We start from the raw sequence: 144179 nt of genomic DNA on the forward strand, positions 1-144179 counted from the left end.
AGCTCTACAGTCTCTTGTAGCATAGCATTTTTTGCGTTCGCAGAGGATAGTATCAGTTCTACCATGAATGGGTCGTTGGACATTGGGAATTTGACACTCTCTATATCTTCAGATTTAAAACAGTGAAGATTTTTTACTTTTTTCATTATGCTCAATATTACTGCACGACTCAAAGATTTGTGGTGCCCTAGATTAGAACGCAATCTCAGCCAGACTCTTTGAATAATATAATTTTTTGGATTGCTTTGTTTCTGATTTTCGCTAGTTTTAGATGGTATCTGCATTACAGAAAGGGCATCAATCTTGGATTCCTAAACTGTTTAATTTTACTGCTTTCCCTTCACCGTTTTGAGTTTTGCCTTCCTTTGCTACGAATGGTTTTCTTTCCATCATGGTCGTAGTGGAGGTTGGGCTTGAAAGCGATGTGCTGGGATCCGTACCAATCTTCTGTTTCTTAGTTTCGGAGATAGGAGCAATTTTTATATTATCGCGCTGAGCTGTAATGGTGTTATTTGCGCAGTTTTTCCTCTTTTCCGATTGAGGACCTCTTTTCAGAAAGATTGGTGCCCATTTTAATGCTTTTGTTGTAAGATCTTTTTGAGGGGCACCATCCAATTCATTCCTGGTTTGTGGTTTCACCAATTTTAATTGGTCTTTCAGAACATTCTCTACCGTTTTTGTCTTTGAATCATCGCTCACCTCTATCTCCTTCTCGGTTTGTAAGCCAATACTTGCTTTTGTAATCGCGACAATTTCTTCCATTTTATTGTTGTTTCCTGATTTGATCTTTTCAGGATTTTTCTTAGTTAGTTTCTGGTTTCTCTTTTCTTGGCTGGTCTTATTTTTTTCTGTGAGGTTTTGTGGATCTTTGATGTTACATGTTATGCTGTCCTGTTTATCGCTACTTCCAGAGGTTTTAAGATTTATCTGAGAGTTTGTTTTTTCTTTTGTACTGCCATTTTTATTATCCTTTAGCACTTTATTTCGGTTTTTCTTTATTTTAGGGTGTACTGATTTTGACCTCTGTCTTCGTGCAAGATGTTTCCTCATTTTCTTCCTTCCTCTTGCGGTCTTGTCACAGGGCTGCTGCCAGTCTGGATTTATCTCCATTTGATTCCCTTTTGCTTTTTCTGGTTGCGATTTTTGAGTACTCTCTTCGGGTTCCATTTCTCCTTCTACTACATTGGCAAGCCTTCGGAATTCTTCCAGCACCGAGTCTGAGAGTGGTGTGTCATCTAATGAGTAATCTTGGATTTTTTCTGCAGTTCTCTCTACTTGGTTTGCATTCAGATTTCCTTTCAGTAAGGAGAGAACCTCTTCCAGTAGTTTATTGGGTTTTTTTTTCGCTCTCATTTTTTTCCTTCAGAGTTTGCTGAATGGAGGATATGTCAAGTCCTTGTTTTACCATTTCCAGGTTTAGATCCTGGAGCGGGAGGGTCAGGTGTGTGTTAGTTGCGGTCACCAGACCTACTAAAGATGAATCACAGAGTGCAATTTCTTTGGTCATTTCTAAAAATGGTCCATTTTGTGCTTGTACCTCCATTTTTAACATTTCAAAGACTGAGACCAATGAGTTAAGAACAAAGTTTAAAGCTTTCAGCGTTTCTGTGTTGGAATCTGATTTTGTTTTATCATCTTCATGATGAGCTAGATCTCTTTGTTCATTTGGGGTTTGTTCTGTACTTTTAGGTGACTGTGTATTTTGCAGCATTGGTGCTACCACCTTTTCCCCCTCATTTGGTATGGTAATTTCAGTCCCCGAGATTGCTAGTGATATAAAAATGTCCGTGCTATACGATGGGGTTTGAGGTTGCCTCTGATTTTCCCAGAGGATAAGTGATTCTCCTTCAGCATCGCTGTGACTTTTATGTCGTTTTCTCCCAAAGTGGTTTTCTATTTTTTGTTGAATTCTTTTCGTTGTTGTAGTGTATTCTAGGCCCCGCTTCCAATTGTTTGTTATTGCAGCGCTTGAGTTCTTCTTCTTCAGGCTGTCCACCAGATTATCAGGTAGTTCTTCTGCATGTATTAGTGCTTGAATTTGCTGGGGAGTATTTAGGTTTGGGTTCCCCCCCCCCCCCCCCCCCCCGAGTATGTGGTTCCATGGGAGTATCTACTTCATGGCTTCCATTTAGGTATGACCTTTCCCCTTCTTCCCCCATGTCTTTTGTGCTGAGAAGTTTCATTGCAGCTTTCTAAATGTAAGCACTGTTTGAACAATTTTGGGTCAATCACTTCTTGAAGTTTTTCCTTTGAGGTTTTTGTCAGGCTGCCTCTATACCCTGTGTTGAGCCACAGTCAGGCAATTAGGCAATAGAAGACCTTCTCCGCCGCTAACATGCCGAATCACTCTACTAAAGGCGAACGGAATAAAAGGAGTTTTAATCCCGCAGTCTCCCGCTCGCTCAGAGTGTTTATTTCAGTGTTAACAAAAAACGGCTTGCGGTGTGCTCAAAGATTAAATCTTGCACTTCTTTTACTTGACGGGCCACATATGTTCTAGAATATTTAGAGTGTTTCCCTTTGAGTCATTTAAAGACGGTACCCCGATCACAACAAAATAAACAGGTTCCTGCTGTGCGATGACCCTTTCCGCGCACCAACAGGATTTTGTTTATGTGGGCTTACCGTCTCTTCCTTGTGTGTATTTGTTTCTTCACGTTGAATCCGGTGTCACTTTATCCCCACTTTTCCAAAAAGCAGCAAGAGGTTTTCAACAGCCTCTCGATCTTCCCGTGTTTTGTTTCTTTGGATATTTTAGCCTGCAAGAGATCCACGTTGCACTCTGCCGCGGTTTGCTTGGGCCGTTTCTCTCCTAGTTCCAGGACCAGAGCCCAGCAAAGCAGCAAACAGTGAAACAGCCCTTGCAGTCCAAAGCTCACCCTTGACTGGCTCGGGCTTAACCAGGCAGTATATAGAGTATACACAATAGGGCTAAAAACACAGTGGAACAAGCAAACACTGACTAGAGCTTTGTATCAAAAGTATATAATTATTTATTTAACACAGACTTTAGAAAATACACTAGCACTATAAGTCAAAGCAAGTTCAAAACACAATCAGAAAAGTATTTACACCTCCCCTAGCAATTACTAGACAAGTCTAAGTTAAAACACCACTTTTTGTCAAAACAGAGGTGAGCGCGTAACTTAGATGGCACCCCAATAATTATGTTAAAGGGGGAGAAAAAGGCAGAGCATAAAAATAAACCAATTACCAACACTTTTCTAAGTCCAAAGCAAGTTAGTGAAGGCAGTATACACTGTAGAGCCAAAGTTCATAGGCCAGGCCCACTTTAAATGGAGCAAAGCGAAATGTGCCCAGGATCATACAGTTTAAAATGCACCAAAAGTTTTGCAGAGTGTTCAAAAGAGGATGGGGTGATTCGAGAAGTAAAGTTAGAAGGTCTAGAGCCAACCCAGCTGGAAAGCCAAGGATTTAAGGGTCACCTTTAGCAATCCGAAGAAAGGGAGGCCAGGTGGAACACAGTACCTTAAAGAGAGAGGAAGCTCCAGCGGCGGCAGTTGTTACTAGCAGTGGATGCAAGTCGTGGATTCGACCAGGGGAAGAGAAGATCTCGTTGAGGAGGAACCTTGTAGTCGTTGCACTGCCCAGGGAAGAGACAAGCCGCGGAGTTCGTCGGTACAAGGTGCGTTCCTTTTATTCGCGGTCAAAGTGGTGAAGCTTGGTTATGCGCTCGCCGGGGTGCTTGGCACGGGCGAGTCGACCAAGAGACGTTTTTAAGGTGAAGTGGCAAACTGGTTGATCCCACCAGCTCAGAGGGAGAAGACTCTTCCAGCAGATCTCCTCTTGTCGTCGGGAAAGTGGTGAGGTTGTTGCAGCAGGGCTCCACCGGTGGTGTTGTTGCAGATAGCTCAGCTTCTTCCCTCTTCGGATTTCTTAGGTCCTGTGGCGACTTCTGAAGTTCCAGTCCCAAAAGCCCTGCTTTTATGCAGAAAAACCCCCATTCAACAGCCTAGCTGTCACTCACACATGCTAAGTGGTGAGCGGCTCACCACTGGGCCAATCAGAATAGAGTGCGACTTGAGTTGCTAAGGCAACGCAGTCCAGGGTGCCAATTCCCCTCCCCACACATCCTGTGAAACCCAGACAGAGTGGCACCATTTCGAGGGCTTCTGTGGAGAAGCCCGCCAAAAAGTGGAACAAAGGGTGGAACAAAGGGCTCGACCTTGGTCAGAGTTACAGAGACGGACACGAATGCCATTTCAGAAAAGAGTTCTGGCAAAAAGACCCAACTGTGGATTTAATATTAAATAAATTGGCGGTATCTTTAACATTGCACCAAAAAAAGGTGCGTTTAAAATCATTGGGTAAATCCCATAGGAAATATTCCGGTGGAATATTTTGCGTGGTAACCACTGCCACCAGCCAGAAACTCGACAAGGGGGGACTGGACAGTGCCCCCTTGAAAACAGACTCAGGGGTAATATAATTAACCCCTCCCAGTACTTCCACAATATGATGGTTTGTACTGGTTCTGTTCACAATTTAGGACTAGTAAAGTCAATGGTGACTTTACATGCCCTGGGAGACAGTAGTCAGTCCCAGGGTATGGAGTCTATGTTTGGAGGTCACTATGACACCCCTGTGTTACTGCACTGAGGGTGCTGTGTAACACATACACAAAAAATAGATGATACCCTATGGAGTAAAAAGAAAACCACATAGCCCATAAGCACATAACAGGTCAGAGACATACCTCAAATCATGCCTAAGAGTGGGAGTAAAAGAGTCTCAGTCTTAGCAGGAGAAAAAAACAAACCCCAAAAATCCAGCAAAGCTGCTGGAGGACTCGCTAGGTTTGGGAAATTAGCCTTATAAGAGAATTCCCCCTAACATTAATGTATTCATATAACAATTTCTTTTATTTTCCAGATTGGTTTATTATATATTTTAACAACCAAAGCTGAGAAAATATGTGATCAGTTTATGCCTAAATTTCAGATTGGGTTCAAATGCCAGCTTCTCCACTTAAAGTGTGTGATCTTCGTCACATACATGGCTCTTATTGTATCTTATGAGCCTAAATTGAGCAAAAGAAATCAAAATAAGTGTCATGGAGTAATGTTCACAAGTTATTGGTAGGGCGCAGTTAAAAATAAAAGGCAATTTTTGAATATAGTAAAATAAGTGCAATGATTAGAGAGATGTGGATTCGATAAAGTAAAGCTGTGCGCTCTTGACCACTCCTTAATTATGTGAACAGTATGACAAGATTCTGTAATAACTGGCAGCGGTATCACCACACCCTCTAGCTCATCCACTAGGAGCTGGTAAAATTGAGTAAACGAAATTAGAGTGGGTAGGGACCACGCGCTCTAGTTAACACAATACGTTGTATAATAGTCCAGAAAATGTCTTCATTGAAAGACTTCTTAAAAAACTCATATGTTTGTTATGAAATATGAATGTATTCAAGGTTTGGACAGCCGATACGTGTTTCGACCTACGGGTCGTCCTCAAGGCGCAACTGACAAGTTCCAGTTCAAATACAGGTGCCTTCCCCTCGTTCAGGCAAAAGAATAGAATCAATGCAAATATGCAAATGCCAGCAATTATTAGCATGCCTCCAGTGGGTTCACAGCATCAGTACTTCAATCAGAAATAAATAACCTGTCAATCGGTATCGGACACGAAGTCAAATGGGCCAAATCCCTGCCTTCAATTTTGAAATAAGTGTACACTGGGGAACAAACAACTTATACAATTGTTAACAATTTAGTTAATTGTAGGTCCAGACAATTGTACTTGCCCCATACCTACATATTTTAATGGTGTTTCAGTATATCAAGAAACTCGCTGATCGTGAACACAAGAGCTCAGAACAGTTTTGCCCAAGGTCACAAGGCACTCCTATTGGCATTGCAACATTGATTAAAGGGTCATTCAAATGTACAATGCAGTACACACTTAGGCTGACTAATGCAAATAAGGTGAAATACTCTCCAGCAAAGTAATGGCAAGCAAGTCAGCTAAGGACCTGTCACCTCTTTTGGAGAAAATACACTTATCTATGCTATTAAAAACTGTTACAAAATGTAAATAAATCCAAGCGCACTGTGCTTGTTCCCGATTTTAATTCAATATGCCCTCAATGTGGTGGGCACATAGCGCATTGTATCGTTCCTAGGGTGGTGGGTGTGGTTATGCAAATATGCACATTTTTGGAGAGCAGGGCATGGGAGTGTGAACAACATAATCGTGACCCTCAAGACCACTCTAAAAAGTGGGCATCTATGAAAACTCATCATATGCCCCAAGACTGATCAAGGCAAATAGGGAGTGACCAAAAGGGAGAACATCATTTTAGTGCAGGATTCTTGCATGGGGCAAAAGAAGGGAGGAAAAAAGGAAGATTTCTATGCATTGTTCCAAAACAGTATGTGTTGCAGCGCAGCGAGCAAATGCCCTTTTGCAGAAATTAAAATAGTGACACACGTGAATACCAGGAAGCTCTGCTTGCGACCTCTGACATACGCGTGTGACTCGCCTTTATTTTATGACACAATAGCGCCACTACCTTATTTTAGTTCTTACCTTTAATCATGAAAGTGAAAAGTGTAGCTTAAACCCGTACTACCTCTGCGACCCCAAACGCCCTTTAGAAAATGAGGACAACTGGGCACCCTACTTGCGATGGGCAACTCAAGTCTTTCCTACTGGATCTAAACTATAACATCTTTTGTTTTCTTTGAATCCCATAACAGTGATATGATATAATAAAGGTATTTATAACGCGCTTGTACACAAGTGAATATTTGTGTATTTCTTTTAAACGCATTTTGCCGGAATGTAAAGCCCACATACATTCTCCCCATTGTAATGAACCCACTTACCCAACCCCCATCTACATCTTGGCGAAAAACGTTTAAAAAAACTCGTTATGGGATTCGAAGAAATTGCCTTCGATGTTGTTGTACGATACCTTTTCTAGTTACTGCAATATGCAACTGCATTATAAGAGCGCCCTGACTTGAAACAATCCATTTCCAACTGACACACAGCCCTTCAAGTTGGCATTGGGGATAGCTGGCAGGGGCAGTTGGTTGGATGTTCTGGGGGTGATCGATGACAACAGGCGGGGGGAGATTGCGAGTGTCGCTCTTCCTTCTTCCGGCCCTGAAGAGGTGAGTCACTGTTTGTGAAAAGAGGCCAAGCTGCACTTCCTCTTCGCTGGGGTTGTGAGAACAGCAGGGGATGAGGAGGAAGGGCTCAAAGAAAGGGTGGGAGAGACAGATACACCACTCTCAGAGTCTGGGCACAGAGGGTGGCTGACACACCTCCCTCTAAACTTGAACTCCTTTGTGACAGGCTGGAGACGCAGGGGCTGAGGCTGAGATTCCAATCGGAGAAGCTGGCTGTGTCCATGGAATGGGATCGAGGGGGGCTGGCACGCCTAGACTTTGTTTGGGTGTGACTCTGTAGGAAGGGGGAGGGGCTGACACTTCCTCCTGAGCATGCCTTGTGTGGGACGGAGGGGAGGGGACTGGCACTCCTCCCACTAAACTCGGGCTACGCGTCCTGTGTGGGAGGGGAGGAGGAGAGAGACACTCCTCCCTAAGAACCTGGCATGCAGTGCCTGTGCCCGGAGTGCACAGAGGCTGAGCACCTGGCACCTTCGCCCAGGCAGCAGTATCCCGGGCTTGGGATCCATCTCTCAGTGGTGCCAGGGAGGCAGCAGCCTGGGCACCAACGCGGATCCTTCGTCTGTGCCCTTTCCATACCTCTTTGCCAATAGCGCCCTCTAGCCCTACGCCCTTGCGGCCCCTACTCAAATACCTGGAGTTGCTGAACCCCTCCCCACCCCCAAAAAAAAGTCTCCAGTCAAAGCAGGCGCAACAGAAATGAGGTCGCTAAGAGGAAGTACGAAAAGTAAGTACCATGCTCGGGGGAAGACGGGTTTGCTGAGAGTGGCTTGAATAACTTGTAAAGAACCTCCAGTCATTTCCGTTCATGTACACAGGGGCTATTGCCCGCTCCCCGCCGAGTGGTGTAACTTTGAAATCCACCTCCTTCTCTCAAGTTTACAGTTTGTGGGGTGGGGGACACATTACTCTTGCACTCGGTGTGACAAAAAAATGCGCACCCTTCTATTTCCGAACCGGAAGCGGACGTGCACGGGGAGCAGCTCCCATGAAGGACAGCAGGGGTCACGTGACCGGCCGAGGACGTGGCGCGTCACTGATGACCTCCCTGGACGTGCCTTAACCACTCTCGCTCATTGGCGGCCGGGGCGGGTGTTAACGTTACTACAGGGCCCTCTGCTTTCCTCGGTGCGACCCTCGGTGTTAGGGCAGTAACAGAAAGTAGCATATCGATGTTGGCTTATTTTCAGTACTTATTACCCGCCACTCCAACACACACCCAGAAAACAGAAGCACACCCGCACACCATTCTGACACCATCAATGGGGCTTCCCAAAACGGACTTTTCCTTACTGACAAAATAAGGTCCCCATTCTCAAAACCTCTCCAGCGTGTTCATTTTGGTCGTCCGCATATCTGCTCTCTTGTACTCACATGCAGATGGTCTTAACCCATGCATTATATACAGAACAATATACCCCTCAAGACCCCAAACTATGAATTATATGACTATTGTAATTCATTGATGGTGTTCTATTATACAAGGCTCGAACGACAAAGCAAATGATGATATCCTTCGGACGTACTTGAGAGGGCTGGGGTACATTACAAATGGCACACTTCAAGTATCTTGTGGGGATTGGCCACAACTTTCCATGAACTCTGAAGATACCTGCCACACTGGGTCATTTGAAGTATGAAGATACATTCCGCACATGTACATTCCTTTGTGTTAATGCCTGAAATTGAGCAGGTGACAATTGGGGGAGGCCTCCTTAGGAACGCACACGTTTGCGAACAATACACCGTATTTGACTAGGCATAGGGCAAGACTCTGCCATGTTTAAGGTATGTTTTAAATTCAATTAACTTTCTCGAAAAGGACGGCATGCTATCCCGTTTTTGAGTCCTTAAAATGTAACATCCACATGGAAATTGCTTGTGGATGTTTTTGGACGGTGCATTCTGGGGATTTTGGCCCTATTTGTGCCCATCCCTTGAAACAGGGCATTGATAGCCCTCAGAAAGCAGATGCATGCCTTTTAATAAATGCCTCTTGGAGGTTGAATTGGTACACATTTACGATTTGTGGTCTGCAACGTCAACCTGTGAGTGGCAACTCCGTCTGTAGGACTTGTTGAAGACTTGACATTGATGTTGTAGACCGAATAATTTTTGTGCCATTTCAACCTCTATATCTTGTCTAATGCCCAGCAAATGCATGGGAAGCTCAAACTGAAGACATACAGCATGTATGCCGATATTCCATAGAACATAACTACAAACGGTGTGAAGGGGATTATGGCCTATCATGCTGAGACAAGGCGTTGCAAATCCTAGGGACAAGATGAGTGAGTATATATGAGCCCAACTGTACCTAACAATAGCCCTCTTTCACAATCCCCCCTTTTGATACTCTGGGAATGGGATGTATACAGTAAAAGAAAAAAAATGACATTCAGTAAGTACATTTCCCCAAATAAATCATTCCCAGTGGAAACACGTGCGCATCCAGAAACGTTTTTTTTAAAAACTAGGTGTGTATTTTCAGTAGCCCATTTTTAACCTTTGGTTATTTACAAAGGGTTGGTATGATTTGCCACAATACATCTTTTCTTCTTGTTGACGTGTACAATTTTTTGCAGCATACGTTTTCTTAGAATGGGAGTGGGCCCTTTTGTGTTGGGCGTGCGGAGGAAGTTAAGGCCCGGCCAGGACTCCTGTGCTGCTGCACTTAGCAATTGTCACAGGAGTGGATTTTCCAGTTTCTGCCTCTATAGGCTAGAAAGGTTTGCACTGACAGCTTATACACTCGCATTAACTATTTACACGAGTACTTACACTTCCTGCATCCCACCCCTTCCGTCGTTCACCCATGACACCAGTGTAATCCCCTGTAACCTCAGTGGCCGAAATGTCTCTTTCGATACTTGTGTCCATGAGGCATCTTTTTTCTTTGACTATTGATCAAGGCAAGGTGATCAAATCCCCAAATTACAGAGGAACTCTTAGAAGCAGTAGTTGCATCCAGGGACAGTGGTTAAAAGAATGTCGAAAATCATGTGCTCCGTGCTGTGAACATGATTTTTGAATTGGTATAATTTTAAGCACCAGTCCCCCGTAAGTAACATCAACACCTTGAGAAAGGTTTCAAAAACGTTTTTACTTCCTCCCCAATTCAAATTTAATTTAACACCCCCCTCTCTACTCTAACCCCACCCGCCACTGCATGCGTTGTACCTTTTAGTGTATAGCGCCCCATCACTACTCCTCTGCCGACTGTACTCTAGCCCAATCCTCACTGGAATAAACTGTACTCTAAAATGCGCAGTGCTCTGTCACTACTCAAACCCAATCGTCGGAGGAACGTTTTGTATTCTCAACTGTACAGCGCTGTTTCGCTTGCAAGCTATGTTCAAGCTATTAAATGCCTTCATGCATATGGCCCTCTTTCTCTGATTAATGCCCTTGTTAAAATGTACACCCGGTGCTCTGTCCAATCGTTGATATGGTTTGTCATCGAAATGAAGCACATCGTACATATGCAAGTCTCTGCACCCTACTAACCTTCATATCACCCAATCGAGCCACAAAGTCCCCTCTGCTGTTAAATTGGTCATATTTTCATAAAGGGGCAGGGCTACGGAACCGCCTCCAGCCCCATGTGTTCCGCCTACCTTGGTTTTGCATATGTCTATTTCCTCGACAGATGTTTATGGCATTCCTTGTCTGATCCTTTCCCCTTGGCAGCTCTTCCCGAATGGCCCCTCCCACTAACTTATTACTATATACAACTGCTTCGTTGTGGCCTGCATATTAGAGGCATTGCACCTCTCTGTGCATGAGGTTTGCATTGGAAGAGGTTTTTTTTTTCTTAAATGAGAGCTTTAACTTGACTGTGGTGCTCACCCGTCATTACAGTCATTACAGCAAATGTATATTGATTTTGAAGTTGGGCTGCCTTTTTTTGCAATTTCAAGAACTGTTAATATCATTTGAATTTTTCATTTTGATGGAAGTTTGACAACAATTCAAAATTCGAGTCTAGGCTTTCAGAAATGTTTTGAATGGAAGAAGAGTTTTAATGTATGATATTAATGTTGATGACGTCCCAGGGGCCTTTCTGAGTTAACCAATACTTGTTTATTTCCAGGGGCACTGTACAACTGACTGCGACAGAAGGAGCCTTAAGCCATCATGAATTTTGATAATTTGACTTTGGAAGCGAAAAACATGTTGGATTTGCCCATCTGGGGTGAGAAGCCGTTTCATGATAAGTTTAAGACTGAAGACATTTTCCTAGCCGAGTTTGATATGCCCTCTCTGAATACGTTGGACAGTGATTATTTGAGCGGGGACTCCATTCCAAGCAAAAGCCTAACTGGGTCCCACCCCGCCCATCCGGGTGGACCAGGTACACTGCCCGAGAAGCCGAAAAGGACTGACGCAGAACCTGTGGATCACAATGAAATGCCAATCAAAGTGGACTTCTTCCGGAAGCTTGGGTATTCCTCAGAAGAGATCTCGGTGGTGCTGCAAAAACTTGGTGTGAACGCAGACACAAACATGGTGCTTGGAGAACTCGTCAAGCACGCCCCTGCCTCTGCTGATAAGGACACTCTGCCCGAAGTCTCGGCAGACTATTGCCTGGTTCCGCGAGGCGGTGGCTCGTCCCCAAGCCCGGCACCGGTGCCAGCTCTCGAAGAGATCGAAGGGAAACAGTTCAAGCCAGTAGTAATTGATGGGAGTAATGTGGCCATGAGGTAAGTTTGAAACATTCAAAGTAGGTGCATCAAATTCGCTGTGTACACTTTTTGTGGGTCTTTGTTAAACTTGAGTTGGGTATGGTCATTTATCTAGCGTTCAATACTGCTTTTTGTTTAGGGCTGCCCCTTGTGATGACACATCGTGCAGTTTCTGCCCACTCACTGCTCCAGTCGTAAATCGACTGGATCAAATGAGCCCAGCCAAGACTACAACTCCCAGGAAGCATTAGGCCATCAACTGAAATGTAAGGACTGAAGCTCTGTGTCACCTGGAAACATGAAAGAACTTTCAGCTCTACAGGGTGCATTGCACATTTTACTAGCTCTTTCTACAGAGATCTAACATGCCATTAACATTAATTGATCACAATGAAAATTGTACCTGCTTGGTAACAGATTTACTTGGGCAGTGTTCCAAGCCATCAGTCTTAGAAACATCAAACATTTGCTTGAGCTTTCTATGCTATTCCTTCAATGTGGACCTTTTTTGGTTTGGCATTTCGTCTGTAGGGCTACTCTGGGGTTCTTCAACATTTAGCACTCCAGAACCTATGTATTACAACTCTCATCAGCCCAGGACAACATTGAGGATCATGTTGGCGGAGTCGTCCAAAACATCTGGAAAGCTGCAGATTGCCGGCTCGAAATATACATACAGGCCTGGTGAAGATTCTGCAAAACAATCTTGCTGCTCCATAAATGCAACAAATGTTTACTTTAAAACATATCTTTTTAAAAAACGTCTTTCATTTGACTCGGCATCCGAGCATTGCTAAGTTGACTTTCCCTACGTTGGATCCAACCAGATCTATTACATCTATACTATGGCTTAGAAATGAGATAAAACACTCAGTTTCCATATTTGTTATCAACTTTTCATCACTGCTAAATTATATGTGGCTCTGCGGAATGGAGACTCTGAACAGTGTGAATTGTCAGGTGCAAATAGGTAACCCAGTCCTTTTGATTTTCTTTTCATCCTGATACTTGTGAACCCTCTATTTTGGAATGGGGTGGAGGCAAATCTAAAAGTACCAGAAAGCAATGCAAATACATTCACTGGATGGCCTAATTACCTCAACAAGGCCATTAGATGCCTCCTTGTTGTAGGTCCTAGGGTTTCCTTTTGCATATCATTGGTGCATTGTGCTTATTGCAATTTAAGTTGAAGCAAGCCAAGGCGACAACGCCCAGAATGCAGTAGTCTTTTTTAATGAAATTTGGATGCACTTTGTCAGTGTGACATGCATTGCCGGATTTATCATGCAGCAAAGAAAACGTGCCCCTGCATCCTCCCCCGATACAGATCAGTTTCACAACTTTATTTTTTTTAATGTTTTGCTTGCAGAAACACATCGATTTTCTAGACTCGGCCTGGGCTCTGTGTTTTGTGGATGTGCTGCCTGAGGGTTTTAGTTTTTTTTTAATGTGATACTTAAGGTGCAAGCGAAGAGGCTGCTAAAGCAATGTGAACCGCACTACACAAGACCAGATTGCTCAATATCACACATCTGAATGAGCAAATGGAAGTATTTGCACTTTGCATGTAAACTGGCCTGTTGAACTAAATGGTCTGCTTTGCAGGATGCATCATACTCTGCCTTTATTTTTTTATTTAACTTATAAAACCTGCTTAACCCAGAGACATCAAGGCATTTGTTACAGTCCAGTAACGCACACAAAAAGTTGGACATTTAAAAATTCAGAGCATAGTTTAAACAAAGTGCCATGTGCGTTTATGCAAACAGCCACGTTTTTAGAGATCTCCTAAAAGCCCAGTACGATGGCTCGGCTCTCAAGACGGGAGGGAGTTAGCTCCACTGTTTTGCTGCAAAGGTGGGAAAGCAAGTGCTGCCAGCTTTAGACCGTTTGAATTTCAGTTGCATCAGTTTGTTGGTATAGGCTGATCTGCGGGGCCTGTTGGATTGATCTCTGATGATTTCCTAAGCCAAGTAGGGTGGAGCTGAGTTGGCGAGACATCTGTTTGCAATGGATAATATCTTAAATATAATTAGTTCCTGGATCGGCAGCCAGTGAGCATTTTTGCTTGCGACCAAGATGTGCTCCCGTCTCGGGATATTGAGAGCAGCTCGGATGGCGTTATTCTGGATCACCTGTAACTTCTGAATGTTATAAGAGGAGGTGCCAGCAAACAAGGCGTTGCAATAATCAAGTCTTGATCGTATGATGGCTTGTGCAATGGTAAGGAAATAAATGGGCACTTGCTTTCTTTGTTGTTAACGGGGGTCCTGGTTCTAGAAAGCAAAAGCACGTACACGGGTCCTTTCCTCTGTTTTTCTTCTCGCTTGCTACGTCACACGCTCACCCCTGGTCCTTGAACTTCGGTGCTCAGTGTTCCAGACGACTTCAGAAGCGTCCATTGCCTTTGGGGAATAAGACCCCTGGATTACTTCGCCATCTGGTGTCCAATTAGACCTGCTGACCGGTGCACCTACACCACCTACGTGATCACCTAATCTTTTGAAAGCATTTTTTTGCACAAAAGACCCTTTCACCTGTATGCAAGACTATGCAAGACAGCTGAAACCTTTCACCTGTTACCCCAAGACGCCTTGAATAACTGAAAGATCCAATACTGCTATACCCTTCAATTCGTCCTGAAGAAAGCTCGGAGTTCCTGAAAGCCATTTTTTCACCAAATAGACTTTCTATGGTTAAACTTTAATCCGAGCCAGAAACACAAATGTGTCAACCGTAGAATGTGTTTAGAATCGTTCATTACACATAGATCTATTTTTTGATTTTAACATACTTAAACCCTTGTCTGAATGGTTGACAACAGCGACCTGTTGTTTTGTAAATTTTTAACACTGCTTTTTGAATTAAACTTTGTTTTATTTGTATGATTACACGTGTGATCCTCATTAGCTAGTTTGAATAATCTCTAGCTGCCAATAGGTTCTCCCCCTTGAGCGTTTAAAGGGTGGGGCAGTCTGGTTCCTCTCCTTTTTCCTATATTGTGGAATGGTAAGGCAACTGTCCTGAGAGAGGAAGGATCTAGAGGCATAGATCAATTTTGTCGTGTGTGCCGAGGATGAGGCAATATCCTTCACTTGTCGCATGAGTGAGAGAGTAACGTCAATATATACTCCCATTGTCTTCACTGATGCGGAACCGGTATTTGAATTCCATCTATATTGAAGGAGGCGTTTTGTGCATTATGATTCTTGATCACCACCGGCGGCCCTACCAGGTGGAGCTCTGTCTTTACGTCATTCAGAGAAAGGTGCTGGGAGGCCATCCAGGCCTGGATTGTCGCATACACTTTTAGTGAGCGGGTGTCATTTAGACAGTTGCCAGACAGGGGGAGGAATATTTGTGTATCATCGGCATAATTGGTGTCGGATATGCCAATGGAGTCTAGTAAATCGAAGAGGGGTCTGGTAAATATGTTGTAAAGGGTAGGGTATATACAAGATCCTTGGAGCACTCTGTACAGGATAAGAGCAGGGGGGGGGGGCACTGTCATTCTCAGCAAACACTCTCATGTATCTGCTCTCTAAGAAGGATGTAACCCATGTAGTGGCTTCGGGGGAGAAGTTTGCTGCAGAGGTGAGATGTTGGCAAAGGATTTGATGGTCGACCAGGTCGAAGGCAGCTGAGAGGTCATGGAGGAGGACAGGTTTCCCTTCATCTCCGATCTCGTTGAGCTGGTTCTTCAGGTCAAGCAAGGCAGATTTTGTGCTATAGCCAGGGTGGAAGCCTAACAGTTTTGTACCCAAGATGTGGTGGGCTTCAAGGAATTGCTGAATTGGGATATAAGCTGTTAAATCCAGGATTTTCAGTAGGAATGGGACGGTGGTGGTGGACCTATAGTTGTTGGCAGGGTCAAGCGTGGGTTTTGCTCAGAGGGAGTACTCCACCTTCTTTAAGGCTGGGTGGTATTTGGCCAGAGGAGAAGGAAGCATTCATGAATTTCGTGATGAAGTGGACCAGTTCTTCTGAGCAGTCCTTGATGATGGAGGCGGGGTGCTGCCACCTTTGCACCTAGTGGGTTTCAGGCTCTTTAGTATGGTGGCAACCTCTGTCTCAGAGACAATGCTGAGTGAAACATAGGTAGCTGTTTGGGAGTGTATCGCATTCACTGATAGGTCAGTAGTCAATGGCACTGGGGGGGATTTGAGCAACAATTGCTTGGGATGGATTTTGTTATGACGGGTGTCCATTCTTTTCCAACATGGCATTTTGGATGTTCATGCACCAGGCCTCATCTTTTTTTGATGATGGGGGGGAGGGGGCAGCGGTGGTTTCTAATTGCCTCAGAATAGTAAAGATCTCTCTAGTGTTGAATTTGGCACTGGCGAGTCTCGTATTGTATGATGTAGATTTCACCAGGATGATGGCTTGCCTATAGAGTTTCGCAGCCTCAGTGAATTATAATTTCTGGCTGTCTGTGAGTGTTTTCTTCTGGCAGGCGTTTTTAGCTCGAAGCTCAGTAAGGGGTGAACCAGGAATTGGCGTGTTTCGCTATTTTGCATTTTCTGAACGCTAAAGTTGCTGCAGTGCCCGCCGCTAATGTAAGAGTTCTAGAATATATGTCGGCGAGTGGGCTGTGGTCATTGGTGTGCAGGTACTGTGGTTTGAGTGCCTGTAACAATGGTGCAATTCTGTCTTTCTAAGTTTATGGGAGCTGCGAGCCAAGGCCAGTGGCAGGGCATGGTGGGCGTTGGTGTGTTTGGTGGGCGAGATAGTAAAGGACACTATGTGATGGTCATAACAAGGACAAGAGGAGGTGGCATAGAAAGCTACCTGGCAGTTGAGATCTGCTATCCAGGCTAGTATGTGGCCTTTGATGTGGGTATGGTTGCAGAGTCAGTGTAAGAAGCCCATGGCACGGAGTGAAATGGCAAAAGTAGTAGCATTAGGGTCTGACTGCTCATTGAGGCCAAGGTTCAGGTCCCCTAGAAAAATCGTTCTGGAAATTGGCTTGATTTTGATGCCCAGTGTGGGCAGGAGATCTTCTTCAAATGTCAGTATCGAGCCAAGAGGGCGATAGACAATGTAGATGGTGTCAGAGGGACAGTTTGGCAGAGAGTAGGTCACAATTCCCGCCATAGGTACTGTGGTGTGTCTAATGGGAGGGTTTCTTTGGCAGTCTGTGCTACTGCACCCCCTCTTGCAATAGGTCCATCGGTTCTGTAAATGGAATAGCCAGGGATAGGGCTGGGCCAGAAGCTGCATGAAGCCAGGTTTCTGTAATAGCGAGGATGTCTGGGTTGTGGGTAGTGATGAGGTCATTTATGTTGATGGCATTTGCAGGGATAGATCTAGAATTGATCAGAGCCCCTTTTAAAGGTGTTGTAGGTAAATCCATTTTATTGGGGAGGTGTGGTGCTTTTATCACTCTAGGGTCCCGGGAAGCCAGTGTGGTAGCATCCTGGGGTGTGGGCTGGGGGGCTAGTTTTGGTATCTCGGATATTAGGCCATTTAGAGGCCTGGTTCTGGAGGGGAAGTTGGCGCGTGGTAATCCCTGCATCGGGACTTGCCAGTGCAGTGGGGTACTGTGTATAGTGGGAGTTTTGGTTTTGAAACTGTAGGTGCTTTGGTTGGGTCTTTAATTCATGGCGGGGTAAGAGCGTTCTCCTAGACGCCTATTCCTGTCCAGTCTGGGTTGGGGCAGGTATTACGCGGGTTCTTGTGCAGAGCCTGCTATTCCTCCGACATAGCTCAATAGGCGAGTCAGGATGGCGAGTGTTGCAGGACTCCCGGACCACTGAATTAGTGGTAACTAGTGAGGTACTCTGTTGCTTTCTGGTCTGGGCTGCAGGGTAGGGGCAGTGCATGCCAGCGGGCTGCGGGCTGCATTACAGCGGTCATGGCACTGCTGGGCAGTGCACGTCAGCGGGATGCGGGCTGCACTATTGGCGGCGGTCATGGCACTAACTTGCACAGTGAAACTCATCTCGTTGCTGAGCCCACCTTTGCGATCACATCCTCAAACGTACTACTGACAAGAAAGCCTGTCTTTGCCAGGAATATTTTCTCTCTGAAAAGGTAATTTAAAATGTTCAATGACAAACATGAAATCCATTTAGCTTTTGCGGTATTTTAGGAAAAATTGTTTTGAAGTGATTGTCACGTTTTTTCAAGTACTGCTTGTAAGTGTTACAGCTTTTTTTAAACTGGCTATATATTAAGCTGTGGTTCACAATAGTGCCAAAACATGGTGAAAGAAGAGCTTGTGCAGAGGTCACACCATTCATTACTAACACACAAGCTCTAGAAGCAGTCTCATTAGTCCACAATGACTTTACTCTGTTAGCTGCACCACCATATGCAGAAGTGTGCAGTTTTTTTTTTTTGGTTGACGTCATTATTACAGTATGTGTGAAGGTTACATTACGATCTCACAAATCCCATTCCCTAAGGCAGGGGTCTCCAAATGTTTTGGACTACAACTCCCATCAGAGCTGGTAGCCAGCATAGTCAATGGTGCAGAATCATGCGAGTTGTAGTCCAAAACCTTCACAGGTTGAAGAACCCTGCCCGAAGGTTAACGTGCCAGCCTTTCATCCTTTTTTTTTGGGAGGCGGGGGGGCGCAATGACGATAATCGCACCTGTTATGAACGGACTCCAGGGAGTTTATTTCAGATGTACTTCATAAATTATATTTTATCTGACTGCTGCATAGAGGGCTAGTAAAAAGTAACCCTCCGCTCTTAGCAGAAAAGGCCATCTGTGCCACATCATCTAGGGTAAGCTTGTGTGAGCGCTCCACAGTCACAGATTCCAATTCCTGTGTGAGAGCCACTGTGTGGCCTCCTGGTTACAGGTTGTATTCCTTGTAATATAGCTCAGCTGGCTAGTGAATTTGCTGTACAGATGCTCTCAATGGGCTAACCCGAATGCGGCAAATAAAAATTTGATGGCTGGAAGTTTTAGAATAAATAGGAATCACTGGCATTTCTCTAGCAACCCTCCAGGCCATCGTTATTCGCCTGCCAAGCCATTACAGAAAGGGGAAATACCATATGCAAACCAGGCTTGATCCCAACCCCAAAGGGGAAGTCCCGCCCGACCCTCTAGGTCACATTCCTTCTGCACGAGACCACAAGCATCCCAAAACATGTTTCGGCCTCATCACCGAGGAGTAGCTTGGGTCTCTATGCCCAGAAGTCACAGCCCCAAGCAGTTTAATACAGCCCTAGTGACATGCAGTCAACTCATCGGGGTGCAAAATGTGCACTCAACAATAGCCATTGCTTAGTGATATTTGATTCTTGGCGAGTAAGAAATGTGCTGTGTGTATGTATAAAATTGAGGCGGTGAGTGTCTTTTTTTTTTTTAAGGCTGGATAGTAACTTACAAGTTGAATTTTTGTCCCCTGGTCTCGTCATCCTATTAGCTAATTGAAATCCTGAAGAATCAAAAATCTCTGGTTTTATAATTTTTGCCGCCAGCCTGTAAGTTCAGTGCCTCCATTTTACTCATGGCTCAAAGCAAGAAGCAGCTTAGTAAGATGTAAAGCAACGTGGTCCTTGTTTAGGGCAACTTATGCCAATTGGCAGCCACGTGGTAGATCTCAATTCTTGGCAATACGTTATTTGCCTATAACTAATACTATACTCTTGTTTAAAAACACCTCTAACACAGCTGTACCATGTGCAGTTTAGTCTTGTTCCAAAGGCATGCCTCCTCCCTTAACTCCTAACCCTTCCTATCCATTCTGTTGCCACACCAAACGCAGGTCATCATCATTACACGGGCATCAAGGCGCTACATCTGCTCCTATTCCCAATGCTCTTGCTACAGCAAATGCTTTCTGTAAAATGCTCTCTCCTGCTACTGTTAACCATGTCGGCACTATACTAAATACTTTTTTAAAACAATCCATGGTCTTGCATCAAGGCTTAAATGTATCTTTTTATTTTTACTGTATTTACCATATGGTTCCATGATACAGATTAAGCTACACCTCCTTGCATTTCAGAAGCATAAAGCTCCTCTGGTTTCTTCCATGATTTCTACGCTTTTGCGCATTAGGTTTTTTTCTGATGAGCCTATCCTAACAGGTTCCTCCATAAGCCCCTCCTGATGTGGAGGATCTCCTTCTATACAATCAGCGCGACAGGCATAGGTGTGTGGGCATTCCTAAGGAGGAAGAGGAGGAGGAAGGGTATGTGATACTGGTGGGTAGGTTATTCCAGAGTCTTGGAGCAAAGACGATTGTAGGCCCATGTGTTGGAAGATGAGATGTTAGTTGGCAAGGGGACGTAAGCCACAGTGTTCCTGCAACAAGTTTGATCGCGTGTCCTGTTGGCCTGGTCTCGATGGACTTGCTGAATCCTCTTTAGTGTATTTGCAGCATGACGACACTTAAATGGCTCTGTTGTATCACCCCCTCTTCTATTTACACGATACTGTTTCTGCCTTCTGGATATCTCCTACCATTATTTCGAGTGCATAGTTAGTTCAGGTGGGGGATGCTACAGGGGTACAGTCTCTTTTCGAGATGCATCATTTGTAGGCGTGGTTTGACTGGTATGTGATGGTGTGCAGGCTAAAAGGTGGCACGGAGTTTGAGCTGTAAAAGGGAATGGTACTACCAGTGGACTGGAACACCATCCCATTCAAAGGGGGCGGCTGCTCCAACACCTCTGCCATTTAGGAAGGAACTCAAGACCTTGCTCTTCAGTGAATACATAGCGCGCGGGGGATAGGAGGGGGCCCCCTTGGGACCAGCTACTCCTAGGTATATACCACACCTGCAGCAAGGGATACCCAAACAACCATCACTTTTATTCACTCCCTCCACTGACCTCCTATTTAACACACATTATTGGTCCAACAGTCAGTCCCTTGCTTCCTGGCTAGCTTTGCATTATATGAACCCAAATGCAAGTGCTTATGACATTGTTGGAAGGAGATGGGCATACGGATGCTTTTTGGCCTAGCAGCACGTCTGTCCATATTATTGATTTATGGCATCGATTATATTAAAGAAATTGTGGTAGTTTCTTAGCCCAGCTTTATGTCCATTTTAAAACTTTGAGACGAGCAATTAAAACATGTGCAGGATAGTGGGGTGATGCCAGGAAATGCCTCCTCATCAGGCTGGCTGCAGGGCAGGGAATCATACAGGTCCATGCTGAGCTCTTCAGATAAGGAAGTAGGCTTCGGTCACTAAGCTCCTCTGGTGATTAGCCTCTGACTCTCTCACTGTTCATTTCCTCTTCTTGTGACTTTGAGCACCCACAGAGATGAGGAGGTGACTAACTTTAATTGTTTGTTTTTCCCTTTAATGTGCATTTCTTATCTTATATATATATGTTTAATGACAGCTAGACTTATCATAAAATAGGTGAATTATACAACTGTTTTTATTTAAACCATACAGACACAGTGGGGAAATACCTACTGTTTAATGACTCTTAAAACCTAAATGCTGTCAATTTAAGGTCTTGTTGAGTAGACCTTTAGCTCTCACTTGGTGATAATTTATCCCAAAAAATGAAACCTGCATTGGCAAAGCGAATAGTTTTGGCTTTTGCTGGGCGCTGCCATAATGGTACTATCTGGCCATATTTATTTATTGGTTATTTGTAATGCGCCTACACACAAGTGTTTCAAGGCGCATTAAGGCAAGAGGAGGGGAACAGCACGTGGTCAATGCAACAAAACATTCTTACTAGGCCTTGAGACATTCGGAGTCCTCATGTGCTATAAAAGTAAAGGGGAGAGGGGAAGAAGATGAACATGGCAGGGACACAAAACAACAAAAAGCGATCTTACTAGGCCTTCCGGCGATTCAGAAAGTGCAAGTGCGATGACACGAGATAGCTGCAGATTGCTGTCACTACTTGGGCATATGCCCACAGGGTCTGGCAAATGCCTACCACAAGCCTAAGCTTAGCTTTGCCAATTATTGTTTTTCCTAGGACTTGAGTGAAACGGCATGCAACCTTATAAATCACTGGTTGAATGCACACTTGCTTAAGACTTTTCGATTGCACCTGTAGCACATTTATATCTGCCATTAACTCTCAGAAGGCTGCTTTGAAATTACTCTTGCTTACTCTTACGGCACAACCTTTGATGTTGCTGCTTTATAACGCTTTGCTCAAAGAGATCCCAGGAGGATGTGTTTCTGGCTGAGAGACGTAGGTAGTGAGTGGGAGTGGCCACAGGGATGAAAATGTACATGGCCAGTCGATGGGTAAATAACCAAACACCCATAAGCTATTTTACTCTCCAGTGTGGACAGGAAACGGCGTCAAATCTATGCAGCAGGTAGTTCAAAGCACACCACTGGAATTGGGTGAGCCTAAGTATGGCACAGGTGTATTTTTTCAAGGAGTCTGAGATGGCATCATCCATCTGGTTTATCTTGCACTAAAACACAGAATCTGTATTTTCTTTTGTTTTCTCGGAAGTAACTTTCCAAAATAAATCAACCATATGTTTTTTTTAGTTTTGGCAATTAGGTGCCGCTAAACTGTGTTTCTATTAAGCCATAACTATTGCAATGGGAAGCTAAGATAGGAGTGAGATGAGGCGTGAGGAGGGGCAAAGCCGATGGGGGTGTTTGGGTATATACCCACCCACTGACCATATGCCATTATTACCCACTACTGGACTCACCCCGCCTAAAACACACCCTAGCTTCTGTGAAGGGACTACCAGTGTTAATTCAAAGCAGTATACTGAGAGATAATGCCTGAACTGCATTTGAAAATGTGCTACTGATAGAATAAGAATGTCTTCACCAAGTGTGCCATCAGTCACTTGATTTAGAAGCAGCATGCCAGTACTCACATCTGAAGTCCTGTTATTAAGAAGCATCAGCAAAGCCAACATTTCTAGGTTGTGTATAGGTATTAGATGGACATTTGCCAGGCATTGCGGTCATATGCCAAGATAATTGCATCATTTTCCCAACTGGTGCCATGTTATGGCCAGTTAGTAGCAGGATGGCAGTGCTTGGCAATGCGTATCCCATGCCTACACAAAAGCCCAAATTGTTGACTTCGCCAATTTTGTGTTGACAAAGACAGTGAATATGTCTTGGTCTTTGAAATGATCATGGTGAGAGGAGTCCAAGTGTCATTAGGAACATGTTTGGTGATGAGGGGACTTCACCCGCCCATGTTTACCCAGGTCTCTGATTTATGCGTAGGGACCCGGGCTGTCAGGGCTTGGCTTTCCTACCTTGCAATCCATGGAAGGTTCATTCTGTGGCTGGGATTTGAAGCCCTATTTTCACAAAAGGCGGTAATTAATGGGAAACTTCTCATAGTGCAGGTTCATCTCCAGGGACGTTTTCATGTGCGAAATTCCAACTCCCCTCGAAAAGGGCTAATTTGGGGGTCATTGACCTGTCCTGGCACCCAAGCCAACATCACCCTGCATATCCAATGGCATAAACTTAAATTGGACCGGCACAACATCTTACATCAGTTCTCAAACAATACAGTAGCTCTGTTTCTACATATTTTTCAGACCTTGGCTTGAAAGTGAAGTTGGAGGGCAAAAGAGGCCAGTAGCTTGCCAATCTTACTTTCAATTAAAATGCTCTACAGAATTTACTTTGCATGTAGACTGCTGTTTTGCACCTGAACATTCATTATGTCACCTCTTCACCTCGTTGCTTGCAGGAACATCTCATTACAATTACATTCCTAATGTTTCTTGGTACGTATGCCCCAAACGACAGTCTTACTCCGTGGTCTGTATGCACAATTTGCACTCGCCACTAGCCTATTTGACTATTGACGAGTAAAAAATTGTGTGCTGTGTCTATGTGTAGAACTGAGGTGGCAAGTGAATATTTATTTATTTGTTTGCATTTGTTAGGCGCGATAAACCCAGAAAGCTTCACGGGCTGGCTACTAGCTTGCACCTTGATTTTTGCTCCCTGATGTAGTCTACGGCCTGAATTACAAATTGTAGAACCAGGAAACCTGGGCTGAAATCCCAGCCTCCCAAACTGACCAAAGCACGCAATCCTGGGCAAATCACTTCACAGTCCCTTACCGTAACTGACAAAATCCCCCCCCCCCCCCGCCGCCACCCCCATAGGGGTTATTTGTTTAGGTGTACACCACACGAAGGGAGTCGCTCATGCTGGTTAACAGACTGCAGTGTTGCAGTGTTTTATAATAATATTGAACATTTATATAGTGCATGCTATAGGCTGAAGTGACTCTTATGTCACTCTTGGCCACATTACTTAAGAGCCATAGCAAGTGAAATAAATGACACTACTATGCTTTTTATTTGGGTGTATGGTAGTCAAGAGGGGTGTTATTGGAAAGCCCAATACAGAATTTTGGGAAGGATGTATGACAGTGTGAGATTATGACTGATCTACCCTGCACCTACAGGTTTTGAAATGGAGGGGGATCTATTCAGCGCCTGAAGTGTCTAGTTGGCTTGACACCAACAGCTGCCAGGAGCTACTATTGGCTCCCCATACCAATTGATTCTGTACAAACATACCTACGTGACATTAATTCTGTATGTTTCGGACAAACTATAAATAGGCATTGGGACACGGCTATATGCCATATTTGTATTTATTTAGATTTATATAGCGCTTTAAGCCAAAGCGCTTAGTGTAAGGGGTTATATAATTCATCTTATGTGGAAGTTAGATTTGCGGACGGCTAAGGGCTGGCTCCTATTTCCCCACTGGTAGGTCCTGCTGACTGTTTAATGCTGGATACCCAGGTCCTGCATTCGGCTTCTGCTCATCCAATCGTAATTTCAATCCCTGACCTATACGGCCATTGTAAAACCTAGCTATTTAAGTGCTGCAGGGGAAAATAACTGACCGCCCCGCCCCCCACCCAAAATAAGGTTATGTTACTTACGCCTGGCCATCCTTAGAGAAATCACCACCAAAGCTTCCTAAAAAATGACCCGTTTAAACCTAACATATAGTTTCTCGAGATTGGGTTCTTTTTTTCTAGCGCCAAATATGTTCTGTAGCAAACACCCGGTCCGCCTCTGCCATTCACTCCTACTTGGTCATCAAGAGCCCCCTCCCCCCCTTGTCCGCTTATTGGCATTGGAAATCAACCCTATTGGATAAGTCCTGTACAATAACTCCTTATTTTGGTTCCTTTAATTTTTGTAGCCCATCATTGAACCCCTCTCACGTAACTTTCTTCAAAACCGAAAGTGGAACCTTGCAAGAAGGCATTCCACGTGCCTGTAGTCTCGCCAAGTCTTTAAGCTTTAGTGAAATGCCAACAGTGCTGAGCCAGAAACTGCCGTGAAGTGTTTACCATTCCAGGCAAAGTATTACAGCTTTGGGATTAGTAGAATATCACCCAACCCAACCTGGAACAGAGAGCAAAACATGTCTTGGCTCAGAACGGTGCAGACATAGGCAAAGCACCGTTACCTAAAGTGACTCCTACATTATGCAAAGCATAACAGGGAATTGTAGACTCGTGAGTGGGTAACATAGGGTGACTAATGTGTTTCCCCAAAGGAGCTCACCACTACCCATAGCTCCTCCCTTCCTTATTATTATAACTGCGCAGATCTCTCCAAGTTGTTTGTTTAACTTATCTTGTTTGAAGTGTGGTCACCAAAATAAAACACCAGAACTATGATCATATTCGAGTAGTTGCCTGGTTGCGCCTCATGACCTGGTGCACCTATGTTTTCTTTTTGTGGGGGGGGGGGTGGTTGGGATATTACGTGGCACTTCACTGCCACCTACAAGTTGAAACGATTGCATTAGAGTAGAGGATGGGAGGAATGGCGTATGAGGAGGCATATGAGGAGGGACACAGAGCTTGCAGGCGTTGTTTGGTTATTTTCCCACCCATTGACTGGCTATACTAACCCATATGGCCATTCTCACCCAGTTCTTGCCCTTCAAAACACATCTTCATGGGAACTCTTTGAGCTCGCTTGTTCAAGCCTTACTGTCAAACGTTGTGCTCGAAATTCCTGGCACTGTTTTTTTATTTTTTTAAGCAGTCCTCTGAGAGGTGCTACTCCTATAGTAAAAATGCCTTAACCAGGTCTGCCTTCGATTTTATAAGCACTATCAACAGTTTTGGCTTGTTTATAGGTATCATGCATTTGCAGGCACTGCTATTGGATGCCCAGGTACTAGCACCATTTTGCACCTTCTACCACCAATGGCCAGTTAATACCACTACGGCTATGCGTGGCAAGTGCCTCTCCCATGCCTACATAAACGCCCACATTGTTGCCATTGCTTGTTTAGTTGGTGCTTATTAATATTATTAGTCTGATCTCAATCGTTGTGCATCACCTTGCCGCCAATGATCGTTGTGCATCACCTTGCCTCCAATGATCGTTGTGCATCACCTTGCCTCCAATGATCGTTGTGCATCACCTTGCCTCCAATGATCGTTGTGCATCACCTTGCCTCCAATGATCGTTGTGCATCACCATGCGTCTGGCTCCTTGATACTACGACCGATGTTTGTGCCACCGTTTTCCAGGGGTGTTGCATTACTACTCAAAGCTGCTGGCAGATTTCATTGATCTCCTCCTCCAGAGAGGGCATAAACAAAAGTTTTAATTCATGGATTATGCACTATTGAGAGAAGTCAAATAGCCGGTCATTGGGTCCATTATGAACCAATTACCAACACCGTCTATTAGCTTGCTTTGGTTGTTCTAGGTTCGGCCATCACAATGAAAGTGAGCAGTACGTAGTTGACTCCTTCTTCTAATTAATACCACTATCATTCGTTATTAGACACACAGACCTATAACCTCAGCCAGATCTCATCATCCCCATCCCTATTGTCTCTGACCTCAGAATTAGTTTGATTGGAATCTCCCTCTTCACCATCACCTCCCAACTCTTTCTCGCGTTCTCCCACCATCTCTCCCAAATGTACCCTTTCTTAGATCTGGCAACACCCAGAGTCCCAATACCCTAAAAAATTGGATAAGGCTTGGCACCGTAAAACCACTACGGTGGTGAAGAGTGCAGTAACTGACATTTGTGAATTCTCCCCCGTGGTGCCCCTTAGGGTTTATTGGAAGAGGTTCGTGGAGGGAGGGTTTCAGGCCTAATAACAATGGACGGCATTGGAGAAAGTGAGGAGGAGGACATGACGGCCGAGGGTGAGGGCTCGGATTATCGGAAGTGGGAAGAATGCTTAGATTATCCAGAGTAAGGAGGATGTGCTAGGAGAGGTGAGATGTTGGGACCACAGGGAACTGGCGCATAGGGAACTGACCATGGGGTGCAGGGCACCATATCCTTGAGGGTCAGCAGGCCACCATACCCCCGTGGTTGAGTTTGGGATTTTGGAGGCAGGAAGGAGAGGAGGTTCTGGTTGATTAGCAAGAGAGGGTCTGAAGAAGTGACCAAAGAAGGGAGTCTGGCCCCAAAGTGGCAAAGAGAAAGAGGGAGGAAATCGAAAGGGAGCCACCGAAGCAGAATAGGTCAGCTGGATCGCTCCTACCAAGCCTGCGCTCGCCCTGTCCTGGGCCCTTCTGACCTGCCATAGAGAGTCCACCGGGAGAGCAGAGGTTGAGTGTGGCTATCCTAGGCCAAGGGATATATCATTGTGCCATGTGATGCTGCTGACCAGCAGGGCGTGGGTCCACAAAGCTTGGGCACCTTTTCCCGTCCTGGGAGGTTCCGGCAAGAACCGAGGTATAGGCTCCCAAAAACAACTTGAGCAAGATCCTTGGAGCACTCTATGGACATGCATTTGTACCCACGGAATCCGAGAAGAGTGCACACTCTATTTCCCTCTACTTTTATTATTTTGCCCAAACTTTGTTCACGTTCCCCAATAAACCACTCTACTTTTAGTGGATGGCCGTGTCTGATCATTAATCACCCGCGACCAACTTGACGATGTGTAATGGGTGAGACAACGTGCCACCTTCCAGCCACGCCCACGTGCTCTGATTGGCCAAGCAGTGTTAAAACAAGTACAGCGAGCACCAGTAAGCACGAGGTGTAGAGCAGGGCAGCACAGGCTGAGCACTTCTTCCCTGTGGCATGAACACCCAGTAACTCCACGCCCATAGATGGATCGGGCTGGGTTACCCCGAGGACTCCATCAGGCGCGGACGGGCTTCATCGCTTGTAGGTTCCCAGCTAAGTGACGTGCATTATGCTTGCTCATTCAGCAGCCCACGTATCCTGCTGCCTGCCTTTTGACGCCCCAGTGGCTTCATCTTTTGGTCTGCTAACGAATGTGAAAGACATCAAGAGGTGTAGCATCAGTACTTTACCACCTAGTGATACCCATGAGTATCATCCAGTGGTATTTCCCACCAATAGAGGCGTTGGCCTACTTGAGCCGAGCATAAGCTTAGCAGTACACTCCATGCCCTGCACGTTCATCTTTGTATAAATTGCATTCTGGGAGTTGTAGTCTTGACTGAGTTCAATAGTATGAAATGAAGTAAAGTGGAAGCAAAGCCCGGACTGAAATAGCTTGGTCCCTAGTGGCGTGGAGACATCTGGTAACCTTAGTCGAGCAGTGCTCTGCCCATGCTGGGTGCTCCTGTTTGCCGGCCAACTCTCTCGGGCTGGACAAAGCCTATACTCAAAGGGCTGTTTCCATTGCATAACGCTGCATACCCACTTCCACCAGCAGTGCCGTATGCTGTTTGGTAGTGCAGTGCCAGTGGAGGAATGAAACACCGTTTCAGGGTAAGGCTGGGAAAGGGGGATTGTAGTTATTACACATGCCTGTGCGATAACTCTAGATAACAGAGTAGTATTCGGTCTAGATATATCATGTTTAATGAAGGATAGGTCTGTTGCGATTCAGCAGGCTGAAGAGTGCGCGTGTGATGCAAGATTCCCTTCAAGTCCGATTCAGTAGCTATATAATTACTTCTCGTTGGCAGGGGTTAAGCACAGTGCAATGTGTTTGACCGTCCTTGCCAGCTGCAGTCACTGGGCAGACCAGCGCACAAATAACATGGGCACGTACACCACCGACTGCAGCCAGGAAGCATTTTTTTTCTTCATTTGTGAACTGACTTCTACAATACTGCCATCCCATTTACAATATCGAACGCGATCATGTTCATGAAATACATTTTTTTGTTTGTTTGAGCTAAGGAGGTATGGAGGTATTGTTCAAGCATTATAGCTGTGGGAAATGAATCTGTTTTGGATTGGAAGGAAGACCAAGATGGAATATATTTTCTGGATACTTCTCCTTCTCTGCATGCTGGCCCATTTTGAGACCACAATAAAATACTAAATGCCGACACTTATCGGTTCTTTCGGGTGGAGGCCAAAACAAAGCCAAACTCCTTCTTCCCAAGTCCCCTTTCCAGCACCGTGCACGTGCTTGTTCAGATTCCCTTAGATCTGGCTCCAGAGGGGACCTGGTTCTGCTAACCTCTGCTGTCACTTCAGAGCGGAGATAACTCGTTCCTCACTTTGAGGGCAACAGTCCCGCCAGATTTACCACTGACTATGCAAATATTCCCATTTAGATGTACGTTTATTCTATGTGATTCAGAAAAACCCGGAGTGGATTTGGCTTTGATGGAGGGGACTTGAAGATCCGTTTATGATTTCTTGGCTCCATTTCTGGATTTGCAAGTGGTAGACTCTTGTGTTTGCCGTGCTGTACCATCTGTGATTTAGTAAAGCAGTCACGTGTGTTTCTTTATAGGTTCCCAGGTGGCATCTGCCCATAGACATCGGTCTTCTGCCTTTTTAGTTGTGTCTATTAGGTGCCCAAACTATTGGCATGGAAAGTAAATATAGGACAGTGATGGGAGGAGTGGCACAAAGCTGTGGGTGTTTAGGTTTTTACCCACCTATGACATTCCATGCCAGTCCCCATTTCCACCCACTTCCTACCCCTCAAAATCCCCACCAACCCACCACCAGAATCTCTTTGAGCTATCACTATACTTTTAAGGGGATGCAAGTGTTATTTCTAAGCAGTCTCCAGGCAGGTAATTGCTTAATTTCTCCTGGTGTAACGAAAGTGGCTTCGCCAAGTGTGCCTTGAACTGCTTGATTTGAAGCAATGTATTGTTTAGGCTTTTCACCGGCAGTGCCATACAATACCCAGCTACCAAAACCATTGGCCAGCTGTTGCCATTTTATGACCAGGTAGTACCATTATGGCAGTGTGCTGAAAATTCCTATCCCATGCCTACACAAATACCCACACATTTGTGTTTGTCAATGTTTGTTGGAATTGCATGCTCTCTCCTGGTAGTCTTGGCGTTGGTTAAGGTAAAGGACAGCAGCTGGTACAGGTTGGGAGAAGGTGGCGATTCTTTGACCACTCTACCCACCCTATAATCACAGGATCTTAATTAATACAATTGTGGTCTTAACTGCAATGTTGATAGTGATCATAGGACGCCGTGGCCTGCACAGGAGTTCCAGACAGATCTGTGGCGTCATGCTATGCCCTCAGATGCAAATTGCCTACAGATAATGTCTTCATTTAAATATTGATCTGCTCCCTTTACCACCTCTGACAACAGAATGTTTTGTGATTTCCAAAATGGTAGGTATGCACAATTTGAACACTTTTATTGGACTGTTGTCCAACAAGAAAGCTCAGATTATAGAAAGAAAGTGTGCAACCGGTGGATGAAGATTCCCTGTGCACACCAGTGGCACTAGAGTTGAATACTAATTTTTCCTATTTGCTCCGTAACCCTGCGTTGAAGGCTGGTGGGGCAGGCCTGGAGGCAGCACGTGCGACGATTCATCATTTGAAAAGCCACTGCCTCGTGCCATGGCCATACACTTTCTGTCTCTTGGCACCTTCTAATAACACACCCGTTTTGTCCGCCTCCATTGAGTTTAGACCTTATTCGCCATGACAGCTGCCACCTGCACAATAATTGCGGTGCAAGACAACCCCCACACCCCCATGTACACCTTTTCACTAGGCTCTTTTTTTTTCTTCTGATGGATGCACGAACATATATGCAAAAGGACCCTTTAAAGTGAGATCGGCCATGCTTCAAAGAGGGAATGGTTTTGGACACAGGGTAGATGGCTGTTTCTTGGGAAATGCCAGGTTGCCTTTCATAGGTGATCTGAAATAATCGCTGCTTTTAAGATAATTTAAGGGTCTAGATCGGACTAAATAATATTTTTTTTAAAGGAGGAACGTGTTGGTTTTGCCCTAGGATGTCTTGATCCAGCAAAAATGGCAAATAGCGGATTCGTGCATTGCATTGCATTGGTTGGGTTGTATTTTGGATGCCTGCCATTTTCTAGAGCAGTCTTGCACGTGGGTTTCTTGGCACTGACAACACCAGCATTGGTGCAGATTGCGGCAAACCCACAGCATAAATCTGTGGGTTCACACCTGAACCTATAGGGAGAGAAGTCTGGGCGACAACCAAAAGGGGACCGTCCCCTTTTCTAGATCATCTATGACCAAGGGTATCGAAAGAGTGGCGAGGAAGACCTACAACCGTACTGAACACGCTCTTTAATAGTCCGACGGTGTGGTATATGGTTGGATTTGGTAATCAACCAGTCCGCACGACCACACTCAGAGGTTGAGGGTGGTTTTTCAAATCAACGAGCGAACCCTAAATCAAAGGGAAACCCCCTTTAAATGACAAACAATAAAGGCTTGCGGCTTAGGCTCTTTGTTGTTAGGGAGAAGACATTCACAGAATTAGTCGCATTTTAGACATAACTCGCCAATGCCTAGAACCACATGGTACAAAAATACATATTTTAATGGTTATTCTTCACAATTACAATAAAACAACATATCAAAGCAAGTTTTTACACTTTGTAACAGCATCTCATCTCGCCGACGAACATACTGGGTCCAAGGTGGACTTGTGAAAAACACATAGGGATTCAAGAGCAATCCACTATAGTAGCTTACTCTTTAAAGTGACTGTTGCTATGCAACATTTCACTGGACATACCTCATTCTACACTCCTTCACTTATGTCTCATTCATACCATTCTCATTCTCATCTTCTCATACTCTTGCTCAGTACAGCAAAGATTCATACCAACAAAAACAGGCCCAACATGTTTCTTGCCTAATGGTTTCTAAGTATCAATCAAAGGAAATTCGTCAGGGGCTTAAAAAAACAGTGTTGTACAAGATACTTGTTCTAATTACATAGGCCCTCTTGGCCTCCAGTCAGTTTCCAAATTACTATCGTAATCAGTCTTTCAAGTCTTCAGTCCTTGAGAAATGTAGTTAGTTCTACCACATATGTCTTCCTCTTCTTTTGTTCGTACCAAACTGTCAAAAAGTGTGGCTGGTTGTTAAAGTCTCTGTGAGCAGAGGAACTCGTGGTTCTGTCCACGTCACGTCGGGTCATCATTTACGGTGGTTTAGTCCACAGGACTAGAGGCTGTTTATGTGCACCCTCACGGTGTGGCCCGACATCGGTGTGCTCCAAAGCTTTCCATTCCTGGTTGAATTACGCAATGGAGTCTGCGTTCAAACCTCCCTGATTGGAGTTCACGGTGCAGAACCCGATTCTATGGCAAGCAGTAGCTTATTTTGGTCACCAATGCACTTTTCCATCACGTCTGGGATCCGCAAAGGAAGACCGAATTCCGACACCGTACTGCTAGTATTACGCTCCTCTTCCTCTGGCTGAGCAAAATAATCTGATTCTGCTTCATATTGAGACACATCTGGTAGTTTGCGGCCATGAGTGTGGAGCCGCTCAACCCGAATCCGCACCATTCCATTCAGATGGATGCGAATGAGCATGCATTCCTGTTGAATACCGTAAGCTATCCACAGTGGATCATGGAGGTCGAGCTGAAACAGAACTCGTTGAGCAAGTCATGATTAACCATCCACAGGTGGAATATGTTATCGTTGATATAATTCTTCCACACCTTGTCGGGGTGTTTCCATATCACTGAGATTTAAACTTGTGCTGCAGATCCATCTGCCTCAAACAAAATGCCTATAACGAGGGCACATCCCACGTTCCCCAGAGATGCAGCACTTCTTGGCAGATTGTGCGTGCAGTACACAGTTCGGGTATTGCCCCTAATTTCCAGAACACACTTTAGTCCATGGTGGTTGCAAAGTCACTGTGCCTGGCTGTTCAACAACAAGCAAAACCTTCTTTCAGCTTTGCCTCTAGATTTGCTTCGTTTGTAAGGATTGGAGAGATATATCAGAGCCTGTGCACTACAGCTCGTCCAATGGGGTTACTGGCTGCCTTTATTGTGGAGGCTGCTAGACACAGACACCCCCCGCCCCCCTCTCGCTGCTCAACAACCGGAACAGGAGGAACTTAGAGCCTTGTTATTGAAGGGTGCAGTGGAAGAGGTGCCTCCCGAGCAGAGAGGATCGGGCTGATATTTCTGGTATTAACTGGTACCCATGAAGGGAGGAGGTCTGCGTCGCATTTTGGACCTCCGGGCCTTAAGTACCTTAGGAAGGACCCATTCAAGATGTTGACGCTCAGAGAGATTCTACAGTCTCAGGATTGGTTGGTGCTGTTGGATCTTCAGGATGCGCACTTCCATGTCCTTATCCACTCTTGGCACAGGACGTTATTGAGATGTCTCCTAGGGGACAATCACTACCAGTTCACGGTGCTCCCCTTTAGTTTGACCTCCTCTCCCAAGGTCTTCACCAAGCTCATGGTGGTTGTAGCGGTGTACCTGAGGAGATCTGGTGTTTATGTGTATCCATACTTGGACGACTGGTTGATCCGATGGAAGTCAGCAGAACAAGATTCATCTCATCCCGAGAACACTTGTTCGCTACTGCACAGGTTGGGCTTCTCCCTGAATTTTTCAGAAGTCTCACACGACACCGGCACAAAAGCTTCAGTTAATTGGAGCAGTCCTGGACACCCAGAGGTGAGAGTCACCAGTGTAAGGCGATGGTTGATCTCTACCAGAGCCAATGCAGTTTGCCAGCGGTCTCCTTCCTCTGCTTTCTGGGCCTCATGGCATCCTGCATCTTACTGGTGCCGGAGGCCAGGCTGAGAATGCATTCTCAGCAATGGCTACTAAGGAGTCAATGGTCCCAGTACTTCGGCTCCCAGAAGGATGGTCTCGGGGTGTCGAGGTCGGTGGCCAACTATCTTTCTGGGTGGGCCTGCAGGGCCAACATGATGGTGGGGGAACCTTTCTGGCAGGTGCAGCCTCAGGCCAGGATGATCACAAATGCATCATTGACAGTTTTGGGTGCTCACTGTGTGATCTGCAGGTGAGCAGCCTTTGGTCAGCTATGGAGAGTCGTTGGCACATCAATAAGCTGGAGCTGTGAGCTATCGGGTTAGCACTGAAAGCTTTTGCACACTCCCTCAGGGGAAAACATGTCCTGATCATGACGGACACACAGTGGCCATGGACTACCTGAACAAGCCGGGAGGTATCTGGTTACTACCCCTGTGTGAAGAAGCAATGCAGATGTGTTTTGGATTGCTAGAGAGCCAGATCTGCGTCTAAGTAATGCATCTGGCTGGGAGGGAGAACGGGCCAGCGAATGCTCTGAGCAGGCAGAGCATGGTCTCACACGAGTGGGAAGTGTGTCAGTAAGTTCTCTAGGAGATCTTCACTCAGTGGGGTACCCCATCAGTGGATCTGTTTGTGACATGCTCCAACAGGAAGTGCAAACAGTTCTGTTTGAGGGAATTACAGGCGAGAGGCATACTGGTGGATGGTGGGTGGTTTCCTGGTGGAGTGAGACTTTGACCTCCACTATGCCACCCTCCACCCCCGCCCGATTCCCATCAACCCATGGGTTCTGAGGAGGTTGAGGCGGTTTCAGACAGCCATGATCTTGATCACGCCGGATTGGTTGAGGCGACCATGGTACCCAGAACCTCTGGAGTTGGCAATCTGCTTGCCCTTCCAGTTGCCTCAGTGGCTGGACTTCGATCCCAGTTGGAAGTTTGTGTACTCCACCCAAATCCAAAACATGCGTGGTTCTTGAGAAGATGAGCTATGATGACTTGGACCTCTCTGAAGAGGTGCTTGAGATGTTGCTGGCTGTACATAGACAAGATCTCTGTACACATGCATATGGAGAAGATTTGAGGCGTGATGTAGGGAGCTGGAGATCGATCCCATCTCTTGCCCCACCACTTGGTTTGTTGGTGGCTTTGTCTGTGTTCAAGCTATCCGAGGACAAAGGTTCTTTTTTCACAATCGCGGTTATGGTCCAATTCCTGAAAGGCCTTGTGAATACGTATCCTCCCAATGCTTTCGTTGTTCCGGATTGGGACCTTAATTTGGTCTTATCTTTCCTTATGGCGGCTCTGTTTGAGCAAATGCACTCCTGTTCTTTGAGATTGCTCATGCTGAAAACCTGCCTTTTTGGTGGCAATCACATCAGCCAGAAGAGTTGGCGAGCTGCAGGCCTTGTCACGCAGGCCTCGTTTTCTCTGTTTCTTTAAGGAGTAGGTGTCCTTAAAAGTGCGACCTAGGTTTCTTCCCAAGGTCACGTCCAAGTTTCATGTCTCAAGGCCATTGTATTTTATCCTCCTCCTCACCCTTCCAAGGAAGAGGGAGAGTTTCCACAGGTTGGACCCCAAGAGGGCCCTCACTTTCTATGTGGCCAGAATTCAGAAAGGCTGATCAGTTGTTTTTTTTTTTTTTAATGTATTTATTTATTTTGCCAAGCACAACAAGGGTTGGAAGTTACTAAGAAGACTAAGTTACTAAGAAGACTATCTCTTGCTGGATAACGCTCTGTATAGCAAGCTACTAGTCATCCATAAAAAGTCACTTGCCACCTCAATACTTCACATACACACAAGTACACCATTTCCATGTAGCCATAGCCAACAATAAGACCATAACTCGCATTTGCTGGTTTTCGGCCATCCATATAGCATATCTATGCTACTATTTTTGGGGCAAGCAGAAAGTCAAAATGAATTGCATCCATTAGAATGGTACTGTGTTGTATGTGGAATCAAGGATGAGACCGGATTCGAGAAAGGTTCTGGCCCATACAGCAACGTCTTTGCAACTTCCACACATACTTGTGAGCAAGGCAAGATAAAAAGTCATTGGGAGAGTACAAGGGTGGATGGTAGCTCTCGTGAGGTTTTACCAAAGCACCAGTAAGACACCATGCCCTGAATCTCAGTGTTGTGGTCTCTGAATCTTAAGGAATCATGATGGAAGAGTTCAGTGCCTCCTCTTTTGAGACCTTTGCAGAGAAACCGCTAGGAGCAATGACTCGGCGGGAGGAGGGGATGCATTTCAACACAGCTGTGGCCGGGGCAGAGAGGAGTAACATAAATATGGCGTGGGTGGGAAGATATATGAAGAATATACCCCACCCAGGTTTGTAGAAATCCACATATTGTGGAAAATCATACTTGTCAATATTTGGCTTTCAGAGTTCCAAAGTTCCAATGAGTATTGCCCAGGGGTGCAGGAAGATTTGTACATTTGATTAACACTAACATTTGGCATACAAGGAAACTGAGGAACAAGGAGATGGAAGTGATTTGCTCAAGATCAAATCACTTTGGTAAAGTTGTGAACCCCATGTTGCAAACCAGGGAATCTGTTCCAATGTAGGTCATGTTCAGAAGTGGGGATTATGATTCATCTGGTTGCAAAGTTGGCAGTTTACCTCTTTGATTCACCATTTCCTCTCCTTGTTCTGTTCAGTTAAGTTCATTATTGCCCAGTCCTCTCTTCTCGCTCACTCCTTTCCACTGTGCTCCCCTCTATTGCCTCTCCTCCCAATGAATGTGATGGATAGAGCAGCGAGAAGGGGCGGTGAACATGTGCCTGTTAGAAAAATGATGGGGGTGGCACTGGTACCGATTGGAGGTTTGATCTGGAGTGGGACTGCACCTGTGAAGGGCGATGCATATGCATTGTACGCTAATGGCGTGCTTGTTGTGGTGTGGCCGGAGTGGTGCTATGCCTGTGTGGGGATTGCGGGTGGATTTAATTTGGGGAACTGTCTGTGAGGGTTGGATGAAACATGGGAATGTTTGAGGGTGATGTTTGGTGGCTCTTGATTGGGTGTGCCTGTGGGACTGTTGCTTGGCGGTGGAGATTTGCCTGTGTGAGCCCATGAAGCGTATTGCGGGTGGATCTATACCTCTGCAGTTGTGAACAGTGGGTGGCATGCAGGAACGTGTCTTCGGAGGTGTTTGTGTGACTGGAGTTTGGAAATGTGGATATGAGGTCACTGTTTAGTGGTGGGGGATATGCCATTTGACTTGTAATGGCAGCTAATTCCACGGGTCATCGTTATGGCAAATCCAGTCTGGCGGTATTTATTGACAATACTACATCATATACTTTCAATATTGCTATCCCCATCCTGTCTCTCATTATTGCTCATCGCCTACAAGTTGATATTATGGTAAATGTCATACTTGCTGGTCAATATTGCCAACCCTACCGGATGGCCATCATTTCTAAAGACATGCAAGGTCAATGTGGCGAATCGCTTGCTTGCTGATCATTAATGATCGTACACCTGCTGATCATTATTGCAATTCTGCTTGATGATCCATATTCCTAATTACTGCTCTGTGAGTGGCAGTGATTGCCTGTCCTTTTTGGCCAATGCACTTGAAACAAAATGTGCTTGAAATACTCAATTCTGGTTCCTAATTATTAAAAGAATCCTTAGTGAAGAGACCCGTCTCACCCCCTTTAAACTGCCCTTTAAACCAATATGTTCCCTATCTCAGTTACCCATATTTCATAGTCCTCCATGGTGTGTGGGGCATGCTTGTTTGGTGCAAGTTTTTTTGCAGGGCTGCATGGGATTGCCACGCTTGTGGTGCATTAGCCAAAAAAACACCTTACCCATCAGCAATTGATAGAGGTAGTGCCCGATGACAGTAGTTCACTAATGCAGCTTCCTCAGTCTCTACCTTCCACAGATTTGCCCTTTGACTTGGTTTCTAGTTTAATTAACTACAAAACGTTCCACCCTCAATGACCTTAGACCTTTTCTATTGCAAAGAAATATTCATAGCAAAAACAAAGAGGTGATGGCTGGAAGGTTTAGACTGAATCTTAACCACTGGCATTGCTCTGGGCAACCCTCCAGACCATCGTTCTTCACCTGCCAAGCCATTACAGAAGGGGAAAGACCATATGCAAATCAGGCTTGGTTTCCACCCCAAAAGGGGCAGTCCAGCCCGAACTGCTAGGTCCCATCCCTTCTGCATGAGACCACAAGCATCCCGAAACATGTTTCGGCCTTGTTGGGCCTCATCAGTGAGGAGTAGCTTGGATCTCTAGGCCCAGCAGGCACGGGACCCACGTCTGGGCATACCCGTCCCACACAGGAAAGCAAAAACAAAGAGGTGATGGCTGAAAGGTTTAGACTGAATCTTCATTCAAAACCTTCCACCCATCACATTTGTGGTCACAAAGAAATATTCATCCCATCACGTTGGTGCTCCCCATTGATAACCAGAGTGATTTGTGCAAGTGGGATGGTTGTACCCAGCCAGGACTGTAAAGATGGCTTTGTCTGGGGGAATAGAGCTGCACCCCTCTAATAGGATAGAACATATATGGAGTTGCTTTTGATCCCATGCAGGAGGAATACGAGTCGGCCTTCGGGGGCAGATTGAAGTCTGATTCGTACGCGAGTGGGCCCCATATGTAACACAGATGAACTAAATGGAAAGGAACTGCTCTGAAGAATGTATAGTAGCTGAGAAGCAATGACACAAGCATTTTCATCCGCTGTTCTTTACTGCAACAGTGTAGCAGTTTACTTCAATTGCCATCATGACTGCAATCGAGGAAATTGACGATAGTGGGGTTGGGCAGTGACGCACCGCAACATAAGGATGCCGACACTTGCGTGTCCCTGTTGATCAGATAACAGATGACAATATGGCAGAAGCTGGTGCCAGGTAGGACCCAAAGCAGAGGGAAAAGCTCTGCCTGAGATTTTCGAGTAACCAGAGAGAAACGAGCCGCAACCGGCGAGTCTGTGTGCAACAGCGTCTGAATCGGGCTGAACCGCAGTTGTGGGTGACTCGGTTTTACACATCTGTGGGTCTGGTCATGGAATCGACCTTGGGATGATTTGCTCGTTTTCATAGAGTTGTGTGTTGCGACGAATGTCTCGCTTGAATATACCCTTTCAACCACTTTTGATAAATTAAGGCAATGAAGCAATCACCTACTACTCACCGTGCTCCTCATATTCTATTGCTTAATTGATTCCTTCCCTTCAGGGTTATCCAACTCCAGGCCTCGAGGGCTCGAATCCCGGCAGGTTTTCAGGACATCGCTCATTAATCTTCATACATTTAGAATCATTATATGCAAATATTATCTCCTTATTAATGAGGGGTATCCTGAAAATCTGACATGTTTCCGGCCCTCAAGGACTGGAGTTGACAGCCCTGCTTAAATCATGTCTGGGAGTGCCTAATACATTGCTGATCTGCATTTCTTCACATCTCACCAAAAAGTTTTGTTACTTTGACAATGTAAATCTGTATGCAGCATTCACTCGATTGTGGGAATTTGTCCAAAATCCAAATGCCACCAATGATATTTGAGTGCCTTCAGAAGTGGGTGTCAAAATGTGATGATGCCCGCCCTTTGCTTCAAAACATACACTAGTCACTGGAGGCACATTGACCCATTCTTGACACAATTGACCTATTCTTGACCCATGCTTAAAATATTCATAATCATCTGCAGTCCATTCGAAAACTGTGACTAGTTTTGTCAGGACCGGGAGTAGCCAACCTCTCACCTTGCAGATGTTTTGGCCTTTTTTTAAAATTATTATTATTATTGTATTGAGTGCTTTACAATCAAAAAGGGAAGAACACAGTGAAGAAAGCAGAGGAGCAGGGAGCTAACCGTGGGGGGTAAGGACAGGCAATTGGCAGCAAGAGATCCACAAGCAACCAGGGAGGAAATGGTGGAGAACAGATCACTGAGTCTTGGGTAGGATGGCAAGTGCAAGGTGTGTGGACCTAGGTGTTGGGGAGGAGCCATTCCTTGAAGTGGAATGCCATGAACCCTTTCCTGAACTGTAGACGTGATGGGGCAAGTCTGATGTTGATGGGAAGCGGTTCCAGAGTCTTGGAGCATAGACAGAGAAGGTTTCTTTCCTTCCTGCACAGTCTTGAGTTCAATTCTGCACACTTCAGGTGGCTTGCATGCCGCCGGAGATGCTGAGTTTATCAGTGAGGTAACTTGGGGAATTCAGGGTAATAGCCTTAGATGATGCAGCAGGATTTGAGGATGATCCAGGCTTGCAGCGGAAGCCAGCGCAGTTCGATGAGGGTCAGGGTGATGTGGTCAGAGTCCTTTGAGACATCTGCAGCATGCAGGACACATCTCAGGGGTGCCAGGTTAGTTGCCGGAAGGCCTTCCAAAAAGGCATTGCCACCATCCTGGTGAGAGAGGACCAAGACCTGGACAGCATATCTGAAGTTATTTTCTGGGATGAAGGGCTTGATATTCTGCAGGAGAGAAAGTTGGAACCAAAGTTGTTTGTGTCTTCCTTGCTGTGTCCTGTCTGAACGTCGTATGTCAGTCGATGTTGAACCCCAGGGACTTGGCACAGGTGCCCAGCTGGGGTGTGAAGCCCTCAAGGCTCATAGGAGAGAGTCATGTCTGGATGTTCTGTGGTGTTGGACAGCAGTGGAAATTCAGTGTTGATGTTCAGTTAAGCACTGGATATCCAGGACATGTGAGGAAGGCCTTGAGCCTCTGGATGTCTTTGATGGAGAATAGCTTGGGCTAGATCGTGTGTCGTCTGCATATTGGTGGATGTTGTGCGGAGCGAGGAGGGTTCAGGGTGGTTCCATGTAAAGATTGAACATCACGGGATGGACCTTTGCAAGACTCCACAGGTGATGGGTAGATTTGGTGATCTGGGAGAATTCATTTGTACATCCATTTGGCCTTCAACCCCCATCAGCCACAGACGGCATAGTCGGTGGCACGGTTTCATGAGCGTTGTAGGGCAAAACATCTAGAGGGTGACTGACTGGCTGAATCCAATGAAGCCCACCTGTCACCTTTTTACTATCAGTAATCTGCCTACACCTCCTGTTGAAGGCTCAACACTGTGTGTTTTTATGGAAGAAACTAGATTTTGAACGTAGCTTATTTTTTCTCTTTTTCAAATGTGCTGTGTTTGTCCTCCAAATTTATCCGTTTGCCCTCATAATGTACGGTCAGTGCCATCAAAAGCAAAAAAACACCCTACCTTCTTATCATGGGAATATTTCTTCATATCGAAGTTTGAGCGCTCTGCAGCAGGTTGGACGAACCACGTTTGCTTTCAAATAAGCAGCAGTCCTTAATTGTGTGTATGAACCACTCTCCAAACTCACCATTGGTGATCGTTGATTTGCCATAGGACCAAGCCCGAAAAGCAGAGATGACCCAGGTTTCGGTTGGCCTTCTTCTCGTGGATCATCTTGGTGAATGCGTATGAACAGCACGTGTTATTTCCATATTACGTGTACACCTGCATATTTTGGATCTATGTCCTTTGGTCGACGGCTGGTCAAGTAATTTATTGGACCCCTAGAGACTCTGCCCCATATATACTAGGACTGGTATTATTTTCTAATCTAACACCCGTTTCAGCATATTTTGGGAAAGTGCAGGCTAGTGGGTCATGTCACCTACAGTGACTAACTCGACCAGCCGTCAAACTCTTTACTGTGAATCAATAGATACTGTGGATATCTATACTTTGATAACTCCAGAATGAGCAAATTAATCTGGGTTTTAATACAAATTGGTCTTGCAAAATGCTTCTACCTCTTAAGACCCGAAAGGTCTCTCACTTAGCAGTGTTGCTCTGTGCGTCCTTAGAAAAGGGCACAGAGTCTGTATTTGCTGGCAAAGCTAAATGGCTTTATAAGAATGATTGGGTGTGGAATTCATTCTTATCTGCAACGAAATGCAGTTTAATCTGTCCAGCGCGCAGTACAAATAATTAAATATAAATGAGATCTGCTGACATGGTGTTTCTTGTATTCTCTTTCATAATGAAGTTGCCACTAGGTATCTCTCTAAAGATGGTTCACTCTGAAATGTATAGCTGGCAAGTCACTTACCACACGGTACACGACAACAAAATCCTACAACATGGTACACGACAACAGAGTCATAGGTATGCAGATTAATCTTCGGTTTCCCCTCTAATAGGAGTATTTTATATACGAGTACATATGTGAACTGTAAAATGCTGATATTTTTGTAATAATTAATTTGCACCTAGTTATTCATACGCATTAAAAGATACAGGTTTACGTCTTCTGATCAGGCAGTAATAATAGTCGTTTCTTCCAGCGGTACAACCTGCACTAGTGGTCCAAACATATCATGGAGCTGTGTGGGTGAAAGAAGAGGCATAAGGTCCAACGTGTTTGTTTACAATTTTTTTGTTGGGGTTATTTTTACTCATTTTGTGGGGGAGTATTTGCCTATTTTTTGGGAGTAAAAGTGGCCGATAGACCCCTTAGCTGTAGGGAGGAGCACGACCAAATTTTGTTATAGTCCTTGCTGTATTCTAATGTGTGCGGGTAGCCATACCTGCGGCCAGTATCCACACGGGTGGTGCGTATCACGAACCTAGCGGTTTCAGTGGTGATTTGTTATAGGATATTAGCTTCTGTCCATTCTTGCAGCTGCGATAAAACAGTCAGCGACAGTCTGTGCTCCAACTATTTGCAATAAGAGGAGCACAAGTTGTACATTCAGGTTCTTCTGGGCGGATGGTGTGGCACATCTACCCAGATATCGTGCGCTTACTGAACCATTCCAGTTGTTACCTTTACCATGATATGATATGTCACTTATAACGCGCCTGTACACAAATGTATCTAGGGGAGGGAAGACAGAGGGTGGACAAGACAAATGATCTTACTATGCCTTGTGTCATTCATATTGTGAAAGAGCGATAATGCAAAGTGCAGGGGGAAGGGTGAGGGGGAAGTGCCAGGGAGAGGGCAGGGGGAAGTGCAATCAGGGCAGCATTGCTCTGAGTAAGTGCAGCCAGGGCAGCGCGGCTCTGGGTAAGTACAAGGAGGCAGGGCACTGTAGAGGTTAGTTACAGCCCCTACGTGCGCGGTAGGCCCGGAGGCAGGGCAGGGGAGACTGATCATGGAGGAGCCTTGTACCCAGTGAGGCTCTGAGGGGAGCCAAGCAACCAGTCACCGGTGCAGACAGGTAGGTCAGCAGGAGAGGGAGAGAGAAAGCGCAGGAGAAAAGGAAAGCCTTGAGTGGCTTTCGGAAACTTCAGGTGGGTCCGGCTCAAGTTTGAGAGGGCTGGGAGAGCATTCCAGAGTGAAGCACCTGCAGAGGAGAGAGATCTACACCCCTAGTCTCTGCCTGCCTGGAGAAGCGTTTGACCCGTAGAGTGTTGGAGGTAGCATCAACGAAGGGCTTGAGAAGGAAGGTGTTTTGGAAGAGAGATTTAGATGGAGTGTGGGCCCCGGCCCCAGAAAGCCTTGTGGATGATGCAGAGGGTCTTGAACATGATCCTTGCAGCCACCGGGAGCCAGTGGAGAGATATAAGGCCAAGGATAAGTCTTGTAGTCCTGTTCTGGATTTGTTGCAGAGGGCGGAGAGTAGAGGAAGGCAGATTGAGAAAGAGGCTGTTGCAGTAGTCTGGCCTAGAGAGAACCAGGGCTCTAAAGACAGTGAGCTTCTTGGGGGGGAAGTGAGAAAAGGAAGAATACACCTGAGGAGGAAGTATCAGGAATATGGCGAGTGACAGGTAAGTGGATTTATGTACTTTTAATAAGTATACAAGCGTACATAAATATATACATATATGGAAGCGTTAGATGTATGCTTCAGGCTCCACCAGCTGCCGAGCATCGTTTACATTTGAATGCTCCCTCTGGCTCGCTCCATCCGACGTCTCGTATTGTGACGTGTTTCACTGGAGAACTCCTCGTCCCATCTCATCACGAGCCCTCACGCCGGAATGGAATATAGATAATACTACACATCTCCCTTTCTCACATTAATTGATGACACAAATATTCTAACTATTTACACAATTTCTAAAGCTTAGTGTTTCCACACAAAGTCTTTCAATCCACTGGGATTTCGAATGACTCTTCCTCTTTTCGAAGTGCGTGAAATATCTGTTTTCATTTTTGGCAAGGAAATTACTGATGGTTCTTTTGCTTGCATCACCTCTCTCTGACATTTCTCAACACCACTAGCATTATTGGCATTCATACTTATTTTGGATTTCTCTCGATCTTCATGTTCAGATACGTTCGTTGTAGGAGTGTCCCACACACACACTCTTTCCATATTCCACACCCTTCCGTCTTCTACTCTCACTGCATGTTTAAACACTTCAATAACTCCAACAGGTTTGGACCATTTACATGGACCATCTCTTAAAACTGGCGGAAGTTTAATTCTCACTCGTCCTCCAACTTCTAACGGTAGTCTACTCCCCTTATTGCCTATAGACTTATCATGAGCCCTCTTATTCCTCAATTGCATGGTTCTTATGTTCTGACATGCATCTCCGAAATCTTTCCTTATCACAGTCATTCTCTTCAACCAGGATGGTGTTAACCTAGTGTTTGCTTTCCGACCTCTACTCATTTCAAATGGCGACAGGCCAGTTGTGCAGTGCGTTGTAAAACGGTGAGCATTGATCTTTTGTCTAACAGCTTCTTCCCATTTCACACCATTTGCCCAAGCCCATCGCACAGCACCCTTGAGCACTCTATTAAAACGCTCAACCACACCATTTGTTTGCGGGTGATATATAGCACTTTTCTTGTGTACAATGGAATTATCCACGCAAAATTTCTGCATTTCTCTTGAGCGAAACTGAACACCATTGTCTGTCAGTATGCTTTTGGGTAAACCTTCCCTTCCACAGACTTCTTTTAAAAATTCAACCACCATTTTCGCTGTCATACATGGTTTGATTGTGACTTCAACCCATCTAGTCAACAGGTCAATGATCACTAGACAATATTGTTGTTTACCTTCACTGTAAATAGGACCTACTATATCCATACCCAGGTCTTCCCAAATATTACCTGGGAGTTCAGTCACTACCATAGGGTATTTCTCATTCATACAATTCTTATCACTCTCTTTGCAAAGGATACAATCTCTTATAACTCTTTCAGCTTGTAGATCGTATCCTGGCCACCAGAATTCGTCCCGTATTCTCCTCTTCGTCTTTACAATTCCTTGATGGCCTTCATGTCCTAACTCAATTATCTTTTGACGTAAGCTTACAGGTGGAACAATCCTGTCATTTCTCATGATTCTGTCATTCTCCACCTTTAGTTCATTCGCCACTTTCCAATATTCTAATAGTCCATTTTCCTCGTATTTTGCTTTTGTTAATGAACTACCATCCAAGATGACGCGTCTCAACTTTTTGAATGTGTCATCTGAATCCTCTGCTTCATTCCATTCTTTCTCTGATATAGATAATCCTTCAATATTTAATACAACTTCGGATTCCATATCCTCAACATCATCTACCTCAGAGACATTAGTGAGCCTTGAAAGGCAGTCAGCAGCGCGATTTTTCATGCCTGGGACATATCTCACTGTACAATTATATTCTTGTAGGAGTATGACCCATCTTTTCATACGATTCGAGACATTGTCCAATCCTTTATTCATTATGACATGGACCAATGGCTTGTGATCCGTGCGGAACTCCACTTCTGTGCCCCAGATGAAATTCCGGAACTTTCCTGCAGCCCATTTAATAGCCAACATTTCTTTCTCAATAGCTGCATAAGTTTTCTCGGCTCCTTTCAGCAACCTGGATGCAAAAGCTACTAATCTCTCTTTACCCTCAATTCCTTGCGTCACAACTGCACCAAGACCCACATTACTGGCATCTGTTGTGATAATGGTCTTTTCCCCACTTATGAAATTTCTCAATGACGGTGCTTTGTTCAATTCACGTTTTATCCACGTGAATTCTTCTTCACATTCTGTGTCCCATGTAAATGTTTTCTTCTTCAATAGTTCCCGGAGAGGAACAGTGTGCATAGCAAAATTACGCATGAATTTCGAGTAATACTCTGCCATGCCTATAAAAGTACGCACTTCCTCCTTAGACTTTGGCCTTGGCATACTCTCTATCGTGTCCAACAGTTGTTTCTTGGGTCTTACTCCCTCAGCCGAAATGGTATGTCCCAGATATTCAATTGTATCACAATTTATCTTGCATTTCTCCTTACTCAAAGTCATGCCAGCTTCACACAGTTTCTTGTACACATATTGCAATTTCTCATCATGTGTCTTCTGGTCAACAGCATGTATCAATATATCATCCTGGAAGCATATAATGCCACGTTCTCCTTCGAATAGATTATGCATAATTTTCTGAAAGACAGATGCAGCTGATACAAGCCCAAAAGGTAGTCTCTTGTACTGATATAGACCGTCAGGTGTGATAAATGCCGTCATGCACCTAGATTCTTTGTGTAATTTCACTTGATGGTAGGCTGAGGTCAAATCAAGGGTCGAGAATCGCTTCGAGGGACCAATCGTTGACACTATTTCCTGAATGTTTGGAAGTGGGTGTCTGTCCGGAATTACACTTTTATTCAATTCTCGCATGTCGACGCATATTCTTAATTTCCCAGATTTCTTCCTTAAGACAACCAAAGGAGACACCCATTCGCTGGCATCAATGGCTTCTATGATACCTTGCTCAACTAAACTCTTTATCTCTGTCTTTACTTCTTCTCTCATAGAAAGAGGAACATTGCGCATTTTCTGTGCCACTGGAACACTCCCTGATTTCATTTTGATTTTATGGGAAAACCCACGTAAGCATCCAATCTCATTCTTGAAAACCTTCTTCATCACTCCTTCTATCCCCTCATGCATTAATTGTTTCTTTGGTATGTCACTCTCAATATTCATCACTGATTCATCAGCGCTTGCATCCAACTTCACTTTAAGTTTACTTTGATGGGTCCAGCTTAACAAAGGGATTCTTCCAGTTTTTGTAATATAAATCTTCCCATTTGCTTTTCTGTTTTTAAATTTGAGCGTGCCCCAAAACCATCCGATGATATCTATTTTTATTCCCCCGTAGGCTCGGGGTCGAATATCGGGTTCATGTAAGTATTCATGTTTCCTTTTGTCCCACATACCTTGTGGTATAAGTGTGTATTTTGCACCGGAATCAACCATCATTCGCATATTTACTCCATCTATGCATACTGTGGTTTTGGGACTCTCTATTTCCTCTTCATGTTCCTCATCCGATATGACAAACACACACTCTTCATCGTCAGCATCACTGTAATTATCACTGCCAATCCAGTTCATAGAGGTATTCGATGCTCTGCAACACTTGGCATAGTGTCCTTTGCCCTTGCATTTGCCACATATGATTTTTAAAGCTGGACATTCCGGATTATCAGCCCAGTGGTCAGTGCTATCGCATCTAAAACATTTTCCATCATTCTTTCTTCTTGCATTGGTTCTTTGTCTTCTTGGACTTCTCCTTTTTTCATTTGCTCTGGGTCCACCCCTGCCTCTTCTGCTCTCATTCCATGATGATCTGCGATATCTCTCCGGTTTGTCTTTACCACCATTTACTTCCATCACCTGGGCTATGGATTCATTGTTTTTATTTACATTCATATTACTAATGTTTCTTGGGGTTTCTTGTTTAATTTCCACAGACTGCATTCTGCTTTCCAGTTCTTGAACACATTTCTCGGTATGTTCTACTTCTTTGGCTATCCTGAGAACTATGTCAAGGGGTGGGTCATCTTCAGCCCATAATTTTTCCCTCACTTTGCTGCTTCTGCACTCCAGCATGAATTGATCTCGTAGTCTCTCATCTAATTGTGCATTGAATTTGCACGTTCTGGCCAATTTTCTTAAACTGGTTATATACTGTTCAACACTTTCACCCTCTTCTTGAACCTTCTTCCCAAATTTGTATCGTTCTAGGATAGTGCTTATCTTCTTTTCATAATGCTTACTCATTTTCTTTACTGAACATTCATAGTCATTTAAATTAGCACTTTCTTCAGGTGATAGGTCTGGCAAATCCTCAAACTTTTCTTGGCCAGCTGGCCCTAGACAGTGCAACAAAAGAGATTTTCTCTTTTCTACACTACAATTCTGGCCACACACTACTCCTGCATAGTGTTCAAATGCTTTGATCCACCTTTTCCAGGGTATCGAGGGTTCCCCTATGTCTGTCAAGAAAAGTATGGGAGGTGGAACACCACTGAAAGCCATGATGAAAATCCCTTGTTTATTTTATTTATTTTCCTTTTTTTTTTTTTTTTTTTTTTTTTAGAGACTTCAATTAGTACACAATGATGGTTGTGCGTTAATGTAGTGTCTTTTGAATCCTGTCTGTATCAATAATTGATTATTCGTGCTCTCCTTGACATGTACTGAGCGTCATGTTGATTTGTCTTGTCACTTTATAACAGATAATGTGCAGACATGTAGTATTTGCCCCTCTATACCGTGTTATACGGTATTTGTCCCTCCTAAGCACACACGACAGTCCGAGTCGGTTTACGGCAGAAAGTAACGATCCGGAAACACATTTGCACTTACTTGGCTCGGCAGCAGTGCGATTTCGCGGCGGCTGCTACTACTTTCATGGGAATGGAGCGGCGTGTTGTCTGTGGTGGGCCACTACTACGCTCGGGGCAGAGCGGAGCGGCCCGTTTCCTCAGGCTGTGCGGAGACTGTTAACGGGATGCGCAGGTATATGGAGGCGGTGGAGCCCGAATCCTCGTCGCCACGTGAAGTATCAGGAATATGGCGAGTGACAGGTAAGTGGATTTATGTACTTTTAATAAGTATACAAGCGTACATAAATATATACATATATGGAAGCGTTAGATGTATGCTTCAGGCTCCACCAGCTGCCGAGCATCGTTTACATTTGAATGCTCCCTCTGGCTCGCTCCATCCGACGTCTCGTATTGTGACGTGTTTCACTGGAGAACTCCTCGTCCCATCTCATCACGAGCCCTCACGCCGGAATGGAATATAGATAATACTACAAGAGAACCAGGGCTCTAAAGACAGTGAGCTTCTTGGGGGGGAAGTGAGAAAAGGAAGAATACACCTGAGGAGGTGCAGCTGCTAGGTCCGTGATGTGCAGAGAGAAGGAGAGGGTGGTGGAGTTGAATATGACACCAAGGTTTTTTGCCTCGCAGGAAGGGGAAGGAAGGAGGGCCCAAGGGGGCTGTCCGAAAGAGAGGGGGAAAGCGGATCAGGGGTCCCAATGAGAAGGATCTCTGTCTTAGTGGCAATAAGCGAGAAGTCGTTGGAGGCCCACTGATCCTATATCACAGCTAGACCGTCAGGAATGAGTGAGAGAGGAGAGGATCCTGAGGGGAGCCTGAACGAGAGCTGAGTGTCTACGCATAACACTGAAAGTTGGAGGAGAAGGTAGAGATCAGGTGGGCCAAAGAGGCCAAGTAGACATTGAAGAGCCAGGGTGAGATGTTAGAGCCCTGGGGAACACCATATGCGGGGAGAGTGGTGATGGAGAGAAAGGACCCAAGTTGAAACTGGAAGGGTCGGTTTAGGAGGAAGGAGGTCAACCACTCCAGGGCCTGATCTGTGATGCGCAGGTTCTCATGGAGTCACTTGATCAGGATGGAGTAGTTGACCGTGTCAAAAGCAGAGGAAAGGACAAGGAGAATGAGGACAGAAGGAAGGCTGGATTAGAGGTGTTCAGCAGAGCAGTTTCCGTGCCTCTGGCTGCTCTGAAGCCAGACTGATGGTCTTGGAGACAACCAACAGATTCAGTGTGGAGAGTAAGTTGGGAGATGGCAGGCTTTTCCAGCACCGAAGAAAATGCAAAGTCATTTTACACTTGTAGAGATGCAGTAACGCAAGTAGATAAAGTGATCATAAGGCTGGCCATGTAGTGAATAGATTGCAGTGATGCGTCAATGTATATACATAGGAATGTATAGAACATGGATGTTCCAAGATGCGCATTAGCAAGGCTTGAAACCCCATGATTGGAAAGGATTTCAGTGTGGCGCAGTTGGAAAATAACAAATGGCGAAGGAGAATTCGAGAAAGGCTTGGCTGGCGCAGCACCAAGATGTCGAGGCCACAGAGAGCCTGGTTGTCTGTCAAGAAGCCACAATGAACTTGGGATGGGCTTAGTGGTCCACCTGACCTTAGAGACCCAATCACTAACCCCGGCAATATAGAACGTATACCTAGATGTTCCTCTTAAGCCAACCACATTTCCCCGTAGGTTTTTATAGTTTGCCACATAGTGTGACGTCAATGATGACGAATTGTGACTATAAAAGTTATGTTTTTTTAATAGAATATTTTGATAGAAATCGAGCGAGCGTCGGATGATGAACGTTGTAACTCCCTGTTTTAGATAATTGATATTAAAACAGAAGAAAGTTTTGCCAAATTCCCGAGTCGTTTTGATTATTGATGTTTTGAGTAAGTCTGCATCCCCATCCACATCTAGGGTATTGTGCCTCGTCTTAAAGGACCCAGGTAAGTGGGTTCACCCTCCTGTAATTCTGTACGAGAGACCCCGACCTGGCCTTCTGGCACGAGACATGGCCTTGGCACAAATTCCTCCCATGACAATTCCCTGCAGTGCCTCCCAATCCTTCCTATTGCGATGGTGGTAATAGTATTGCAACCATTTTGAGTGTGATTTGCCTGTTTTCTCATACATGCCTGGTACAGTGACTAATCATTCCTGGGACATTTCATATATGGAGCGCTGTGTTTCCGCTAGTGGTGCTTGTGGGAAATAGTGTGTGTGGTCGGGGCCGCCATGATGGATCTAAACGTACAACAGTACAGGTATTTCCTACACAATTATAGAATTTGTTGGTCAGACATCACGGGGGCAACCCAACATTCTGTACAGATCATAAGCCCTGAGCCCATGGTTTGGTGAATGAGGCTGCTTTTAGTTGTATTTTATGTTTAGTCAGACAGCGAGACAATTGATACAATCTTATTGTTTTAATTATTAGCACAGAATTTTGGGTTCCCCCCCCTCTGTGATGCCTGACCAACATATCCTATCCTTGTCTAGAAAATTCCTTTACTCTTGTATGTGATTTTATGTATATTTGTTCTCCATTTGGATCATATGCGAAAAACAACAAATGTGTTTGTCTAACCATCTAAAGAAACGATATATTAATCAAATAAGCTTGCAAAATAAATAACTTTCAAAATATGCAAGGTTGAAAATAAAAGCCTACGCATTTCAATTTCATTTGGTTGTCATATCCAGGGCTTTGATTGAAACTGCCAGGGATGGATCCAACCTACCGAGCGCTCTATAATCGGTGACAGTGATTAGTAATTAGGAATTAATTTACTTTTAGAAATAATTTCCTGATTGGACACTCTTTTATCCGGGTCAATAGGGGGTAGGGAGCAGGGGGATATCCTATTTCCGCTCACGAGGGCTCATGATTCTGGGTTATTTGAAGTTTATTCATTAGAAGGATTATAGTGCCTTAATAATGCTCTCTGGACAATGTGTTCTCCCCTAACCCTCATATGCGCACCTCTATCAAAACCTATGCCTTTGCTCCTTGAAAGATATTACTGAAAATGCATTTTAAATGCCTCTTATTTACCCTTTACTCTAGACATGTAAATCACCTCTTGCATGCTGTATTTATTTATTTATTTTTATAACACGCTTGAGTTTCTAAACGCGGATCTGGGTTTCGAACAGCTGTTGCTCTGCGTGGTTTTGCTATCCTCTGTTCATATCCTCTTCGTGAACTCAAAATACGTAATGTCATCACTGCCTCTGCGGCCAGGCTCAAGCAGGACAATCCACCCACACCTCTTATCATATCTCATAACCACCTTGGTTCGCTGTAGGCTGCTACAGGCTAGTCATGGAGCGCCTTCTATGCTCCTGCGTTTTCCTAAATACAATACTCCACTTTCTGCCCCAATCCCTCTCCATTCCCCAAATCACTACTACTTCTTTTCAATATCTATGTTGGCCTATTTCCCCCCTCCCGCCACCCGACTAGAATTACCTGGCCCAAACCATTCCTCACCTGCCTGGACTCTCCACTCTTATTTCCCCTCAAACACACCTCTGTTCTCCTATCCCTCCTCCCCCGCCACTTCTCATTGGAACGAAAGAGCCTTCTTTTGCATCGGCACCTTAGGCAGGAGTGGGCGGAGCTTACAATGGTGTGTGCAGTTCAGGATCCACATGCACGCTCTAGTGAGTTAAATGCTAGGTCAGCTTACAAACATGCATCGGACCTCCACAACTTCCAGGACGTCCTCACTTTCAGGAGGTGACTATACCACTATTGTTGACAGTCCCCTGCCTTTGGGCTGCAAAGTCTTTGACAATAATAAACTGGATAGAGCTGGAGAAGGTGGAGTTTGAAAGTATGGTATGAAAATGTTTGCCCGATTCCAATACATGGCTGTCATTGGTCGCCATTTATAGGATTTCTGGCAATGCAACCTCCTTGAATGAATGATCTGATTGACCAGCTTCCCGTTGCCCCTACTCCTCTAGGCAACATTCGCTCTAGAAATGAGAAGCAGCATGACCAATGTTGCAGCCACTTTAACCTGACATCCAAATCGTGAGTCTGTCTAAATCATTATATTTAGTCCATGGTTACAGGCAGTTAATGTTTGGGTGAGTGTTGTGAACAATTAAATGAGCACCAAGCCCAATGTACATTATATATTTAGTGATTCAAGCATACAACCTTATTGCCATATGGATATTTGTCAAGTATGAACAGCTGTGGTCATGCTTATGTTCCCAACATGCTCTTTGGGTTCATGCAAAGCAGCCAGGAACCCTTGTTGGTGCTGTTTGTACCCATCTAATTTCTTAGATGGTATTGTGAAAGCGTACAATAGGAGCGTACCAGACAGACCCAACCTGGAAGAATAATGTACTGTCATAAAATAGTTAAGATTCTAGGTTTAAATAATGATCCATTTGATAATGGCGGGTACAGCTAGTGTACAGTATGTTTATGTATTCCATTTCTTTGGTGATGGTGTACCCTTTGCATTTCTCCACACCCGTATCGCTTCCCATATACTTGCATGAAGCTCTTTTAATGACACCCATACATGGATCTGCCTCTGTTACGCGTTTGGACGGTGTACATGGCTTCTGTTTGGACTATTTCCATAGCTTCTGTTTGGACTATTTCCATAGCTTCTGTTTGGACTATTTACATCAGGTAGGTGCCGAAACCTTAAGCTATCACCAGTCAAATGATATGATAGGTTATTTATAACACGCTTAATACCCAGAGGTTTCTAAGCACGGACCCGGGGATCGAACCTGTGTTGCTTCGTGTTGTCTTGTGTCCAAGGCGAGCATGTTGCCCCTGAGCTATCCACCCGAGAATTCAAAAAGAAGTAAAGATATTTAAAAGAAAAACATCTTTTCAAACTTAACATCGAATTACAACTGTATAGAATACAAAATTGCTATATTCTGTATTGGGGCAAGCCATTGGAGATAGAGATAGACTCAAGCAAGGAAGATGGGTCAAGCTTGAAGGAAAGGAACGTCGACTTAATGCGGCTCTCCGCTTCGATTAAATCTGCACTGGCAGATAAGGTTACCAGATTACTCCATGACAACCCCTCACCCCCTACATGGATCATGTAATTAGTCGATTTCAACCAAAAGCGCACAAATTGTAGACTTTCAAAAGGAAGCCTTTTAAAACAAACATGCATTGCAATGTAATATTACCTGGAGACCATGCCAATGGCAGCGATGCGTGGTAACCTATCCTTACAAATAGCAACACATATTGATCTACATAACTAGCTAGACGCAGCTCTTTTCACAGTAGTAAGCCCTTGACCAACTTCTGTTGAAAGGGATGGGAACGATCCGGCCCGTGACCAAAGAGCGAGGCTTTGAGTTCGCCTCCAGGCCCACGGTGGATGCAGTGTAGCAGGTGGGGGAATTCCACGCTGCCACTTCCTGCATTGCGAAGTCTGCACGTTGCTCCTGGCTGATTCACGCCGCAGCGGCGCCCTTGCACACGTCACCCTGCACCGCTCTCTCGATAAACATTATGCAAATCGCCATGCAAATCGCTACCTACTTCCTCCTCGAGGGGAATTTTTCGCAGCAGTTGCCAAATCGGATCAACCTGTGGGCCCAAAGTGTGTGTGTGTGTGAACATGTTTAAAGAAACAGCGCATGTTAGTTCATTCATGCAGGAAGTAGCTTGTATTTAATCGCGCACGTTGCAATCTTTTATATAGCGACCGGTTTCAACAGCGAAGATCCTTTGCTCTTGCTTGGTTATGCATTTTCAACCTTTTTTCACTTGTTCTTATATCCCCGATTTGTTGCAATAATTATTGTATAGCGCCTAAAACGGAGATCTTGTTGGTGAAGTGCTGTTTAGTGGCCTGTTTCTGTGTACCAACTTTTTTTTCCAGTAGTTGAAGCTTAGATTTTGATTTCTTTGTGTACCCGCCGGGATTCACAATATTCAAACGTTTGATTCCGTACCAGTCGCTTTACAAGTTTACTTTCTTTGAAAATTGTACAGCTGTGCATGCAGGCTGAGGGTTTCTGCAGCTTTACACGCTCTTAAACGAACATATACGACATTATGGCCCGCAAAATGCGCACGTGCCCCATTCATAGTGCACGCATTTTGAATTCTATCATATTCTGAAATCACCGTGTACTGTCAGACACACAGGGCCTGATTCATGGAATTTTTTGCACGGATCAAAGTAACTTTGCACAGCTGAAAAGTGAATTTGCTCTGCCGACACAAACCCCGATTTCATGGAACTGTGCAAAGTGTATTTTTACTGGGCAAAGTCATTTTTGACGTTTCTGAGATGCTCACTGCAGCTAGTAGTTTTGAAGTGTTATTGAATATATTTTTTTTATTTTTAAATGACTAGTTTGCAACATATTCTATCCAAAAAGCTACCTTTTGGGGACTACTGAAATAGCCTAACAGAAAAACAAATTGCCGTTTGTGACAGTGGGCCACTTTTTTACTGGCGCCCGAGGCAGTTTTACACCCCATTCGACCCTGCCCATAATATATACACTATGGGCCAAAAAGCTTGCTCTCATGGCACATTTGTATGGTCCGAAGATCAATGACTGGACACGTAGTAGAAACGGCATGACTGTCCCTTAAACAAAATTTAACTTGTGTTGGAGGAATCCCGTTTAGACTGCTGCGGCCACTGCTAATTCCAAAATGAAACCCTGATTCGTTTAACCCTTTAAGTGCCAAGGACGAGTATAGACTTCAATAATAGCCGAAAAGTATCACTATTTTGTTTGTCTGCTGCAAGTTTTTGTTCAGTTGCACTGTAGTAACCCTTTGAATCGAATTGCTTACCAGATGACTGCGTTGGGGTAGTGGCAGATGACGTGTAGCGGTCAAAATCATTATGCACATATGCTTACCTAGAGCCGGGATTTGCAACCTGTGGCTCTCGAGATCTTCTGCCCCCCAGCTCTCATGATCCCACAACATTGTCCCAAATGATGTCTCGTTCCTTGTAGTGCTGCTTCAAATGGTACCTGTTTACACTTGCAGTGATGTTTTGGAGGCCCTTGTATTGCACTTGCGCAATCTCAATGTCACCTGACCTAGTAAGATCTTTGTGTCTGTCTTCCCTCTGTTCCCCCTCCCTTGCCTCGTAGCGCCTTGAAACACTTGTGTATAGGCGCGTTATAAATGCCATATCATATGTCATGTCATAACTGTCTTCAGCAGAACCCTTCTGGCTTGAGCTACTCTTCGAATACACGCCCTGCAATTTTGCTGGCAGTGCACATACTTGACCGTACAATTTTCAGGCACTCGCCACCTACCAGCCTTTGGCGAGCGATAATTTACTCTTGGCGAGTAAAACATTGTGTGCTGGGTGCATGTCAGTGGGTGAGCGACATTTTTGTTCTTTGGTAGCATATGGCAATTTTAAATGTGTACCCATGGATTCAATATGTCACACTAAATTACTCGTTATTGCCTCCCCTCCCTCTCCTCTGCCCTCCCCCTTGCCAAGACCAACTCGGCCATATGCTGTTTGTCCTCTTATTGTTACGAAGTAACTTAATTACCATCATGGTGGAGAAACAACATCCTGGTCCAGAGGAAATTAATGAAACAATGAATATCATTGAAAGGGGATTATGAAGGGCACGTCCAAATCCAGAGTACACAGGAGTAGTTTGCTGTAGCCAGGACACACTTTGCCATTTCCAGTGTTTCAGCCTTGCCTTGGATGTGCCCTCCTCCACTGTGCTTCTTCAGTATAAATAGGTTTCCAGTACACATTCGGAAAACAAAAATAAATGTTCATTTCCCCCACTTGCTGTTATGTATCTGTGTTTAATTGTATTCATGCTAGCCTAGCTAAAATCGCTTTCAAGTTTGCAAAGCCATGCGGGCGCTGCATACAAATATAGGGTGAAGAGGGGCTGGTGGAACCACCCCCCCCCCCCAAAAAAAAAACATTATATGAGGTTTTTCGATGGAATCTTTTCAGCAAACATCCATTGAAAAAAAACGAAACGACATAGATCCGGATAAAGTGCAACCAATATGTCTGCTTTTTGCAGGAGGCTTACTGATCTTTCTAAAAAATGCTGCGCCCCGTTGTGATTTCAGCTGCACACCTTACATGTATCCATGTCTACTTCCCAACAGCCACGGGAACAAAGAAGTTTTCTCGTGCCGTGGTATTTCCCTGGCTGTGGACTGGTTTCTGGAACGAGGGCATTCGGATATCACTGTGTTTGTACCATCGTGGCGGAAGGAGCAGCCCAGACCGGATGTACCAATCACAGGTTGGCTGAACCTTAAATATATACATATATGTATACACCAGGAAGTATTGTGCAGTTAGTTTGTTTTTGACAAGAATTAACATACAATTTCCTATGTTGAGTTCTCTGCATAATATGCACCAGCAACATTTGTATTTTTATTGTTGTTTATACAGCTACTTTATCCAAAGCGCTTTACATAAGAGATCAACTGTACATCAGAACAGTTGAGCAAAACATGGATCAGGTACAGGTAGCATGGATTACATAGGCGATCCTCAGTTCATAAGAACAGTGGAGCAGACATGGATCAGGTACAGTCGGTAATAATTAATCAGGGTACTTAAGCAGGTGAGTTTTGAAGGAGGAATGGAATAGAGAGTAAGAAGTAATAGAGCGCAAGGACAGAAGGAGCAAGTGCCAGTGAAGAGGGGTGAGGAGCTGGAAAGAGCGAAAGCGGGATTGAGCGCAGGGAGGGCGGAGAATGGTCAGTCTAAAAAGATCTGAGGAGCTGAGAGAACGAGAGGGAGAGTAGAGTGAAAGGAGAGATGCAAGATGGTCGGGGGCCAGTCCGTAGAGAGATTTGAACACAAGGCAAAGAAAGTTGTATTTCAGTTAAGAGTGGAAAGATAACCAACCCAGTGAGGCAAGAGAAGAAGAGATCGAGTCACAATAAGAGAGATTACAAAGTGAGCAAATGACTGAATGATAGATTTAAGAGGAGCAAGGCGCGAGTGGTGAAGACCAAAGAAGGTAACCGAGCAGTAGAAAAGTTGAGAAAAGGTTAACAATGAGATGAGAAGTTTTGAGGCGTGCAAAGTAAGGAAAGGGCGGATTCCGCGAATGTTGTAGAGATTGAATAGACGGGCGCGGGATGTTAGATATCGTGAGCAAAGGAAAGGTTAGTGTCAAAGTAGAGGCTGAGATTTGCCGAGATTACGAGCTGTAGGGGAGATGGATATGCTGGAAGGGGGAAGGGGGACGGGAGATGGATGGGGAGGAGACAGTGGTGGGAGAGTGTTTGCGAGAAAGAATAAGACTTTGGTCTTACCGGGATTCAAAGTGAGAAAGTGGGAGGTCATTCAGGATTTGATAGCAGACAGGCATGTTGAGAGAGTAGAGTGAATGTCAGGCGTGAAAGAGGAGAACAAAAGAAAGAGCTGAGTGTCCTCAGCATAGAAGTGGTGAGATAGTCCAAAAGAGGAGATTATAGGGGCAAGGAAAGAAGTATATAAGGAGAATAAAAAGGGAGCTAGCACTGATCATTGAGGAACACCGTGATTGAGGGGGAGAGGTAAAGAGGTGCTGCCACCGCAGTAGACAGCGAAAAAACCACAATAGAACAGCAGAGCCACGAAAGCCAAATGAAGAGAGAGAATTCAGAAGCAAAGAGTGATCAACGGTGTAAAAAAGCAGCAGATAAGTCGAGAAGAATGAGGACAGAGGAGTGCTTAGAATAACGAGTTGTGAGAAAAGAGTGAATCCCACAAGTCATGGCTGTTTCAGTGGAGTGACGGGGATGAAAGCCAGACTGAGTGGGAGGAAGAAGCGATAGACCAGAGATAAATGAGGAGATTTGAGAATAAGAAAGGGTAAGAGAGATATAGGATAAAAGTTTGAGACAAGAAGGGGATTAGCAGTGGGTTTTTTAAAGATAGGAGCGATGATGGCATGTTTGAAGGCAGAGGGGGAAGGTAGAAGTGGAGAGACAGATATTGAGGAAAGGGGTAACAAAGGGTACCAGCAATGGGTAGATTTTAGGAATGAGTAAGGAAAGAATAGGGTCAGTGGGGGCAGCGGTAGGGTGAGCTTTGGCCAAGAGGAGAGCCACCTTGGAGTCAGAGACAGGGGTGAAGTTAGAGATAGTGTTGGGAGGGGAAGCATGGTGGTGTAGGAGAGGGGTTATAAGAGGGTGACAGTAGAATTTCCTGGCGTAGACATGACATCCAATTGTACTAGTATATGGGCAAGATACGTGTTTTGTGCTCCACCAGCCGGATTCCCGCTATGTTGAGGTTCTCCTTAAACATGAGTCCCGGGCCTCATCCCTGTTTAACTCTCGGACCGCATCAATCTAAATCGGTCTTCTTGGCCTCTTTCATTGGCTCCTTTAATACACGATTGTGTTGATGCCTGAACGTATTCAGCAAGTAGATAGAGTTTGAAGCCCCGAAAGATTTGGAACGCTCTGTACATGGATGAGGAAACCTCTTGCCTATTTCAAATTTTACCATCCATCAAATAGCAGTGTCCTCTTCCAGGAAGCATCTTCAAGGCAATTGAGCCATCGCTGTACAGATATTAGATTGGAATTAGGAAATCAAAAAGATCAAAGGAAGGGATTGCTTTATACAGTTTAAAAAAAATAGTTTTGTATCGAAGAACTGGCAAAGGAAGCTGCATATGTTTCGTTACTGATGTATATTTCGGAAGTCATTTCTAGGGTCTCTTGGTAAGTTCATAAAAGCGGTCGATGTTCCATTATTATTTGGCTTGATCGATTAGCGGGGAGAGCTCTTCAGCCTGCAATATAAATGCGCCCATAGACAAGAACTCTGAAAACCTGCCTGTCATGATGCCCGCTCCCGGGGAGCCGGTTCAAGCCCGGCGTCCCCGAAAGCGGACATCCAGTCCCCAAGGAAGGACCCAGCAACCCCATATAGGGGCCCTGTGGACAGTGTCCTGGCGCCTATGGCGCCAGGCTCATTATGGGAATGCTTGGGTGCACTTACCTGATGCAGACCATGCTGCAGGATCCCGGCCTCCTTGAGGCCTGAAAGGAACTACTTTACCTGTGGGACTAATTTACCATCCGGGCGTGGTCGGGGAAGGATACATACCTGATTGGAGGAAGGATACATACCTGGAACTTCTTCCAAGGCTATTTAAACCCCACCCGAACAGCCACACGTGCTTCGCGTTGTTCTGCATCTAGCAGCTGGACGCTCACCGTGTCTGCTCCTGCATCCTGACTTCTGCCACGCCTGCCAGCATCCTGGATCACCTGCAAAGGAAGAGAAGAAGAGAACAGAAGAAGGAAAAGTCCTTACCTGCTAAATCCTCATCCCGGAGACATCTCGCCGACAATCCTGAAAAGGAAGACTTTAATTTAAAAGCTCATCGCGTCGATCGCTGCAGCGCCGCTTTCCACTCACCTTCACAGGGCGCCTCCATGTTCAGCAGCGATCATCCGGATTCGCAGTCACGCCCCAGCGCCTAGGGAGAAAAACACCAGAACAAAAGGTGAGCGAGAGAAGGGAATAAGGAAAGCTAAATCTCCATGTTAAGACTTACCTGTTGATTCATTCCCTCTTCATTTCGGGTCCGCGCCGCATCCTGGCATTTCCGGACCCCGGCCCCTAAGGGGAAAAAAGACATCGGCGTTAATGAGCGAATGAAAAGACATTACCAAAAAACGCTCATTAAAGACTTACCTGATTTCTACAAGGATTTCACCTCTCATCTCGGGTCGGTGCCTGTTCCCCGGCATTCCGTACCCCGGCCCCTATGGGGAAAAAGACACTAGCATTAGTACATTAATGCATGGACACAAGGGGAACCTCTTATCAAAAAAACTTACCTGGAAGCCAAGCAAGTTTGGTTCTCACCAATCCGAAAATCCAGTGAAGTAACTGGATACCAACGCGCCCCTGCATCAGAAGCAGGATGGAGAGCTCGTCCTTCCAGACCCTAAGGTGAGACGCTACGAGAAATCACAGAATGGTTTCAAGGAGGGTGAGAGGGGAAAGTGGGAGGCCGATTGCATTACCCCGCAGACAGTTAATCCCCTATTTTCGCTTACAGAAGGATACTTCTGTGAGCCAGACAAGCCAGATTTGGGAGCCCGGTCCAGTCTGTCTTCCGAACCCTGCGCATCACCTTAGAAGAGGTCACAGCAGCGTGAACCAGGCCAGCGCCTCCATGGGGGTCAGGTGAGCGTAACACTGCCCTTCCCTGAAGCACAGTTATTTCCCCGTTGCTCCTCCTGGTTTTAAGTTTCAAGAGATTAATTCAGGGACAATGTAGCCGGACGCTTTGTTCTACAGATTGTCTAAATTGTTTGACAGTGGAACAGTTCTACTGTGAAAATGAAATGAGCATGGCAGGACTGTACCCCGGAGACTCTGATAATCTTTAGCCCATATTGAATAGAAACCATTCATTGCATAATTGCTTGGTCAATGATTCATACTTTTATTTGTATTTGTTGAGACAGTGTTTTTTTTTTGTGTGTTCGTTTTTTTAGTTTTCTCTTAGTTTTTTGTTTAGTATTTCTGTAGAATGCTTTTGTGAAGTTTCTTTTCTTCCCGATCTGCAAATTAGTGAATTTTAATGTAGAGGCAAAACGTCAAGTTATATTGCAGCCCCAACAGTGCCTTGTTTGATTAATTTTGTCTAGTTAATACATTAAGGAGATTGTTGAATTAACTGGATGCGCTGTTTTTCAAATATTAAATGTACCCGAAGTTTCTTGGGGTGTCAGCTATATATTTTTTTTAAATGCGTATTAGCGTGATACAGTTAAATCAACTTTACACGCAATCATAAAATCAGTACAACTAATACAAATTATGTATACACACACACAAAATAAGAACAACATAAAAGAAAACATGCCAAATAATCCTTAATATAATTATCCTCAATATGGTCAACACAGCCTGGATGATTACAGCCTTAGTAATCTCAACCCTAGGATCATCCAGATCAATTGTAAGTGACTATCTGCCACTATTCTCCATTACCAGTGCAACAAGTCATTACCTCGGTCTCCTAGAAAGCCTCTCTTCAACCACCACCCAGAATCTTGGTATAGCTAATGTCATAGATAAGCTAGCACTAGCCACACATCGTAGCAAAACGACCTCTCTACGAATCTCGTTCAGATCTTCAACATGTGGCCCATAGTACAGAGCATACGTATTTGTGAAGGATGGACAGGAAGTCAAGACGTGCCCCGCTGTCTTCAGCGCATCAGTCGCACAACATAGCCGACATGTGCATCTCTTTATAGTGTGGGCCTGACCAGGCCTCTGTTAGCCAAGACGTCCAGTTTATTAAGCCTTAAAAGCATAAATGTAGTGTCAGCCATCTTCAACCGCACTGCGTTACTGTTTGCGTAGTCCAAGATGATTTGCGCACTCCGGCAGGTGCTGTCTAAAACCACAATGTCGTCCGCGTAGGTGAGCCATTCTACTCTGGAATGGCCAAGCCTAGGTGGAAATGACCTGCCCCTTCCCAACGCTGTTCCAATGTCAGAAATTTGGAGATTAAAAAGCAGAGAGACCCGAACACATCATTCTCTGACCCCCTCTCCCCAATGCCCCTGTGTATCTACATGGGTGCTGAACGCTCACCAGCTCCATTAAGCCGTATTGAAGCTTTAGTATGACTGTAAAGGAGTTTACAAGGAAAACGTAGCCCTCGAGGAGCACCCAGCGCACCTACCTTTGCCCACAGCCGAGATCTAGCCACACAATCAAAGACAGCTGAGAAGTTAATAAATAAAGTATAGAGCAGAGCTGTATCCTTAACACGCACTTGCTGGATTAACATATTCAGAACAAAGATGTTAAAGACTGGGGAGGGGTCCTTTCTAAAGCCCATCTGCCAGGGGATAAGTACCTGAGGATTCCTGACCCACTCATTGAACCCCTGCAATACGAAACTAGAATAGATTTTACTTGTACAGTCCAAAAACGATAGAAGGTGATGGTGTTCGCATTTCATCCTCCTCCCCTTATAGGTTGGAACTAGGTGGGCCATGCGCCACGACTTCAGAATGTTTTCTTTTCCATGATCCTATCAAATAGAAGGCACATAATGTTGACCATGTTTGAGGCCCTATCTCGGCCTGGGCTCTAGGAGACTTGGGAACATGAATCTCCTCTACTATGCTTTTATGGTCTTATTCAACTGTTATAGTTCTGCAAGAGACGGAGGCTTAGCACGCACCGATCTTCATTTCTGCACCAGGAATGTGGTCCACTTCTCTTCCTTAATGACCTTGGCCAAGGAATCACGTTTCCCGAGAAGAATCATTGTTACAAATTCTTCTCAGTGTCTGCCTTAACTCCTTTTCTTAGACTTGATGACCTTGTTGTACGTCCTTCTATCTTTCTGTTTATAAAATGGCGATATATTCCTCCGAATGGGGAGAAAGCTAACGGTTATATCTGAGACCCTTTTCGCAATGTTGTCTGGATAATCCAGGTGCCTGTCATCGACCTCCAAAGTGGCCATATAATACGAAATGGCACTGACATTCCGGTCTGTACAACCTAACCTATTTTGTAGGAATTAACTGCAATCTCACCTCCTCTATCCATTTCTTTAGTAGTAGCAGGACTTATTGCCACTGATAAGGTCACGGTTGCATGGTCACTATAGTCGTTAAAAGCAATATTCATGCTCTGCTGCATGCTTAATAAGTTAGAATTAGAGTACAAATAATCAGTAGTGGAGGATGATCTATCTCTTCTCCAGGATGCTCTCCAGGATGCTTCTCCTAATTCATCCCCATGACCTAACCTATTTAATCTAAATAATTGCAGATCATTACAAATTCCACCCAGTCAGCTGTCCTACATTGCTCTCCCTTACCGATTGCATCAGGCGTCAACACTGCAGCACCGTTAATCACCATGCAATTTGTAGTTTAAGTCCACCCCCGGCTAAGATCCATCTTGTATTTTGCTTGTTGTGTTGTGACACAAGGACATCGTAAATGAATAACTGCGATGCCTCCGAGCATCTGCCGCCAGGTGGAGTGTAAATATTGAAGGTTAACATAGAAATATTCACATTAACTTCAATAATTACTGGCAGGACAAATGCATTAATTACTTCACAAATTACTTCATGCGATTTTATAACGATTAGGACCTACAGTAATTAGACCACCGTATGAGTTGCCCAAATTACCTTCCCTAGCTGCCTTATGATATCAAAAGCAACCATCAAACACCCCATCCGCGTCATTCATGTCTCCTGCAAAAATGCAATATCTGAAAACTGAAATAGATTGAAAAAGTTCCATCATCAGCAAACATGTAGGAATGGCCCCTCGTGTTCCACAACTTAATTACCATAGATTAGGCTTTTATTTATAGTGGGGGCAAGAAAGAGAGTAACTAGTGTGCGGATGGGCCTTTAATTCCCTTAACCCAAAGCAGGCCCACCACTTAAGAAACGAGTGCACGTTTGTACGTAAAGCAAGTTTATTATACAATCGGCAGGGATGAGCTGGATTGTTCTTTAGAGTCAAACCAACCCAAATCGTGCCACACAAATTGACACATTATATACCTTTTTGCAACGGTTGAAACACTCCCATTCATTTTATTACAATCCTCCCTGCACCCCCCTCATATGATTGGTTAAAACCTATACAAAAGAAATCTAATCTTTATCCAATTCCCCCGTTCTCATGGGTCATGTTTTATCTTAACTACCATCATCAGTTCATGTGTACAACACACCTTCTTTTAGGCTTTGTCTGTGGTAGGTCGCATAGTTACGCATTCATATACAAAATAATTTATCACAAGTCCCAGCTGGCCTGAAACGACCTAACCCTAAACTTAATTTGCACATGGTTTGCACAAATACTTCTCTCAATATGAGTAGTGGAAGAATAAGCAGGTTCCCTTTGAACAGCGGATAACCATCTCAGCCACCCCGACTTGCTGGCATCTTCGGAACACTCGAAACGACCACCAATTCAACATGCATGGCCACTTGTCACATCCTGAGAAAAAATCGAAACCCATGAAATACCGGTCACTCTGGCCTCGAGCATCACTGCGCCGTAAGTTTATTGGTGGTCAAAAATAAATGGCGGGATCCCTCTGAGCAATAAATAATATGCTCCCATGGAATTAAAAGATTACATTTTCCTTCTGCGATACTGCCACGGCATAAAAAATCCAGGCCGGCTTGTTGGCTGACCATCTGCTTAATGTTGCGGCTAATCATTACCTCTCCTTCACATTCCAAAAACCCAGACTGCAGAGTTAAACCAATTTTATAAAAAGAGCACACTGCATAAAGATTTTAAAATTCCCCATGTGTATATCAGTGAATGCATGTTTAATAACCACTGTGTCTTCTTCACAGTGTTCTTTTTTTCCTGACAAATCCCCTTCCTCGCCTGCACATTATCAAACTCCTTGTGGCCCTTTCTAAGCACTTCGTAGCACACCATATCTAGATTGTGTTTATATTTCATTGGCGATTTTGACATTTATCTTGTGCGCGCGTACAAATCTAAAATGTATCAACTTAAACAAAAAGTAACACTTAAAGTAACACATATCCCATTCACATTAACTCTGCTGGAAACATATAAAATTGCAACATCGCGCCAACTTCGTCGCTCCCCCACTCACAAATATGGCACACACTGCTTGAACCCCTCTTTCTCAGTGGGACCCCAGCACCAGTTACAATGTGAGGTAGTCCTAAAATAGACTATGCAATACATTTTAGCTAATTGTAGTGTTTGTTTTGCCACTTGCATGCACACTCAGCCCTTGAATCAAAAATATGTTAACGTATTTGTAATTTGGCTTGCTAACATTAATTTATGCCATGGAAAATGTATGACACTCCACTCGACCATCTGTTCAGTGTTGGTTGAAGCTGGCTTTTGGGAGCTCCTTGCAGAGCTGACATTTTTCAGGTTGGCACATCTGTGACCTAGAATGAACTCTGACACTCGCCGACGTGGTTTTCTTATCCTTATACAAGTGCAGCAGTGCCCCGTACAATGAAGCCATGCCAATATAAAACCCAACACTCGGAATTGGCTTTGTTTGGTTGCAAAAGCTAGAGGTTGGTCCTCAAACTGCAAGTTTAGGTGTCCACACCCTGGAAGAAACGAGTTTTACTTTTTCTCGACACGCAGATCCTCTTGATTACCTTTTCGTCAGCCGGAAATTGCATATCTCCGAAACTATGGTACAGAATGTCTTTTGTTCTGGCTAATCCCTGTGCTTGCCAAGGTAAGCAAGTCAAAGAGACACTTTTCTTTAAACTAACGGTGCACTTGCCAGGCATTTCAGTTGAAATTGACCAAAGTGTTGTAATGTGCTTGGAATAAATGCAGGGGCATGATGATGCTGAGAGAATGGTGGTGTGTGAATGCTGTCGTGAAGGTTCCAGGAGTTAGCAGTTCGAAGAAGATAGCCTGGGTGATGGGACCCAGTGGTTCATTGTAACATCTTAACTTGGTGATTGATAATAAAGCTTGCCTGAGGAACCTTGATGAAGTGTGTCCTAGGAGCTTGCTTTCCTACACAAAACGTACTTGGTGTTTAGTCCAAGTTGCTGTTTTGGTAAAGGTTAAAGCTTAAACAACTTGTGGTGTATGAAAGCAATCTCGCTGATGGGTTGCAGGAACAAATCCCACAAGTCCTGACTTATGCTTAGGTTTGACCAGGCCAGACCTGTTCAATAAATACCATTGTATGTGTTGCCCTTGATGTTAGATGCTTTTCAGTGCATTTATATCTGTCTGTTAATGTAATCGCCTTCCCTAGATGGTTTGCCCCATTCCTTACCCCAAGTTGCGAGAACCTGCATAAATACGACCTGCTCATTGAAGGCGAACTGTAGATCAAGATGTGGCGATAGGAGACTGGTTGAGGGTTGACTCGGGAGGATAGCTCAGGGGCAACGTGCTCGCCTTGGAAGCAAGACGACATGGAGCACCACAGATTCGAACCACGGTTCCGCGCTTGGAAACCTCTAGATATTAAGCGCATTGCGCGTAATAAATAACCTATCATATCAGTATTGAACAACTTCTATGCAGAAAAGCAGGCCACTTTGCAACTGGAAGAACCTGGATAGCAGAGGAACATTTTTAAATCGATAAAAAATATGTCACCAAATCAGTAAGCATTTCTGCAAATTCATTTGCGGCGGCAAAAATGTGCAAATTGTGAATGCTTCAATTTGCGACCGCTTCCAGTGCACAGAAAATACACAGAATGTAATGGGCTGGGTGGAGTGCATTCCGCAAACATGGACTTTGCATATGCAAAATGGGTGTAGCAAGAGTACTTGCAGTTTCCGTGCAGTCCTGATGAGGGAGCAACATTCACTGTTTCAAACTATGTCAGGTTTGGGGACATGGGCAAATTCAGAAGAACTGAAGTGTATTTGAAGAAATTCCCGAAAGTGATCCACTTTCCTCAAAGAGCAACGTCACTTTCAGGTTAAAATTGAAACTCTTCACCTTCACACACTTGTGCTTGCTCTTTTGTCTTTTTTGTGCGGTGGGAGTGTTTTGCGTGTTCTGCATGCATGATCATTTGTGGATCACCATACATACGCAATTTGAGGCAATCTACGCTCTTGACTCACAAGTTCAATTCGTTGTGAATTGGCCCCGTGCAATCTAGGTCTGGATCTAAAACGTACGCTTGAGGCTGAAGTAAAAACGCAGCCAGTCTGTATCGGGTGATGTTTCAGTGGGACCGTATTGAGGATATTTTTGCAAGTCGGGATTGCAAGAAAAGAGGGGCTAACCTTAGGATTCCTCGGGATCAGAGGTCTGCAACCTCGGGCTCTCCAGATCTTCAATACTCCCATGTTCCCTCACCATTGTCTGTGTATGGTAGTGCTAATGGGATTTGTAGTCCACGGCATCCGGGTAACCAAACGTTGCAGGCCCCTGCTCTAGATAAATTGAGGAAACTGTTCCATAATTTGTATTGTATGATCCCTTCTAGGTTTGACTGATTTGATTAGATCTCTCGAGAAACGGTGTGCATGGAGTAGGAGATGAGGAGTCTTCAGCTTTAGCTCCCCAGAGTTCCTCTACTACAAGTCTAATTAGCTCTATCCAAAATAGGCATTGGTGTTGGTTTTGGGACTTCTAAACCTAAGCATCTGGAGAGCCACAAGTTGGAGACCCCTGAACTGGAGAGCCACAAGTTGCAGACCCCTGAACTGTCACTTCATAAATGCATTAGAGGGACACGTGCACGGGAGTGCATCAGTGTGATACAGTGCTGATTGGCAAAGGGATACAACTTGTATGTTTTGTACACAGATCATTTGTATGTTGATGTGCACTATCAATTGTGCTCCACTTCTGTGAGTGGAAATACTTTCAGTGATTGGACATAACATCGAGCAAGCAAAAAAAAAAAAAAGGATTCACGGAGGAGGTAAGAAAACATTCATTTGAGGAACTTATTTTAATTAGGGGAACAAACTAGTTCTTTCTAAGAAATTTGTTGATCATTACTAGAAATGGCCTAACCCTTGTGTGCGTCAGTGAATGACATGGGCAATTGAGAAAGACATCCTGTTTCTTGAACTATAACAAATACGTTACTGGGGGGGGGTGGGGTGGGTGTGTGGGTGTGTGTGTGTGTGTGTGTGTGTGTGTGTGTGTTCTTTGTGACCTTTTTGTCACACTAACTATCGCAAATACTTAAATAAGCACCCATGAGTAAGGGATTAATGGGCCATTGCATTTAAGAAGCGTTACGCATTTACACTTATTTTAAAAAAGTGTCATTTTGAACAGAAATGACTTACAAAATAGGCAATAGCCGAGAAGAGAAGCAGCCCTGGGTTAAGGTGACTTTGTTTAAGAGCATTGTTGGATGGAATTACGTAAACCGGGTGGTGAATGTGTTACAATTGGAACATAAACCCGGGACAAGGACTGAGGGCCATTACAAAACCTTTAACATTGAGAGCCTGAGGCCAGTATTTACACCTTGCATAGAGTAGTCCTGAGGGCAAAATACAGAAAAGGTGGATTGAGTGGTTAGTGTTGGTAGGAGGTTCGGGTGACGTTAAGGAGCAACTTCCATTGCTTGCAGATGGAGTTTGATCCTCGTTTTTGAAGTGGTCCACTGAAGAGATCGTTTTGTTGGCCATGAGGTCGGGCAAGGAAAAGGAGTGAAAGTGTGAGGAGGCACAGGGAGCGGGGACTGATTGTGACAAGACGAGGAGCAGAGAGCTTCAGAGGGGGATAGTACAGTGCGAGGCAATCATTGAAGCAACACCATGCATGGCTTTCCAGACTAGTAGCAGGAATTTAAAGAGTGCCGTTTTGCATGGATAATCATCCACCCTGGTGACATTAGGTTGAGGAGAGCAGGAAGGATCGAGGTAGGTTGAAAAGGATGGCTGTCACGAATCTGTGGACTTTCTTGAAGGGAGAAAAGGATTGGGTAGGTAGACCAATAAGGGGCTCGCACACCAACTACACTGGCTCCCCATTAAGAGCAGAGTTAAGTTTAAAATCCTCCATCTCATTCACCGAGCCACTTGCAAAGCTGGGGCAACATTTTTTACGGTCTAGACTTGTGCCCTATAATCCGAGTAGGCTTGGCTAATCAATCCGTGCTAAGTACTCCTAGATTCCATCGTGCCAGGGCGGGAGGAAGGTCGTCTGTGGTGTTAGCCCCTACGTTCTGAAACGTCCTCCTTCCCAATCTTCACATTATTTCCGAATATCTTCATTTTCGAAAACCATCTGTTTTAGACCTTTTTTTCTTTCTTCCTGAAGTGGTTCTCGTCTCTCACTCCACTAGCACCTTGATGGCTTTCGGACTTTGCTCTAAATATATTAATACAATACAGTAGTCCAGTTTGCTGAGCACAAGAGTAGAGATAAAGAATGAGAGGTTATTTGGGACAGCATTTTCTTCCTATAGGAGAAGTGTGACTGGCTGGGAAACTACCAGTCACGAGAGAGGTTGAATTGGGTGGAGAGGTGACGGTGCAAGTTCCTTAATTTGTGGTGCACAGAAATCCATTGAAGCTCAGGGTGCGTGGCAGACGGAAGGATGGCTAGATGTTTGTTGAGGGAGAAATGTGGGTAAGATGGGAGAATGATAGGGGTGATTGTAGAGATAAAGGTGTTGCCATGGTCTACACAGTGGCAGACAGACCTTATGCTGTTAACATTAGCTCAAGTGCTGGCTCTTTGTAGGAACAGCGGCCTTTCTCTTGCATGTACTTGTTCCCTTTATTTGTTTGTTTGTTGCTTGCATACGTCCGTAAACTGAACTAGGGAAGGTGTGATGCCCCCTCCCTTTATGATATACCTATTTTCTTCATTGATTAACCAGGCCTATTCTCTGTGCCTATCGTAACTCTGTGTCTTCCCAGGATAATGTCAGGAAGTTTGTGAAAGCATGTCGTTATTTGCATTCCCCAGCATGGGGTCTGGCATGGATTCACATGCTCATGAATATTCCCTGTCGTCAGGCCGGGAATCCTTGGTATAGAAAAAATCAGTATCAGTTTCGTTTCTGATCTGTCTTTCTCAGTAGTAACCAATGACTGGTCTCTGGGTCATACTGCCCCCAGCCAATGACTGCCCTCTCCCTAAGCCCCGCCCCTGGCAGCCATCCTCAGATTTTTACCGCACGTTCAAGTGTTGGGAGTCCTCGTGCTTAGCTCTCGAGCTTTTGCTGCGTTTTCACACTTTTTCAGGAGATTTTCTCATTTTTTCAGTTAAATAGAGCCTCGAGCTCCACCGTTTCTACTTCTGATCAACGGGGATCTGTTTCGGAGTTTCTACGCCCCTCAAGGGTGAAGATTTCGTCAAGTTACGCTTTTGGAGGATTCCAGAAGTTCCGAGGCCTACCCCGGACATGTCCCAGGATAAAGGGAGCTTGACGCCCGGGAAGCTATTCAGGACCTGCCCTGGATGCCAGCTTCAGAACGTTTTCAAGGAGGATGAGCATTCGTTATGCCTCTACTGTCTCCATGAGGACAAGACGCACAAGGAAAAGGACTGCGTGTTTTGTGGGAACATGTCGGAGCGGACCATGAAGGATCGTCAACTGGCTGGAAGGTAAGAGCCCGCCAGGCGACAAGAAGAAAAAGAAGTCTGAGCGGTCTTCTACGTCCTGTGAGGGTGCTCTGGCGACGGGGGCTCAACAAAAGGCTAAGCACCGCGAGTCCCCGGGCACCGGGAGCGCCGAACGGTCGGTCTCCTTGGCTGCCAGGCAGGGCGCATCCTCCCCGGCGCCATCAACCACGAGCCAACGCTCTGGCTCGGGTAAGAGGAAGTCCGAGAACCCGGCGAAGCTTCTGGAGAGGCCCTGGTCGATCTCGAAGATTCCGGCAGAGGGGGAGCGAGGCTCGGACCCTCCCCCCAAGGTGAAGGCCCCAGGCGTACAGAAGGTGACGTTGTCCTTAATTCACCCTGCTAAAACCTCGATTGAGGATGTCGCCGCGGCCCTGGCTCAGCCGGTGGAGGCTACGCCAGTGGAGGCGCCCTCAGGTACCAGAGTCTCCCTGCCACTGCGGAGGGAGTTGTCTTTCAGGCCCATCGAGAAGACCCCCACGAAGTCCTCGTTGGAAAGGGGGGGGGAGAGGTTGGTGGCCATCGTGGATACGGACACGACCTCTGAAGAGTAGCTCATCCAAGTTGTGGAGGAGGCCCAGCCCATCGGGAGGGATCCCGACGAGGGCGACGGTGACGCAGGCGAGGCTCCTCAAGAGCCCTCGCTCCCGTCGTTTCCGGCGCCGCAGGACACCTCAGCGGCCATTTTGTCAGCCATCCAGTCCTTATGCTCGAAGATAAGGACTAGGTTGCCCCTTCCCCCGACGGAGGAGCCTGAGCCAGACCCGGTGGTGGAACCAGAGCCAGGACCTTCTGGGAGCCCACCACTTAAGAGGAGGAGGACGCATCCTAGGCCTCCTCTCCCGCCTCTGCGGCCTTCTCTGCCTTCCCCCCGGTCCACTACCCACGGGGATGATACATGCATGGACACGACTCCCCCGTCGCCCCCTGCCCGGGCGTCCCCGCCCGACGAGATATTTTTTTTTTTAAATGTTTTTTTTTTTTTTTAAAAACATACAAAAATAAACATAACAGAACGAATAAAACATTTACAAACGGTGTAAACACTGCAAACCCCCCCTCCCCCCCATGAGCCTGTGTATCCATCTTAGTCAGAGTTCGTTCCGAGTGGGTGGGTGTCGCCTCCCACAGACACAGTGGGGGCAGACATTGTGCCAAATAGTTCACCTACTAGGGATTTCCATGCTTGAAAGGAGCCCATTTCTTCATCGCAATCCGCCCTACTGGCCTCATACCAAACCACCGTTTCCGCCTCAGCCCATCTTTGCAAGTCCTTCCACCAGACCTCCACTCGTGGTTTGTGACACCCCTTCCAACCCATTGCAATTCTGCGTTTCGCCAGCACATCCGCCCGACGAGATTGGATCCTTCCATGCAATGATCTCCAGGGCATCCAAGCTCTTCCAGCTCTGCCCCGAGGAAAAGAAGAAGGAGGGGTTCCTTTACCAGCGGCGCGAGGCTGAAAGGAAGACGTTCCTCGCCGTACCGCTTCTTGATGACATCTGGGATGAGGGGCTCGCCCTCCTCAAGAACCCTGCCACGGCTCCTGCGAAGAGGGACCGGTACGAGAAGAAGTACCGGGTCCCCGACGCCGTCCCCTTGTGCCTTAGGGCGCAACCTACCCCGGACTCGGTCGTTTCGGCAGCGGCCAAGAAGAAAGCAGGGGGGGCATTGGCCTCGACTTCAACCTCCCCTCCGGACGGCGAGGGTAGGAAGCTAGATGCGATGGGACGACGGGTCATCTCATCTGCAGCGACGACCATCAAGGCGGCCAACGCCCTGGCCATCGTAGCCCGCTACGACAGGGAGTTGTGGTTCAAGATCGCCCCTCTGTTGGACTTCCTTCCGGATGCCAAGAGGGCTGAGGCCCTGGAAATCTTGCAGGAAGGTGAGATTGCCTCGGACAACGCCATTACGGTGGCTACGGACATCGCCGACACCGGTTTCCGTCGGTTGGGCAACAGCGTTTGCCTGAGACGACGAGGATGGCTCAAGGCGACGGATTTCCGCCAGGACGTTCAGACCAAGGTTTTGGACATGCCTTTCGATGGGAACAACCTTTTTGGCAAGGCGGTTGATGAATCCCTTCAGGCGATCAAGACGGACACGGAGACGGCCCGTGCACTGGGTGTGCTCCAACAGCGACGGCCGTCCTTTCGGAGCTCCGGAGGCAGACGGGGTGCCTCCAAGGGAGCCGGCAGCAGCTCCTCTACGTACCGTCAAACGGCAAGGTCTTCGTCGCAGGAGGCCTACAGGGGACGCGGCAAGTCAGGTGGATCCCGCCGTCGTCGCCAAGGTGGTCAGGGAGGCAAAGCAGCCTCCAAGCAAGATTGAACCGACCGTCGGGTCGGGCCCCCGCCGAAGCACCCCGGTGGGAGGCCGGCTGACGAAGTTCGTCGGCGTGTGGGAGCCCATCTCCACCGACCGTTGGGTGCTGGACGCCCTGGCCCTGGGGCACGCCCTCGAGTTCCAGAAGAGGTGCCCCCGCATTCCTCCCGTGGCCAGGAAGGAAAATCACGTCCCTCTACTGCTGTTGGAAGTACGGGCGATGCTCAGGAAAGGTGCCATCGAGCTCGTCCCGAAGAGGCTTCGGGGCTCCGGAGTTTACTCAAGATACTTCCTCGTGAAGAAGAAGACAGGAGGATGGCGTCCCATCCTGGACCTGCGACGACTAAACAAATACATCAAGGCACAGAAGTTCCGGATGGTCACCCTCCAGCACGTGCTGGGACAGCTGGAGGAGGGCGATTTCCTTCGTCGTTGGACTTGGAGGATGCTTACTTCCACATCCCTATTCTAAGGAGGCACAGAAAGTTCCTTAGGTTCGTGGTCAAAGGGCGGCACTACCAGTTCAAGGCCCTTCCGTTCGGATTAAAATCGGCGCCCAGGGTGTTCACCAAGTGCCTAGCACCGGTGGCGGCGCGGCTGCGCCTGCAGGGGATCCACGTGTACCCCTACCTGGACGACTGGCTCATACGGGCAAGGACAAGGGAGCTCGCCGTGGAACATACTGCGAGGACCGTCCAGCTGCTCACGGACCTGGGGTTCTCCATCGACTTTCCAAAATCCCACCTGTTCCCGTCGCAAGTCGGCCTGTTTCTGGGAGCACAGCTCGACACAGTGGCGCGGCGGGCCTCACTGTCGGAGGAAAGGATAAGGACCATCCTAGGAAAGGTGCAACGTCTACTGGCCACGGATGTGGCCAGAGTGAGGTCTATCAAGTCCCTCCTCGGAATGATGTCCTCCTGCATTTATCTGGTGCCCCACTGCAGACTTCGGATGCGGCCCTTGCAAGAATTCCTCGACGCCCACTGGATCCAGACGACGGGCAGCTTCGAGGACAGGATCCCGCTCGACAAAGCGTTCCGTCAGGCGATACGATGGTGGGCTGTCTGCACTCATCTGACAGCGGGAACAGGTTTCCTAGTCCCGGCCCACCAGGTGACGGTGACGACGGATGCCTCCCTGGAAGGTTGGGGATATCACACCGGGGGTCTCCACGCGAGAGGCCTTTGGTGCTCGGAGGAGAAGACTCTCCACATCAACATTTTGGAACTCCGCGCAGTGTTCTGGGCCCTCAGGTCCTTCCTTCCGTCCCTCAAGGGCAAGGTGGTGAGGATCTTCACCGACAACACCACCACAATGTTTTACATTCGGAAGCAGGGCGGAACCAGATCCCCTGCCCTGTCCAAGGAAGCCCAGGATCTGTGGCATTGGGCCGTCGCCCAAGGGATGTTTCTGGTACCCTTTCATCTGGCAGGGATAAAAAACACCATCGCCAACTCACTCAACAGAGAGCTACGCTCGTGCCACGAGTGGGAACTGTGCCAGGATCAAGTGGACCGACTCTTCCGACGATGGGGCAAACCCCAGATCGATCTCTTTGCGACAGCGGCGAACTCCAAGTGCCGGAAGTTCGCCAGCAGGTTTCCCCAACCGAGCAGCATGGGCGATGCTTTCTCGTTCCCCAGGGACGGCCTGTTCCTTTATGCATTCCCGCCGTTGCCGTTGCTACTCCGGCTCGTTAACCAGCCCAAGAGGTCCCGGTGCAGGATGATCCTCGTCGCACCGGCGTGGCCGAGGCAGATCTGGTTCCCGGACCTTCTGGACTTGTCAGCGTCCACACCAGTCAAGCTGCCGACGGACGTGGATCTTCTCTCCAGAGAAGGAGGCGCCATTCTTCATCACGAACCAGAGTCGCTGAACTTGCAGGCCTGGCTCCTGCAGCGCTAGAGTTTGGAGGATACGACATCCCGGCCGACTGCAGAGAGGTTCTTGCAAAGGCCAGGGCATCCTCAACTCTCAAGTGCTACGGACATAAATGGAAGAGGTTCTCTGTCTGGTGCCGTGCACAGAAGATTAACCCTCTGCGGATTACGGCCCCTCAAGTATTGCTGTACCTACTGTCTTTGGCCAAGGCTGGCCTATCTCACGCTTCCATCAAGGTACATCTGGCTGCCGTCTCGCGTTACACCAGAACTACAGGACGGGCGTCCTTTTGGTCTCATCGTCTGGTGAAGGAATTTATGAAAGGAACTGTTCCGATCATTCCCGCCGGTGAAGGCCCCTGCCCTGGCGTGGGAGCTCAACGTGGTGCTAACTAGGCTCATGGGGGCCCCATTCGAGCCTATGCATTCAGTGCAGTTGAAGTTTCTGTCGTGGAAGACAGCATTCCTCGTGGCCATCACCTCTGCACGACAAGTGGGAGAGATCCAGGCCCTGTCTTGCAAGCCTCCATACTTGACTTTTCACGACACAAGGGTGATGCTGAGGACGCACCCCTCCTTCATGCCCAAGGTGCCGTCGGACTTCCACCTCAACGAGCCCTTGGTGTTGCCAGTTTTCTTCCCGTCGCCTTCGTCGCCGGCTGAGAGGACTCTGTACTCGCTGGATGTAGCTAGAGCGCTGAAGTTCTACGTGGACCGCACAAAGAGTTTTCGGAAGACATCACAGCTGTTTGTGAACTTTGGACCTGTGAATCAAGGGAAGGCTCTCTCGAAGACTTCTATTTCCAGATGGCTCTCCGGCTGCATCATGCACTGTCACCGGTTGGCAAACCGACCGTTGCCAGGCCGTCCGAGGGCCCATTCGACCACAGCGATCGCTGCTACTACGGCGTTCCTGTCTGGTGTTCCCCTGCTCGACATCTACAGGGCTGCTACGTGGAGGTCGACGCACACCTTCACGAGATTCTACTGCGTCGACCGGGATTCCAGGGAGGAGTCCAGAGTCGGCCAGGCAGTGCTGCGCAACCTGTTCGCCTAAGGTGAGCCTGGTGAGGAGGTAAGAGTTGCTTAATGTTGAGTTGTTGTATTGCTTGACATTGAGCCTTTTGCCACCTCCCGTGGTTGTGCATGTGTATACTGCTATGTATTCTTATATTCATGAGCATGTGAATCCATGCCAGACCCCATGCTGGAGAAGGAACAAGTTACTTACCTGTGACTGTTGTTCTCCGTCATGGGTCTGGCATGGATTCACATGCGAACCTTCCCGCCTACCCCTCTGCGTCTCTTCACTTGGTCATACTGCCACTTCACGTGCTACCAAATCTGAGGATGGCTGCCAGGGGCGGGGCTTAGGGAGAGGACAGTCATTGGCTGGGGGCAGTATGACCCAGAGACCAGTGATTGGTTACTACTGAGAAAGACAGATCAGAAACGAAACTGATACTGATTTTTTTCTATACTGAGGATTCCCGGCCTGACGACGGGGAATATTCATGAGCATGTGAATCCATGCCAGACCTATGCTGGAGAACAACAGTTACAGGTAAGTAACTTGTTCCTTCCAGGTTTGTGTTAACTGATCAAAAATACAGTTTGTTAGTCGTAATTACCGGTAATATTGGATGTACAGAGAAGACCACTCTGTCCCTTTTTTTTAATCAACGTAGTTGTATGTAGGGAAGGCCAAATAAATTCTGTCGTACTTGTCAATTGTTGACTTGCATTGGCACCTGTGCATACCTGCACTTTTTCAATGTTGTTTTGTAGATTGCATAGTTTGCAAACGTTCAAACAAGATCCTTTATGGTGTTTTGAATTTCTGGTGCTGGCGATTGAAACACGATGGTGACGTCTTGTCATAATATAAGTAGCAATGCTTGTTGCCATCTAGCCCGGAACCGATATGTGTTTGGGAAGAAGAACAGTGCAGCAGAAACTTCAAGGCTCTATGGGCTATACATGTGAGCATGACTCTAAAGCACAAGGAGGAATAGCTTTGTCCTCGAAATCTTGAGGTTCAAGTGTTCACCAAAACGTATAGCACGCTGCGATCTAAAGAGAGTTGAACGAACCCACACATCTTTTAGCCTTGTGATCGCACCTTGCTTTGGGTTTTGATAATCCGCTAACAGCTTCACCTACGTGTGTTACCGACCCAATGGCCATATTGTATTCCAGAACCTTGTAAACAAAACAACTATCGTCTTTTCTATTGAGTTGACTTCCAAGAGCCCGCTGTGCTTCTTTGTATCTAGCACCACTGTCTTGGGGTACCAGCCTTGAATTTAGTTCATATCCACTTGGGCGAACCAAAGATGGAGAGGCAGATGTTGAGGGCTTTATGTAGGGTGTCTCTTTTGACATTCACAAACGTGCCAATTCTTTTCCAATCTAAAGATGCATCATCCAATTCCACGCCAGCGGTATTATCATGCGTGAGGCCTCATGTCTCATGGAGGACCAGTTGTATTGGTGACTGCCCCATTTTCCTGTTGTCCTCCATAAAGAAAAGGCTTTTGATCGTGTCATCTTGCTTCAGACCGAGTTGCCGCACAATCGCATGCCTGACACCTGGGTGTGGCTAACTTTGGAGCTATCCTTATATTTTGCTTCTGTAGATTGACTGCATATTTATGGTCTGTATAGCACTGCATATTCATTGTCTCTATATTACTGCACCTCAGCCCTTCATTCTGGACTTGTTCCTCCTTCCTATTTAACTTTAGTGGATAAACTCAGTGGTATCTTTGTATGCAGTAAAAAGTGTTCAAACTAAATTCTTAACCATTGACTAAAATTAAAAGGACATGGAATTAATCTATTGCTGAATATTGTTCTTTGGTATTTAACTTCTCCTAACGGCAAGTGTCCGAAGCATTCTCCAAAAGCAACCAAGAGCTTAATATGCAAAATCCTCAATTCTACATCACACGCGTAACACGCTACAGAGTTTGGGCGTGCATGTCTTTTTCTTGATTATAAGATCCTTCAATGAAGTCTCATCTTTTTTTGTGGATTGTGTCTTTTTTCAGATCAGATCATTCTTCGTGAGCTGGAGAAGAAGAAAATTCTCGTCTTCACACCTTCACGGCGTGTTGGTGGCAAACGTGTCGTCTGCTACGATGACCGTTTCATTGTGAAGCTGGCCTACGAATCGGATGGTATTGTTGTGTCGAATGATACTTACCGAGACCTGCAAAATGAAAGACCAGAATGGAAGAAATTCATTGAGGAGCGGCTGCTCATGTATTCGTTTGTTAATGACAAGTACGTTGCGCACCTATGTAACCTCTGCAGTTATTGATTGATTTATACTCATACACATATAAAGGAATGTCTGTTGGTTTTGGGAAGAGAAAACCGCTCTGAGGGTCCACAGCCATTTTATTCTTGCATCCAAACCCAGAGGCAGTCAGAATGAATTTATATGGTTCTTGGTTACAAACACTTTGTTAGGGTGATCATTATGTATTTTGTGATTTAAGCATACAACCCTTTTGTCAAATATAAAGATCTGTGGCTAGCCACATATTTCCAAAATGCTTTTTGCATTAATGCAAAGCAGCCAGGAATACTTGTTGGTTGTATTTGTTCCTTTGCTCTTTCTCAGAAAGGTATTTAGAAAGTGTACATTAATAGTGTACCGGAATGATAACTTTTTTTATCAGAAAATACTTTATATGGTTCTGATAATCTGCTTTGCTCAATAAGACGAAAGTAACTTTCTTATTATGACTACAATAACTACTGAGTTATCCAGAGGAACAAACATTCAAAAATGTTCAAAAGAGCCAGTTCACAATGTTAGTACAATTTAAATAATGTTCTTTTTTCAATAGCTTATTTTGCCAAGAATACACAACATTGTATCTCCCAAACTTTACTTCCTTCTTTGAACTGGTTGCCCTCCGATTTAACCCAATGAACTGTGTCATCCATTAACACCATTGCAATGTTTAAGTTTGCATACTTCCCATTGATTGCTTGCAGTTGTAGACCCTACAGCATAATCCTCTGGTCCCTTGCTAGGTCGGTCAGAGTCCCAGCAACCCCCCAGAGCCTGTGTACGGACAACACACCCTCCGTGCGCTGGCCAGTAGCGCACACAATGTACGTCTCCAAATAAACCCCCCGCCCCATGCTTCTGGAGATGACTGTCACTTCTACTCTTCCAACTTTCTAGCATGAAAAAATACAGCGGCCCTAGCCCTCTTAAAGATATGTTTGTGGGTTTTTTTTCTCGTTTTTTTTTTCTCTGCACTGCAGTATGTGCACATTACAGGTCAATCCTCCCCTACATAGAGAGCGTATGAAACGTGGATCAGGGTTGGAATCCCATGACGGAAATGTTTGCGGAAGAAAAGACCGAATAAGGGATTTGGTCAAACTTTTCGGCCGTTCAGAATTTTTGAAATTCGGCCAAATCTCCTATTTGGGCTTTAATTTACAGACTTTTTGGACATTATAGAATTTGTTACTCTGTAATATATATTTGGAATTTTTGTTTTAAGATGTCACGGATGTGAGTGTATATTTGTCAGCAGTTGCTTATCAAATGCAAGCAGAAACTATATGATTTCGGTTACGGGGTTTGCCCTTGATGTATATTAGCTATTTAATGAATAATCGAGAAGATAGCAAAAGTAAGCTATCAGAATCGTCATGTTTTTGTAATGCAGTTTATGTGGGTGTTAGTTCCTCCATGTAGGAAGTAGCTCATCTTTGTTTAAAAACTGCAAACGCCAGTCAGTGGGCATTTCATAGTCTGGGATTTTCCTACGAGAGCTTGCAATAAACATTTTATTTTTTTATTTTTTTTAAAGACTCGAAATCAGGCTCCAAATTGCTTGAAACAGACGCTGAATGAGGAACTTGGAGTGCATTTAAGTGACTCTTCAGCACTTTCTCTCCAACTTAACTCCTCACTGTGCAAAATCAATCACAGGCCCGAAATTCTTAAGGAACATCTCTATCACTTTTCCGGAGTGTGTACAAAATAATGAAATTAGCCTTTGTAAAAATTCATAATTTCTACAATCGATCGTAATCCATCACCCTTGGTGCCCAAAACAATATCTAGCTCTTTCACCATCCGCCTTCTTCAGTGCACCTGGAAATGGATCACCCGCCAATGTGCCTCCTGTGATTTTTTTTTTTTTTTTATGGTTAGACCTGCATTTTTTTTATCAAATAAGTGATTTTGACCGAGCGTAGGGTGTTCTACTGCTCTTATAGAAGTGGGGGTGTGGCGAGCATAATCCAGGAACAGGGGCATGACATGCCAAGCAGCGGGATACCCTTGGAGTGATTGAGGCATCATGCCACCTTTGTTGCCATCTCTAGGTGCTAACTGATAATGACATGTTCTGTCAAGGATTTCTTTGGGATTTGCCTTGGGCTGGGAGTAACATTTTAACATGTACCATAATGCTTGGCATCCCAAGCTGGAATGTTTTTTAGAGGACTAAAGTGTTTTAGAATTCGCAATATGTCTGTTTTTAAGTAGATCAAATGGGTCGCTTGGGACATAGCTGTGCAGAAGCGGTGATGACAAACCTGTTCTCATTTTTGTTCTTGTTCTAGGTTTATGCCTCCGGATGATCCTCTGGGGCGCCATGGCCCAAGCCTGGATAACTTTCTGAGAAAGAAAGCGGTGCAAGCGGAGCACAAAAAGCCCCAGTGCCCCTACGGTAAGTTTGAGCGTGATCTTTACCTGAAGCAGTTCTTGTGTTTTTTTTTCTTGCTATAGTTAGTACAATTTGGACCATTTTATTAAAACATGTGCTTGTTTCCGTTTCAGGCAAGAAGTGTACATATGGGATTAAGTGCAAGTTTTACCACCCCGAGAGACTGAATCAGCCACAGCGATCTGTCGCGGATGAACTTCGAGCAAACGCCAGGCTTTCCCCGACAAAGGGCACTGTGAGTCCGCAAAAAGACGACAAAAAGTCCAGAAAGCCATTGCATGCTGAGCTCCCCTCCACGTCGCCCATGGAGTCCGACAAAGCTGCAGCTCACAGCGCATCGATGGAGAGGAGAAATTCCAGCCAGAGAGGAAGAGGCTCTCTGGCCGATGCGTCAGTACGAAGTTCATCAAGCAGCGTTTCCTCTCACGATAGCAGCTACGGGTCGTCTGAATGGTATCCCCATCCTGGCACTCACATGGACTCCATGTCCTACTCTTCTCTTGACTGTGCCGATCCTGGCTATGTGTCCTATTCACTGGAGAGCCAAATGGCCGATATGTGGAGTTGCAGGTCAACCAGCCACTGTGAACACTCCCATCATGACCACATGGGATCCGGCAGCTATTGCGCATGCAGTCAAGAAAGGAAAGCCTACCAGTCCTCTCAAGGTGCAAAACAAGAGGGCTACCAACACCACCACCATCATCATCCTCATCATCCTCAACAACAACATCCTCATCAACAACATCCTCATCAGCACCAGGACTTTTCAAAGCCCATTAACTCGACTTGCTCTCTGGGTGCCTTCCCGTCCTATGTACAAGATCAGTCACATTCTAGGTCAGCGTTCAGCTTTCCAGGATTTACGAGGTCCGAGCAGCAGCCGCCACCCAAAATGCACAGCCTTCCCAGCGATTATCATCCTGCCTCAATGACTCAGTATTGCTCTGACCCAACCCAGTACCATCCGGCATCGACACCGCCTCAATATCGTTCAGACCCACACCAGATTTCTCACCAAACTGCAACTAGGGACCCGCGCCAATACCACGCGGCACCCGTCCCGGTGAACCAGTGGTCCCAGAACGATGCGTTTGCAAAAGAGCGTTCAAGCACCCGCACAAAATTATGTGGAATATTTCAACCCCACTTAGTAGATCGAGTGATGAACCTTCACCCGCACCTGACTGACCCCCAAAAGTTAGCTGCTGCAATATTCTCCCACAAGTCTCAACATCCAGGAATGTGAATGTGTGCATTCTACATGGAAACCTAGGGGCGGATTGCAGGGGAGCGCTGTCGGATCATATGTCTGCCTGTTTCCACGACTATTCTCCAACTTTGCCTTTTCTACTCATGGCCTTTTTGAATGATGTGCTTCAGAAATGTGGAATGGTACAGCATATATGGGCTGCCAAATCAAGTATCCCTCTTCCTGCTCTTACCTGCTAGGTGGTCCCGAACTCTGCCTTTGCTTTTCTTTCTTTTCTGCCTGTTTCTAGCCTGTGCTTCTTTCCTACTCCTTGATGCACCAGCTACTGTTTCTGGGGAAACCTGTTCAAATGTTGTCCTGGATTCATTTTAAATTCCTTTGTCATTCACTCCTTTTCTTTTCTGGCCGTCTCCACTTTGGCTTCCTTGGCTTCTGTGCTGATCCGGTGTGCTTTCATGTTGCTTCTTCCCGTTTTATTGTGTTTACCCTAATTGACATACTTTGGGTTTTCCCTGCATTGTGTCTTGGACTTTCCCAGTGCCCGGGAGCCACAGAACTTCGTTGCACGTTAGTAACCGCACCCACATCTGTACAGTGACACCCAGTAGATGCACGTCCAATGCACTGTTTTTTTATTTTTTTTTGCATTCTGAGGATCGATTGGTGCACCTAACCCGCGTTAAAGAAGTGGTCCCGCGTGCAACCAAAAAAACCTACAGCTGGGTGTATATATGCATATTCTATTCAAGGCCTGTGCTTATGCTTTTCTTATTGCTAAACATGTTTTTAAAAAGAAAAATTTGGGCTAACCGATTGATATGGTTAGGGCCAAAATCGATGCAATTTTCAAATTTGGAGCACTGGCTTCAGGAATTTCAAGTCTACATAGGCATGAAAAGAATTGCAGTTGCCACAACCTGTGAGCCGCCCTGCCACACCTGTGACTGTCAAACTAAATGCTGGTTCTATTATTCTGCCATCTTTTGTTCCCTTATGTAACCGAACGCTTTTTTTCTATTTTTGTTCTTTTTAGTTTTTGTTTTTTTTTACAAATTTACAGTGTACTTGTCTATTGTGCTAAATCGCAGTCGTTGGAAAATGTTCCACTTTCAGGGAATGACGAACGCTATTTATGTAAATACCCGCGCCAAAAAAAAAATGTAACCGTTCAAACCTAATTGATTCTGGTGGCAAGCATCGGAATCGTGATTGCTGTTTTTAGACAGCGCGCGGATGCGCCAGAACAATTGATTGGTTGATACATATTGTATCGTCATCCAAAACACGTGTTCGTGTGGTTGAATCAATGGCCCTTCGATGTGCCGAATGGGACAGTGAAAAAAGCATGGCCCTTGGGAAGTGCGGCGGCCCTCGCTGAAGTTCTTCGCTTGGAGCTGTGCTTTATTTTATGTTCTCATTAAATGATTTTTCACACTGGCTGAATTAGCACCGTGTGCTAAGACACCGCAGGGACATGACAAACCCTGTATTCCAGTTAATTATCATTACAGAATTGTAATGCCAGATGTTAGTAAGCAAAATGCTTCTTGGTTGTGTGAAATGATGCAAATATTAAACCGCAAGTTGTTGGGTTTTTTTGTATTGTGGTTATAGATTGTTGAAATTGGTGTGTGTGCGTGTGTGGGACAGTGTGCTGAGCCGCATTTAAGTGTTTTAAAGTGCTCTTTTTTGCGTCCCAATAAAAATGGGTACTGTCTGGTTTGCTTGATCCAGAACAAATATTAAATATTGACTTGTTTTCCTACAAAATTGAGCTTATCAGTTTGAGCTGTATCTAAATTTTAGTGCACTATACAGGTTTATGAATAAATATCAAATTGGACATTCAGCGCTTATGTGCAGGGCACTCGCGCCCATCTTTTAGCGCTTTAAAACTAACCAGTGGTGTTCATGTATTTGTTTTGATGATGTGAATGGATTTCCTATATCAAAAATAAAATTACAGGAATAAAGCTTTGTTGATGTCCTTTATTTTGGGTAAGCATGTGCTATTCTACCTAGATAGTTTTAATGCTGTATTCCAATAAAAATAAACTGAATAGACAGCCCCTTCTTGAATTTAGGGATTCTTTAAAGTTTATCGTCCATATATTCAAATTGTAAGAATGAAACGGGGCTTGGATATTTGTCATTCCTCACCTAGAAGTTCTTTTGCATGAAGAAACATAGACTGCTAATCCAAGCATGCCACAGCTGATACGAGCAACATAATGACACATGTGAGCGAGACCTTATGACCGGGTTGGCTATATTGGTGTCCAATGGGAACGTGTCTTACTCTAGCATAAAGAAGATGTTGCAAGATAAATCAGTGTAGTAAGTGTGTGTGGGGTGGGGTGGGGGGAGTTCTAGGTTAAAACAAGCCAATTTCAACTATCCTTTTCAGTAGCGCCATTGGAGAAGAAAACTTCTCAGATGAATAAGGGACCAAAAGTCAGGTGGTCATTTTGGGGCAGAGGAAATGCTACGCAGGAGCTCTGTTTGTCCCCAGGATGAGCCACGGAAATGCAGCAGAAAAGCAGCAAGTGGGTGTTTATAGCAACACTTGTAGCCAATTGCCCTCTGATGGGCCCCAGATTGCTGGTGACTGAGGTGTCTGTAGTGGTTGAACTATAGCATCATTTTCTTAGGTCCACATGACTTAAGTCATAGGGTCGGTCACTCTTCAGATGCAAGTTTTGGACCTTCTTTCAGATCCTTTGCCTTATGCCATAAAGCAATACCCATACCTAGACCGCACTTGCAATGGTGGTTCCAGCTACAAACTTTTATATTTTTCTGAATTCAGTGGTCTCTTGTGTTAGGAATGCCTTCCATACATCAAAGTTGCTGCCGTAATGAGACGCCAGACTCAGTTCTTGGATGAGGTTAGTTAGACAAATCTTTAATAGCAGCACTGCAGAGTGAACACATGAATGGTATCCTGGCCATTTATCAGCACACTTTTATTGACTTCAGTGCATCAAATGGTAGCCTCTAGGACCTTGCCAAGGAGGATTTCACTCCTTCCAACTGGTACAATGTTCTTCTATGTGGAGGCAGGCAAACATAGATATCCATGGTCACTTCCCTCTTTAGAAGATGCCAACGAAGATGTGTACACTTGAGACCATTAAAACCTAACCTTATTCTATCATCATCTGTTTAAAATAACTTATTTTCTTCATGAATGAATGTAGTGTAAGCAAGGTTATGAATAATTGTGCTAAGGTGGAAGAACACACGTGCTCAAGTAAATACCCCATTAGTGTGCCAAATTTCATTTCTTCATCCTGCCTGCTAACCTATTGTTTAAAATTGAGTTTATGCTCTAAGCTACTCTAGGCCTGGTGCTCACTATAGAGGCCTAATCTTTTTTTTTAATCGGCTTATTCTTCTCGTTTACAATCAAATTAGCTTTCCTATCAACATTCTTTAGGTAGTCCATTGCATAGATCTGCATTTTTCTTTCACAGATTCGTCCCTGTCAGGCCAATTGGCAATAACCCCACACCTCTTAAAAGCTTGGACCTATCCGCTCGAATACATTTTTTTTTTCTCAAACATCTCGTCAGTTGCCGCTCCATTAGCATAATTTGGTTGTGAATTGTTTAAGAGCTTTTCTTTTAAGGTCAGGATAGTATCCAAGGCCATTTGATTTTGCAGTACCACAGTATGCAGAGCTACTTTCTCATGAGTAATTAGTGAAGGATTTATTGAATTGCCAATTGCAGCTCTCTCCAGTAATGGAAACAATTTGCAAATTTCAGCACAATTCAGCGTTGATGCTTGTTCCAGGCATTAAGTAACGCATACCTCTGACAAAAGTCTCCCAACCTGACTCTCTTTTGGAGGTGATGGTTGTTTGGGAAAGCATCTACTAGCAGGCATCGCATATCCCATGTAACAGCTTCTATCCCAATCAATATGTAGCCAACTATAGGGGCTGAGGCTCCACATATAAGGCAGGTCTCATGGTAGGTGTCATATCTTGATTTAGTAAAAGAAATCCTTCATCGAAAGAGATGGAAACATTGTTTATAATGACACTCTTGCTGGTGGTTGGAGAATATCTGCATTTTCTAATAACTATAAATGGGGACCCATGGGAAGTGATGATGAAGACGATTGCCCCCGACATCCTATCTGACATCACGATGGCAATAAATAACTCATGCCAGACTGGCCTGGTGCCATCGGAGTTGAAATCAGCGAGGGTTATTCCCCTCCTAAAGAAGCCTTCCCTGGACCCTACTATTCGAGCTAATTTCCGTCCTATCTCTCTTCCTTTCTTATCTAAACTTTTGGAAGCTCTGGTTACCCCTTTACTGTCCTCTTTCCTGGAATCTTCAAAAATCTTTAATCAAGCTCAGGCTGGGTTCAGGCCAGGTAGAGGCACTGAAAGTGTCCTTGTCTCTGTGCAAGATGATTTGTCCAGACTTGTTGATGCTGGCGGAGCTGGGGCTTTGATCCTATTAGATCTCTCTGCCGCGTTCGACACAGTGGACATTTCCATCCTCCTCTCCTGTCTCTCACAGATAGGGATCTCCAGCTCTGTTCTGGCCTGGTTTACATCTTTTCTTTCTGATCGCACCCAGACCCTTGCTATGCATCCCTTCCTCTCCACCCCATGCGCTCTCGCCTGCGGGGTGCCCCAGGGATCTTCCCTGTCACCGGTTTTGTTCAATATATATATATCTGGGCTTTGATTTGTCTCATCCGTTCCTACGGGCTTAACTGTTACTCATATGCGGATGACACACAAATCCTGATCTGCCTAGATCAGGATCAATCTGAGGTTTCAGCCTGCCTCCATGACTGTCTAAGGGCAGTCGGGATATGGATGGATCAGAATTGGTTAAAGCTAAATGGGGATAAAACGGAGGTACTATTGGTAGGATGTCCTGCAAACCCCCTACTGTGGACCCCTGCTTTTTGGCCTCTCTCCCTGGGCCCTTTACCTAGCCCAGTTAGCAAAGTAAAGAACTTAGGGGTCATCCTCTCTGTTTCTCTGTTTATGGCTAACCAGATTACGGCCGTCTGTCAGTCCACTCATCACCAGATCCGGGTCCTTAAGAGGGTCATGCCTATGATCCCTGAAGCCCTTCGCCCTCCCGTGGTGGCTGCGTTGGTGCTCTCACGGCTGGACTATTGTAATTCGCTGTACCTGGCACAACCAATTGGTCTTATCTATCGCCTCCAACGCATGCAGAACCTCACAGCCAGGTTAGCCACTGGCTCCCCCTATGGGGTTCACATCACACCAGTGCTGTGAAAACTTCACTGGCTGCCGGTGAAGAAGCAAATTCACTTCAAATCCCTGTGCATCGTCCATCGGGCTATCCATGCCCAGGGCGCCGAATTTCTACAGTCCAAATTTAGTAGATACATTCCGGGTCGGGACCTTCGCTCCATGACCTCCAACCGTCTGACCATTCCTAGAGCTAATCGGGAAAGGCTTGGCGGCAGAGCGTTTTCTATTGCTGCCCCCAAATTGTGGAACAGCCTTCCCCCGTCACTGAAAGCCACTGTTGACCATCTTGGCTTTAGAAGAGCTCTCAAAACCTACCTGTTTTAATTCTGGTCCTTCATCGGTTTTCTCGTCCGAGCAGCCTCTCTTTCCAGCGCCATGATGCCCTAGGGCGCCGTGCGCTTTATAAGTTACAATAACATAACATAACAAGTGTATCAGAGAATGCCTGTGTCAGGAGAAAATAGCTGAATAGCAGTATGTTTCTTCTAAATATGATCATAAGGACGACAAATCAGAAAATCTGACATACCCATCTATGATCAATGACCAGAAGAATGGTTAGGGCCACTGGATCTGGAAACTAGTCCCGAATAATTGCAGATGTCTCCCAACTGTAAGTGATGGTGCCATCTTTTATGTGCAGGAGATGGGCACAGATCCAGCAGTTGGACACATTCTGCATACAGGCATATTGCCAAGTGACATGGAGCAAAGCATTCTTGCTTTCTGTCCAAGGGCGAGCACTAGGACCCTCTGATTCATGACCAGTTCGATGCTCCAGCAGTTATTACGGGTGTCCGCATCAGAAACAAAAGGATTCATCTTGAAAAACCTGTTATTTCACTTTGATCAGAAAAGCCCTTGATGCAGGATACCAGGTGCAGTTCAAAAGTCTGTTCTTTGTTCAAAGGCTGTCAAGAAGTTGGTATGCAAAATGTTAGCCTAGAAGCAAAAAGGACAGCAATTCACACCAAAAAGCAAGAAAACCAGCAGTGTCGTGCATTAGTCACATGCATACAAACTAATAGCAAAATGATAGCGCTAAACAAGGATTCACCATGTAGCACAGTTGTAGAAAGGGGCCAGAACAACCTTGAACAAAAGATTACTCTGTAACTTCATCTCTCGTTCCTCTCACGATCACCTTTTTCAAAAGATAGCGCGATACCTTGGCTGTGAGTTATTTTCTTTTGTTAATATGGCCAAGAAATAAATATTACTGTACACAAGAACTCACCTAATCACTGCTTCGTCCTCTACATGGGTGCAAATGGTATTTGCACTGAAAAGAAGACGCATAACCTTCGAGAGCAGAAGCAGATGGTTGCTGCTCCGTCTCTGCATCGGCGCTCACTGATAACGATACAGCATTATGGGCTGAGACTGCGTCTGAAGCCTTCACTGAAGCAGTACCGCCACTCTAAACGGGCAACACTGCAGCTGAGTCGCAAACAGAATAAGATTCGGATGATAATATAGCGCTGCACACCCGTGGTTCTTGGTGCGCTGAAATAACAAAAGATATTAGTATCCTAAATAGTGGTACTCCGTTTATCGACCTCGGAAGGATGAAAGTCGGAGTTGAACCTGCCACAGCAGGATGTGCGCAGATATCGGGGGCGAGCGATAAACTCGATGTGCTATCTGACCAGCTTGATCCTGATGATGTAATGTCACAGATGGCTTTTAAAATACACTGACCAGTGTAACAATACCAGGTTTATTTGTAAATTATTATTTTCAGAATGTATGAGTTGAGAGCGCACAGGATGGCCAGACTAAGGGGACTCCGCAGTATATCCCTCTACATCAAGGTGGGCTTCCTCTGTCGTCGCCCAGGCGTCCCTCGTTCTGTTCTCTCCAGTGAACTGAGATTATTGCCAGGAAAGTCCTACTATCTAAGCTAGCCTACCTCTAAGGGAGGACCTAAAGGCTGTAGCTGTGGTTATGTCTCCTTCTGAGAAATCCTAAGGTTCCTAGCTCTGGAGTTTCCAATGACGTTATGTCTGAATTTTCTTTGTCTACTCTCTCTCTCTCACCCTTCTTCTCCCCCCTCCTCCTGTCCCTATCCTCCCTCTCCTCCCCCCTTTGATCTTACTAGGCTCTATGTTACTACCTCCCCTTTGTCTCACCTCTCTCCCTCAGATCATACCTCTCCTCTTTCCCTCTGTTTCCTCTCTCCTTCTTGCTGTCCCTCTCCTCCAGTTCTTCTCACTCCTGTCTCACTCTCCATCCCCTTTTCCTCTTACCTTCCTCCCTCCTCTCCAACCTACCCTGCTGCTCTTAACTCTGTTCTACTACTTCCTCCCGCTCACTTCCCACTTTCATTCTAGTACTCGCACACACCACAATCTAACTTCCCCCTTCTACTCTCGCTCTCTCACAGAAATGCTTACTATCCACTGCACCCTCAAGATTGGTACCTCTCACACACGCAATACCTTGCACTTTTATGCAACCCAGACACAAACTCCTCATTACATAATCTTCGGCTTTCCAACGCCTGGTCTCACGTCCTCCACATCACCTCATCAGAACACCTTCCACTCTCTTTTCTGCAAACAGAGTTTTTATACCCATTCTTCTTTTGTTTTGTTCTGCCACTTGGTTCCCATTGGTTTTCCCCACGCCAATCCTCCCGTATGGTTTTCCGGGGTTTGGTTTCTGGTACACAGTTTATTTATTTTTACATTTTTAGCAGCACACAAAGCCCTCGGGCATCTAGACGCTAGTTACATTAAGTGCAATTGCATAGTTCACAAGATTCAAGACCACACAAGGGTCACAGACATATGGGTATATCTAGAGTGCACATTCTGGCAAATCCTCACCTCATAGTGCGGGGGGCTACTTCAGGTATGCAGGCAGACATGAATGACAAAATAAGTAGGAGTGCGCTGTGAGGGGTCAGTAATGCGAGGCGGACAACTGTTTGATGATTTATCAAAACCTGCCATTTTATTCTCAAATAAAATATCAAAAAGGCCTTGCTGTCCCTACTCTGCTGAGGATTTCCCTTCCTACCCAAAGCTAAGGGCAAATACTCTAACACAGGATAACTGTCCCTCACACTAAAGAACAAATGCACAGAGAAAATATGTGGCAATTCAACATGACATGAACAACATTCATAATTTCGGAATGACCTTCTAACGTTTTGGGTAATTTCCCTTCTCCAGGATTCAAAGTCAATTCTTCTAATGTTCAACCAAAGAAAGAAATGTCTCAAATAGTTCTTATGTTTCAAAGTCAAGTTTGTTAACCAAGGTTCAACTGATTACAAATCTCTTCTCCTGGGTGAAATATCCACGTTCCACTTCCAGCATATAGCACCAATGGTAATCCCAACCTTGATGCTTAGTCAGCTCTTCAAGAAGATTTGCCACAGTTCAATAAGAAATGCAATATCCACAATTGTCAAAGATAAATGGTTCTTAGTTAAGTTAATATTACTTTAGATATCGTTTTTAGAATGCACATGGTATATTTGTCAGGATGATTTCACCATGAGAACAGTCACCTTTGCCACACAGTATTCCACTTTGTTTAAACTACTACTGTGTTACATCTACTGACACCCAGATATACTATCTCTGCTTCAGTACTTTGGATTACTACCAACCCTTGAGTGATTTGTACTCCTAGACAGGCTTCGACATGATACACTTTAAAGTACTTCAACACCTTCAAGTAGGCAAGGCACTCTTCCTCTGAATATCTCTCTTCAAAAGGGGCAGCCTATTTGCCTCTCGTCTGTCTGCCACAATAACAATCTGGGTTTGCCTTTAAGACTCACTTCACTCTGGCTTCCCCAGTCTCTGGCACTACGGGTTGGGTCTACTTCAAAATAGTCTTTACAAGCAGCCAGTTTGCCTTCCCCAATTTTACCTCCACCTTTCTGCCGGGTATCAGCCCAAGTAATTACCCAGAAGACCTGTACCGCTCTCTTAGCTTCAGGTACTGCTTGAACACTTGTATCTTGGGCCAGGTGAACTGTTAATAACTTCACAGTACAGTTAGATTGCTTTTTAACTTTGCCAAAGGCTGGTTTCACTGTTACAATGGGGAGACATTTGGCTTGGGCAATGCTTGTTCTCTTCTGTAATATATATATTTTAACTTATTATTTATGAAAGTTATGCCGCGTTAAAGGAAATAAAAGAATTCAGTCTAGCTTCAGGAATCGCTATTAGGCACACACAACCACTTCTTAATGTAGTTTTCAAGGTTTCAAGATTGTAAAGATTGGTATTGAATTGTATTCCCATGTGAAAGTGAAGGACAGAGTTCAGACCTCGTTTGGGAATCACAATTAGGCACACATAGCCACTCCTTGATGCATTATTCACAAGTTAAAGGTTTCAACAATGATGTTATCAAGGTTAGGTATTTGGTAATGGTCTTTACAGCGTTCATTCTTCTCACTTAATGACAGACAACCACTACTGCAGAAAGTAACAGTCTTTTAAAGGTTGAACAATAACGTTTGCTTTCTACATGAGTAAAAGAACTTCCATATTATATGAGACTGCTACATTTCCGTTATTCAGGGACTTCAGCTTCAACAAACAACTTCTACTCGCTTTAACTCATGTGCGAGTGAATAGGGAACTGGATACTGTTGCCAGCAATGATTGTGCAAGGTATTAGAACGCTGTGCTTCACTCACTGGCTTCTCTAACACTTGCTCTGCGGGACGCACTGTTTCCACGACTTGTACTGCTTCTTAGGTGACGCACACCCTTCCTCTGTTAAAGTGCCTCTGGTCCGGCTACACCCTTATGGAGCCCGTCTCGCTACCAAGACCCACGGCTTGACAACTGCTCTCCACCTCAGTCTCCAGCACGGTCTCTGCACAGCAATGGTTCACATGGGGAAACCAGCTCTCCTGCACGTCTTTTGCTGCGCAGCCTCTGAGTTTCGGGGACCCAGGACCCTCTGAGAACAAGCAGGGAAAATCTGCTGTCTCCACATTCCGACATCCCTCTTTTTCTCACACTTCTGCTTGCTTAACCAGCCCCGTGCTATATTCCTTCTGCTGCTACAGATTGCTTTCCAGTCACAGTTCCAACTCCTTTCTCTCCCTCCTATTGCCTGCACCCGAGGGGGCATTTTATGCCTCCAAGGTTCCTTCATGTGTGTGCTGTTAGGCTTAATTGCAACTCCTGCAACTGCATGCCTTTGCAGCCCTCTTCCTCGTCCCAGTACTCCTGGGATTATTGGACTTGTATTCCCTTTCAACAAAGTTAGTTATCGTAGCATTTGAGTACATTTTAAGGGGGGATGTGTTTCCCTTAAAATTATTAAAGGATGGACTGTTAGAATTAACTTCGCATTATACCTTGGGGAGTAAGGAGGGTGTTCATCCTGAGATACCTTGTAATGATCTCTATTAATAAGGCTTGCTCAGCTGTAACAGAGCTTGTACCATGGGTTACAGATCTTATAAGTGGATCAGGGACATTATAATGGCAATATGGCATTACCTGTTTTGGAAGTCCAGCAAGGCACTTTCCTTCAGAGGACAAATACTATGTCTCATCCCATGCGATGATCTCACCACCCTGGGCCCCATCTCCTCCCAGGCGATCCTCCCGCAGTACACCACCACCAAGGCCAGAGTCAGGAAGAGTCTGCCTTTGCCTGGCCAACCGGGAGGAGATTTGAGGCAGAGTTTCACTGAGGAATCCATAGGATTCTTCACAGCGCATTCTGACAAAGCCTTGCCTCGTGGTGTCGCGGCTAGTTCAGGTATGCAGGCAGACATGACGGGCAAAATAAGGATGAGTGCTCATTCTGACAAAGCCTTGCCTCGTGGTGTCGCGGCTACGTCAGGTATGCCGGCAGACATGAGTGAATCAAGTTGGTATGATTGCATATACTAAGGTCATTATCCGGGAGGTAAGAGCAGTGCAAGGCTGGCAGGACAAGTCAATATGAATCCGTGTAGCCGGGGGCGAAAGCCATAATCGGGTTGGCAGAAAATACATATTAAAAGGTCATAATCTGGTACCATCTCGAGACTGATGGGACACATCAATATGGTTTCAGGCAGGTAATGGGTCTAGCCAAAGGCTAGATCGCAAATTGCATGTGCAGCACAAGAATGAAATTTCAGAAAGCATATTGGGACATGGACACGTACCGGAAAATGCCACACAAGTAGGCTGGGGGGCTACATTAGGCAAGGACCGCAAGAGCGTGACTGCAGAGAACAGCACAGCGGGCCATGGTCACACACACGGTTCGTGGATAGCACATTCTGTGAAATGTTATTGATGTAGCATCTGTCATTTGAGTTGTTACTCTGCGATGAGCTTTGGGGTATGCACTGGGCCACGGGCGAGCATGGAGCATGCTATGAGGAATGTCCAGGGGGAAGGAGGGAAGGAGTGGGGTAGGCTTCGGCAGGTCAGGCAAACCTGCCTCTTCTTCCTAATGATGCCTCCTCTTTCTGGCTGTGTCATTGCTCTGTCGTTGACTGCTATTGGTCAGGGTCGAGATATCTAGGGGGCAGTCATGGCGGCTGCTGCTCTGATATGGTATTCTCTGAGAGTTATGTGAGTGCCCTCTGGGAGAATAAGGAATACATTTAGGCAGGCAGGCACGAATAGCGGAGTAGTCTGCGTTTCCTTTTTGAGTGCTGGTGGTAGGCACTTGTTGGGAGGACAGAGGGGGTGGAACGGAACGCTTGCAGAAAATAGTAAAAATGACCATGAGGCACGATCACGGTTCAGGTTTACTTGAAAGATTCATTAGTGTGCCTGAACAAGTAAGTAAGACAATTGTAGGCGGGGGGAGGGGGACGGACGAGAAAGCGAATGGAAAATCAATCAGCAGAGGCAACGATAACACAGTCCTAGGTTCTGGGATAGTGAGTGCAGTGCCACAAAGAATTGTAGGTATATGCTTCCACTCTCCCAGATGAATAGAATGTCCTTGTTGGACAACTTTGGGTGCACAGTGCTTTGCTATGATAGAAATTAGCGTTGAACGTAAGAGAGGTTGGAGTAACCTGTCTAGTACCATTAGGCCTTCTGGCAGCAATGTACATATTCAGACAGGCCTTATTAAAGGTATGAATCCCATGAAGAAGAATGAGAACCAAATACCTCATTACCAAAGGCGATGGCGCGAGTCCGCAACATCCACTTCCATTGATGGTAAGCCTGAAGGAGGGAGCATTATCCAGGTGTCCATGCTAAACAGGTTCTTGTACACCACATGGAATCGTTATCAAATGAACATCTTGGCCATGGCCAAGCAAAATCCATGCGCATCCTTGGCGGGCAAACTGTTACGTTGTTCATGGAAGTAGTACGTGCAGTCTCCTCTGACCCTCTACATTTCCTAATAAATCCTTGTAGGGCCTGTAATTTAACACTAGGCACACAGGTGTGAGCTCTCCATGTCCAGTCATGTAAATAGTTGCCTAAGTGTTTACACATAGCCATGAAAAATATGTTCCTGCCTCCCTCCACTCCAGCAATGCGTTCTCAAAACAAGTCCAGGGTCTCGAAACCTGAATATAATTCCTAATCAATGACTTTAACTCACAGACCGTGCATCATTGCTGAGGCATCCAGGACAGCCTTGGTGATTAGGAAAAGACAGCCTTGGAGAGCCGCCTGCCCTGCCACTTGTGCATACAGACCCTCCATTGGTGTGATCATTACTGTCAACCACTGGATTTCGCCATGTATTGCTATGTGATACAAAGATCCGGTCTCTGCCTGGCAAATACACACGGGTTGATAGTTGAGCTCCTTTAAGTCTACACTGCCCAATAATCTCCAACCAATGTCTAATTTGGTTAACCTGTAATTCATGTTCTTGTGTCCAAAGATTGTTACTTTTTTTTTCTTTTGCCCACTTGAGTTTCTTTTTTGCTCTTAGTAATCTACTTCTTGATGGGTTGGAAATCTGATGAATACTGATAGTTCTCTATGGAGGAGCCGAGAACTAATGTCACCAAACATCCATCATTTTATCTGGGATACCAGAACTCCAGTCTCCACCTATGTCCCTGATACTTAGAAATGAAATGCATATAGGGGTGCTCGAGCAGCTTTCATGCCTCTCGCCAGACTATTCCTACGTCTTTTGAATGGATGGTTCTCAGCGTGATATTCAGAATACCCATGGTGTTGACAATTGGTAAACCATTGGTCTGAAATTGCTGCTCTCCAGATGTTTGCCATGACCCCTCACCGTTGTCTATGTTGGCTGGGGCGAATGGGAGTTGTAGAGCAAAGCATTTGCAGCCCCTCTCATAAAATAAAGGAATTGCTTGAACATTGATGTAGAGGGACGAGGTTCATGGCCAATAATTCAAAACAGTGATGCTGGAAAAGGAACCACTGATGCACGCATACCTGTGAACGCTTAATACCGGATGAGCCAGTGCCACCCAAAGAATGTCCAGCACCATGCTTACTCCACCCACCTTTACCGCTGGCCGGAAAACCTTAAACCTGCAACCCTCCGAACCCCAAACCCCTGAGGAGCTACATTTCTCACTATTGATGTCAAGTGGATCGCTGTAGTGTCTACCCATACTACTTGCAGCTCACCGATGCAATAGCCTTCCCAACCAAATGTATAACTGCAATCTTCTGGATTATTGTAAATTCTGGTGAGTCGCCCCTTTGTTTTGCAAGACATTTGAAATCCACCACTCCACCCGCTCTTCATGAGAGAAGTAATCCACTGCTTAATCTGCTGACTCTGTTAACGAGATGCAATTGATTTGATTTTGCAGTGATTGAGTCACAAGTAAATTTGCATAAACCAAAGTCCCTTGCAGGGTCTTTGTTTTGGAACGTGAACACCTCAACCAAGTATGAAACCCTCAACTTTGGGTACAGTGCATGTTGTTCCTCTGTCGATACATGTGCATCGATCAAACCCCTATGATCTGAGGCTTTGGATCAGCTTCATACTGGGTTAGGAGTCCCCCGCGTGGAAGGTCTCATGATCCTGCACTGTAACCTTTTATAAACCAGACTAAAGCTTAGAAGATGTGCTCCATGTACTAACAAACTTTAGAGTGCTGTCAGTCCCAATTCTTGTTTTGAGGGAGACTTCCACGATAATCCATGTCTTTCACTGCATGCACAGCATTGTCTCATCATGTCACTCTTAGATGGAGATATGCACTTTCTGAAGCAGATATATTTGTTTTAACATCAAGGTTCTATATGTAATATTTTTCTGAAAACATTCTATGTTTTATGAAGCTGAGTAGAATCACAGAGTGAGGCACAGATGACTGGGGTTGTAACAGATACAGGTTTATTAGGGTTGATTGCAAAGGTTTGACCAACGTAGGAACTTTTAACCAAATGAGGTACATCCCCTTTAGGTTTCATTACCAAAATCTCTCGAGTTCAGCGCAAAAGTCTCTGGTTTTTGTAATCCTTAATCCAAGGATCCCATCCTGGGATATTGTCAGTTCTCAACCACTCACGCTCTGGGGGGGGCTTAAGAGTCCACACCCCTCTTTCTTGGGGTCTGGTTCCATTAGTTTAGGTGTGCTGCTCCATGTTCTGGATACTGAGGAGACCCCTCCACCTTGGTCTTGTGCTGTTTGCAGACCTTCATATTAGTGACTGGGCGTGATAGAAGGCAGGGATGAGTAAAGAAAGATGGGCCCTAGAGCTCCCACAAGTAGGCTGGACTATAGACTGGGTTTGATGACCCATCTCTCCCTTCCGGTGCAGGGCTCGTGGCTCGAGACCCCAATAACCTGTTCTTGTCCGCCTCCTCAAGTCACAATGTCCTCATGCCTAATGAGATGTCCCCTAATTATATGCTCTCCTCTTCAAATGTTATCCTCTTCTGTCCAATACTCTCCTGCCTTATCACCGCCTGGTTCTCCTTGATGCTCCACCAAGTACTTCTACATCCTCAACTTTCCCCGGTCAGGCTTGCAGCTCCCGCCGCCGCCTCTTTACTGGTCCTCCCCTACTCTGTGTAGATGTCTCCTCCATCTCCCTACTTTATGTTCCTTGCTTCCCTCATATGGTCTTCTTAACCGCTTTATGACTCTCCTTTGCGTCTCCTATGTCACTCCCAACCTCCTTTGTATGACACTCCTAGCCTTTTCTCAAGCCCATCCTTCAGAATATTCATCTCATCCTCTTTGCTGTTATCGCCTGCTACTATATATATCCTCCTCCAACCTCTCCTTCTTTAATACTCCCTGCAGCCCAGCTGATGTTCTTCCTCTCCTCCACACTGCTCTTCTCGTTCTCTTTCCATCTCCTCCTTGTACTCCTCATACCTTCTGGCCTTTCCTTTCCACCCGCCTCATTCCTCCTCCAGCAATCTCTAGTATTGCTCCTAGCGCCCACAATACTAGGCAGTAACCTGCAGGTTTTTTTTTTTTAGAAGCGTGGCCCTTCCTCCAGGCTCTTCCCCTGCTTGATATTATTCATCTGTTCATGGTTATTAGACTCAAGGCTGGATTGGTTGAAGGGGGGGAAAATTGGGCTTTTTGGCGCCCCCTTCTCCTGTTGAACCATGGGCGAGACCTAGGCCAGCCACCATGTTGGGTTTCCATTCTGCCTGTGCACTGAATAAGTGTAGCTATGGCAAAACACTGCACATCGCGGTGCTGATTCTCACAGGACTGAGCGCTGTGAGAACCTGTTCTTTCTTATTTCATTTCTAGGCCTTTGTCTCGACTGTCCCAATTTTTGCCGCTCTGTGTCGCTACTTTTATTTTCTTTTGGTAGGTGGGATTTTGTGACCCCGCCTTACCCATAGGACATCCGGTTGTCTCGCCACGACCACTCCAGGAACTGGGGGGGGGGGGGTCTTATCCATAATATCTGGTGCCTATCTAGGGGCTCATTGCTCAGTAGGAGAAATGGCTGTTCAGGTGGTCTTGCCAAGCAAGACGTTAGAAGTTAAGGTGAAGGGAATTGCTTAGCATCCAGTGGCAAGCCTACTGGGGAATAGTGGGAGCAGGCCAGGTGATTCTCCCCACCCCCCGCCCCGTCACCTATAGGGTTGTGGCACCAGACACTTAAGGCCATCTCACCCTTTACCCACGGAACAGGGAGGGGGCTTTGATACATATGCCATGTCAAAAAGAAGTTGTTAGTTCACAGCACAAACTATGTTGTGTAAACTGAGGCTTGCTTCCCTGCGGCACATGGATGAACAGTTCAATGTGTAGAACCAGCCTCCTGCCAAGCTTCGTACAGATATACATTTCCAACCATCAAAAGTGCCGTCCCCAATTGCTAATCCCTCACAAGAAACATGTCCATTCCTAACAAGAAGCTTCTGGAAGGAATCCCTCAAAACAAAGGAAGAGACGGATACTGTGACCACCCTTAGCCACCACTTTTTCCCGGCCGCCATTTTATCCCAGCCGCCATTTTATCCCTGCCTTCACAAAGGGATTATGGATGCCTGTGTAGCATCAATCTCTTTAAGAAGTGATGCAGCAATAGCTCTCGAGGTCCAGAGGACCGCAGACATTTATACACCATATGCCCAACATAGAAAATAAACATCAGCATTTGCATTGTACAAGCTGATAGGAAATAACCCCACGGCCGCCCTATGGAAGAGTGCACGCTGTCACTGAACCGTGATTCTGTGATGCTATAGGTCATCTTGAGCTGTGATCCTTTGACATTACAATACCTGGAGCTGTGATCTTCTGATGCATTGGGGTGAACATTGTGCTCAACAAATACACATGTTTTGAGAACAAATGCCGCCTCTGGGTCCTAGTTGCGGATTCTTAAGGCACCCCTACTTCCCCCAGCCCTTGGGGCACCCGGCCAGCACATACATGCTATTGCCGGTGCCTACCGTCATTGAACACGTGAAGCGTTTAGGAAAGCACCTGGGCTATTCCCAGATTGTATAAAAGGGGAGCATTCATATACAGAACACTACTAGCTATGCTATTTTGCATGTGCATAGCGCCTCCTGCCATAGTGCATGGCTTTCAAGCTCCTAGTGGCTGACCAGAGCAAACCAGCTCCCGCGCATTGTTTTGTTGAGGCCATCAGGTCCCTTTTGGTGTTACACCAGTACTTGGAGAAAATCTTCCATGGTAGCGACGAGATCTAAAATCCTTTGTTAAGAACCTATTTTATTTTACCATACACATCTTCTTTGAGGCAGCATTTCAATTGCTAGCTCTGGGAAGCGTGCTCCTTTTCAACTTTTCTAATGAGACTTGTGTAAATCAAGAGTTTCCATGACACTGCCTGCAACAGTCGTTGGGATCTCAGTAGCTTGATCTATCTTTTTACATCGGTGTAGTAGGATATATTTTATTTATAACGTGCCTATACACAAGTGTTTCAAGGGGTGACGAGGCATGGGAAGGGAACAAGGGGGGGAACAAGACAATGATCTTACTAGGCCAGGTGACATTGAGATTGTGCAAGTGCAGGGAGGGGAAAAAGGGGAGAAGTGCAGGACATAAAATGGACAAAACACAAACAAAGTGATAAAACATTTTTCTTTTTTAAAGGAAGTGCAGCCATTAAGTGGCAGTGCAAGGGTTAAGTGCAGGCAGCAGGTAATTGGAAAGTGCAGGTAAGGGAACTATAGGGTAACCGATATAGCCCCAAAGTGTAGTGTTGCCAAGCGGCAGTGCAGGTGTACTACTGGGGGGGCAGGGACCTGGGGCCGAGGTTCTGAGGGTAGCCAGGTTACCAATGCAGTGAGAGACAGGAGATCAGCAGGGAAGAGGAAGAGAGAAGGTAGAATCAAAGAGAGGAAGGTCTTGAGCAGCTTCCGGAGCCTGAGATGGTTCTGCTCAAGTTTCAGAGAGGCAGGGAATCTGTTCCAGAGGGAGGCACCAGCCAAAGAGAGAGTACTGCCTCCAGCGCTTTGCTTGGAAAAGCGAATGACCCTCAAGGAGTTGGAGGTGGAAGAGCGAAGAGCTTGTGTAGGGAGATAATTGAGAAGAGAAAGCTGGAGATATTTTGGTTTTGGTCCCAGGCCCAGAAGGCCTTGTGGACAATGCAAAGGGTCTTGAATGCCTTGGTAACCGGTGTTCATTGCATTGGTATTGGTAAAATCACATGAACACTCATGCAGAGACATATTGGCAGTCTTGCAGTGATGTAGAGGTATGGCATCCCATTGCCTGTGATCTTACAGGTCATCTAACCATTTGTTTTAGGAAGCCCAGATTATTTCCTAGACAACATTAAAGAGATCATGCAGTGAACAGGAGGAGGGAGGCAAGTTTTCACAAATGTATGATTTTGTTTCTAGAGGAAAACAGCCCATAAGTAGGCCACTATATCACAGTTCCATTCCCAGATAACACATCTGGGGGGCAGAGTGGCGGGGGCCATTCCTTGCATCTAGAATCGCCCTTAATTTTTCACCATTATTTTATGTTATTCTAGACAGTCGGCATACAAATCGATTAATGCACATGGCACTGCTGAAAAGTCTCAGCCGTGAAGCGAGAGTAGAGGGAGAAAGCGGGCAGGTTGGTGGGACTTGGAAGGGGTAGAGGGGTGGCATGATGGTGGGGACACATCTTTTAGGTGGAGGGCAAGGAAGCATTGATCAATGGCCTTATTGTACTACTCCTTTTTAGTTTGAGCTATTGGGTCCAAGGCAAAACGTTTGCATTAGAGTCCAGATGAGGAGAACTGGCATATGCGGAGGGACACAAAGCTGGTTGGTATTGTTTGGTTATTAACGCACCCATGGACTGCACATGGGCATGCTATTCCATATGGCCATTCCCTCCCTGCCCAAAACACCTCCTCGCGAGAACTCTTTGCACTTGCTTTAATCAAGCCTTACCATGAAACCTTGCAATCAAAGGGCCTGCCAGTGTTTTTTCAAAGCAGTCTTCTGTGTGTTGGTGACGTAATAGGAGTTGTAAACGCGTGCTACTGGTGTAATACACATTTCATAACCAGGTCTGCCTTCAGCCACTCGATTTATAAGCACTGTGCTGAACTTCACTATATTCCTGTTAAAAACAACCAATGGCAAAGCCAACAGTTTTGACTTGTGCATAAGTATTAAGCATTTGCCAGGCACTGCTATTAGATGCCCATTTAGCAGTAACTACCATCGATGGTAAGTTAATGCCACTGTGGCTGTGCCTGGCAAGTGCCTTTCCCATGTCTACAGAAATGGCCAAACTGTTGGCATTGCCAATACTCGTTTGCTGTTGGTGTCCATCTCGTGGCATTGATGAGTGAAGATCGGCATCATGCTGTGGCACACTCGACTACCTGGCTCTGCAGGCAGTTGCGCGAGTCTCCCTGGTCCGGTGGATGATGGGCCTGGGTGCAGAATGTGGAGGATACCAGGGACACTCTCCTGCTGTCCGGGCCACTTGGCAGGGGTCAACCAGGCACAATAGACATGCCAGAACCTTTCTATTACATAGGCCAAGCAATACTATGCCCCTCCCCCAAAACAAAACCCCCCGAAAGCGCCAATGACTGTAGTGTCACCTCACCCCATCCTGAAGATAGACCAATTTATACATGGCCCCACCCCTGAAAATGTTGTTCTTATTCACAATGTATTGCTTGGTCCAATGAGGTGATCATAGGTCTGTGGTAAACGGGCATGACCCCAGGAACCTATGCATACTTGTTGCTCATGGCAGAGATCCTTGCCATTCCCAAAGGAAAGGGAGACTGAATGAGGCTGGCTAGTGCATCAATAGGATGTCAGGAAGCGTTGATGAAATTAACATTTGTGTTCAATTCTACCGAAAGTAGTGTAAACGCAATAACAAAAGAAACTGTAGGCACCCACTTTATCACCCACTCTCCCAACCGCTACTCATCCTCCATGACAATCTGACCTAGTCCTCCAGCATTTTTTTGTTGTTGTTTCGGAGGAGGGATGTGTCACTAACACCACATATGAAACGCCACAATATGTCTGCATCAGGTTGTTAATTGTCTTGGTCAGACTTGTGTGAGGGTTTGTGACTGTCCTCTTCAACAATTCACAGGATAATATCTAATTGTGTTCAACAATAAAGTCCCTGAGCTCCAAAACGAAGTCTCCGAGTTCAAGAGAACCGCCTCTGGGCTCCGTACCCCTCAATGCAGGTAACCCGTCCTAAAGGGCTTTCTCCATTCTCAGTCTTTGGCCAATCTTGGAGTTATTTTAGAGTCCTCACACTTTTCCCTTAGCCCCTTAAGCTGTAGGCTCAGATCCTCTTCTTCTTTCCTCAACTCCTGATAGACCACATCTTCTTGGGACTCTGCATGTGCCTGTTAATTAGGCATGGGCTGTGATGCCAGCCATGGCTCGGTGAGGTGGAAAGTGGTCTGCACTTCCGCCAAGAGGATTTGCCACCTGAGCTTCTCTACAGACTGTTTAGGTTGCCATCTGCACCGCTCTGTCTTGAGGACCCGACTCTGGTTTTCCATATCCTGTTCTCATCTACTTCTTTTAAAAGGTGCAAGTGTCTCATGCCTAGTTGAACCTTTCATGCACCTCCTGCGCTCTCCATTGTAGATCCACTTTCTTGACACCTTGACCTCTGCTTGTACCACCACCCACTCTACCATCACACCCATCAGGCTTAGTGGTTGTCTGATGTCACAGATGGTCTCAAGAACACACCAACTCCCTAAAATGGTTCAAGGCTTTTTAGTTGATTTGTAGTCAAGGCACTCTCTATGGGCGGTCCTTCTCTATCTAACCTAGGAATGGGCAGGACGTCCCTGACACAGGTTCCCCTCAACCCCATGCTTGTTGCTATAGATCGGGAAACCATGCCATCTAATTGCTGTATAACGGACAAAGGCCTAAAGGCAAACGTCTTATCTCACTAACTCCCTCTTGGAACAATTTATTTTATTCATTGATGTTATTGTTTAAAACCCCCACCTAGCTCGAGAGCAGCAGAGTGCTGTACAGAGTGTGGGTAGCCAGCATTTGGGCTGGCATCCTTTAACAGTAGCAGAGTACTGTAAGTTGAGGTCCGTGAGTCGGTATGTGCGACCATTGGAATAGGCCCTTGGGCAGGTGTTGAAAGAGACATATTTTGAGAAATTGGAGACTTGTGGGGGCATTATGAGCCGACACCGGGATGGAGATGCAGAGGGTGGGTGCATGACAAGAGGAGGATTGTTTGTGGGTCCTCTCTTTGCAGACAAGTAGTAAATCAAGCTGGGTGGTCGATAAGCTGCATGAGGAGTGTGTGCCACCAGATAATATGTGGAGTTTAGCTACGCTGGTGTGCTAATTGGGACTGCTTTGCAGATGATACATGCAGTCTTGATCAGTTTCCTGGCCTAGAGAAGAAGCCAATGTGGTTTGGGAGGATGGGGGTTATTTGGTCAAATATCCGTGTTCCTGTAGTAAGTCATGCTGCAGCATGGTGGACTGCCTTTAGGGGAGCCCTGTCAGGAGAGCATTTCCCCATTGATGTGCTAGACCACAAGGGCCTGCACTATGGTCCGGAATGAGAGCGGACTGAAGGGTTTGATCTTTCTACAACAATCTACATAGTCCCTGAACTAAGATGTGCAAAGGTAGTTTTTATTGATGGGTGCCTTTCAGACACACATGCTCTACTTGGTCTCTAATTTCCACACCCTCCTGCTCCTCTCCATACGTGTTCCTAACTCTTCCCCTGTTCTCTTTTCTCCTCCCTCCTTCTACACCAACTGTCTCTCCTTTTCTCCCTTTCACTTCCTACTCTCTTCCTCTGATGTTGCTCTTTCCTTTCCTCCTTACGGTCTACCCCCACCATTATTCTCTTCTACTATACAACACCCCACTACTCTCTGCTACTATCTCCTCTCACTTCTGCTACCCTCTCTGCACTACTACTATCCATCCCTCCCCCCTACGCCTACCTATCTCTCCACTCTACTACTACCCCAATTACCCTCTGTTTCCCCTTCCCCTCACTTTACCATGCACCGCTTGCTGTCAGTCTCACCCTCAGACCTTCCATGAACACTCACAACGAATACCACTTTCTATCGCTAACCAATACCTCAGTTTACACGCACATTCAGTAATTCTTCTCCGCAACTTTCTCGATTGTCCTTCCTCTGCCTGTTCTGTTCGTCTTCCTCCTTCTCCTTCCTCAACCTCACCTGAATAACCTACACCTTCCTGTTCCTCCTTTTTATCTCTCCCTTTCCCCTCCATTAGCTACCTCACTCACCTGGTTTCCCGAGCCCATTCACTGACTTCCTTTCCCCCCTGGGAGGTGTTACAGGTGAGTAAAGGCATAAATGGGGGCTTAAGCCTTACACCTTTATGATGCATTGGTGCGCCGGATCTCGGCAATGGTGGTCCGCCATAACAACTAACAGTCTCAGTTCATATAAATGCTTCCGGTGCACTTAAGATTCTGGATTCAAAACCGGATCACTCTGCCGCCCGGTAGCCGGTAGCAGTCTCGTCCTTGGTAGCCAGATGGCAGGCAATAGTCTTGTCCTTGTCTGTGTTAGCATTGTTCTGTGATGTGGTGTGATCTGTGCTTAACTCTTTGGTGTAGTCACCAGTGGGTCCCTGATCGCATAGGCAGCTTTCTGCCACCTTAACATATCTGTCTCTCCTGGTTGGGCCAGTTGCTCACTCTTCTTCCACTGGGGCTGGTATTTTCCTGGGGGAAGACAGAGACATACTGGTGACCATTGTGCAATTACGGTTTTGGGCAAGACCACAGGGTTCTTGTGTCAAGCATGGAGGCACAAAAAGAAACGACTGGGACTAGGGCCCTGCCAACTCCCACACCCCACCTCTGCGGCAGAACTGGCAGTGAAATCCCTGGTGGTAGGCATCTCATCTCAGCTGAAAGAGGCCCCCACAACCTCTGTGTTTTACCTCCGACAACCTCTCCCTTAAACACCTCTCTAGTTTTGTGTAACCTGTGCCGTCTTGCTACTCCACTGTTAGGATAGGCAGATCGAGGGGTTATAGGAGTTTGTGAACCCAGAACTCATGGAATACTTACACCCTTCCCTTTGCCAAAAGGAACGCAGGACCAGACAGATAGCAAGTTCAAACTGTTATTATTACAGCCAACACCCACAGGGATCAGTACATGAAGAGAAAATACAGGCACATCTTAGAGAATTCTGGCTCACAGGCCAGTTTTGTAGTGACATGGCGTCAGTGTAACATCACAACCTGGGTCCTTCTCCAGAAAACCTTTCACACCCTGTGATTGGGCGTTAGGTGGTAGTCCACCTATGGAGGTCCCTATAGCAGCTAGGCTATTGGTTCTACCATGTCAGATGGCTAGCCTGGCTCATCCCTGACAAATGTTACAGTGTGAGGATCTAGTGATTGGTTCTTTCCCATCGCTACCCACCCCTAGGGTCCTGATCTGTGATTGGGCCAAGCTGTTGCCCCCAGGCCTGGGACACAAGTCGGTTCTCAGCTCAAAATGTACCCTTTCAAGGTAATAAAGACAATTATGTGTCTCCATTATAACATGTGTGAACCACCATAGACTATGAGAGTGCTCGTTCTCATCATGCAATACTCAGCTTATCTGTAATAACTTTGTTGCAAGCTATTGTCTGGCTGCGTGAGACTGCTTTGCTTTCCCAGCTGCTAGTTTTGGTTCATCATCATCTTGGTCAGTCATGTGTCCAGAGACCGTGTTTCTGAGCTCTGCAGCTCTGAATTTGTGGGGAATTATTTGTATCTCCTGTGCCGGTGTTCCTGCAGTTCATGGAAAGGAATTCCACTTGCATCATGGCGACCTTGGAAGCAGGCCCTTGTCCCACATGGCTTGCTCTTGTATTCGTGCTGTATTCAGCTCAGCTCAGCCTTCACTGAGATGTTTGTGGCCTACTTGTGATTTGCCTGAACCATGGCATGGCTCCTAGCATGTTTGCTGTTCTATAGTATCCATAGGTTAGTTGTGTATGGCTCTGTCAGGTCCCTCGGGTGCTCCTGCAGTTCCATAGGGTTATTTGCACATCAGCATTTGCAAACATTTACACAGGATCTCTTGCTTCTTGTGGTTTCCATATTGCTGTAGCCAAGCTAATGGCAAAATAATAAAGGCGAAGGCAGTGTGTATGTGTAACAGTCCTCTAACTTAGAGAACTGTATGCAGGTGTTCGTCATGTATTTGGGTGCGTGATTATGGGCCTCATTACACGGACGGCGGTAACCATGGCGCTATTAGCGCCATGGTTGCCGCCGGTATTTTACCGATTCTGCCTTGGTGAATGGGGGAATTAGCACCCCATTCCAAGGTTGGCGGGGCGGTAATTCCCCATTCACCAAGGCCCTTCCCCATTCCCATTTGAGCCCCCATAGGGGGCTCAAATGGGAATAATAATTTATGTGATTATCAAAGGACCAGTACATGCATGCACATGCTGCTTGAGGGTTGCACCACCAAACCCACTTCCCTTCATACTTCCTTGGGTCATGGGGGTTGTCCACCTTTGTCCCTGTCGGAAACAGGTCACTCATCGTTATTGTCTCCCTTAGTCTGTCTCTTTCTTTCACAATGTCATACATTGCTCCTCCTGTGCTCACATCCCATTCATCAGTATTTGCATTCCTATTGCTTCTTCTGCTGTTGTCTTACATCTTCCAATGCAGATCTTGATCCCACAAGGGATGCTGCTCCTAGTGCCAGTGCTCCAACTATCCCCTTCAATCCATCTGCCAACCACAATGACCATAGGTCTGCAAACCAACGCTTGTCCTTCCCTGTCCCACGTGCTTCAACCTCCACCTTGGCATGCATCTGCACCAATTGTGCAACAGCGTCTGAAAGCGTTCTGTTATCTTCACCGTTGGCAGGTATGAATGTGCAACTGGAACTCCCGATTTCTGCACAAACTCCTCCTTCCATTGCTGTGGGGAGGTCCAGAATGTATCTGTTCTGGAGTGCCACCAATCTTGTTGCTCCGAGTTCTTCCTTTATGTTGTTGAACCCATTCACTATCATGTTTATGGTTACCATCAACTCCCAGCTGGTTATTTGTAACCATTTTGGCATTTGTGCATGTCTGTACTCCAGGTATCAGAGAAATTAAGAACATTTGCGTCCTGTTGAACAGTCTGTGTTCTACTGGTATTTCGTCCAATGCTGCCTCTGATTTCCCTGAGAAATAATTCCCTCTCTCTTCACTCTTCTAGGTCCATTTTGCTTGTCTGTCTTTTCTACTTGTACTGGTGGTGTTCCTTCCAATGACCTCTTCTTCCTTTTATTGTTTTCCATTCTTGGGAAGTCATAAAGCTTTACGTCTTTCTTGGGTACCACCAATGAAGGCATGTTGATGTGTACCAGGGAGCATACCCCTCCCCAATTTAGTGGCAGAATCTCATATGCTTTAGACCTGCATGCCCAATATTGATCCATCAGCATGGCTGTTCCTGCTCCCATGGCCAGGATAGTTTCAATCGCCTTGCATCCCAGATTGTCACCAAACCTTCTCATCGCCATTGTGTTGGTAACACAGAGCCGTTGTCTTCAAGCAAATTATTGGCATTGGTCCAACTTCATTTTCCACCCACGTTACCAGCTTTGCACTCCTATCCCATTCCTTCAAGCACTTGTCATTTTGTTCACTGGTGCGTTGGTTAAGGTCATTGCCTTGCTCCTCACTACTCCATCTTCCCAGCCGTCATTAATGTATACACATCCATAGATCAAGATCTGTGGACTCTCACAGCAGCCGGGCTCTCATCCTATCTCCTTTGTTCTTGTCCAGGGGCTTTTGACATCCATCTTAAGGTGGCTGGCTTCCCCTGGAGCTGGCCTTGTGTCTGAAACGTTGCGAGGTACATGAAGCACTGCGCCTGGGCTGCCGGTATTTCTGTTGCAATGAAGGTTCTCGAGGCACTCATGGCGGGGATTAAGGAGCAGACATAACAGCTCTCCCCGGTGGTGTCCCTACCAACTTTAAACATGTGCTTATAACACATGTTGTTTGTTACATCGTGTTGTGTCTGTGAACTACATGTCAACTCCTTTCATGTCTGCTACCTCTTCTTACCTTATCAGCAGTGTCTCCTCTGCCAACTGACATGGTAGTGCCTCCTGCTTGGGTGGAAGAAATGTTAGTAGGGGAACACAGCGGTAGCATGCATTGCAAAATAAAGCTGCCATACTATGAGGCCCAACACTCCAGTGGGAATCAGTAAACACACAAGGGTTAAAACAAAGTTTATTTTATCCATCAGGCCCACTTACGCTGCTTAGTCCTTGCAGCTGATGAGACGATAAAGTTGCCTGCCTGAAAATCGCAAGAAAAGTGTTATTGTGTCATTAGTTGTTAGTACTCTCAAGCTCCGCGAACTCAATAATCACTTACTGCAAAAATAAACATCTCCCAGACCTTTCTTATTGAGGGGTCTGTCAACATGGGTAGGACAGGGAAAGTACTGTGTTCAAGTTGGGGAAATGCTTGGGCCAGATGCTCTATAAATACCACGAAAAATACTTCAGGTGTTCGGGCTCTGAATCGTCTGGGCCTTCTTATGGGGTGGACAAATTGATTAGAGAATGCTTCTGGATGGTCAGTGGGAGGTAACATTAGGATAACGCTACATAGTTCTAACAACATACGCATCAACCTGCATGTGTGAGAGAAAAAGAGAACAATCGCAGTGTTTCAGCTGTCATGGTGCAGAAATAGTCAGTTACTAATTCACGACCTGCGTGTGTGAGAGAAGAGGAAACAAGCAATGTGTTTCAGCTATCTATTTGCACAAGTATTTCTGTAGGTATGTCGGCTACTTGGGAACTAGGTGAGGTCCGGTGAATCTAGGCGCATTCCAGTGGCTAAAAAAGCTTTCTAGGAGAACCAAGTCTCCTACTTGCACTGAATGCTTTGTTGCAGTCTCTGGTTCTGTATCATCTAAATTTACTTGTTCGTTGTCAGGCCTGACCTGGGTCCTCTGTATCTGGCGAGAGATAAAAGAAGCGCTAGAAACCAGTGAAGGGACATATTCATACATCTCTTGACCAACTACCTTTGCACTACTCTCACAATCCTTCAATGGCCTAGTGGGAGGAGCCAGTTGGAGATGCATGCGCCGTCCTGTCACCACCTCGTGGGATGTTGAATGGTGATAGAATCCTGGCTTGTTGCACAATTCAAATAGTGCCAGTGAAGCCAGTTCCTTTTGGTGCTCTACTGAGTTTTGTCAATGCACTCCTTCAGGAGGCTATTGCATCGTTCACACACCCCATTTGCTTGCGGTTGGTAAGCACAGGCGAATTTGTGTTTGATTCCTAGCAGGGTTGTGATATGTTGGAACATTTCATTGGTGAAGTGAGGGCCATTGTCAGACCGGAGGACCTCAGATGCCCCATCGTGAGAATACTTCCCATACCAGAAACATCGCTGCTCTAAGAGCATCAGCATGTGAAGAGGGCACAGTCTCTATCCACCTGGAGAATGGGCAGAAAACCACTATCATGTAGCGGTATCCTTCACACACTTGGATTATGTCGACATAATCAACATGGAGGTGCAGAAATGGGCCTTCGGGTCTGGGTATGGCTCTTCTCACAACTCTCGGAGTGTGTCCAACCGTGAACTGCTGGCAGGTCAGACATGATACTAATGAAATTGGCTACATGTTCATTTAAATTCGGGCAAAACCATGTTTCTCCAATACGTGCAGCAATGACCTCTTTTCATGTGTATGTTGGGTAATGTAGCCGTGCAAGTGCTGTTTTCAGTTGAGCTAATGGCATGACCACTTCCCTGTGTTATTCTGTCGCCACAGGGCGTCTGTTGGAGACATGGAATATCCTCTCTTCACCCAGAGCTCCCTTTTCTCTGATGGTGCAGCTCCCTGCAATTTCATAATATGAGTTTCTGGTAGGTAGTTGTACCCTTCTCTCATCACCATGTTTCTCCCCCCTCCCGGGTCCAACAGCCCTCCAAAATACGCTGCACATTTTGCCTCATAATCTGCTGCTACATTTCCCCTTGAGATTGCATCTTCCCCTTTCGTGTGTGCCTGGTACTTCACAAGTGCTAGCTCCTGCGGGTATGTGATCACTTCAATCAATTTTCCTAGCAGCAGCGCGTGCTGTACCGGGGTCCCATCTGCTCTCCTGAACCCCCTCCTGAGCCATCGCAATAGTCCAGAATGTACTGTTCATGTGACGTATGCGCTATCAGAATATATTGTCACACCTGTCCCTACACTGTGCTCTAGGGACAGTATAATAGCCACTAGTTCCGTCCGCTGCTTGTGCTGAGTAATGAGATGGCAACCGTGCGCTCACAACTACCTCACTCGTCCTGTCCGCTTTCATTCTCACTACAGCAGTCCCATTCCTTCTGATCCCATCAGGCTGATAAATGGTCGATGAACCGTCAATGTACAGCACCTCTCCCCTGCAAGTACATCTTCCTCCACCTTGCGTGTCTCACTGAATTGCTCTATGTTTGCTGTGCTGTCATGGGCCCAGTCCCTTGGTTGGTACACATTGGCCAAAAATGTGGCTGGGTTTACTGTCTTGTAGCGCCCTATCCTCAGTCTTACCTTTGATAGTATGACCTCATACCCTGATGATCTCTGCGTGGTCAGTGTGCTCTTTAGCTTATGCAGTATCGCAAACAGGGCGTGCTCCACGTAAAGAGTGGTGATGCACCACATTGTCACCAGTGATGCTCTTTCTACTGCGAAGCTTGCAGCTGCCAAGAATTGTTCCCACGGATAATGTCCCCTCATCACTGGGTCAAGCTGAACACTGTAGTAAGCAATTGGTTTATGGCCCATGCTAGTTTTCTGTGTCAGTACTGCTTTCATCACTACCTCGTCAGTGTGGGAGAACAGGAAGAACTCTCTCTTGTAGTGAGGGGTCCCTAACACTGGTGCGGTATATATGGCCAATTTCAATTCCTCAAATGCTTCAGTCATCTCTGTGGTCCATTGTAGTGTCTTTGTTCCCTTCTGAGCCTCTTTTAAGTGCAGTCAGGAGTGGTCTAGTGTATGTGCTGTAGTCAAAGACCCATGCTCTGCAGGAATTGCACAACCCAAGAATCATTGCATTTCCCTCAATGTTTGGGCTGTTTCATTTGTGGGCTGTCCTATTTAGGGTATAACGACGTTCCATTCCCTGTGAAAGGGTTGGTCCCCAACATGGTCACCCCTCCCAGCCATCTAACTGGTACCATTGCTACTGTGTCCAGGGGCTTCGTTGTGTCAATGTCCTGTATTTGTGTTAACTGTTGTGTACTCACTCTTGTTTGTGATGCTTGCAGGTACTGTGGTAAGGGTGCTGTCAATTTTGGCGCCTGTGTCTGTGCTTGTGGTGTTTGTTAGTATGAGCCCTGTATCTGCCCTTGTTGCTGCTGGCCCTGGGCATAATAATCTCCCTGTGCCCCTTGTTGTCCCTGATCCCCCCCCCCAATGTTGCTGTGCTCCCCCAAAATGACAGGTTCTTGAAATATGTCCTAAATGCCCACAGGTCCAGCACTGTGATGGCTCCCTCCCATGTCCTGGAAAGCCCCCTGGAAAGTCTCACGGCACCTGCTGCATCTTCTGATTGTATCCCCGAAACTCCCCTTGATTGTGATCATTTGTGGTCCAAAGCCACGCCCCCTTCAAAATCTCCACTTCCTCGGAACCCCTGCTGGAACCCGCCCCATGTACCCTCCTACCATGGGCGGTGCGTATTGCTGTGATTGTTGACACTGCTGCTGTGATGTTGGTGCCTGATGGGTGGGTTTGGTTATCACTGCCCCTTCCATGGCATACTTTGATCATTTATTTTGCACTGACTTGGCCTCGTCTGCCTTCCTCTGTCTTTTGTTTAGCCTTCTCCTGCCACAATCTACAGTGGTGTATTATGATGAGCTGTATCTCTGGCCATCCCTTTGCTTCCATCCCCACACATTTCTTCAAACTCTTCTGTACAGATTCTGAGAGTCCCTACACTAAGATATGATAAAAGATTGTCATTGTTTTGTCCCACGGCTCTCGGGTTTCAAGGCAGTCAAACTCTTGAATCTGCTGAATGTATCGAACAGGGTCTTCATCCTCACGCATTTTGCGTGATGTAATGGCCCCGATATCTGACGTGCCTGGGTATTATGTCCACAGTGCTTGCCACACTGCTGCTCTGCAATTTCTGAAGGGCGATCCGTCATGTGCTATGTTTGTATCATTACCCCTGGCAACCCCGCCCTCTTCGAAATTTCATCAGATTTGTCACACTAGATTGAAACCAACAGTCACCCACTGCCAACCTGTGCCCTGCTGTCAGTGTCTCCATTTCATAGATCCATTTCCCAGCTCCTGCACTCAATGAGGGTAATCTGCATTTGACATTTTCCTTGTCCGTATGATTCCAGGGCACATACTGAGGCCTTGTCCCTCCCCTTTCTAATGGGGCATTAGTGAATATGTTGCCCTTCTGGCATTCTCTGGTATTGCCTGATCTGGAGAGGCTCCCTTTCATCCTCTACGTCTGTGCATATGTCTTCAGGTTCTAATGTGGGCACTCGTCTGGTTTCATAATGGGCTCTAGCCAGTCGCCCTCTAGAATGTGCCAGTGTTGTGTCTTTTCTACTGTGCCCTGCGAGGTCCCAGAGTGTGTTGATGTATGTGTTATGTGTGGTGCACCCCTCAGTTTCTTCTTGTTTGTTCTCCTGAATTTGCCCCTCCTTCTCTCTGTCTGTGGGATCTACACTACCATGAATCTCCCTCTCCTGACCTTTTGAGATAGTCTGCTCAGCCACGCCCTCTCGTCACTGCTATGTCTGTCATCATTGTCAGACCCTACATCCATGTTGCTGCAGAAGTAGTCTGAGAAATTCAATCTCCTTAAGGTCTAGTCGGCGTCAGGTTTTAAGTCGAGATCAATGTCCATCAAATTATACTTGCTGTCTCCCTTCCATTATCCTAGGCGTGCCGGGCCACTCCCTACTGGGCTTCTTCTGTTAATATTCGTGCTGTCGTGACTCTGGTCGCCTTTCCTCCTTTTGTCTATTTCTTTCCCATTCCCAGGTAATCTGGTCGCTAACTTCCTTGATTGCTTGTTCTCCTCCTCTTGTCGTACTCGCTCCCTTGCTAGTCTATCCAACTGCAACTTCCTCTGTTCCCTCTCTGCTAACTTGCGTGCCTCCTGCTCCGCTATCTCCCTCCATCCCTCCACCTTTTCATCTCTCTCCCATTCCTCTCTTATCTCCCTCTCCACTATCGTCCTTTCCTTTAACTCCTTTTCTATTCTTTCCTTGCGTTCCTTTTCCAGTCGCTCTCTTTCCTCCTCCCTCCCTATCTTCCCACTCCAATTTCTCCTCTCTTCTCCTGTCTCGGTCCTCAGGTTCTAACCTTACTTCCCTCTCCTTTTTCCTTTTATCCTCTTCCTCCACTAGGTCTACCCAGTCGGATGTTTCGCTCTCCCTTTCCATCCTCTTAATCACCTTAGTCGCCCCTACTGCCTCCACCATGGTCTTCCCCTTAAGTTTCAAGAGTATCTGTGCCGCTATCCATTCGTCTGCACCTATGCCTTCAAATTCTGCCTTCATGCTCTGCAGCCCGTCCTCGCATGCTCCTGTGCTACTAGCTGGTTGTCCTGCATTTTTTGATTTCTCTTCTCTGGTATAGGGTCGTGGCTTATACGTCAGATTTGAGTTCCCCTCTGTTGCCCTGAGTTCCCTCACTGGATACATCGATTCCAGTTCCTCATCAGTTTCATCAGATATTACAATTGGAGGGGGAGGTGCGTAAGGGTAAGACACCTCTTCCTTCACCTCCTGCTGGTTCATCATCCATTTGTGTCTTGCCTGTCCCCCCCCTCCTGAAACAAGCGCCATAGCTCGAATAAAGCCATGCGCTTGGCCAAACTCTTCCCCATATATGTGCCCTGCAGATGTGCCAGTAGTGATTTCTGCACGTCCCTGGAGAAACTACAGCAGGGCGATCATGGTCTTGTTAATTTGCCCTCAGTGCTTTTGGACCACTCTACACTGTATTTAACAAGTCTTTCTTTATAAGATGGCAACGTCTTACACAGTTGCCGAAGGGCAGTCAATCCCCCACTATTTCCCTGGTACATTGTATAACCCTTTTTACCTGACCTCAAGTCGAGGCTTTCGATAATCCGCTGTTCTGGGAAAAAGGGGTTAAACTGCAATACAAATACATTTCAATTTCTATGAGCCCCTTTGGCTCTGCATCTTACCAGGCGTGCTCCACGCACACTGCCCCTCCATCACAATCGCTGCCACACTGGGCACACCTCCACAATCCTGCGCATGCGCCTTCCGAGCACCGCCACTGGTTCACCTCATCTACCAATCCCAAGTTCACAACACTAGCTTCTCACCGTCAAAACTCTCCGTCCTATGCACCGACCTTAGGGTGATGTCACCAAGCTAAAGTCACAAAACAGGTAGATAGACAATTTGCGCATACACAGGACAATGACCCGTTGCTCCCAATCCCACACAGAACCCCACAACTTCCTTCCTGCCTCTCCAAGGCAGAGTATACTTCTATTGTCTTGTGATTGTACTGCACCCGTTGTAACGCCTAATGTGTGAAGCGCCAGACAATACACCTTCTGCAATCTAGGATAGCTCCAGCTAACCCTCACGGGAATACCGTCATCTATGACCAGAATAACTTTATTTACAACATCTCTTTATCCAAGTCCTCTAAGACTGACAGAACATAGAAGAGGGGCTTATACCTCCGCTCAGGTCCCTACTCACACGACACTACTAACAATGCAACAACACACTTCTTAATAATACTTCACTACTGCTTAACATTACCTGCTGTTACCCCACAATACTCAATACCCTCCTTCATAACCACAGTTGCTATTTGTCTGGACCAATACTTATGTTCCGTGTTGCATTGGCGCTGCTCGGCTGCCGACTCCCCTGTCAAGGCGCTTGCCTCACCGTCGTGGTCTGCCTGGACCCTTCACCGATCGCGGGCGGGCTAGTTCCAAGTGGCTCCCGACAACCTTTATCCGTTTTACGTGTTTTCCGGTGTTCTCGAAATGCACGCAAGGGGTCCCACAACCTCTCCGGTTTGGCGGCGAAGGGGTCGGTTTAGTGCCGGGCTGGCGCAGCCAATCATCTCTCTGATACCATCTTGTTAGGATAATCCCCCAGGTAGGCAGGAGGTCTACTAGGAGTTCGTGAACACAGACCTCATGGAAGACCTAGCACCTTCTCTTTCCCAAAAGGAACACAGGTCCAGACAGATAGCAGGTTCAAATTGTGGTTAATTATAGCCAACACCCACATCGATCAGTTCAAGGAGAGAAAATTCAGGCACATCTCAGAGAATTCTGGCTCGCATATCACACCCTGGGACCTTCTCCAGAAAATCTATCACACCCTGTGATTGGGTGTTGGGTGGTATTCCACCTATGGAGGTCCCTATAGCAGCTAGGTTATTGGTTCTCCCATGTCAGATGGCTAGCCTGGCTCAACCCCGAAAAATGTTACTTCTAAAATGTTGGTGTGAGGGTCTAGTGATTGGTTCTTGCCCATCGCTATCCACCCCTAGGGTCCTGATCTGTGATTGGTCTTAGCTGTCGTCCCCAGGCTTGGTACCCAAGTCGGTTCTCAACTCAAAATGTACCCTTTCAATGTAATAAAGGCAACTATGTGTCTGCATTATAACGTGTGTGAACCACCATAGGCTATGAGAATGCTCTTTCTCATCATGCAATACTTGGCTTCTCTGTAACAACTTTGTTGCAAGCCATTGTCTAGCTGTGTGAGACTGCTTCGCTTTCCCAGCTGCTAGTTACGGTTCATCATCATCTTGGTCAGTCACGCGTCCAGAGACCGTGTTTCTGAGCTTTGCAGCTCTGAATTTGTGGGGAATTATTTGTATCTCCTGTGCCGGTGTTACTGCAGTTCATGGAAAGGAATTCCACTTGCATCGTGGCGACCTTGGCAGCAGGCCCTTGTCCCACATGGCTTGCTCTTCTGTTCGTGATGTATTCAGCTCAGCTCAGCCTTCACTGAGACCTTTGTGGCCTACTTGTGATTTGCCTAAACCATGGCATGGCTCCTAGCCTGTTTGCTGTTCTATAGTATCCATAGGTTAGTTATGTATGGCTCTGTCAGGTTCCTCAGGTGCTCCTGCAGTTCCATAGGGTTAATTGCACATAAGCATTTGCTAACATTTACTCAGGATCTCTTCTTGTGGTTTCCATATTGCTGCAGTCAAGCTAAAGGCAAAATAATAAAGGCATTATGTATGTGTAACGGTCCTCTAACTTATAGAAATGTACGCAGGTGTTCTTCATGTATTTAGATGCGTGATTATGTCCTGATGTGCGGATGGCACGTGTGATTCATGTCTATTGTTGCTATGTCGTGGCGTCTCTAATGACTTTGAGAGCGTTTCCTTGGCGCTTTAGTTGAGGCTGTCAATTGAAGTGTCCTTTAGGGTATCTAGAGACTCCTGATCCACTCTAGGCAGTGTCTGTGCTTGCCCTTGGCTGTAGGGCTGGTGGAGTGGGTACCTCTCCTCATATTGGATGATCAGAGGAGCCGTGGGGACCGGTCACGAATGGTGCAAATGGTCATGATTCCTTCAGTTCTTCTTCCAGTTTGTGTGTCTGGTGGGATGAGAGGCAGGTGTGGACCTCAACCTCCCCTCTTCACCACCACGCTCTTGTTCCTCCGCTTTTCCCAGAGTCATCCTTTTTAGTCTTAAGGTTTGCCTCTATGACCTCTTCTAGCACGTTTATAATCTGACATGGCCTCTCCTCCACCCACCGCCTGAATAGACTCCTTCTCATATCTTCTTCAAAGTGCTCCTTAATTCTGTGCTCTGTCTGCTGATGCCTCCTACATCCAGCTTCTGAATACATTCCGCATCCTTTCCCTTGATATTACCTCCAACCTCTTTCTGATCAGACACTGCATCTCCAGAAACCTCCTCTTCACACCTGTTACCTTCCTCCTCGCTCCACCTAAATTTCCTCCTCACCGTTCTTTTCGCCCTCCTCCTCTCCTTTACTGACCCCTCCTTACCCACAGCTTATTATTCTTTAACTGTACCACACATATCCCTCCTTACAACCTCCTTATTCTTCACAACCTCCAACCTACTCTACTACCCTCTCTCTCCCTCTTTCCAGCCTCCTCCTTCCTGTGCAGTTGCCAGCTCTCTGCAGCCACCTCCCTCTTATCTCCCTCCCCATCATGGCTGCAGCCGTCAAGTAGGCATGAGCTCTACCACTTCCAAGTCTCTCCTCATTGCGGAAGAGAAAGGGTGTTCTCTCCCCCGTCTTTCTCTCTCTCTCTCTCTGTGCCTCTGCCTCTCTCTCTCTCTCCCTGCCTCTGCCCCTCTCTCTCTCGATCTTGTAGCTCCATGGGTGGTGAACGCTGTGCTTCATCCTACCCATCTGGATAGTAAATAGTAGGAGGGTGCGACTTTCCCATGGACGTCCTTTGTGGAAGATGCAAGTTACTCTTGTGAGTTAACTGAATCCTCCCCACTGTTTTCCTGCCTCCAAATCTGTAACTTTGTTTGCCTAGACCTTTCTGGATTTTAGTATGGGACATGTTGTTTCTCAGATTGGTCTGTTAGTTGGTTCTGGATAACCTGGGTACAGATCCTGCCTGTTCTCCTGCACTCATCCTGATCTTAGGGAACTATTTAGGGTTATTTCACAATCATCTTCTTTCAGGATCTAGAATTGACTGGGTCCATTCTAGATTTTCCCTCTGACACTTGAGCTCCATTCTGGTAAGTATAGTCTGTGAGAATTGCAATGCCCAATTTTGGCAGGGTGATGTGTCCTGATAACCTAATCCTCTGCCTTATAGTGGGGGGAGTGTTTGTCAAAGAACTGGGGCTGTTGATGACGGCATGGCCACTTTCTCACAGATAGTAGACAATAAGAGATTACTTTTTTTATGAGCATGCTGTGTAGCAGGTCACTGGACACAAGAGGGTTCTCTTCGATATCCTGGATTACATTTAACTATGCTGATGACACCCAAATCCTACTCCCGCTCACAGGTAATTATGTAGATGACTCAAATACACTCAACAATACCTACTCCTTAATACAGTCTTGGGTGACGGCTAATCATCTGTGTCTAAATGGGGACAAAACTGAAGTCCCTGCTTGTCGGACCACCCAAAGCCTTAAAAATTCTCAATGAACTGCCTTCAAGACTGATAACATCCTGATTGCCATCTCAGCTTCTGTTAAAACCCATGTGGTGTACCTTGACGCCTCCCTTATCATGTCCCATCAAGTGAACGCTATTGCCTCATCAGCAGTCCATGCCACCAAGGTTTTAAATGCTGCCAGACCCTTCCTTTCCAAAAATAGCTGCTTAACTATTGACCGAGCAATCATTGCCTTGAGGATTGATTACTGCAATGTCCTCTTTGCAGGCACATCCTCCAAAAACATCCAGAAACTCCAAGTAATTCATAATATCACCCTCCAAGCAGCCCTGAACATCCCTCAAAAAGAACATATCGCAGAACCCAGAAGATAGGCCCATTGCCTGCCCATCCAAGCTTGTATCACCTTCAAAACCCTGTGCATCACCCACAAGTGCCTCCCCAACACAGCCCCCAGCTCTCCCAGAAAATGGCAGGGCTCACTCAAAAAGACCCACTAGGACACCATACGCTGACCACCTACTCCTACTTCAAGTTAAATGAGCAAAAGCCGGCGGTGGCTCCAGTTTCCCCAACTTCAATGGCAGGCAGTGGAACTCCCACCTCCCCCCCTTCGCTGAGTGCAGAAAAATCCTACTGGGGATTCCGAAAAGCTCTAACAACACAACTGTTTCCCTAAACTGTAACTCTCCCTGTGCCTTACTCCTCTTACCCAAATGTATTGAATGTCAAAACCTAATGCAAATAACCTGTATCTGTAACAGTGCCTCGATGCCTCTGTGCTGTTTGTGCGCATTATAAATGAAATAAATAAGAATAATATGTAAATTAGCCCCAAGATCCCATATCAGATTGTAATAGAGCAGCTGCACACTCTGAGGGGTAAGCTTGGGTTAAAACAACCTTCATTCCTTCATTTGGTCGTGTTAGGTTGGATCAACTCATTTTCAGTCGACCAAACCTACATATGCATATATGTATATGTTTGGGTATAGGACTGTGTGGAGGTGGAGAGCGTGGCGTAGGGTTGTGGCTTGTGGCATGGGCAGCCTCCCCATAACAGAAACAAGGTCTCGCGACAAACCTACCATCACCAAATGGAGGTTGGTATGAACAGAATATGTGACTAACTGCAACATAAGTAAAGCCTGGCTTAGTTTTGGGACCGTGGACCTCACAACATATGCTCTGCTCACTCTATAAAGAAGGATACATTGAATGTGCTGTTTTCAATCTCTTTAAAGTGGTTTTAATGAGCAGCTAGGTGTGGTCCACACTAAGGAAACAAAAACCTACAAATCTATGGTCGGGATAGGGAGGTTCCATCGGGAGGTTTTTGTCATCAAATTTTACCGCAAAGGTAGGTGGGGGGGCGGGTCTCCCCCCACATAGATTTGCAGCAAAATGTCCTAAAAGAAAAAAAAGGTGATGAATTCTCTTGAAATGAAAAACACTTGACCAAAACACATAGAACCCTATGGTCATCAGCAGGAGTTCTCTTCAGATGTGACAATTTTGACAATTCTTGCAGGAACATGCAAGGGCCAAGCGTTTGCGTCTTGTGTTCCATTTTGAGTTAATCTGCAAGCGGTTACTAAATCGAGCACTGCTGCACACCCTGGAGTGTTTCCGTGGGACTGCCTACTAGGCGGCAGAGCTGTCTTGATTGGAGTGTATATGAGACTGGCTAAGTGGCTAAGATAGATAAATGCCAGGAACTGGGCATTGTTATGTGCGTGGGGGCTGGCAGGGGGCCCACGCTGGCAGTCACACAGGCATTCGCACACACACACAGGAACTCACGCCGGAGACGTGTGATTGCTCCGGTCCCTGGCGCGAACTGCCCGAGGACCGCGTTTATTCTCTACTGCGCATGCGCGAGCCTCGATCCCGCTCGCGCATGCGTGTGCTGGGGTATTCAATACGCAACATCCCTCCTTTTCCCCCCCCCCAAACACATTTATAAACATTAGAGCCAACAGGGCTATATTCAAACTTTCACTATCAGCGTGCCACTAGTTACGAGGCAGGGTCCATAATAAAGTCTTGGAACCTCTGCGGCGGCTTGCGCCCCGCCCGGCTCGGGTTCCTGCGTGCCCCACCATCGGGCATCTCTGGTGTCCCAGGAGTATCTGGCGGTCCATCGTTTTCTCGTGGCACCTCGGTGTCATGAAGTGGGCTTTGCCGGACATCTTCCTCGGAGTTCGCTGCACCTATGCGCTTGAAGAACGAGGCATTTCTGGTGACTGTCCCTCGTGCATTGGCGGCAGTGACCATCGATCCTTTGACGTGTGTCACTCCCAGTGGTTGTGTTTCATATGGCAGTGACAACTTTCCTTCCGGTCTCCTATTGCGTACCAGCACGGTGTCTCCTACTGCGATTTCATTTTCTGGTAGTCCTTGCCGTATCGTTTCTCTCTCGTTCTGAGCAGCTCTATACGTCCGCACGTGGCTGTTGTCGATCTCTCCCGGCGGCCTCCCTTCAGCTTCAGGTAACAGTCCTCTTGGTATCCGTTTGAAGAGGGCCTCTGCGGGGGCGAACCCAGTGGACTGATGTGGGGTCGTACGATATTCTCTGAGGAAGTCGAACAGCTTGCGCCGGAGGTCTTCCCCCCCATTCACCGATATGCGGAACACTTTGTTGAGCATTCGCATGAAGCGCTCTACTTCTCCATTCGCTCTTGGCCAGAGTGGGGTGACTTTCCGATGTTTTATTCCCCTTTCCTCACAGTAGTGAGCAAACTGCTGACCTTTGAACGGTGCTCCGTTGTCCAAGCATATCTCCAGGGGGAACCCATGTGTGGCGAACATCTTGTCCATGGCTAGGGTGGTGTGGTCACTGGCTGTGGATTCGACCAGCTCCACCTCCGGGTAGCACGACCACTGATCAGTCACCACCAAGAAGTATAGGCCTCGACCTGTGGACCTGAAGTCTGTATGTACAGTCCCCCATGGACGGTCACTCCTTTCCATGGCCTGAATCGGCGGCCCCCTCTCCACTGGGCTCACAGCCTGGCAGGGTATGCAGGCTCTTATGAACTCTTCAACTCTGCTTTCCAGATCAGGAAACCAGACCTTCAATCGAAGACGTGCTTTAGTCTTCGCCATCCCCTGGTGTCCTTTGTGGGCAAGCTGCAGGACTTTCCCCACCAGCGTCCTTGGGATCACGATTTGGTGTCCCCTTAACAGGAGACCGTCCTCTGCCACCGATAGCTCATGGCGCGCCTTCCAAGGCGCCGGCAGATCTTTTTGCGCTCCCTCTTTCCTGCGGGAATTGTTCAGGAGGACTTCACGCCATTCCCCGGTGGCTACCGCACCTTTTATCCTCATGAACGCCTCATCCATGTTAGATTCGTCTGCGATCTCCTGACGTGCTAGGGCGACTGGCAGTGCCGATTCAACCACCAGGTGTATGGCTTCTACACAATCTGCCACCTCCAGTGAGTCCCTGGGTCGCCCAGTGCCCGGATGGAGGGATAGCTAGTCCGCGGGGTTGTGTGCCCCTGGGCGATAGAGTAGTTTGACCCCATATTCCATGAGTGACAGCATCCATCGTTCTATGCGAGGTGGTGGTTTGGACGAGGTCCCTGACAGAATCGGCATGAGGGGCTTGTGATCTGTAACGACGACAACTGGCTTCCCTAGAATGTAGATTCTGAAGTGTTTGCACCCCCATATTATGGCTAAGGCCTCTCGCTCAATCTGGGAATAGTGCCTCTCGGTCTCGGTGAGAGCTTTGCCCACGTAGGCGATGGGTCGCATGGTCCCTTGATGGTCCGCCTTCATGAGGACTGCTCTTAGACCCACCGGGCTGGCATCAACCACGATCTCTGATTCACGGTCAGGGTTGAAATAGGCCATGGTTTCCTGGCCTGATAGGGCATTCTTGATGGCAGTAAATGCCCTTTCTTCTTTCCCAGTCCAGGTCCACACTACGTCGTTCCTGGTGAGTGCCCTCAGGGGCTCTGACAAGGAGGCCAAGTCTCGAATAAAACGTCCACAATAATTGTCCATCCCCAGAAAGCTTCTTATTTCCGCTGGGGATGCAGGCGGGGATGCCTCAAGGATATATTTCACCTTCTCCGGATCTGGTGAGATGCCCCCAGCATGGAATATGAATCCGAAGAATTCGAGCCTGTCTTTCAGGAACTCGCACTTTTCTTTGTGCAGGGTCAGACCGAGGCTGCGTAGTCTCCCAAGAGTGTTTTCTAGGCGCTTCAGATGTTCAGCTTCTGATCTAGCGAAGACCAAGATGTCATCCAACATGTTGATGACCTCTTTGAGTCCTGACAGAGCCCCCCTGATGGCGTTCTGGAAAACCTCAGCTGCGGATGAGACCCCGAAGCTGAGCCTTTTGTATTGGTATAACCCCTCGTGAGTCGTAAAGGTGGTAATGTATCTAGACTCGGGGTGGAGCTCTAACTGGTGGTAGCCTGATCTCAAGTCCAGATTCGAGTAGACTTTCGCTCCCTGGAGTTCACCAACGATGTCATCTAAGGTGGGCGTGAGGTGACGTTCTCTCTTAATTGCTACATTGGGCAACCTCATGTCTACAAAGATCCGTACTGCTCTCGGCTGTTTGGGCTTCGGGGCCACCACAATTGGAGAGACCCAGGGGGTGGGCCCTTCCACCCTTTCAATGATGTCGAGGACCACCTGTGATTGGAGTTCTTTTTCCACCTGCGCTCTCAGATGGAATGGGATGCGGCAATGTTTGAGTGCTGTCGGTCTCACTGACCCATCAATATGTAGCCGTATGGGGTTGGCCTTTAGTTTTCCGATACCTTGAAAGATCATCTCAAAGCGCTGTAACAGGCGGTCCAGATCAGCGTGATATACTGCAAAAGTGAAGTGCACAAGGTTCAGTGCCTCTGATGCAGCACAACTCTGAAGAGAATGTGGGCTTACGCTTGTGACAAAGAACCTCACTTTTATTCTGTTCTGTCCATGAGTTACCGGAGCCACAAATACTCCTTGGATGGGAAGGGGTGCGTCTCCTCCGAATGCGTATATCCGCGCTGTGGACTCTGTCAAACCTGGCGGGCCTGGGAGTGCATTGTAGTGTTCTGTTGCCAACACGCAGACTGACGCCCCAGTGTCTATGAGGACCAGAGTGGGGACTTCTCCGATGTTTACTGTACATGCAGGTTTTCGACTCTTTCCAGGGCCTTTGGCAATGCTAGAAATGAAGAAAACCTCTTCTTCTTCCTCTTCCTCTTCTGCGATGTTGAGATCTTGCATGCCCTGCTCGACAGCCGACACACCCCTTACTCTCCTGGCGTCGCTTCTGCCAACTCTCTCAGGTCCTCTCGAGGCCGCTACTCGCGCCGTAGCCCTGCACACTCTCGCATAGTGTCCCGGTGTGCCACACCGGCCACAGACTCTCGATTTGGCAGGGCACTCACCCACATGCAGCAGGTCATACCCGCAGTAGGGGCACGACGGAGCAGTACCTTGTGCTGTGGGGCCATCTCCTCTCTTCGGTGTCCATCTCTCCCTCCCTGGGGCCGAGCGTCCGACTGCAAATGCTTCCTCCTCCTTCCTGGAGTGCGTGGCTGCGTCCATCTTCGCTCCCCTGGCCTCAGCCAGTTCGTAGACTCTCCCCGTGTCCAACATCTGTTGCAGAGTAAGTCCAGGTTCCCTCAGGACTTGTCTCCTCAGTTTCCCTGAGCTACACCCTTGCAGCAGCTGGTTGCGAACCATTTCTTCCTTGTTTACCCATCTGCAGGAGCTTGCTAGGTGCCTAAATCGAGCACAAAACTGGTCCAGTGATTCCTCTTCCAGTTGTTTCTCGGCGCACATGATAAACCTGTCATAGTCAACATTCGCCATGGGGAGGAAGTGGTCTCGGAGTGTTTGTTTAACTGCGTCGTATGTGACCACTGGGATGGGTAGAGAGTCATATATTCGGTGGACCTCTGTCCCTGCAGAATACACCATGATGGCTATCTTCGCCTCATCAATCGTCTCCCCCGAGGCCCCGGAGAACATTTCTAACTTTTTGACCCATAGGAGCCACTTCGGTCCCAGCTTGGATGGGGGGCCTGTGGTATCAAATTCGGGCATGGGGGCTAAAGTACTGTGCATCCTGCGTGGTATTGGGGCAATAGCACCCTCCTGGTCTTCTTCCTCCCCCATTGTGATGAGTGGTACTCACTGGAAGCTGTGCGTAGCAGGCTATCCTCTTTCTTTCGTTGCCTAGCTGTCCTCTTTCTTTCTTTGCCACAGCCCTGCAGGAGCTGGGCTGTGGAGGTTCCAAAAATAGGTGCAGAATATTGCAGAAAGCAGATGGCGCACAAGCACCCTCGTGGGCCGCAACCACTGCAATCTGCGTGTGAAAAGAGAAAAGAAAATGGCCGCCGGCAGAGCGTGTGGGTCCGTGTTAACACGGAGCAACGTTCCGCTTCTCTGATGCCGGCAGAGCGGGGAACAGCTCCGTGGCCACCCTCGTTGCCAGTGTTATGTGCGTGGGGGCTGGCAGGGGGCCCACGCTGGCAGTCACACAGGCATCCGCACACACACACAGGAACTTACGCCGGAGATGTGTGATTGCTCTGGTCCCCGGCGCAAACTGCCCGAGGACTGCGTTTATTCTCTACTGCGCATGCGCGAGCCTCGATCCCGCTCGCGCATGTGTGTGCTGGCGTATTCAATACACAACAGGCATGCTGGGGAACACTAAAATGCAGAATCCAGTTAGGGAATCCAGGTGACATGTGATTTATTCTTGGTGAGGAGGTAATTGTTTGTGACGGAGAAAACAAACCGGTTTGCATGTCTAAGCAGAGTTTCCGCTGAGAAGTCTCAGCCACTTTTCTTAAATAGACCCACACAAAGAGTGTGGCCTTTACAAGCTTTTCGCTCTGACTCTGATTTTCCGATCCCGGTTCCTAGATTTTGCTGTGCCCGAATTGGCGCTCGCGCCTTTTCCAGTGTCTGCTGCGGTTCTACGGAACAAGCTCCTGCGCTCCCGCCGCACTATTGATGATATGATAGGTTATTTATAATGCGATTAATGCCCATAGGGTTCTAACCGCAGACCCGGGGATCGAACCTCGAGCACGTTGTCCCTGAGCTATCCTCCCGAGACTGCACATGACCATATTGTCTGCCGCCAACTTAAAACCATCTTGTTCTAGCTTTTTTACTTTCATTCTTCTAATAGGTGTCTCTCTCGCGCCATGATGCCCCCAGGCGACAGTGCATAACATAACATAACCGAAAACTTTGAGAATAAGGTGACTTGCTCATTTCCAAAAATGGTGCATCTAAAAGCAGTGCTTTTTGTCTGCTATTTTTAATTGCTCCATTTTTTTTTTAAATTATAGAATTGGCCCCGTCGCCTCCAGTTCTTGTATGGCATAGTGGATGTAGATCTGGGAACCCTGCCATGAGGTAAGGCCTCTGATGGGGCATTGGGGGGGGATGTCCAGCTTTCCTTGCTGTACGCCGCTTTCTTGCTGCTGGCAACTATGACGTGTCTCTCCACCGTCATGGTACAGGGCAATGAACACGTTGAAGTGTCTGTGGTCAGTCCGATGGAACACCCGCTGCCTTTTGAGAAGTGCATATGCTTTCACTGTGGATTTTATCCAGGTGGGGATGATGGGGGCGGGGGTAAGGAAGGTTACGGCTACACCTGGTTGGAGAAGCAGATCCTGCAGGTGCCATCTGTGACCACCACGCCTTAGGATTTAGCATCGCTCGAATTGGTGGAATCACTTAATGGGGGGGGGGGATTGGCAGTAAACAGGGCACAGGAGTATTACAGAACAGGTAGATTGAATTAGGCAATATCACCCGTTAACGCCCCCCCTCAGAGGGTCATATTGCCATTAGTACTGCTGATTAATACATGTATGATACTTAAATGTGTGGAGCTGGACCATATTATGCTTTTTAATTAAAGAGTGGACTTTTTGGTGGGTTAATTTATTGCATTGTCTATTGTAATCAGTGCCCTTGCAGATTTCACCACCACCAACTGTAACCGCCGGGGCCATCCCACCTATTTTGTCCACACATTTCCCAATTTTCCTGCTACTAGCTGGTCTAGCTGTAAACAAAAATACTGGCAACTGTATTTAAAAAAAACATATTTAATTTATTTACTGCAGTGGTCGAAATGAGCGGGAGTGGTGCTCCTCTACTTTCTTTAATTAAGTTTTACTGCTCCTATACTTTTATTTTAAAAGGAAACTTTTCAGGAATGGTTTCATTTTAAAATAAAAGGGTAGGAAGAAGTTGAAACTTGCACTTTTAGTGCAATATGCTAAACCGTTCCCTTAAACAGCAGGTGCATGTGTTTGGGTGTTTGTATTGTGTGTGGGTGGGAGGGGACGTGGTGATGGGGTTTGTGGGGAGTGGCTGCAGTCCAGCAGGGTACATAGTTCCACTACTTCTTTTTGTAAACTACGACCACTGATTTACTTTTGTAATGCAACACATTGCGGTGCAAACTCTTTGAGGCACAGTGGAGTACAACAGTGACAAGACCTTCAGTTCTCATGGTTCCAAGTGACTATTGCATGTTACATTTTCTAGTACAATATAAGGGTAAAAATAAAGACGTGTCTGGTAGAGCATAACAGCGGTGGGGCAGATGTGGCTGTAGGCAGTGGCCTGTCTAGGGATTGGCCCGTGATGGCTCGAGCTACCCCTGGAATCTGATTGGCCACCCCAGGTGCCACTCCATTATCCTAAACTATGATCATCATGTGTCTGTGTGCGCCTGTGCTCTATACCACCCCTGCATAAGTCAGTGCCGCACTTGGGCAACCCCAGTCTTTACACGCCACTGTTTGTAGACCAACCAGTGTTGAATTCTCCAGGGACTGTTATGTAGACATTTTCATTTTGACATCGATTTAAGAACAATCTTTGTTTTGCCACTGTTTGTAGACCAACGTTGTCAACCAGTGTTGAATTCTCCAGGGACTGTTATGTAGACATTTTAATTTTGACATCGATATAAGAACAATCTTTGTTTTGCCCCGAGATATTGGGACCTGGGACCTTGCACACCCCTCAGATCTGGGGAAAATGGGCATGCCTTCCCCCACCTCTCCTTGTTTTGCAATTAAGTATGTACAGTACCATCTTCTCTGTATTTCATGTCTTTCACCATGTCTAACAGCGCCACGATGGCCTTGGGCTGCTGCGCGCATTATAAAATGTGAATAAATAAATAAATGCATTCTTTTTCTGATCTCTTGCTCCTGGCTGATGGGTCGACAGTTCCGCTTTTATTTACTTATTTTGCAATTCATATAGCGCACCCAAACCGAAGGCATCTGGGCACTTATCGACTGCACAAACACACCAGATAGATAGCTTTGGGCTTCCTCCGGGGAGACGCCTTCTTTCTAGGCAAGAAAGAAGGACCTTTGCCGCAAAGGAAGTAGGTTGGGGCCAAGTGTGGTTTGTTTGGGACCGAGATTTGCATGCCAATCCCATAATGGTTTTCCCCTCCGTGTTTGCCCAGGGCACTTGCGCAATATCCACACATGGACAGACAGCTGGCACGCCAAGATGCAAATGACAGACAAACGTTTCTAGACTGACTGTATTCGGCAGATGTCTTCCTGAAAGTATTTCCGCCTTTCCTTGAGCAAGAGAACTGCCTTCCCAGAAGTAGACAGGGTGCAATCGTATATACACCCTCCCGCAAATGCACCATTCAGTACAGTAACGATTCTTTGAGCCTTTGCTCAGAATCGTCCCGTAGGGGCAGAATTGTGAGTGTGCGCAGCCGCAGCGCATGCTCCCAAGCCCCCCTAGAAGTGACTCCAGTTCTCTTGGTGACAGGAGCACGTGGCCTTCATGGAACGGACTCAAGCAGTGTGGGGTCAGGCTTGGGGCTCAGGGACGCCTTAGCTGAAGAGGTGTAGGCAGGATTGTGTAACAAGCGTGGCCTGGAGCTAATGGAGTAGGGTCCATCACAAGGGGAACCCACAGAGGGAAGGGTGGTCGTCTTCTGCCCCCTGCCCAATCCGCAAAAGCAACTGAGCGTAGTGAAGGAGTGCAAACAATCAGTGAAGGATCAGTAGGCTCCGCGAGCCATTTAAAAAAAAAAAAATGGATTAAAATGGTGCATTTTACAGTATGCGTTCTTTGATATATTCGGTAAAAAACCACAAAGTTTACAATCGGTTTTGTAGGGTAAGACATAATAAAAGTCTATTGGCTGGCAAATCAGCAACAATCCATAAAAGCATATTACAACATATTTTCATAAGGCCCTTTCCCCTGCTATACACCGGTCTTCCACCACTATACAAATATGTGTATATTGTGTATATTGACTGCACACACACTTGTTCGTTCCGGTGCACCTATATGTACCAGTTTTCCAACATAAGAAAATACTCATGTTTGCTTTGCCCATTATGCCAGTAATATTTTTTTATTTTTTATTTATTGAACATTTGTATGGTGCCCATACATCAGGAAGTGTTTCCAGGTGCCACAAGACAAAAAAGGTGGTGGGGGGGGCAAGGGGTGGGGACACAGGAAAGATATACCAATAACAGGTCCTACTAGGACTTGTGACATTTGGATTGCACGAGGACCTTATGAGAACGTGCAGGGGGGAGGGGAAGAGGGAGAAGCGCAGGGGGAGGCGGGTGGGGGGACAGAGGGGGAAGGGCTAGTGCAAGCGAGGTCCAGGATGGCAAGTGCTCAGGGGAAAGGGATACGTTAGTGCAAGGGAGGGTGAACCAAGGGTGCAGGGGGGGGGGGGGAGACTAGTCGAAGGGGGGCCCAGTAAGGCTCATGAGGGTGACGGGCAACCAGACGAAGAGGCAGGTGAAACTAGCAGGGGAGGAGGAGGAGAGGATACTACCACAAAACATGCGCATGCTGGCTCTGCCAATATATGCCAGTATCCCCATTTAAGAACATGCGCCTGTTGGATTTGCCTTAAAGCCAGTAAAACAGCCATGCCACAGCAAGAAAACATGTCCTTCATTGCTGCCTATACAAATTACCCCATACCAGCACACTCATGTATTTAGCCATTACCTCCAGTAAAAAAATGTCATGCCATAGTAAGAAAATATTGCCTTGTTGCCTGCACAAATATCCACCTATGTACCCCAACCCCTCCTTCATATAATAACACTACAGGTGCCTTTGCTTTGCCTACAAACAGCAGTACAACATGCCATGATGTACTGTGCCCCTGCCTCATACACACACACACACCCCTACACACACATACATGGTCATATGCACACATGTAGACGCTCATATGCTCACACACACGCTCATATATACACACACTCTCTCTCTCACATACACAGACACCCCCCCATACAGACACACCCACACACATGCTCATACACACACACCTGTCCATACACATCCACATGCTCACACATACACACATTCATACCCCTTCTCCCAGCAGTCACACACCCATACAGCTTCTCTGCCATACAAACGAGTGCCTGTAACATCCACACTGCACCCACATGTGCACCATTCACACTGCATCCACATGTGCACCATTCACACTGCATTTATTCATATGCGTGCCCTTCGACACTCCCTTGCATGCATGAATACATTCATACATGCACAAATACACCCCACCGCAGGAATGCATGCATGCACACAAAGAAAAACTCTTTTTTCCATACCTATTTCCCTCCAGACTTGCCGCAGTCTCCTCAGTTGCTCTACAGGACCCCGGATCCCGCATGCTCCACGCAGACAGGAACCAGGGAAAGCGTCATAGCTGCTGGCATGCACCGATACCAGCAGCCGCAGAGCGGTCCCTGCTGCTCACTCTGTAAATGTTCACAGAGCGCTAGGATTTTGTCTGGGCCTTGCCCGCTCAAGCACTACTGCCTCTGTTTGGCTGGGATGCCAGATATACCCTATTTCACTGTTTTACCGCATTTTCATTCATTTCATGTTTATTTCGGAACAGGGGAAAACACATAAATACAATCAGACCAAAAGCATACAAAAGGTATATAACACAGCATTTCATTTCACATTTGAATAAACATCAAAGATTTGAGAAAAATCAATACAATCAGCCGAAGATAAACAACTTGAGACTCACACTGCATGCCCCAAGGGGCAGAGTGCCTAATATCCAAATTGTGTAATAGATAAAATTACATTAAAATAGACCTGTTTAAAATCTAATGAAACACAAAGAGGCCCAGGCCTGACTCCAATATTATTCTACCGTCGTTGAAGCGATACATGGCATAGTACACTATTGTGTTCCATTAGTGACATTTGGGTCTGAATCACCATTAGTTTACATCTTGTATTCAGGGCAGATTAGGAAAAGGACAGTAAATCCCAGCTAGATCTTGAGGGGGGATGGGGGTGGGGGGGGGGGGGGGGTCAGCGGTGGGGTGGAGAGTTGGCCCAGAGCAAGCAAGCCAATGCTGGGCGACATTGTGTGAAGCCCTGCTCACGTAATACAGGCTTCAAAGTCCTGGCTCTATGTAAAGAATGTAGTTGGTCTTTGCTTGGAGCTTGGCTTGGCATACAGTGACTCATATTGGAGCCCCCCCCTTCCATAAAGCGGACATCGCTCTTAGAGGAAAGCAATGCAACCTCGCATTTTATAGCAGCTGTTCTATTGTGGTGGGAGCAGGGCCCCTTGTTTCATTGTATCCCCCCTACTCCATTTCCAAACAGATCCCCTGTCTTGCCAACCACTATTGTGCAGCCAGCTCTACACCTACTGCGGTAAAATGTGGTGGCACTGCAACGGTGGTATGATGGCTGGGACACCCTTGGATACCCGCATCCAGTAGTCTTTCTCTTACCACCTTGGTGGGGGTTGTTTCTACCCTAAAGACCTGAAAACCTGGAGAAGTGAGTGGGAGATTCTCAGCCAGTTGTCCTTAGCTCTCCGTCTTCATATCAGGGCTGGACTTTACAGGTAAGTGTATCCATTTTGGATTGACAGGGAGGGTTCCGACTGTGACTAATGAAAATCTATTCAGATCCCTTCTGTGGTACTAGAGGTGTGGAGTTGATTGATGGTTTAGAAACCGATATCCATCCCTGGACCACCGTTGCCCCGGGAATTTGATTCGTCACATTGGTGACAAGCGGTCGGATCAGTTGGAGCCTTGAGCACAGCTTAGTCACCCAACGATAAAAGTACGGTTGCAGGCAACTTTTAGACACTGCTAGGTATTTGTAATAATCATGGATCTTGACATGGAGTCTGTAAAAGGCATGACCAAGGATGTCTGCACGTTCTATGTCAAGAGAGGGGACTTCCCCACAGCACTAAGGTTAATAAACCTGAGTTGCTGAACAACCTCCAAGCATGGGTAGAAGCAAGGGTTGTTTGGGAGAAGACCCCAGGGGACGGACTAGGCCCTGTGTACCCGGACGGAAAAGACCTTTCGGAGGGGGAAGGGGAATATGACGAGGAAGACAGCATGAGCAGTGTTTCTCGCCAACCATGCCGCCGGGGGGGCAAACGTTGGTTTCTCAACACTCTAGAGTGTCAGTGAGGTCAGGGGCTAGTGCGGCATCCCGCAGGTCCCAGGCCTCAGCACAGTCTCTAAGTGGCCCAGTAAGTGTTCCGGCTGTTAACGAGGTAGCAGCTAGAAAGCTCCTGCTCAAGGAGAGAAGACTAGCGTTACAGGAACGGAAACATTGGGACAAGGTCACAAGAGAGTGGAGCAGGGCTGCCATAGAGCTGCTCAAGCTAGCACTTCCAGAGAAGAAGGAGGTCAACAGATCCACCTCTTGCCAAAGCAGCAGTACTGCCACTAACCAGAGAGCCCAGGATAAGCCCCGACAGCACATCACCAAAGGCATAGTGGAGTCGGAGTCTTATGAAGTGGTGAAGGATATTTTTGACTGGTTTGAAGGGCTCGAGCTGGCTTTTCAGCTACAGGAGGTGGGTGAGGTACTGTGGGTTGCAGCCCTGATGAGCCGCTTGCCGACTCCAGGGACTGATGCAATTCTTCAGTTAACTACTGAGGAAAGGCCTGTTTATGAAAGCATGAAGGCAGCCCTCCTCAGGAAGTTCTGTAAATCCCCAGAACAGTATCTTGAGAGCTTCAGAGAGCTCAGGGGGGGAGTGGGCAGATATTTGAAGCATACACACCCTTGTCATTGAGCGGGTGGGTGGCTGGTAACAAAGTCGACACATTTAAATGGATGTACAATTTGATTGTGTGTGAGCATGTGTTGAAGAGTTTTGAGGTAGACCTACACCAGCATCTTGTGGACAAGGCTATCACAGACCCTAGGGAGCTTGCAAAGGCTGCCAACAGGTTTGTGAGTATTCAAGTACAGAAAAAGGCTCAGGCAAGCACACCCACACCGGAAGAGAAATCTTCAGACAAAAAAGTAAACAAGGATGGGAAGGACAAATGTCCAACCCACTCCTCTTCTATGTCAGGTCCCCAAAAGAATGAAGGGAAATCCCCAAACTATAGTTCATCTGTACATACTGAAAAGAAGAGTGCAGGTACCACTAACATTGGGAGAGACCTGCATTCTCACCACCCAAAGGTTTTTTCGTGTGTAAGGAGCTGGGCCATAGGAAAGGGGATCCTGCTTGCAAGGGCTTAGCCAAGCAAGCCATAGTAAATGTTGGACACATGGAAGAGGCCATCATTAGTGTGGGCCTCTTAGAGGAGGACTTCCCACTAGGCCCGGGAATGGCTGAATGTGGATTGGTTACACTGAATAGGAATGGTACTGGGTCTCCAGAACAGTTCCCAGTTCCCAATAATACTCAATTCTATTTAGAACATGTGTATATCAATGGACACAAAACTCCTGCGGCTAGTGTCACTACTGTCACCCGTTAGTGGGTACAGCCAGGCCAGTATATTGATGGACCTGATTGTAGCATCAGTGGATTTGACAGAAAGAGTAAGTGCCCCTTGGTGATAGAGTTCAGCCACCGAGGTGAAATGACCCAGCGCTGTGTAGCGGTGAAATACTCCATCCCTGTCCCATTTCTGTTGGATAATGATCTTCTTGATCCCGAGATAGTCGCAGGGGCTACTCAATCGAGGGCTAAAGAGATCTCCAGATTGAACACTCACAGGGCCTTAGGGCCTGGAGTGCTTCCAGAAGCCTTGTCAGAAGGTCCGGCGTGGCCGGTAACCCGTTAGTCCGGTTCCACAGACTGCTGAGTCACCTATTCCTGTAGGTAGGAGAGGGGCCAGTAGCCATTGAGGACCCTACTATGGTAGCAGGAGACTCAGTGACTTCAGAGTTGCCTGGCGCAATGCAGGAACCTGAGGTGGAGGACCAGGTGAGCACAGATCTTAAGGGTCTGCCCAAGCTGGATGAGTTTGCATCAGTAGGGGGCCCAGATCAGACTGACTTCTTTAAGGCCCAGAAAGAGTGTCCAACTCTGGAGGGTCTGCAGAAGCAGGTGGAGAAGCCGGCTAAGGGAGTGAGGGCAGCAGAAGGTTGGTGATTCCTCAGTGCCATAGAAAGTTCCTTTTCAATTTGGCTCACCAAATTCCTTTAGCAGGTTACTTGGGAGTGACTTAGACATCAGACCGATTGTCTGCAGACCTTTACTGGCCGCAGTTTGGCATAAAGGTTAAGAAATGTGTCTGGTCCTGTCCAACTTGTCAAGCTTCTTGCAAGTCAGGTGGTGCAACAAGGGCCCCTATTATTCCACTCCCCGTGGTTGGGCGCTCTTTCGAGGGAATAGGCATGGACATTGTGGGTCCTTTGGATCCTCAAACCAGCCCAAGGAACATATATATCTCAGTGGCGGTAGACCACACCACAAGGTACTCTTGGCTGTCCCTATGAGGAGCATCAAAGCTCCTGTGGTTGCGTAAGCTCTGATTGGGACATTCTCACATTTTGGATTCCCAAAGGAAGTCGTTTCTGACAGGGGATCAAACTTCATATCCGCATATATTAAGGCTATGTGGGAAGAGTGTGGAGTCAGCTACCGGTTCTCTACATCCTTCCATCCACAAATAAATGGGCAGCTACCAGTTCTCTACATCCTTCCATTCACAAATAAATGGGCTTGTTGAGCAGTTCAACAAGACCCTGAAAGGCATGATAGGTGGCTTGGAAGAAACCAGAGGAGAAAATGGGATGTTCTCCTGCCATGCCTACTGTTCGCCTACAGTGAGGTGCCACAGAACGGAGTAGGGTTTAGCCCCTTTGAGCTTCTGTTTGGACACCCTCTATGAGGTCCCCCTAAGTCTAGTGAAAGAGGGATGGGACAGCAGCCCCTCATCCCCTACACGAGATGTGGTGGACTATGTACGCCAGGTCACGCAGATTGGTGCACCCATGATTTCAACACTGGAGAAAGTAGGCCAGTGAAGAGTGGGATTCACTGGATGTCCGATAAGGTCAGGAACACCTTCAAGCCGGAAGTTTCCAAGATGCTGTCCCTAGGAGTGATAGATCTATCCCACAGCCCCTGGGCTAGCCCACTGGTACCGGTCTATAAAATGGCCAGTAGTGGGAAAACTGAGGTATGCTTTAAGTGGACTACAGGGGGTTCAATCCTGTCATAAAGACGGATGCTCATGCCATTCCTCGGGCAGATTTGCTCATTGACAAGTTTGGCACTGCCAAGTACATGAGTACCTTTGACCTCACGGGAGGGTACTAGCAGGTTGGTTTGACAGATAGAACGAGAGAGAGGTCAGCATTGTCAACCCCGTAAGGACATTATTAGTTCACTGTGATGACCTCCGGATTGAAGAATGCCCTTGCCACTTTTCAGCAGATGGTTAACCAGGTTTTGTCTGGTCTGGAACACTTCAGGATGCCTATTTAGATGCCTTTGCTGTATTCAGTCACACCTGGGAGGATCACCTATCCAACCTGAAACAAGTGCGTCAGGCGCTGCAGAATGCAGGTCTGACTATCAAGGCCATGACCTGCCAGATCGCGCAGGGTACCGTGACTTACCTTGGCCCCCTGCTCGGTAGAGGCAAGAAACAACCTCTTGAAACAAAGTTACAGGCTGTGAAAGACTGGGACATCCCCACCACACAGACACAGATGAGAGCCTTTTTAGGTCTCCCCGGGTACTACCGGTTGCTCATCAAGGGGTATGGGACCATTGCCATGCCCCCGAATGATGCAACTTCCAAGAGGATGCAGAAGAAGGTAACTTGGACCGCCGCCTGTCAAATCTCCTTTCCGTACTTAAAGGATGGATTGTACAGGCCCCGGTTCTGACAGTGCCAGACTATGGTCAGTAGTTCATTATCCAGACAGATGCCTGTGATTTTGGGATAGGACCAGTGTTAGTGCAGCTGAACTCTCAATGGGGAGAGCCACCTCTCGCCAACATTAGCAGGTAATTGACAAAAAGGGAAAGGAACTGGGCTGTCATTGAAAAAGAAGCTTACGCGGTTGTATGTTTATGGGCCATAAAGAAGCTGAAACCCTACATCTTTGGGTTGCACTTTATGATCCAGACAGACCACCGGCCTCTTCAATGGTTACTGGCCTTGCAAGGGAGGAACCCCAACCTTCTGCATTGGGCCATATTCCTACAGGGATTGGATATGGACATCCAGCACAAGCCAGGCTCCCAGCATGGAAATGCAGATGACCTCAGCCGGTACTTTTTGCCTTGATGATAAACCAGATCCTCAGTAGGTCAATTCGACCATCCGCACAGAGGGTGTGCACTCGCTTGGGCTTTTTATATACATTTAAGAAATTGAATGATGGGAGACTCACTGCACACCAAACACATGGATCTCTGTATTCTGGGTGGACACAGCCTGCAGGCACCACCGCCCTTGTCACATTTAGTTGGAATGTGATGGCCAGGAGTACGGGAAGGCATCTCAAGGGGAGGAGGGCAAAACCTTCCTCCGGCCATGGCGAGCCTAATTAACTATCAAAGGCTCCATGGATCCGCCCTGCCCACTGTCAGTCCTGCTGGTGGCAGCGCATACTGATGAGAGTTAATTGAAGCAGACCAGGACAGGAAATCCCCCCCCCCAACACCTTTTTATATGCATCTGTGTCAACCTGAAGTCATCTCCCGCCCCTCAGTATCAAGGGCAGTGAAGTGTCATGTCTGGTACATGTGTTTACAGTAGGCAATCCCCACAGGGAGATCCCCATTCAGAGGGTAGGAGTATGTGATTTTGTGGAGACAGAAAGTCTGTTCTCGCCACAACTTCAAGGGAGACCTGTCATTAATCAGGAACCAGAGAGTGCTCAATTAACCAGAGAGACCCTTTGATCCACAACAGACTGGAAGATGGGTGGGACTTAGTAGTACATGTTTTCACCACTTTACCTTCCCTGTTGCAAAGCCCTCTGGATATGACTTCACGCATAACAGAAGATTGCGGGTGGGGACCAAGAATTGGTTCATTAAGGTAGGCTTACTGGGTGGCCGTTTGACATTAAAAGAGGTCTGTGCCCCTCTTTTGGCAGATCATCTGAAGACTTTGCAAGGAGTAACAAGAAGAACTCAGCATTGGTCCCTGGCTGAAGGTACTGTCTGCCTTACAGCTTCCCCCAGTGAAGGAAGGCCAGGATTTCCAATGAGGGAAGCAAGAGCCCCCACCTAAACATCTCCCAGGGAACAGAGGGTGATACTGAATCCAGAGGACCCTCCAGCAGCTCCCGAACTGGTATACAGCCTGCACACAGCTTGCCCTGCTAGACTCTGCAAGCACGATTCCTAGGTGGATAGTGCCAGAGAGTCTCTGAACCAAACCAAGGACAAGGCATTTGCCTGAAACACTCTCCTCAGCTTTGGGACGTCCACCTTAAAGGACAAAACAAACCCCAGTGAAGAAGCCAGGAGAAGTGCATCGACAAGCATCAACCAGCGTCCACCTTAAAGGACATTTGTGAGACAGTCAAGCCCCTCTAGCTGTAACCGTCTGTACCTTTGACTGTTGTCACGCCACAGTCGCTAAAGCCATCTGAGATGCCTCGACCAGTGCTTCAGACCCGCCAACTGGCACTGAAACAATGATTTCTGACCCTGAGATCGCGTGATGGCCTGCAGCCATCTATCCAGCCTCACTCACCAAACTGCTTGCTGTCTGATACCCGCAGCTGGCTCCCGTCTTGAACTCTGCCGCAGAAGGGCAAAAACAGCCTCAAACTGACTCGACCCTGTCGAGCACCAAGACCTTCTACAAGCACAAGGTACATTGTTGTTCTGTCCCCCTAGTCCTTCTCCAAAGGCCCCTAATGTCATGATACGCCCATTGACCCATTTTGTGCTGAAATCGAGTATCCTTGAGCTATTGCGATTGATTACTTCACTGACTAACCTCCTGTCAATATCCATTGTGCATCCCTTTTCCTTCTTGAAACACTCTGTCCTCTGCATTCCTATACGGGGTGGGTAGTATTTTGTAGTGTGCTAGAACTGTTTGTTGAATAATAATAAATTAGATATGTTTATACAACCTTGACAGGACAGTCACTTTTATCATTGGGTAATAATTGTATTTTAGCCGTGTTGCAACTAACCAACAATCCACGACCTTGTGGAGATAAGCCTGCCGTTCCGTCCACATTACCAAAAATGGAAACAAGGAGGTCTTATAATTTGCGTGTGTTTCCGTTTGGATCCCTTCTGGTGTACTAGAGGTGTGGGGCTGATTGATGGTTTAGAAACCGACTGCGACTACCCTGTCCTTGTTCTACACTGCATGATTTGTAACTCACTGGGCCTCATTCCGAGATTGGTGGTAGTCATGGCGCTATTTGCGCCACGACTGGCCCCAGTAACAGGTCCGGCACCGGTGAACTACAACGGGTGACTTACTGGTGTAGTACGACCCTGGCGGGACCGGTAAGTCCCCATTGAACATGCCATTCCTCATTCCCATTAGAGCCCCCATAGGGCTCAATGGGAATGGGGAGGGCGCTAATAACGGGCTTGCGGCTTACAAGCCCGTTATTAGCACCCTGGTCGCTTAGCGGGACCCGTAAGGAACGTGTGGTCAGACCACACGTTCCTTACGGTCCCCGCCAAGGGACCTTGGATAGGGTGGTAAGGGATTACCGGCACCGGTCTCCTTACCGGTGCCCGGTATCCCTTACGGCCCACCTTGTAATGACCCCCACTGTCTTCTTCCCCTGTTTTTTGTAACAAACAAATGTCACGTTTTTATTAAGCTTAATCCCTGTAATAATAGGGGCGATTATTACCCAATTTAATGGTCATCTTGATCAAACGGAGAAGGGTCTGGCCCTTGTGAAAACATATCTCCATTAGTCCGCCTAATAGCTCCTTTTACTCTGAATTCGTCTACATTCACTTCACCAGACATTTACTTCTCCATGCATTTACATCTTCATGCTTTTACTTCTTCGTGCTTTTACTTCTTCGTGCATGTACTTCGTCTTACTGTTACTTCGTCTGCACCTTCACATTGTCAAGGTGGCAATGAATATGGTAAGTTTAGCTGTAAGGTTAGGGTTGGGGGCACGGGCGGATGGGGGATGAATATGGGTCAGAAAATTAGGGGCCCTCCCCCTGTAATGACGAAGTGAATGTTCAAAGAAGTGATTGGAGAAGATGTAGACATACATCCTTTTGAGCCTGGCAGGAATCGAGAGGAATCCTCTGACCACATGTCGTACACAGATAAGTTTGGCGAGTGCTTGACACACTGAGCTAGCTTCACCCATGTCTTTCTTTCAAGCTCTTAAAACCCCCCCGCTGTCCTCCCTCATTTTACCCTCTAGTGCTAAGAAGTGGGCCTCGGTCGGAGCAGAATAGTGTCCTGTACGAGCAACCTACATAAATACACATATCCCACCTGCAGCTCGAGCCCTCACTCCCCAGGAAGTTAAACCACTTGTGCCAATGGATAGTGTTTGCAGGGCATGAAAATCACGCTTGTCCTTTCTGACCCTCAACGTGACCAATATGATAACCAGAGGGTGGCAGCAGGCGAACAGTAGCGGTTGCCCAGATGCCTACACCCTTGCCTTATCGCATTGCTTCACAAGTTGCATTCCTAGCAAACTGTGTGCAATGCAAACATCTCTGTTTGCTCTGCAATTACACAAGCGGCTCAATCCGTTTGATGTGCAAGAATTAACTCTTCACACACCGGACGGCCAAGAGCACCAAGCAACATCCAGGAAGAAAGTGGGAATTTTGCAAAAACATCCTTAAATTCATGGGGTGCAAATTTGGACAAAGAAAGAAGGCTCACATGTTTGCAAATGAAGCATGCTGCTGTGCCTAAGTGGCATGCATGCACCGGCAAATGCAGTGTAGTCATCTCCATTCTGCGTCTCTCCTAGTGCAATTTAGCAGACTAGCAGGGGACTACATGGGGAGCTCGCTTCGAATCCCCGAAATACGCCAGTGTCCTCAAGTCTATTTAAGCATTGTTAAAAAATAGGCTGTATGTATGCGCTGGGGTGTATGGCTTTTTCTTTACTGCACAATAAAGATTACCCCTGCTAGCTGCGCAGGGAGTATTAATTCTATTAAAGACTAAGGAGGCGAGCATTATGCTTCATCTTCATTTATTCTACTCTTCAGCAGTTCAACAAAACACATATAACAACTGTGAAAAGTGTTAGAACAAACTTTTCTCTTTTTTTTTAAAATTTTTTTTTTTTAACTACAACCCCCATGAGTCTCTGTAGTCCATGCTCCATCTACCAGTCACAACCCACTTCCTGTGCTTGGACTCCTCCTCTGCTTTTACTTGCTCTGACAGCCTCTCATAGTATTTAACTTGTCCTTGCCAACGTAGCGAAGGTCCTCTTGAACTGTTAAACTCAACTGCCGGTGCACTCCCAGACTTCTGTCGCTCTCAGCTGCGATACTGCTTTCAGTTATTCTTCTGGTCTTCTCCTATGCGAAAAATAACAATAGGAGATATTAGGGTGGTGTGTACGAACGTACTTGTTCATATAATGCAATGACATTTTATACTAGTACAGAAACTTGGGTGGGAATTTAATGCTCGCCTCCTTAGTCTTTAATAGAATTAATACTCCCTGCGCAGCTAGCAGGGGTAATCTTTATTCTATGACAAGACTGGAGGCGAGCATTATGCTTGTTCAAAGCTTCCCCATCACCGTATTAGCTAAACTCTCAGCCGGCTTAAAATAAAATTCTTTAAATGTTTGCTCGCTTGACCAATCTGCGGCTAGCATTATCTCACTCAAAGGCACTCCCGCTCTTGCGGCTGACGAGGCCATTGCTCCTCTCACTGAATGAGCTCCATACATGCCCACATTCACACCTGCTGCCTGCATGATCTCCTTAACCCATCTTGCGATGGTGGCTGCTGTAACTGCATGAAAAGGCTTTCTGCACGCTATTAATAGCTGAGTGGTATTCGCTGCTCGGTTCTCAGTGGTTCTATTCTCATACTCCTTAATACATCGTGCTACGCCCATTTTGAATTGTTCGGGAAATAAGGGTAGTGCACTGTGGACGTTCCCGTCTTGGTCCTTCTGACTATAGAGAACGTAACGCCTTCCGGCCCGAAGGACCGTCTATTAATCTCTAGTGCTCTTACATCCGATACTCTTTTGCAAGACACCAAACATAGTAACATAGCTAGCTTGCCTGATAGCTGTTTGCGCGACAGGAACCTATCCGCCAGCCAGCTAGATAGTACATGTAATACTGTAGCTACCTCCCAGGTTGTCTTATACTTGGGCTCTGGAGGTGCTCTAAATCTTGCACCTCTGATGAGCCTCACCACTGCCGGGTGTTCTCCTGCGGGGACGTTGTCTATTGGTATGTGACCGGCTGAAATTGCTGATCTGTATACTCCTATTGTACGAAACGCTTTCCCATTCTGCAACAGGTTCGCTAGGAAGTTTAGAATTTCCACTACAGGTGCAGAAACGGGATGAACACTTCTGTTCTTACACCAGCTTGTCCATTTCGCCCAAGCTGCGTCATAGCTCCTCCTAGTGGATGGAGCCCAGGATTCCGCGATGAGCTGTGCAGCCTGATCCGAAATTCCCAGCAGCGCCCAACGCTTCCTGATATCCTGCACGCAACTAGCGGGAGTGTCCCTCTCACTCTCAGAGAATGATACGACCCAGCTGGGTCCGTGAGGAGTCCCTCTCCTTCGGGGAGAACTCTGGGAATGTCCGTCGCCAACTCCATTAAGGTGGGAAACCACACTTGAGACTTCCATAACGGTGCGATCAATACCAGCTCCGCACTCTCCCTCCGACATTTCGCTAGTACTCTGCTCAACATCACGAAGGGAGGAAAAGCATAGTGCGGGCCTCCTGTCCACTCTTGAAGGAACGCATCTGTTCCTAGAGCTCCTGGATCTAACCTCCAACTGTAATAGCGGCTCTTCTGAGCATTGAGCCGGGATGCGAAAAGGTCTATCTGCAGCGGTCCCCATCTTGCGTTCAGCCTCTGAAACACCGCTGGATCCAGCTTCCAATCGCTGGAGTCCGTCAGGTAACGAGAGTTCCAGTCTGCTACTGCGTTCAGTGACCCCGGCAGGTACCCTGCCGTCACTGACGTCCCTGATTGTAGGCAGAAGTGCCACAGGTCCTTTGCTCGCTCCGCTAACATTTTGGACCTCGTCCCGCCTAGGTGGTTGATGTATCGCACTGCTGAAATGTTGTCCATCTTCAGCAGGACACAAGATCTCACTCTCTCATTTGTAAAAACTTTGATCGCGAACGATCCTGCCAGAAGCTCCAGACAGTTTATGTGCAGCCGAAGCTCCTCTTCGCTCCACTTGCCTCCGGTCTGGAGCTGTCCACATCTGGCTCCCCAGCCCTTCCGGCTGGCGTCTGATTCTATAATCAGATCTGGCTTGTCCCCGAATATGGCGCAACCATTCCAAGCATCCATATTCTTCAACCACCACTCTAGTTCTGTAATGGAGTCTTGATCTAGAGGTACTTGTTGATGGTATTTCAGCCCTTGCTGCAGGTGCTTTATCTTTAATCTCTGCAGCGCCCGGTAGTGCAAGGGACCCGGGAATATGGCCTGGATAGATGCTGCTAGAAGCCCTACTATCCTCGCTAAAGTCCTGAGAGATACTTGTTGTTTCTCTAAACATACTCTGATCTCTCTCTTGATGTCTTTCATCTTCCGAGCTGGAAGTTCCAGTGTCGCTTTCCTGGTGTCCAATGCAAACCCCAGGAAGTCCAGTCTTTGGGCTGGTGTAGTATCCGATTCTCCGTATTCACAAGGAAGTCTAGAGAGGTCAAAAGGTCTTGCACCCTTCTCGTTTGGTACACTAGTACCTCCCGATCCTCCGCCATGAGTAAAAGGTCGTCCAGATAAACAATTAACCTTACGCCCTTCTCCCTGATTGCTGCTGCTACTTGCTTCATCAGTTTCGTAAATGCCCAGGGTGCGGAGGCAAGCCTGAATGGCATTGTTTTGAATTGCCAAAATTGACTCCGCCAGTGAAAAGCTAGGAACGGTCTGAACTCCTCGAGAACAGGAACCGTCAGGTAGGCGTCTTTCAGATCTAGCCGCGTTAGCCAGTCTCCTTCTCTTAAGGAGTCTCTGAGTTGATGGACGCCGTCCATCTTGAAGTGCCGATATATAATCCAGCTGTTTAGTTCCTTGAGGTTTATTACCGGTCGCACTTTCTCTTTCCTGTGCACCAGGAACATATTGCTCACAAACTTTGGGGCTGTCTCGCATTTTTCTATCGCCTGCTTGAAGGCTAGCTGCGCTATTTCGTTGTCCAGACACACTTGTTCTGCTTGTGCTAATTTCTGCCCTTGTGGCCTGTGCTGCTGCACCGGAGCCTCTATAAAATCTATCTGTAGGCCCTTGACGGTTTGCAAAACCCAGGAATCGCTTGAAAGCTTGCGCCAATTCTCTAAAAATATGCGCGTCCTCCCCCCTACTGGCGCGTAGTAACTCGCTCTCACCTGGTGTGAATCCTTGGCCTCGCCCTGAACCTCTGGACCGGCGGCCTCTCTGAAATCTCCCTCTGGATGGGAAGAAAGAGTCTTGACTTTTGTTCTCCCAGTATTGCGCTCTGGGGTTCTGGGGTCTTCTTCCTCCTTGACTGTGACCAGCCGCACGACCCCTGGAGCGGCTGGTCCCTCCAAAAACCCTATTAGGGAAGATTTTTCGGATTGATGCTTGCGCCTTCTCTAGAGAAGCGAAAGTGCCGACAAACCGGCCCATCTCCTTTCCAAAGGTTTCTCCAAACAGTAGGCCTTGGGCTCCTTCCCCCGCTTCATACGATGATAAGTCGCTAAGCTTCGAGTCTATTTTGAGTAGTAGGCCTTTACGTCTTTCCGACGCGATGGCGCAGTTTGCGTTTCCGAGAAGGCAGACAGCTCTCTGAGCCCACCCTGCGAGGGCTTCTGGGTCCACTTCTTCCCCTGTGTCCCTTGCTCTTTCAGCGAGGTCCATAATCTTGGCGAGAGGGCCTGCTAGATCTAATACCTTCTCCTGGCAGCTCTTCCAGGATCTATCAATGCCCTTGCGGGGGTCTTTGCTCGTTTTTGACACAAAAGTCAGCATTTTCGGGTCAAGTTCGTGGGCCTCCGCTACCTTCCCTGGTAGTTGTGGGCGTGGGCACTCCGCTCGTAGACGCTGCCGCACTTCTTTGTCTAGTGGCTTGCATAGCCTTGCCGCCATATACTGCGTTACTCGGGGGGATGGTTGCCACTCGGTGGATCTAGGATTGTGGATGGTGTCTGGGTCGAACATATCATCCTGTGCTTCTAGGAGGTGCTTTTCTTTCTTTGCTCTCTTACCCCCACTGGGCTTAGCCCAGTCCTCCTCCTCGGCCTCCTCTTCCCCGAATGAGGCCTGATCTTCAGTTAGCTCCTCTTCCGAGCCAGGGTCCTCTCCGATGTTGTCCTCCCCTGGAGCGGGGGTCGTGAGGTTCGGCACTGCCTGCCTTTGTAAATAAGCTTCTTTAAGCTTCGCGAAAGCGTCAGGCACTTCTGAGGCCATATCTGTCGCCTCTTCCAATGAGCCCCGGGGGTCGTCAGAGGATTTCCTCTTGAGGGCCAGCTTACTCCCCTTATGTCCCTCCTTCAAGGTTTCTGTGGGTGTGCGCTTATCGCCTTTGGTGCTGGTATTCGGCTGAGAAAGCATAGCTTCCAATGTCTCCAGCCTCTCCTGCAGGGGTCTTACCCCCTCTGCCACTGCATCAGTAAGAGAGCTACCCAGCACTTGCTTAAAGCTGGCAGCGAGGTCGTGTGATTGTTCTTCCTCGCTCCATTCGAATTCAGACTTTTTATTTTTATTTTTTTTATTCTTTTTTTTTGTGCTGTGTGCCTAAAGTACCTTGATCAGGTGTCTCAAGCACGCCCACTGCTCTCTTATGATGTTACTATTTTGTGGCTGCACCCTCGTCTGTACTTCGC

At 46.6% G+C, this 144179-nt stretch overlaps 1 protein-coding gene across 2 annotated transcripts; it reads left to right on the plus strand.

Annotated features, from left to right (window-relative positions):
• The first annotated feature begins 7619 nt into the window (after nt 1–7619).
• Nucleotides 7620–83546, plus strand: ZC3H12A (zinc finger CCCH-type containing 12A). 2 transcript variants are annotated; one of them, XM_069622641.1, is made up of 6 exons: nt 7620–7890; nt 11257–11866; nt 56472–56611; nt 77701–77935; nt 80252–80358; nt 80469–83546. In XM_069622641.1, the coding sequence occupies exons 2-6, from the start codon at nt 11301–11303 to the stop codon at nt 81602–81604; spliced, it is 2184 nt and encodes a 727-aa protein (XP_069478742.1). In that variant the 5' UTR covers nt 7620–7890; nt 11257–11300; the 3' UTR covers nt 81605–83546. The 2 variants fall into 2 exon arrangements, with proteins under 2 accessions (XP_069478742.1, XP_069478743.1); XM_069622642.1 differs by lacking the exon at nt 7620–7890 and adding an exon at nt 10870–10949.
• Nucleotides 83547–144179: the final 60633 nt, after the last annotated feature.

The sequence above is a fragment of the Ambystoma mexicanum genome, chromosome 11 (assembly GCF_040938575.1).
Source record: "Ambystoma mexicanum isolate Mex_15411 chromosome 11, UKY_AmexF1_1, whole genome shotgun sequence".
Lineage (NCBI taxonomy): Eukaryota > Metazoa > Chordata > Amphibia > Caudata > Ambystomatidae > Ambystoma > Ambystoma mexicanum.

Bases quoted from the DNA above. Each gene is read 5' to 3' on its own strand.
- ZC3H12A (XM_069622641.1), top strand. From the start codon at position 11,301: ATGAATTTTGATAATTTGACTTTGGAAGCGAAAAACATGTTGGATTTG. The intron at 56,612-77,700 runs GTTGGCTGAACC...GTCTTTTTTCAG, and splicing joins ACCGGATGTACCAATCACAG to ATCAGATCATTCTTCGTGAG. The intron at 77,936-80,251 runs GTACGTTGCGCA...TTCTTGTTCTAG, and splicing joins TATTCGTTTGTTAATGACAA to GTTTATGCCTCCGGATGATC.